This window comes from Trifolium pratense, linkage group LG2 (genome assembly GCF_020283565.1).
Source record: "Trifolium pratense cultivar HEN17-A07 linkage group LG2, ARS_RC_1.1, whole genome shotgun sequence".
Classification (NCBI taxonomy): Eukaryota; Viridiplantae; Streptophyta; class Magnoliopsida; order Fabales; family Fabaceae; genus Trifolium; species Trifolium pratense.
The window spans coordinates 37833495-37949666 of NC_060060.1; the positions used below are offsets into that span (position 1 = coordinate 37833495).

Genomic DNA, 116172 nt, shown 5'->3' on the forward strand with positions numbered 1-116172 from the left:
CACTTTTAGTGTGACAGAGTTATCAGCTGCGCTGTGCTTTCATTTCTTCTTGCTCAACTTTTTTCTCTCTTTGAAATCTATGCGTTTTTCTCAATATATGATTTTTTTTCTTCATCAAAGTCTATCTCAATTAACTTTTATCTTGTTTATCTAACACAACTGTAACGTGAAAACACTCACTCTCAACCAAGCATGATTTGTTTAGATTAATCTACTCAGCATTATATTTAGTTTTCTATGCTTTAGATATGGTTCCCCCTACATCAAATATATCTCTTTTAAAGAGTGAAAAGATACAAAAAAAAAGAAGAAGAAGGTAAATGGTGTTTTAATGGGATCTTTTTCTTATCATTTTAATGGTAGCATTGTGATTTTTCTGAAATTTATTATGATGTTTCTTAGTTTTTGTCGCTATAATTTTCTTCCATTTCAAATTCTATGTTTGATTGATTCATAATCGATTGAAACCACCCATCCAAACCGACAACCGATCAAACTGTCACCTGACATAACTAGAGAGACAAATGGATGGAGGTGGGCTATGTTCTTCCAACCGTGGTTTCTTTCGGATTATAGCTTTCAACCCGAAAAAATGTCTGAGATCGAACTTAAAAACCGACAGCCTGATGAATATCAGTTACTTCGAAAAGATTGGTTGCGCAGAAAACACTATAAATATTAATCTAATTGTTAATATTCCACATATACTCTATGCACATTTGTTTATGACAAATAAGTATCATTTATTTTTGTGATAAACTAAAACACTTGATATAAAAAAAAATCTTGCTAATTAGTACCTCAAAACACTAGTTAATGTGTTAAAAAAAATTATACATTAAATAATAAAAATTAAGACTTGTTGATCAGTGATCACACAATACTTCAGAAAAATTTCAAAATTTAAATTTTTAAGTGGTGCCATTTAGCATTTGGCAAAAGGAAAATAAAACCTGACGAAGGGTGGTTTTGAAAATATCGTGAAATAAGTGTCTTAAAAGTGGGAGGGAAAATCGAAATTAATAATCTTGTCGTCCATTGTTAATTTTTATTTTTGTTTATGCGTGCAAAATTGGATTTAGAGCCAAAAGAAAAACAGCAGCGATATGTTTGTGCTGTGCACACCACGAAAGCGTTAAACGCCAGCCAAGCTCATTCAACTCCTTCTCCCTGACCCCACCTCAGCAAACAAGAAACCTCATTTTTAAAATTTTTAATTAATAGTTTGTACAAAAAAATAAAATAATTAATTTTATTAAAAATAACTTTTTTCAACAATTTAACGAAAATGATCAAAAAAATTTAAACTGAAATTTAATTTTATATTTTAAAATATTAAACTTAAATTTCTCCGTACAATTACCATTGGCTAACGGGATAAACCTAAGAACTTTGTGACTACCGCCGACAAACATGATCTTTAAACTCTCGCAATATTAACAAATTAAAGTTCAAAGATTTTTTATACCAAAATTTGTTTTTCAAAGATTTTGTGTTTCAGATATGAATACCGAACAGAAAAAATTAATACATACACCGTATATTAACATAGTTTGCATGTCGTTTTATCATTTTCATAATTTTCTCTTTTATCAGAAAACATGTTAGCTCATCAATCTCTCACATAAGAGCTTATATATTGCTATGGTGTAAATTCTTTTTGTGTTGAGTTATCATTACTCTACTGCAAATCAAATCTCTTGAAAAAATTTAAAATTTAAATAAAGAAATTTAAAGAGAAAGCAAAATACTTTGAGACTGAGAGGTAGTAGACTTATAATTTGGTATGAGGAAGAAAAAAACGGCTGAAATCAAAATCAAAATAAAAACATGTTTTAGTTTTCGTATATACAGCACCGTATAATAATAATGAAATAACGTAAGTATACGGTATACCTACCGTAGTTGTCCCTTTATTACCTCATTCTCATTTTTCTTTTTTCAAAAAACACTTTTGAAACAAAAGAGAGAGAAAAACCAGACACAACAACACAACACAACACAACTATTTCGCTACCTTTGATACCTTTTGTTTTCATCTTCTTCAATCTTCTTCTTCTTATTCATCTTTTATCGTTTTCTTCAGCTTCTAATTTTAGACTCTTTCATCTCAAAATTCTCTTTCAAACTTCAAAACTAAACGTTCTATGCTATCCGATCTGACTCACTGAGTTCCCTTTTCACGCATAACTCGGATGAGTTAGTCCTTAAAGATCGCTCCGCATTAATCGCCATGGTAAATTCCTTCTTTCTGTTACGTTTTTTTATTCCTTCATTTTCATTTGACTTTCTTAGCTGCTTCGTTGAATCTATTGGACTTCGATTTTATTTTTTTTATTTTTTATTTTTTGGAATTCTTGGGGGATATATTGTGTTTATAGTATATAGTTTTGAGTTAGAAATTTTGATGATTTTTAATTTTTTAGAATTGAAAGATATAATAGTTGATCCGTGCATTACTAATGAAGTTTGGTGAATTAATATGAATTGGTGATAGATAAAATTGGGGTTGATTTTGGATTGCGAGTATACAAAATTTGATTTTTGATGGTTTAGAAGCTGGAAAATATTACTTGATGACTTTAAAAATTGAGTCTTGTTGCACCATAAGTCATTAGTGGGAAGCTGAAAATTAAGAAAAATAAAAGTATACATCATTTGGAGTATATTTCCCTAGTAGTTTATGTTTGTTTGGATATTTTTAAATGTTTGGTTAAAAGGGGAGCAAGTTGCTATAGTTTCCTCTCAACCTCGCAAATGTCTTCGGGCTTCGGCCCTCATTATTATATATAAAAAACAAATATTTGTGCTATTTTTCTATGAGATCAATCTTGTGAATGTGGAAGAAGAGAGAGAAAAACAAAATTAATGAGAATAGAAAAAGTGTAAGAGGAAAAAAGTGAAAATTCCTTTGCAACTAAACAATAGTTCTAAAGTTACAAATTGCTTTTTGTAGTATTATCTTTGATTCAAATATTAATTATCATGGCATTTGCATGAGAAGAAAGAAGGGCCGGTATGTTTTCGTCGAAAACATTTTGAACTATATAATAAAAGGAAGGATTCCATTTCTGCAAATGCCGCGTTTTTCTTTTCCTTTCTAATAAATAAACTTAGCAATCGTGATTTAGTATCACGGGAAGAATGATGGTATTCAAACTAAAACGAGCATTGAAATACTACAGGTTCTGTATAGATTTGCATGATATTGGGGTGTTTCAAACTATAAAAGTTGTAATATCGGTAAAATGTAGTTAGCTCAGATTTATTTCTTTTGCTCTTGACAGTCAATGCTAGGTCAAAGTGCATGGTTCCCAGCTACATGACATGGCTATGACAATAACTTTGGTGAATGCCAACTTTGTTGCTTGTCTTTTTGCATATGATTATTGACAAAATCAAAAGAAAATGATATTAAGACTTGTATGTTTTGATCCTATACTTGCAACACATTCTACGACGTTTAATGTTTTGATCATCAACATATATATAATGACAAAGCGAAACCACATATGTGATTGCAATTTGTGCATATTATTTCCAAAGTTTTGTAATCACTTACCGTAATCATTTGTCATTATTTATCTATGGATGTAACATATTTTACTTTATAGTGTTTTCCATTGATTTAAATATTTGGTTGGTTGTGTTCTTTACCATCAAGTATTATTCTCTGTTAAATAAAAATGAAGTGCATGTGGTGTGCATACTTCTGTGGACTAAATCTTTAGGGGCCGTTTTGCATCCAGGAGCATATTTGTTAGCATTCATTTGCTATTTTCCTCATTAACAACTTGATTATATTACATATATGGCTTTATTAGCTATATTTACTTACTGTAGAAAACTACTTTATCGTTGATTTTGTGCATGTCTTTTTGGAACATTACCGTCAATGAGAAATTATACAAGTTTTAGCAGATGATATATTTTGTTAAATACCTATCAATAGACTGTTTATTTTCAAAGTTAATGCATTGCTTGTGATTGATTTTGTGGAATATCAGCTGTGTTTCTCTGAACTAACATGTTTCCTTTGAATGTTCAATATATTTGATTTTGCAGTCTGCACCAGTGAACATTATTGTTGGTTCTCATGTCTGGGTTGAAGATCCAGGACTAGCATGGATTGGTGGAGAAGTTACTAAAATCAATGGTGAAGAAGTCCATGTTCGCATCGGAGATGGGAAAACAGTGAGTCGAACTGTCTGTACTGTGTGTGAGAAATTGTTTGCATAGATTCTTTGTTTTGTTTTTGGGTTACTGCAACTGTTTTCTAGTACTTGGAATCACTTTTAGGAATTACAAAATAATTTTCTTATACAACGAAGTCTTATTAAGTTGTGCCGGTTATGCATATTTAATTAATATCCTTAGATACAGACTTTCCAGCTTTGACCAGTAGTTGAACAAGAGTGACTGGAGCTTATGATAATTTTTAACACTCGAGGAATGTGGTTGCAGGTTGTCAAAAGTATCTCAAAGGTTTTTCCCAAGGATAATGAAGCCCCACCTGGAGGTGTAGATGACATGACAAAACTGTCATACTTGCATGAGCCAGGAGTGCTGAACAACTTGGCAACTCGATATGAACTTAATGAAATCTATGTAAGACTCTAAAATATCTATTATTACCTTTAATAGTAAGATTGTTTGAGTATGAGTAGAACTTGGGAATACTACAATCACACCACTCGATCATCATTGCAGACATATACTGGAAATATCCTGATTGCGATAAACCCATTTCAAAGGTTACCACATTTATATGATACTCACATGATGCAACAATACAAAGGAGCTGCATTTGGAGAATTGAGTCCCCATGTTTTTGCAGTTGCAGATGTTGCATACAGGTGATAGATGTTAATATAATTTTATTTTCGTATGTTCTTTATGTGTAAGTTTGTTTATGACCATATGTATGTTTTTATTTTAGGGCAATGATCAATGAGGGAAAAAGCAACTCAATCCTGGTTAGTGGTGAGAGTGGGGCTGGTAAGACAGAAACAACAAAAATGCTTATGCGATATCTTGCATATCTTGGGGGCCGATCTGGAGTAGAAGGGCGAACAGTTGAACAACAAGTTTTAGAAGTATGATGTAGCAGCCTTTTTTGTTTTGTTTTGTTTTGTATGCACCATCTTTTTATTATCCAATGCATACTACTTTATCACTTTTAGTTCCTGTATAGTATTATTTAATTTTATTTCAGATTTTGTTAGATATGTAGGATGTTAAAAGAAGTGCTAGCTGTTTTCTCATTTTTGCTTCTGTATTAATTACTTTGCAGTCTAATCCAGTTCTTGAAGCATTTGGAAATGCCAAAACAGTGAGAAACAATAATTCAAGGTGAGTGCTGAAAACTGCATGGAATATCAAGTAAAATGAACATTGTCATAGAATGGCCGGGCATAGTGATTGTTTGTGATTACTTCATTGATGAATTGAGATAGACCAGTTAGGCATTGCCTAAAACCTATGAACTCTTAGAATTGGGGGTTCTGTATGCCAGCAAATGTGTTGCTCTAATCACTACACAATAAAAAAAGTTGTTTTCTTGTTCAAATTTGATATAAAATTTATATCTCACGTTCCTCCTGATTTTGAGATGCAGTCGTTTTGGTAAATTTGTTGAGATACAATTTGACAACAAGGGAAGGATTTCTGGGGCAGCTATACGAACTTATCTACTTGAGAGGTCCCGTGTTTGTCAAGTTTCAGATCCTGAAAGAAATTACCACTGTTTTTACCTTCTTTGTGCTGCACCAGCTGAGGTAAAAGTATTCTTTCGTTATAGTGAAATCCTCCTGTATCTTTGACACAAAGATCGGGTTCTATATTATTATTTCATATTTGTTGATTAGAACTTTTTATTCTGTAGGAAAGAGAAAAGTTTAAGCTGGGAAATCCTAGCTCCTTCCATTACCTAAACCAATCCAACTGCTATCAGCTGGATGGAGTGGATGATGCTGAAGAATATCTTGCAACTCGAAGGGCAATGGATATTGTTGGAATCAGTGAGGAGGAACAGGTTGCTCTTCCGGAATCCTTCTTTAAAAAAATCCGATTTTTTCTAATGTTGCTTTAATGATATTGACCTATATTTCAGGAGGCTATTTTTAGGGTCGTAGCAGCAGTTTTGCACCTTGGAAATGTTGAATTTGCAAAAGGAGAGGAGATTGATTCTTCTGTCCTTAAGGATGAGAAGTCTAGGTTCCATCTTAATACGACTGCTGAGCTTCTCAAGTATGACCAACATAATCCTTCTATGCATTTCATATGCATCACTGCATTATGATTTTGTTGATATTCTGTATATTTTACCATGGAATTATTGTAGGTGTGATGCTAAGAGCTTGGAAGATGCACTGATCCAGCGTGTGATGGTAACACCTGAGGAGGTTATTACAAGAACACTTGATCCTATTGCAGCTCTCGGTAGCAGGGATGCACTAGCTAAAACTATGTATTCTCGTTTATTTGACTGGTAATAAACCTTAACCACTGCTTTTATGTATAATATTGCAAGTAATGTTATAGATCTTTCTTGCAACAATGTGTTCAAAGAAAGAAAAAACTATTAAAATATCCATCGGATGATATAGAGTAACAAACTGGAATTACTGTCATTATCAGTAGTCTCTAGGAACAAGAAGTTATGTGATTGGACCATAATTTATTGGTTTCAGGCTAGTGGAGAAGATCAACAATTCAATTGGGCAAGATCCAAATTCAAAATCTATCATTGGAGTTCTTGATATCTATGGGTTTGAAAGTTTTAAGTTTAACAGGTAAGCTAATGATGTCATCTATCTAGCATTTATGGTTTAGTACTTCATTTAGCCTTATATCTGATAACTTTCATTTTCTTAGTTTTGAGCAGTTCTGTATTAATTTTACAAATGAGAAACTGCAGCAACATTTTAATCAGGTATGGTAGTTTCTTGTAAACTTTATGATTTTATATTCTATAATATTTTCTCCCAGATGATTGATTTTTTTTTCTTACTGTATTTTGCAGCATGTCTTTAAAATGGAACAAGAAGAATACACCAAAGAAGAAATTGATTGGAGTTACATAGAGTTTGTTGACAACCAAGATGTTTTGGATCTAATTGAGAAGGTATTTCACTGTTGCTTGTTGTATACCTCACGAGTCATGACCAACTACAAGTATAAAATGTGTGTTTTTAAAAAAAATGTATAGCCTATCAAATCAAATGTTATTGACGACGGGAAATACTTGCTTTAGTTATATAAACACTTCCTCTATATACAACACAATAAATTCAGGTATTGATGATTTTAATATTCATTCTTTTGCAGAAACCTGGAGGAATAATTTCACTTCTTGATGAAGCCTGGTATGCATTTGCCAGTGATTCATTGTTAATCTAGTATTGCTTTCAAGTTTGATAGAAGCTAGATGCATTGTCTTTTCTGACACTACTTTCTTTTACTATCTTAGTTTTATGATTGTATGCTATTCACAGTTTTTTGAAAGTAGGATATATGCAAGACTTAATATCAGGCATTGCTTGAATATGTAGTCCTGCTTTGGACTCACGTTAGCCTTTTTTTGTGAAACAGTATGTTTCCTAAGTCTACACATGAAACATTTGCTCAGAAGTTGTACCAGACATTCAAAAACAACAAGCGCTTTATCAAACCGAAACTTTCTCGAACTAATTTCACGATATCTCATTACGCCGGGGAGGTATCTTTGCTCTTTTTTATTGCACGTTTCCTTTCATGAACTTTTATTTTATTTATTAAACTGTTGTTTGCCTTCTCTTTGACTATTTCTGTTTTATCTAGGTGACATATCAAGCTGATATGTTTCTGGACAAAAACAAGGATTATGTGGTGGCAGAACATCAGGATCTGTTGATTGCCTCAAAATGCTCCTTTGTGGCAGGTCTATTCCCCCCCTCCCCAGAAGAGTCTTCAAAATCATCAAAATTCTCTTCAATAGGATCTCGCTTTAAGGTATTAATTTATACCACTCCTTGTCTGAGCTCTATTATACTTCATTAACATACAGTCTTTCTGACATTCCTAGTCCTTACCTCAAGTTCGTGGGGGGTTTTGTTTATATGTTTTACAAGTAGTAAATGACACGTTTCTGAAAAATGCAGTTACAACTTCAGTCTTTGATGGAGACCCTAAGTTCAACAGAACCTCACTATATTAGATGTGTGAAGCCAAATAATGTTCTCAAGCCTGCAATTTTCGAAAATGTCAATATTATTCAACAATTGCGCTGTGGTGTGAGTATCTATCACTCTTTCTTTGTCTTCATTAGCTTTACATACTTGAGCATGGAGTAGAAATATCCTTGGCTTGTTTTTACACTTGTTAATTGTTTGTCTTGTTATTTACTTTAGGGTGTTCTAGAGGCAATTAGAATCAGCTGTGCTGGATATCCTACAAGACGGACCTTTTACGAATTTCTCAACCGATTTGGTGTGCTTGCCCCTGAAGTTCTGGATGGAAGGTAAAGCTCATCTGCTTGTTTAGCTGTTTTTATATTTGAATAGGAAAATGACTTTATAGTTTTTCATGCAAACTTATGCCTCATATTCTCTGTTTCCTAGATCAGTTATTATTTTATCAATGGATTATTGGCTTCTTTTGCTTGCAGGTTGTGCCAGTTTACTTGTTAATCGTTTTTTCTTGTTCCTTTTCAGCTACGATGACAAGGTTGCATGCCAAATGATCCTGGGTAAAATGGGCATGAAAGGTTATCAGGTGATTCAGTTCTCCTTATAACTTCGCTATGCTGGTGATTTGTGCATGGGAGGGTCAATTTTATAAAAGAGGATCAGCAAACCATGTTCAATTATTTTTTGAATAAATGGCTCCCAGCACATCTATACCAATCTTTTAATTGTTCGTTAGAGAAAACCCACTTGGGGTTGGTCGAGTGGTGTTGGCTTGGGCCCTTGGAGTATGCTCCTCTCAAGGTCTCAGGTTCGATTCCCACTGGTGCCAATTTCGGTGGGCCAAGTCCATACAGAGCAAAAAAACTCTGGCTTTAAATGGGGCCCCCGCAAGTGGGCGGTAGGATTGGCCCCCTTGGATTAGTCGGTCCTAAGGCCGGATACCAAGTTTTCAAAAAAAAATTGTTCGTTAGAGAAATGCTAGTAACACGTTTCTCACATACTATTATTGGGGGAATGTTGCGTGGTTCCCATTATATAACTTGGGTCCAGCATCTATTTGGTGTATGGCCCATATAAAATTAACTTTAACAATAAAGAGTACATTTGAAAGAGTGTATTCCTAGTATTCTTTATCTTCTTATAACACATACAAGACATTCGCTGCTTCCAAGCAGATCTGCAGCCATAATAATCTAACCAATTTGGAAAGACCATGGTATGATGTTGAAGCTTTAGGAATATTTACATGACTGATGAGGCTCATGGAGCTTTTGGAGGAACCTTATGCTATTTAATGTACTATCCCAGTGAACAAGTTTATAAATAGACATATTAGCTTATATACTCATATCTGCTTGTTTGAATTTTGAATCACTGCCATAATTTCTATAGGACTTATAGTGACTCCTGAACTTCTGAATTGAAAATTTGCTTTATTTTTTATTTCATGACTATTACCATTTTCATCTAGTATTTTGGTAAACAATGAAGTCATAAAAGATTTTTTATGGTTTACCAGATAGGCAAAACAAAGGTTTTCCTAAGAGCAGGCCAAATGGCTGAGCTGGATGCAAGAAGATCTGAGGTCCTTGGAAATGCAGCTAGAATCATCCAGAGGCAAACACGTACCCATATTGCACGAAAGGAATTCATTGAATTGCGTCGAGCTGCAATTAGTTTGCAATCTAATTTGCGAGGTACCCCTGGTCTTCTTTTTTCGTGCATGCTTTTGTTGCTACCTTGTTTAGTGGTTTGTGATGTTAACTGCATGTCTAAATTATTAACTTAATCTTTATAAAAATATATGTTTTTTGTTCAACTTTGTTCAGTAAAATTTCAATTATACCAAGTTAACTTGTCATATGGACAAACAGGTAGTGTTGTGTATTATTTAAATCCGTCTACCGGCTAGGTTCAATTTTCTTTCTAGACTGGCTATCACTTATCAGTACTTATAAAGTATAAATAGCTGTAGCTACCGACTACAAAACACAGATTGATAAATGACAGGACATGGATTTATTAATTTTTAAAATATTATAGTACAGTACACGACATGCATATAAGATATATTTCAACCTATAATATTAGTATAAAATAAAACAAAAATCTTAAAAATCAAAAGTTAATGTTTATAGAAATGAGCATGAGTTCTTTGGTCTTTATAAAATGCTATAGTTTATTTTATTATTATGGTATTCTCATTTCTATTGGCATACAAGTTCAAAAAATAACAGTAGGAAAAATTGTAAAATACGGCAATGAATTATTATGGTATTCTCATTTCACAAAGTTGGACATTAACATGTGCTGCACATGGGTACAAATTTTGCTTACAGCGTCCGTTCTTTTTTTGTCCTAATGTCTGGTAATATTCTCTAAAATTGTTCCTCCATAGACAGAAGGACTTCAACCATCACCATACAAAAGCGGAAATGAGATTGAGTGTTAGTAGAAAGACCCTTAGAGTCTACGAAACCTAAATCCACCAAATAAGAAAGTTATTCGCATATTCCCTTATGTGAAATTTTTTGGAGCTAAAGGGAAATGTGAACATAAAAATGAAGTTTTTTTCCTTTGCTTATTAAGCCTATGGCATCTTTATCCCCAGTTGTTTTGGTGTTTTAGTTCGTAGCATTTCTTTTTTGGATAACAAGAGGGCTAAGCCCAAGTTCGTAGCATTTTAGAATCCACACAGCACTACATTAGTTGATATTTTCTCATGTAATAGGTTTCCTTCTCATGGTTTGGTCTGTATAAACTAGTTTCCTTAATGTGATGCTTTTCAATAACAAACAGGAATATTGGCCCGGAAGCTTTATGAGCAGTTGCGACGTGAAGCAGCAGCTCTGAAAATACAAAAGAACTTCAAAGGACACATTGACAGAAAATCTTACTTAAAAGCACGATCATCTGCAATCATATTGCAGACAGGTTTAAGGTCTATGAAGGCTCGTGATGAATTTAGATTTAGAAAGCAAACAAAGGCTGCAATTAAAATTCAGGTGCTCTTGTTGATCTTCATGGTTAGACTGTTAAGTTGTAAAGAGGAAATCATGCAATATTTTCTTACCTGCTATAATGTACTTTCTATTGTCTCTTCAGGCTCATTTTCGTCGGAAAATTGCATATTCATATTATAAAAGATTGCAAAAGGCTGTGGTTGTTACTCAGTGTGGTTGGAGGAGCAGGGTTGCCAGAAAAGAACTTAGAATGCTTAAAATGGTTCGGATGATATTTTGTTTCATGGTGTTTGTGTAATAAGTGCACTACGTCTTGTTTTATTTGCTAATGGAGTGATATTCTGTTTCATTGCATCCAGGCTGCAAGAGATACAGGGGCTCTTAAAGAAGCAAAAGACAAACTAGAAAAGCGTGTTGAAGAACTTACATGGCGTTTGCAAATTGAGAAGCGTTTGAGAGTAAACTTCATTATCAAATATTAAAATATATATTACCATTTTAATGGCCGACATAATTTGGCAACTTTTAATAGCATAAACTTATATGATTTTAACTTATTGCAGACTGATTTGGAAGAGGAAAAGGCACAAGAGGCTGCCAAGTTACATGATGCTTTACATGCAATGCAAATACAAGTTGCAGAAGCAAATGCTAGGGTCATCAAAGAGCGTGAGGCAGCACAGAAAGCCATTGAAGAAGCACCTCCAGTTATTAAAGAGACTCCTGTTATAATTGAAGATACTGAAAAGATTAATTCTCTATTGGCTGAAGTCAATAGTTTGAAGGTATAGTTAATCTCTAATAATTTATAGCATTGTCCAATGAGTAAATCATCCGAAGAGTGCTAGTACCTTTTATTTTTGTTTCTTAACCTTTAACTTTGACTAAGACTGTTGAAAAAAATAGTGTGTTTGTGTCATTTAAGCTGACTTTGAGGGGAAGGGAGTGCAGTTTTCCCTTATTTTTACATGATTAAATGCTGATAGCACATCCTGCAACAAAGTGGGATATCCACATTTGCTTTAACTTACAATCATTGATAGTTGGATGAGTATTGATATTACTTATCACTCAATTACTTTCTGTACGTAGAAAGGAGAGTCTAAGAAAAGAAACTACCATTAATTGTTGAGTGTGCTACTATAGCAACATAGTACTTATTGAGTCCCATTGTTTAATACCTGATACAGGAGTCACTGTTATTAGAAAGAGAGGCTAAAGAAGAGGCCAAAAAAGCTCAGGCTGAGTCTGAAGCTAGAAATAAGGAGCTGGTTAAAAAAGTTGAGGATTCTGACCGCAAAGCGGATCAACTGCAAGAATTGGTTCAGAGGTTAGTAATGTTTTTATGAGTTAAAAGATCTCTATGACTATATAGTTAATGAGTAGTAGCTTCACAGATATGATCTGAAACATTAATTATGTTGTTTCAATTCTACCCCAAATTATATTGTGTGCACAACTTGCATGTCATTACACTTCACTATGCATTTATGACAATGACTAATACAGTAATACTCAATGCTTGTTCGTTAGTACTATTTTTTAAATTTGTTACACTCATTATTTTCTTAATCTCTGTATACAAACCTTAAACCACACATAACAAAGGGTGTACCGTATTTTTCCTTTCAACCATTTGTCCGCTCATGTAATTTAGTGTGCCTTTGGATGAGTAATGTAGTTTTTGCGTTTCTCCTCTCCCTGTTAATAACCATCTATACCTTTGTTAATATAAATGCAATTACATTTTTAAAATAATTCTATACAATGCAGATTGGAGGAGAAAATTTCCAATGCAGAGTCAGAAAATCAAGTTCTTCGCCAGCAAGCATTGGTTGCATCACCAACTGGAAAAGCTCTTACTGCAAGACCTAGGACGGTAATTCTTCAGGTAAGAAAACATGCAATAGGTCATTTGCTCAAAACTATGGTATATGAAGAATGACTCACAATGAGATTTTGTGCATGATACGCAGAGGACACCAGAAAATGGGAATACTCTAAATGGTGAAGCAAAAACTGGATTGGTAAGAGGATACTTATTTTTTATGAATATATATCAACTACTCATTTTGGTATCGAGACATTTTGTTTAAGGTGTTAAATTCTTACCTTCTTGATGTATATCTTTAGGATATGACTCTTGCACTATCCAATGTACGTGAGCCTGAATCTGAAGGAAAACCACAGAAATCTCTCAATGATAAACAACAGGTGAGTGGCTACATTGATGTACTTAACAATATGAATCTGTGATACATGCTTTAAATTGCATTTTCAATCAAATATATTTTCCTTCGTTTTCTTGTCATTCCTATTTAAAATTTTTACTTTGTGTTTCAGGAAAACCAGGATTTGTTGATCAAGTGCATATCACAAGATTTGGGATTTTCTGGTGGCAAACCTGTTGCTGCATGTGTCATATATAAATGCCTTCTACACTGGAGGTCATTTGAAGTTGAAAGAACAACCGTCTTTGATCGTATCATTCAAACAATAGCTTCAGCTGTTGAGGTAACTTAACACTCTTGGATTACTTGTATATTAGTATCCACGATGCCGTGCTTTTGCAATTGATCAATTTCTGAAATCCCCAAAATATGTTACTAACATTGTTCTGCACCATTGAAGGCCCAGGATAATACTGATGTATTAGCCTACTGGTTATCTAATACATCTACTTTATTGATGCTTCTCCAACGCACCCTTAAAGCAAGTGGAGCTGCTAACTTAACACCACAACGCCGAAGAACAGCCTCATCTTCTTTGTTTGGAAGAATGTCTCAAGTAAGAAGCAACTGCTTATTCTTTCTGAATATATTGTATCACTTTATGTAGGTTTCATTTATATTCTTGCAGTTTGATACTGATTGCCTTTTGTGATTTTAGGGGCTAAGGGCATCTCCTCAAAGTGCTGGATTGCCATTTATAAACGGTCGAGGTCTTAGTAGACTTGATGGTTTACGACAAGTAGAAGCAAAATATCCAGCACTTCTGTTTAAGCAACAGCTTACTGCCTTCCTTGAGAAATTATATGGAATGATACGAGACAACCTGAAAAAGGAGATATCCCCATTACTTGGACTGTGTATACAGGTAAAAAAGTCTCTTCCATTTTTTTGGGGAAATGGCAATCAAATTTCTGAGAAATTCTCATTGGTTAAGGGCTTTAGGAATGAATCAATCATACATGGAGTTTAATGAATGTCATCTTCGTTTATGTTACTTGTAGAAGAATCATAACCATTAACCAATATTTCTGCAAATTAAACAAAATATAAATTGTTTATAGATACCATCAAACACGCAGGGCATACATAAAAAAGGCACAATATGCCTTTAGTGGCTGATTTATAACCAGAAAAATAAAACTTTTCCTTTACATGATAAATCAGAAAGCAATTCATAGAAAGGATAAGCTTTCGTCTTCTAATTGCACCTTGACTATCTTCTGCTCTTGTGTTAATTTTTAATTTTACAAGTAATCTCTAAGTCACTAGTAGGTACTAGTGCATATTCTTTCACTTCTTTTCTATATGCAGCAGCGACGAGCATTAGGCTACCCAGTAATTGATGAGTTTAACTCTCTGGTTGTAAACATTTGCTCATTTTATCTTTATGATAAAAACAACTGCAGGCTCCAAGGACCTCTCGTCAAGGTTTAGTAAAAGGGCGCTCACATGCTAACGCGGTTGCTCAGCAAGCTTTAATAGCTCACTGGCAAAGTATTGTGAAAAGCTTGAACAGCTATCTAAAGATAATGAAAGCAAACTATGTGAGTTTCCTTTTCAGTTTCTGCATTTCCATTGTATAAGTTTGATCCTAACCTGTTAGGAATCTGGTTTAACAGGCGCCTCCTTTCTTGGTTCGTAAAGTGTTCACTCAAATATTCTCATTCATTGATGTTCAATTATTCAACAGGTAATCCTTCCTCCCACATTGTATTGCGTGTCATATTGCAGAATGCAGACTTTTTTATGGATTTAATCCGGTCTTTACTTGCAGTCTCCTGCTGCGTCGTGAGTGTTGTTCATTCAGCAATGGGGAGTATGTGAAGACAGGTTTGGCTGAATTAGAACAGTGGTGCATCGAGGCGACAGAGGAGGTTAGCACCAAACAACTAATTCAGATTGTTTACTTTTCCATTTTATGATCTTCACCTCAATCTATTGTATACAGTACACCGGCTCAGCTTGGGAGGAACTGAAACATATCAGGCAGGCAGTTGGATTCCTGGTAACATTAAGTTTTCACAAATACTCGAATTCAATTCAATATTGGTATCTATTGCATAAGTGACCGACTCATTTGTCTGTTTCAGGTGATACATCAAAAACCCAAGAAGTCACTGAATGAAATAACTAAGGAGCTTTGTCCAGTGGGTGCTTTCTCTCTTTCTATTAACTATTCATGAGCTTAAAATGCGTTCTGATTCTATTACTAAGTATAATATTTTGGTGTTGCAGGGTCTCAGTATACAACAGTTATACAGGATAAGTACAATGTACTGGGATGACAAATACGGCACTCACAGCGTGTCTACAGACGTAAGTTAGCATTGCTAAGTTTTATGTTTATGACTTGTGTCATTAGTCTCTTTTTAATATTTCTACGGTTAAATCGCACATCTTTTGTACCATTCCCAAGCTGGGAACACCTGCGATGATGTGATAAATCTCAAAACAAATTGGCTGATAATTCTATGGACTATGTAGGTTACAACAACCATGAGAGCTATGGTTGCCGAAGACTCTTCTAATGCTGTCAGCACTTCTTTCCTATTAGATGATGACTCGAGGTATAGTATCACTTCAGGAAACAATTTCAATATTTCATTGCTTGCCTTTGACTTTGCTGTAGCATTTTTCTTTAACCTTTGGATATGGATGCAGCATTCCATTTTCGGTGGACGACATCTCCAAATCCATGCAAGAAGTAGAAGTTGCTGATGTGGATCCTCCTCCATTGATACGTGAGAACTCAGGGTTCGGGTTCTTACTAGCTCGTTCGGAGTAATACACAAACAATCGTCAATTATTGCCTCTATAATGCTCCATCTTACGGGTATCACCTAGGCACTGCACAGAGATGCAGATGCCAAACTGTGCATATAATTTTATTGTCCTCATGTGTATAGTATACTTTCACTAACTCAGGCTTCTAATATTGGTGAGTTGCCTGGGTTAATTCATTTTTCCCCTTCAAGTTTCATCAACACGAGGGGTTTTGTTAAGAAGTCATGTCGCAAGGCACGTGACAAATGACAATCATAGGTACAGCCATACAGGTTGGTGTCCAGTCATTGTTGTTGTCACACCTGCCCTAGGTTTTTGTCTTCTCATTTTGGTGGTTTGCAAGTCTTATACTTGGGTGCAATCAGTGACTCCGTGTATTTTATAGGGCATATTTATTTCATGTGGTTGCTATTTGTATTTGCTTGTGCAATTCTTTTATTAAACTTAAGTTAGTTTTTTTTTTTTTGAACGGCTGAGTTATAATGAGATGACTCAGTGCACTTGTACAGACGTGTGATCATTTATTTGAATTTCATTTATATTTTTTGAACTACTACATCAACAAATAGTATCATTTTGGAAGCTACTTGGTTTACAAGTGTTATACAAGGTTTTTGAATGCTTTTTGTTTGTAACTTTTAAAGTGTAAATTATACAGTCCATTGCGTAAAAGTAAGTTTGAAGCAAGATATTATATGCTTGCACCCTTTTAGTTTCCACTTTGAAATTTGACATATTTTTGTGGTCTCTGAAACTTGATTTGGTCCCCATAATGTCTGCCACACAGTTGAAATCTGAATGGATAACCAGAAGAATAAAAACGTGGTGCAAAAATAAAAAAGGTTTTCAAAGTATCTGTACCCATACTTATGCAAAGTTTTTAAATATTTTGGGGTGTATAAATGACATTTGGACCCACTTGATGTCATATTTTTACATTTATATTCCCAAAACTATATAATAATGGAGGAAATGAAAATAATTGGAAATAGAGAGGATCCTAACTCTGGTTCACAAGTCTGTGCAAGAGTTTGTGATATTACAAGATATGGATAGCACAATGATTAATTGAATCTATACCCATAAAATACAACATAAAAAGGTTATAAAGTTAAAAGTAAAATGATTTTTGTTCTTTTGTAGAATGAGTCATACTAAATCATGTGTATCATACAGAAATTTGATAGAACTAATAAATTTTAATCAAGGTAGTAAAAGAGTGTCAAGAACAAATTGTTATGATAACTTTTATCCTTCTACATTTGTTTAGCAAACAAAGGGAGCATTATTCTTCCTCTCCTTTTAACCAAACATCTAACTAAAATCTTCTATTTTCGTTTCCCTCCTATGTACATTAAAACCTCTTTCCTTTCTTTCCCTCCCTTAGTGAAAGAGAGGGAGGCACATATCTACAATAACTACACTTTGTACTACAAGTATCCAATTTAAGGAATGCTTGCATGAAAAAAGAACAGCAGAACTCCAACTAGAACAAAAGACATCAATATTACTAGTCGAGCAAGTCAGGAATCAGATGTCTCAAGAACAACATTGTTGAAGTCGCCGTCACTTGGCATTGGTGATTGATTGGTCCATTTGATCTTGTACATATTTTCTCTCTGATTTATTTTTCTCCTTAAGCATTGCTTGCCTAGGCATTACTTCCAACAGGAATCTTCCTCCGTTCCATACCGACGCAGAAACCTTAAGTATTTGGAAGAGGGCATGTAACTCATATGACTGGAATATAGGTACAGTCAGTGTCATGGTTGCAATTGTAAATATGCCTTGAAGAAAAATGAACATCAACATACGATTTTGATCTCCAAGCAACCCGCTTAAGCGCCACCATACATTGTTTGCTTTCTTAGCTTTTTTTGAGAGTTCTCTGTGAAAGATTGAAGTCAATAATAAGATAGAAAAGGGAAATGCATAAACTTTGAAGTTTTAACCCCTAATAAAAAGTACATTGACCTGAAAAAATAGGTAGGGAAGTGTGTGCGTGCGCTCATTGATTACCTGTAGGAAGTCATGACTTCAGGATCTCTTAAGAGCGTCTGTCGGAGTAAGACATTGACGATGAGGAAGTATAGAATCTGCCATAGAGTGTAAGCTACTAAGGGTACTAGAAACAACCATGTCCAGAGATAAGATTTATCTTCAACATAAGGCCATGTAGCTCTTTGAAGAGATCCCTCTGGATACATAGATTCAAAGGTAGTAGGGTTCCACCACCGAATGGTAAAGAAAACAATTCCTGGAAATATGCAAATTAAAAGAAGTCTATACTCTCTTAAAAGATATTCTCTTGCTGGAACAAAAGAAGAAACTGTAAAAAGGAAGGTTTATTTACCAGGTAAAAGATGGACAAGAACACTGAGAATTTTATCAAAAGAACTGAAAACCAAGCTACAGCGCCATACAATCAAAGCCCAAGCTAATGGCCCCTGCATAATAAAGACCACAAATGAATAATTCTTTTTCCAAAGGAATCAAATTACTTACTAGGGATAAAGTTCTTATATATTACCTCAGCAAAAGAAAAGCAAACCATGAAAAGCCTTTCGTTCTGAGGATAGAAAAGAAGATCAACCACGAAAATTGCGTTTGCATAATAGCAAAAATCCTGAAACATGAGCAACAATTAGAAGCATTTAAAAGAGTATAGTAATAGTAACACCATTTCTTGAAAAGTGTTAGTAGAATTATATAATTACCAGTAAGTAGTAATGCCATTTCTTGAACTTATAGTAAATCCAACGAAGCGGAACAAAGAATATATAGAACAAACAATATACACATGGAATGTCTTGAGGTCCTGAATCATATCAATTCATTCAAACATTAGAAAGAAAGAAACTATGAATTAATTGATTAAAAGAAAAACATTGATTCATAGACAGTAATTAACACTTACTTGCACCTAAAAGGAAGCAGAAGGCACCATAACCAAGAACTCCAACAAGATGAGTGAACTGAAACATACAAGAATTAATAATGAATAGAAGAATCTTGCATAGTAATTAATAAACCAAGAATTGAAATGGAAAAATGAAAAAGAAACCTTGTTGATGAAGTTTTCATATTCTTCTGCATGTTTAGCAAACTTAATGGCATGTTTAGAAATAAACTCCTTCATCTGCTTATGCTGCATTATCATCATACATTACTTTGTTGCTTGAAATGAAAATATGAAAAAGAAAGTTTGATACTATTAATTACCTTGGATTCCTCTCTCTGCTTGATGTTACTTGGTGGTGATTGAGCATTGCTGAACACTGCTTCATTCTTTCTTATAATTATTGCTACAGGTTTCTTTCCAGTCATTGCAAAAATACAAATGTGTTATCACTTATCAGTCTTATGGAAGCATCAAGCTATTTTTTTTGTTTGTTTTTGCATTGGAACTTTTTGGTTCATAATTAGTAGGAGGAGGAATATCTTTTATACTCAACTTATATCCCATCATATGTTTCTAACTACTTTTCCTCAATTAGTTTCTTTTTAACTAATTTTTTTCTTTAATTAGTTTTTCTTAATTCTTCCTTTTATACCTAAGCAAGGACTACCTTAAAAGTAATTAATTTAGGAGTCTAATTACAAATTACTATTTCATCCGTTATTAAGTGACAATGACACATATGCTTCTTCTTTTTTTTGTTGACTAAAGTGAGTACATTTATTTCATATAGATAAAGTGACACATAGTACATTTATTTCCATGTGAGCTTATCTCAGTTGATAGGAACATCGCACTATATGTGCAGGAGTACGGGTTCAAACCCGACACACTCCACTTATTCATCTTTAAGGTGAATTTTTTAGCCACTAGGCTACCTGAAAAAAAAAAACTAATATATTTAAAAAGTTTCCTCTGTTACCTAATCACACTGGAAATAATGGAAAGAGAAAATGAAAAATGAGAAGATAAAGTAATAATTAGAGGAAAAATAATGAGTGTGATGATATCTTTTAAAAAAGTTTGTTGTATAATTTTTAGTAACAAATAATTGATGAATAATGTATTATTTTTTCTGTCAAAAAAACATATTAGGAGTATTTTTTAGTCTAGTCTAGAGCATAAAAATCAAAAAAATAATAGTACTTGTGAATAATTGGAGTTGATTGAAGGCCTAATTTGTGTTTTGTGTAAGTTTGAAGTATAACTATATGGCAGAGACATGATGAGATGGTGTGAAAATGTGTGGGCCAATTTTGAATGTGGAAGTGCTATTGATGAGATAAGGGTTTTTTTTTTTTTTTTTTGATCAATGATATAGGGGTTAAACAACTCTAAAAACTGAAATTCTTAATTAATGCTAAGAGGCATGAATAAGGATAAGGAATCTTCATGGAAGTATATATACCTGAACCTGAGTCTTTAAGGATAAGGAGTATATCTTTTTTTTGCACCAAAGAATAAGTAATATTTTTCATATGATAATTGAGAAACACCAAGGAACAGAACTAGAAGATTCCACCGATAGCATTTTATGGTTGACCAAACTTGAAAATAAAGGTGAAATGGACATGCAAGATGCAACAAAATATGTACTATAAAAGAATAATAAATAAATAAAATGTTAACTATATTTTTATTCCTATAAAATTATTAACTTTTTTTTTCTTGTACCCATACAAAATATTTACTTCTTAGTAAAAAAAAAGTTTCACTTTTAAGTTTTTGAAAGACTTTTTTAAGAATGTTTAAAATATTATACTACTTTTTGCACAAAATTTTTTAGCATATTTTTAGCATAAAATCAATCAAATAATTTTTTTAAGTAAATTGCTATTTTGGATCATGAAATTTTTAAATTGTGACAAATTGGAACCCAAAACAAAATATACAAAAAAGACAAATTGCTCTCCCAATACTCTCTCCATCAAGTAGCTTTATTAAAGGTGTACTACAAATGTGTCAAGTTAAATAACATTGTATGAAACTTGCTTCATGTAGCATGTTCAAGCTAATGTCAAGTCAAGTCACACAAAATCCTAAAATTTAAGTTTTTAACAAGTATGAAACCGGTATTTAGTTTCAACATGACAATACACATCATCATTAATAAAGCTAATTGACAGAGGAAACATTTTGACCGATGTTAACCAATTTGATAGCATTCAATAAAATTGAGATTAATAAAGCTAATGTATATGTTAACTTAACAACAAAGACTAAAATGTATACATGATGATTTACGAGACTAAAAAATGATTTTTTTTTTTATTGAGATGGTGAAAAACAAAATTTATTAATTTTGTAACATATTTGATCTTATCTAATCAGAGGGGTTATAAACAGTGAAATGTCGCATCAGTATAGTGGTTGTGATGAGCAGGTGTACTTGCAAGACACTTCGATGTTCAAGTAAGTAGTCGCGTAAAGTGGAAAATTTGAGAGTCAGGGAATAGAATTCTCGAGCTTTTTGCATGAATGGGATATATAATCTCCAACGCGGAGTCACGACCTTCAATATGAGGGCGAATGTGGCGGTATCGAGATTTATGATTATTGGAATAGCGATATAAATACCATGATTGACATTAAAAATCAATCATTTTAATGTTAGTCGTTATAAGAGTGTGGACTTATGTGACGTTTGGTAGAGGCCGTGACTTTGAACCAACATGCTACTGAGTTTCTTAACCAGCAGCACCAATTTGGGCTTAGGCCCGATCAAAAATTATTCACCCTTAAAAACAATAATAATTTAAAAAAAATGGTAGATAAAAAGGTGTTCCGTGAGTTTAGCTCAATTGATAGAACATATATACGGTGAATCAGAGTTCGAACTCCGGTCATCCCATTTATCCACCTTAGTGTGAAATAAAAGTGAAAACAAAAATATTACCAAAAAAACAAGTGAAAACAAAAATAGTGGCCGTTACAAAGAATTTCAAATGTGAGAGATTGGAGAAACGAATAGCCGAAAACATATTATTTTAATTAATTAATATTAACGAAATTCTTTTGTTCTGAATTTCTCTCTCGTTCGTTGTTGTTTATCATCATTTCAATTTCGAATCTTCGCTCATTCATGTTTTCCAACGCCACACGGTAATTCATCATCTCCTTCTTCCTTTCTCATCAATCATGTATCGTTTGTTTATGTTTTGATTTTTGTGTTCTGTTGTTTTGTTTTATTTGAATTTGAATCGTCAAAAATAGAAGATAATGTTACCGAAAATTGAAGGTGGTGGTGAAGAATTGTTAAAAGATGTTCAAACTGTAACAAAAACCCTTTCTAAGAATTCATCAAAACACAATGATCCAAAACCAAAACCTGATAAAGAAGATAATAATTTCAAAAAGGATAAGAAATCATCCATATGGAATTGGAAGCTATTAAGAGCACTTTCTCTTACTAAGAGTAAGAAATTTAATTGTTGTTTTTCTCTTCAAGTTCATTTCATTGAAGGGTTACCTTTGAGTTTCAATGATAAAACCCTTTGTGTTCATTGGAAGAGACGCGATCAACATTTCGTTACCCCTCCGGCCAAAGTAGTTCAAGGTTTTGCTAAGTTTCAAGATATTTTGAGCTGTACTTGTTCTATTGTTGGAAGTAAAGGTGGATCACACAATTCTGCTAAGTATGAAGCTAAGCATTTTTCGCTCTATGCTTCTGTGCTTGGTGTTCCTGAACTTGATTTAGGGAATCATCGTTTAGATATAACACGCTTGCTTCCACTTTCGTTGGAAGATCTCGAAGAGGAGAAGAACTCGGGGAAATGGAGTACAAGTTATAGATTATCAGGAAAGGCTAAAGGTGCTGTGATGAATGTGAGTTTTGGTTATATGGTGGTTGGTGATAACAATACTTGTGCTCCTAATGTATTGTCTTCGAGGCAAAATTGTATGGCTTTGAGTAAAACAGATGTGTATCCATGTCAGTATTTGTCTCAGGTTATAGATGAGGTGAAGGATCTTCATGAAGTATTGACATCAACAAATTCAGCAAGGGCCGGTTCAACAGATGTCATCTTGGATAAGAAATTTGATGATGAAAACACATGTAGTCCTCTGCACGAGAAACCTGAACTTGTACTAAAAGAGAATGTTGAGCCGATCAAATTAAATGTGTTTCAAGAAAACTTGGAGACAGGTGAGACAGTTGAGCCAGATGATATTTTTACACCCGAGTCTGTAAAAGAGAATTATAATGAATGTGATGGATTTTCTGTTGTTGATCAGGGTGTTGAGTTTTCATCAAATGAACATATTAAACTTGAGGAATCCATTGTAGAAGCTATTGTTGATAGTTCTAAGGAAAGCACTGTGGTACATGAATTTTCTAACAAAAAGGGTGAGTTATACACAAAAGAACTTCTCCTACAAGAAATAGAATCAGCTTTAAATTGTATCTTGGAGTTAGAGAAAGTGGCAGCAGAATCTCCTAATATTATGGAAGTTACATCTGAAAGTAAGTTCAGAAAGTCACACAGCTTGGAATCTTTGGATGATGTTACCGAATCAGTTGCTGGTGAATTTTTGAGTATGCTAGGTGTAGATGATAGTCCAACAGGCTTTAGTTCCGAAAGTGAGCCCGAGTCTCCGAGAGAGCGCCTTTTAAGACAGTTTGAGAAGGAAATTGGCTCCGAGGGCTTCTCTTTTTTTGATGATGATGGTGGTGATGACGATGATGGTGGTGGTGGTGATGATGAAGATGATCGTGGCTATGATGCATCTTTTGGATCTGAGCAGTGGAAGTTCTCTACAGGTATTAAGCCACCACCCATGCAGGAAGGGCTTGAAATTGAGGATGTGAAGAGAAAACTAAAGGGCGACATGCTAGAAGACATGGAAACAGAAGCCTTAATGCGGGAATGGGGTTTGAATGAGGAAGCATTTCAGCATTCTCCACCAAAAGGCTTTGCTGGTTTTGGAAGTCCAATACATCAACTACGTGAAGAGCCTCCTAGATTACCTCCTCTAGCAGAAGGGTTTGGTCCTTTCCTCCAAACAAAAGATGGGGGATTCCTACGGTCTATGAATCCCTCACTTTTTATGAATGCTAACAGTGGGGGGGACTTAATCATGCAGATTTCCAACCCTGTTGTTATGCCTACAGAAATGGGTTCAGGGATAATGGAGACTTTGCAGTATTTGGCATCAATCGGAATTGAAAAGCTTTCGTTGCAGGCAAACAAGTTTATGCCTCTCGAAGATATCACAGGGAAGACGATGCAACAAATATCATGGGAAGCTATGTCAAGCTTAGAGGGAAAAGACAGGTTTGTCTATCGTTTTTTATTAGTAAACTTGGAATTAGATTACGAATAGTTATATTCCTTTTAAATGTTTCACCGACTGATTATCAAATTTTCACGATTTTTTGTAGGCAATGTCATTTGCAGGATGATTATGTGCAAAGGGACTTGAAAGGGTCGTCATCTGGACTAAAGTCTGATGAGTTCATTTCAAGTTCAATTTGCAACCACAGAGATTCAGGTTTTTTTTCATTGGAAGATCTCGCTCCTTTGGCTATGGATAAAATGGAAGCACTTTCAATGGAGGGTTTAAAAATACAATCTGAGATGTCGGAAGAGGATGCGCCATCAAACATAATTGCACAATCCTTTGGAGATCTTCCTTGTATCCAAGCCAAGTGGGTTAACATTGGAGGTTCTCTTGGTTTGGATGGAGCCGCTGCTGTGCGGTTGTTGAATATTAAAGACACTGACGACGAAGTTGATGGGATAATGGGATTATCGTTAACGCTTGATGAATGGATGAGACTGGATTCATGTGAGATTGATGATATAGATAATATCAGTGAGCATACTCGCAAACTTCTTGCTGCACATCATGCCAAAACTTTTGACGTAATCCGTGAGAGTTCAAAGGAAAGGAAGAAACAAGGCAAAGGTCATGGAAGGAAATGCGGTTTGTTAGGAAACAATTTCACAGTAGCACTAATGGTGCAACTTCGTGATCCTCTGAGAAATTATGAGCCTGTTGGAACACCAATGCTAGGTCTTATACAAGTTGAGAGAGTGCTTGTCCCACCAAAGCAAAAGATTTACTTGAATGTGTGTCAAGTTGGGAACAATAGTGATGAGGATGATGATGAGTCTGAAATAAGAGCAAAGGTAGAGATGAAGGACACGAAAGAGGAGAGTAGTACTAAAGAAAGTGGCATTGATCAGTTCAGAATTACAGAAGTTCATGTTTCAGGTCTTAAGATTCAGTCACAAAAAAAGAAGCTTTGGGGTACATCAAATCAGCAACAATCTGGTTCCCGCTGGTTGATTGCTAATGGAATGGGCAAGAGTAATAAGAATCAATTTACAAAGTCTAAGGCTGCGCCTAAAGTTGGTGGTGATCAGGTCACCGCCACAAAGGTGCAACCTGGGGACACGTTGTGGAGCATATCATCTCGTATTTTTGGAGCACTGAATACACACATAAGAAATCCCAATATCATTATACCAAATGAATCTATATAAGAATAGGTTGACTAGTGAATGTATATTCTTTCTTTTCTTTTTTATTATAAATAAAAGGGACTATTCTTATGAAAGGTAGCATTTGAAGAAGTTGCTTGATTTAGCTATCTGTTTCAGAACTCGAATTGACTCGGATCCTATGTGAAAAAAACGTGATGAAGTTATATATACAAACTGGATGGATTCAACGGTAGGCATATTTTCTAACGTAGGCACATGTTTCCGACTTGGTTCATATATAAGACTTGATGTGTTAGATGCAAGTTGATCATAAGTTGAGTAAATGCAATGTTGTATTAGGTCTGGGGAAGACAACGTAATTGATCATAAGTGAAAATGAATATTATAATCTATCTATAATTAGATAAATTGGTTGGATTCAACTGTATGCACATTTTCTTACCAGGCAGTGTTTCTTGCCCTTCTTCAGCGAGTTTATTTTTATTGAAATGGTCAATGCCTACCCACAAATTTAAACTTGTATTGTATGAACCTACTACACAAGTTAACACAATCTTAACTCTAACTCAGATACATCAATGACAGCAGTTCAAGTCCTCGACTGCAAAATATCATGCATCAAATCCGGCATTCAAATTTTCTATATAGAGAATTGAAAAAATTAACGTTAAAGAAATTATAAACCAACAGACAGAAATTGATATCACTGTCTCAGCCTGGATTGGTGGGAAAGATAAGAACGCATTGCATAAATAACAGTACATACATATGTATATATGGATATGATAAATTATTCTACATGACACTTGTCAAATTTAATTTAATTAGGCATCCAAACTGTAGATGATTTACAGTATAGCAAAAGCAACCCCAAATTGACCGGGCGTCTTCCAAGTTCTGAAAACCACAATCCAATCAAAAATTGTCCAATGAAATAGCCTGATGCAGCGCGGGATGTCCTAGTAGAAAGCATCTTTTCAAAGAGGGCTCTTCCGGGCTGCAACTTCAAAGGGCAGAAACTGTTTGAATCCTTAGTTAGCCAATTAGTATCATTGCAATAATCTAATGTCAGCAAGTCACCTAGCCCCAGCATCTGGTAGCAGTATTGAAACAGCAATTAAGAAGTGAACGAGAGCATCAAAGGAGATAGTTAGCAGTTAGTGCTAAAAAGGGGACAAGAAACTATCACAACAATGGCTAGATGAAGTTTGTGAAAATGACACAATGTACAAGGCCAAGTCTACCATGTACAAGCTCCTAATGTTGTGCATGGTGAACAAGTAATCATTTATATTATAACGAATACGAATTTTATAAAATCCACCGTTGGATTGAAATTTTATATCGTATAGATCATTCATAAAAAATTTGAAATTTTTTGAAAATTATTTGATATGTTATTGAGACTCGTCAAAATTAACGGTTTATGAGTTTTTATTAAATACCGTTAATTTTAATGGGTCTCAATAACATATCAAATGATTTTTAAAATTTTTCAAAATTTTTATGAATGATCTATATGATATAAACTTTCAATCCAACGGTGGATTTTGTAAAATTTGTATTCGTTATAATAAAAATGACCACTTGTCCACCATGCACAACATAAGAAGCTTGTGCATGTTAGACAAAGCTAATGTACAAATCACAAAGGGAGAGCCCAATAAAGAAAACACACTAAAAAGAAAGAAAACCACATAAAAAAATATAAATGTTGCAAATTTATGCAATTAATCAAGCAGAAGCTACTCCACTTTCTTAACCCATCCATCTCAGTTTTGAAACACAGCACGAGGGAAAAAAATATTACCATTTCCAGTTTGAGACGATCTGCCTTCCTTTTTCTCTGGAGCATGTTGTTCAAGAAACTGTTGAATTGTTCTCCAGTAGTGATCGCCACCAGTCATCCAAGTATCCATATGCATGCCGTTAGGGAACTCCACAAAAAGACACTGCTTATTACGAGTAGCTGCCTTAGCATATAGCATTTGCATATGTGATGCAGGGACCATCTCATCTTGCAATCCAGAAAGAAAAAGGATAGGCTGCTTGATCTGCAATTAAACCAGTAATATAAAGGTAATGCTCAAACACATGAATCCAGTCAGAATTATAATGAAATAAGACAATGCAAACTTCCTTTCTAGAAACAAAAAATAAATTAAAAGCTTAAAATTAATATCCTTAAAAGTCAACTATCTACGTGTTGATTATGTAAAATCTAATCAAAGCAGAAAAATAAAGGGCAAAAGTTGGTAATATAGTATCCATTATCCCTCACCTCGCCAACAACGTCAATAGTATTCCACGGAGAACGTACAACAAAATTGAGTATCTTAAGACCTTTTGAACCGGTACCTCCAATAAAATACTTCAAAACGGGTAACAAAACTCCAGCCATATCCAATATAGAAGTAAAAGTGTTTTCGAGTATCAGTCCAGCAACCTAAAAATGCAAAAAGGTCAACAAAAAATTGTAGATTAAAGGTTCACAAGCAAACAGTTGCCGAGAATAACAATATGGAGATGCCTAGCTAAATTTCTGACTAGAAGATTGCACTAGTTCAGTCTTCATTTTGATTACTTGCCCTAAATTAGTTTCAATTTCCAAAAGTATTTCTATGCAAAAAAAGTTGTCAAAATAAGAAAGCTCTAAAGTCTAAAGTCTAAACACATTGCATGTAAAAGCCTCTGAAGATCTTTCCATACCAGATCTAGGAAAATAATCGGGAATTATTTTGAAAACAAAATTTTAGCGTCCATTTTCATGGCTCTTTGATTTTTGGTAAAAAAAATTAACTATATAGAAAAACCTTGTTGATACTTCTCGAAAATCAGCATTAATATTGGCCCCTTATAACCTGTGCAAAGAATCTTATTTACGCGTTTTGGAAGCCCAGGAGAATAATGCTAGTAAGTAAAATGCTTCATGATGTAAATATAACATAACAAAAAACAATGCTCAAGGAAGGGATCCTATATAATTTTGCAACACATAAGAGCAATGAACAAAAGTTTCTTATACATAACTAATTTTTTTTTCAAGGAATTGATTGATAGCAGTGACTTGACTAAGCTACACTAACAAATCTACAATCTTAATAGGAACATACTTTTTCTAGGCATGTGTACCCAGGGGGGAGAACAATAAAATTGGCATACTCGATAATACAAAACAAGAATGATTCAACAAGCCCAATTTTTTTTCTCACATGTTTTAATTGAGTTATCTAATCTACGACAAGAAAACTTAGAAAAGTAGAAATTTGGAGCTACATTATACAGCCTTGCTACATGCCTTTATTTATGAACCTAGCTATCTTAAGGAATGTCAATCTTCAGACCAACCAGGGAGACATGAAAACTATGAATTTATTTTTCTGAGCACAGCACGAAAACTAATATACATAGTATACCGGAGGTACCTTGTCAGGGTTATTTCTTGTTAGTACAGCTCCAACTGCCCCCCCAAGTGATCGTCCAAATACAACTATTCTAGATGTATCAATATCAGACCTCTGAGAAAGATGATCCAATGCAGCCTGGGCACAAAAAGGTAATAAAATTGACGAAACTTCAATAAAGAAGTCTGAAGACCAATAAGCAACAACACACAAGGATATCAATCAAACATCATACCTGAGCATCCTTAGTAATTCCATGCTGAGAAGGATAGCCATCACTTTCTCCATAACTGTAAAATCAAATGAAGGTGCCTTACTGCCAACTCAATCATAAGGTGTGAATTTCATTCAAATGCAAGAATCTGATACTGCAATGCTGTATATGAAAGCTTAAAACATTAAAATGCCAAGGCAGATAAATACCCTCGGTAAGAAAGCAAGAAAACATTGCATTGTAAGTGCTCCAACATAGTGCGAACCATTTCAAGGCGGTGAGCGATATCTAAAAGTCAGTAGTCAAGGCCTTCAAAAGTATATTGAACCTCATCATGTAAAGATAGACAATAATATGAAATAATAATCACGACCTAAACCCTAATATCTACAACGACCAGGATACTTCCAGCATTTTCTTGAAAAAACAAAATGGTTGGACCTGCCAATGGAAAATAAGAAAGAAGAATTGCATTAGAACAAATGCATTTTCACAGCAAATAAGCAATACTGACTACTATAGAGTAAATCATCATTTCAATCCTCAAAATTGTAACACTTGAGCAATTTAGTCTATCAAATTTACGAAATAAAGCAAATTAGTCCCTTAAATTAAAGAAGGCCAATAAATTTAGTCCCTCTTTCAAAATATAACTTTTGTAAACATCCATCAAAACCAATGAGTAATCTGCATATTGACGACTTGAACAGTGTAACAGGTTTGTCACTTTGGATTATTATACTTAATTTTCTGTAACAATTAGTCTCTTAACTTGTTCAAAAACAATTAGTCTCTTAATGCATCAAGTCAAGAAAGACATAATTAAAATTGTGGTGCTAGGTCCCGTGAGCTTAGCTGAGTTGGCAGGACATTGCATTATATATGCAGGAGGTCGAGGTTCCAACCCCGGTCATCCCACTATCCACCTTAAGGGTGGAATTTCTAACCACTAGGCTACTTAACCAAAAAAAAAAGGTGGTGCTAAATTTGGAAATTGACATTATTGAATTTAAGGGACTAAATTGTTATTTCATAGATTTGAGGAACTAATTTAAAGGACTAAAATGCTAATTTACTTCAGAACTACTTACTATTTTACATTCATGTATGATGAACCTGGATTCAACCATTTTGGTGCTTAAATCATTCAATTCATAGCAAATGATACCCTAATCCCTTTCGATCTATACTTGTCCAATGCAAATTTTGTTTTTCAAAATTGAAATAAGCGAAACATAAAAGTAGATCGGAAAAGGAAAAGAACCTGTAGTATCAGGGAAAAGCTTGATGAACCAAGCGTGAAGACGAACACCATCGGAAGAAGTGAGCCAGATATCTTCATAGGTGAGTCTAAGACGAGAAGGATTGATAGCGTATGATTTGGTGAGACCTGGTATAACAGGAACGTAAACGAGTTTCTCTTGAAACGCTACAAGCAATGCCATGCCGGCGACGACTAATCCTCCGACTCCGTAGACCAAGATGTGGATGTAGGAAACCATTTCGAAGAATTAATCGCGTTTCGGATAAGCGGAAAAGTGATTATTAGATTGAAACAGCGAGGCAATCAATAGTATTGTTTCGTTTTCACGAATTAATTGGAATCGGGTGAGAGTTTATTCATTCGCTTAATAATTTCAAAAGTCAAGATGCGGGACTGTGTGGGTTTCTTCTCCTTCCCACAAACACAAGGACACAACACAACTCGATAGTGATTTTATGTTCCTTTTACAGATAAATAAATTTATCAAATGGAAAACTAATTTAATTTTTTTTTCCTTAAATATGTTTTTGGTCTATATCGATCATCATTTTACTATAATTTTTTTTTATTTGGATTATCTTATTTTTGAGTTTCTGCAAAATAGTTTATACTTTATACAAATAAATGAAATTTTATGTTAATTTATAATATCATACTAATAAAATTTGTATTCTTATAAATTATTTTATTATAAATTATCTTGACAAACTTATAACAATATATAAAAAATTATCTGAAGTTCGATTCTCTCTGGTGCCAATTTGGGTAGGCAAATTTAGCTTCTTCAAAAAAATATATATATATAAAAAATTATTTATTTGTATAAGCTAAAAAATAAACTAATCCAAACAAGCCACAGATCCTCAAATATTGTCAACCGTGTATATTATTCGAAATTTTATTTTCTTTTCGACGGTCATGTTTAATACATTTTTTTTGCAAAAAATTAATTTTTCTTTTTTAACAAAATGAGTTAAATATATGATTTTTTGTTTTATGTTTCTTACGCTTAAAAATTCATAAATAATTCATCTAACGTTAAAAAATCTAATTTTTTATGGGACAGGTTCTTATGATATTATAAACATGAATACAAGAAAGTTATTAAAAAAATGTGAAAGTACACATGAATTGATTTAAAAAAAGTAGGGACCAAAGTTGCGACAAAACATATTTGAGGGCCAAAAATTACTAAATTTTTTATAGGAACTAAATTGAAGATATTTGTAGACCAAAAACTTATTTAATTTTTTTAAGTAAACTAGTGATTAGACTTACATGTTGTATGTTTGGTTATTAAGAGAAAGTGAGAAGAGAGAAATAGGTGAGAGAGAGAGTAAGAGAAGAGCGAAAGTGGTGAGAATTAAAGTAGATTTTATATGTTGATTGGTATAAGAGACTGATGAGAGAAATTGAGAAGAGAGAAGTGTTGATTATTTTTTAAAATACAAAAATACCCTTGTATTATAAGCATCTTCACCAAAATTAATTTAATTTTTTATTTCAGTTCATCATTTAATTAATTAGTTAGTTTTGATTGGTTTATAAATTACATTTATTTTTTAAATAGCTAGCCAATAAAAAATTATTTTTTTTTATCAACCAAATATAAGATTAAGAATAGATGAATAGCTAAATAAAAAAATAAAAATCTGGCATTGTATTTTTGTATAGAAATGCAGCAAGATGGTTCTCGACATAACAAAAAATGGTATACAAAGGGGAAGGAGATGCAGGAGTAATAAAAAATTAAAAATGAAATTGAGCAAAACACTGCCGTAAAAAGAAAAGAAATACAAAACCAGATCCAGTGAGAATTAATTAGTTCTAAGCTTTAATCTTACCCTTTGATTTGTTTTTGCCACATGTCACTCATATGAGTAATCAACTTTGAATAAATGGAGCTTATAGAAAAGGAGCAAAGTTGCCCTCCTTTTTTTCGTGATTATTTCAAACTCATTTTGGCAAGTACACATTTAAAGAGGAGATTGAGAGGCATATGTTAAAAAAAATAAAGATAATTTTGATCAAAACTATTCAAATAACATAAATTATGAAAAAATTATTTTCAGTTAAGATATCCAAAATCATATTTTTTGGTTATAATTGATGAGTCTATAAAGAGTAGCATATGTATTTTGGTTTGTAGAGACAAATCTTATCTAAATACTTTCACACAAATAATCAAGATTAAATTTGGGCGCCTAGTTGGTAAGAGACATAATATTTTATAGGTAGGGGTCGGGTCGAATCTTAGACACCCTACTTATCCATCTTAAAAGTGTAATTTCTAGCCACTAAATCTAAAAAAAATAAATTGGGTTATTGGACTTGAATAATATAATTACAGTATATAAGTAGAGCAATGTTATATCAACATCAAAAAGTAAAACAAAAATACGACATGATATTCTATTTACTCATAGCACGATTATCGAAACATACAAATAATATTAAAAAAAAAATTTAAAAATGTACTTTTGTTGCATTTTTGTTAACATCTAAGATGTGTTTAAATAACATTTTTCATATAAGTATTGCAAGTTTTTTTTTTTTTTTGACAAAATATAAGTATTGTAAGTTAAGCTAGGTTAAAGCCTTAAAGGTAGTTTTATTTTTAGGAGAATGTTAACTTTTGCCTTTAAGGGCATATGTTAAGAAGATAAATGTGAAAAAAATTTATTGAACTTGTGGTGTATTCAATTATCTAGACATTAAATTATTTCTATCATTAAATGCTATATTTCTATTTTTAGGTAGCTTAACATGTGCCCTTAGGGCACAAGTTAACGTACCCTTATTTTTATATTGAAGGCAAAAGGGAGTAAAGTTTTTTTTTTGTTTTTTAAATTTTTTGACTAGTAATAGTATAAAGTTAGTGAATGTAATAATTGGTGTATAAATGTGTGGGGTGAGTGTGTGATGTGAATTCTGAAAAGAACACCCGCACGCGCGGTACTCACTTCCCAACTTTTTACACTATCATGCTCCTTTACATCCTATTCCTACCTACTGACTTACCAAGTGCCTCTTTTTTTAATTTTTAATACTCCTCAGCATGCATTTTTCTTTAAATTAAATCCAACCATATCATATCATACTCTTCTTGCCTTTCAAAAAAAAAAAAAAATCATACTCTTGTTTTATTTTTTTATGAATCGGGTATAAGCTAGAGATTTACACTAATCTATTCTTGCGGCTGAATTTGAACAAAAGCTCTAGCCTCTAGGTATACCATGTAAAATGAGTTTGAATCTCATCCGAAAAAATAACTCAAAAAGTGAGATACACAAAAACATTTATACACCTAACAATTCGAAAATCTTAGTAAGGCGAAATTCTAAACAAACTACAATCCACTTCAATATCCCTTTTTATATTTCGAACCCGGATTTGCTGATGTGAAAAAACAACACAGTAGCACACAGTAACTGCTTCTATCCATTGATTTTACATTATACAGCTTACAATACACATGCTTCAAAAAAACTAGACCGTTCACTAAAATCGGACGACTGATACTGTAACTGCGTTAGCAGGCAATCTGTTTCCCTATATTTCAATGGTTTCTATATTTCACATTATTTCTTCATGTTTTTTTCAATAGGAGAGGATTCAAATATGTTTTAAAATGTTCACCGAAAGCTGTTCATTTCTACCACTACCAACTAAACATGTTTATGTAAATACAAACACATGAAGACACAATCCCAACCAACTCTGTCACTCACCTCTTTATATTAAAACACACTCTCTCTCTCTCTCTCTCTCTCTCTCTCTCTCTCTCTCTCTCTCTCTCTCTCTCCTCTCTCTCTCTCTCTCTCTCTCTCTCTCTCTCTCTCTCTCTCTCTCTCTCTCAAATCTGATATCACACGCATCTTCCTCTATTTCTCACTTGATCAACTTGCATTCTTTTTTTAAATAAACAACATTGAAGCTTTTGATACTCTCATAGCAGACATTACCACAGCTTTTCAATATACTAAACTTCATTGTTCTCATCTTTCATTACACACTCACACGCACCCTTTCTCTTAATTATTCAATTACATCCTCAACTTTCCATTTTCATTATAAATCTTCTTTTCTCACTCAAACAGAGTAAACACACTAAAATGCATACCAAAGAGATCATTCTATCTCTTCCACAAAGGAGAAGAACTCCTTCTTTTTCTTCCATTCTTCTCGACACCATCGATCATTCTATCGATGAATCCAAAACCGATTTTATTGAAGGTGTAAACCAACATCAACATCAGTATCTCTATAATCAAACCACCAAACATGTCAAATTCAATGAAAAAAGTGTTCATTCAAAACAGAGGATGAATCTTCGTCAAGCTGTGATGATAGAAGATTGGATGGAGAAGAATTCAAGTTCAAGCTCATCAGAATGTAGCTCTGGTGGAATCTTTTCATCCTCAGACACAGATTCATCTTACAAAAAACAAAGATCAAGAACCAAATACAATCTACCCCAGAAACATCATAGCAATTCAGAGAAACAACAACAACAACAGCAACAAAAACAGAGCAAGAACAAGAATAAGGAGAAGCAACAAGGTTGGGAAGATGGTTTTACAAGAACAAAGTTGAGAGCTTTGAAAATCTATGATGAACTGAATCAAAAAGTGAAGCAACCCATTTCACCTGGGAGTCGAATAGCTACATTTCTTAGTTCCATTTTCAATTCTCAAAATGTGAAGAAAGCTAAAATGTGTTACGTTGGTGCTGTTGAAGATGTTAGTTTTGATCACAAATCTAAGTCACCATGTTTCTCTTCTTCAGTTTCTTCATTTTCTAGAAGATCTTGCATGAGCAAAACACCTTCAAAATCTAACAATGGTGTTAAAAGATCAGTGAGATTTTACCCTGTCAGTGTAATCCTAGGCGAGGATGATTCCGAACAACAACATCAACAACCACCTACTATTCGAAATGTTACGAGAAATTCTTCGGTTAAAGAGCTGAAAAATACTATTAACAATGTTATTATGGCTAAAGAAAAAGCAGCTGTTAAGGGTGAGTTTGATTTTAGAAGGTTTTACGATAACAACGGTGAAGATGAGGATGAAGATGAAGATGAAGATGAAGACGATGACGATGCTTTGAGTTATTCGAGTTCGGATTTATTTGAGCTTGATCATCTGATTGGAGGTGAAAGGTATCAAGAAGAGCTTCCAGTTTATGAAACAACCAATTTAGAAACCAATAAGGCCATTGCTAATGGTTTGTGTTTGTAGTTTTGTTAGAAGAATAAATCAATTGTAATTAGTATTTCCATATAGTTTTGGGAGATTCAATTCATTGTTCTATTTTTCAAGTAACCTTAATTCTTCATTTATTATTTAATTTAGTTTTTTTTTAATCAAAAAATGAAATTATTTAGTTTAGATGGTGTTTTAGGCTTTATGAAGGATAGGGGTCTCTTATTTTCCTTCTTAATTTTTTACAATTTTTTTTTGTTGAATTAGATATAATTAACATTGATTTGACTCTTTAGTTACCTTAATCCTTCACTCATTATTTACATAATTAGATTAGATGGTGTTATAGGCTTTATACATGCTAGTAGAAGTGTTCATTTTGTTTCACAAATTTTGGGTTGAATGGGACATAATTAACATGAATTTCATTCATATAAAGTGATTAGCTTGTAAAATAAGAAAAATCAATCATAGTTGATATTTTAATCACTCATAATTTGTCATGTGTCTCCTATATAAGTACTAACCATTAATTTGTTTACCAACAACTTTATTCTCTAAATTGAATTACTCGCTTTAAATGAACTTTATCCAATTTATATGTGTATAGAGAGATTTGGGTTCCATGCAAATATGAGATAACGACTTCAAGAATTCATTCATGTTAGAAAGAGAGACAAAATAGGTCATCTAGAACCGACTTTATGGTGTAGTCGTCGACTGGAGAGGATCCAAGTTCAAAGAAAGAGATAGATGCCTCATACCTAGGGCTAGAAACAACGAAGTGGGAGTGGCATGTCTCACGTTTACTTGCACAATTTTTCAAAGTAAAGCAACCAAGACAAACTGAAAAGAGAAAAGAAAAAGTAGATTCTAATTTTCATTTTCTACCCGATGAGAATGGAAAAGTTAAAAAAGCTTAAACTTTTTCACTGGCTTAGCACATGGCCTCGTGCAACATACTAGTAAAAATCTTCCCCACTTTAGCGTCATAGAAGATTTAAATAAATGATTACAATTCATGACTTTTTTGCCCGTTTGAAATTTGCAATTACAGTGTGATTTTGAACTGATATTGTTGGTTGTAAAGCCAAAATTGAAGCTAAAATGATAAGAGTCGACATATACATTGGAGAGAAAGAAAATTTTGTACACATATATAGCAGACATAGTAGGGCCTTTGATTAGGAATTGGAGAAGTCAATATATGGTATAAGATATGATATGATTTTCATCATGTATAATAGCTTAAATCCAAACAAACTTACTTTTTCATACTATATATAGGAGAAAAAATAAAAGGTAGTGATGTATATGAGACACCATGGTTGACCAAAACACCATCCCCCAATTGATCTTTTTAAAGTAAAACATTAAAATTGAAAATCTAACAAACAAAATTGGTGACTTGTATTATAGATTGAACTCGTATATATTGTTCTGGACCGGGTGAAGTCCCGCCATTTCAGTATTGGACCGGGCCTCCAATTATTGGTTCTAAGGCGGACCATATCATAGGCATCTGCATTGTCTTAGAGGCGCACTTGAACAAGGTTGATGGATCAAAGACCTTAGTCAATCTATCTACACATGTCAATAGAACAACTCTCTAGTTGAAAATTTTGGACCTAGAAACCCTAATTTTCCCACAATAAAGCATAAGTCAAGGTCTAAGCCAAGGTACTCGTAATTCTAACCCTAAAAACTCATATTCACGATGCTTTTTTTTTTACTTGATTGTTAAAGTGTTTGCAAGTACATGCCTCTCATCCTTGGGAATTGTTGTTCAATGGTCTATCATCAACGACCCAAACAATTATTTCAGGCTAGATGTCTTAGATTCAGAAAAATCATAGATTGTTAGTGTAAATTTCTATTTATATTATTGATCAATAATAATCATTAATACTTTTAAAATCACAACATATATCGATGGTTGTGATTTATTAGCAGGATACTCACTAAAATTCTATCAAAATTAACTTGTTATACTATTTCCAAAACATATACTACTATACATTGGTACTAGTAGAAAAGGAAATAGGAGAGCTAGTACACTGAAAGGATCATTTAATTTCATTTGAGTCCTTCTACATACCATCATCATATTTAGCCAAAAATGACTAGCAATTTTTAAAATATGTAGGAGGTTGAATTAATGATCAAGTTAAAATAAAGAAACCAACCAATTATGTATACAACACATATTGGAAGTAAGAGAATTGGGATGTTTCTTAACAACCAAACACACCCCTGTGACATGTACTATACGATTATAAATGCATTGCAAGTTCATGTGGAAACAGCATCACATTATCGATGGTTTAAGCCAAGGACCACAAAAACCAGCAAATTATGTGCATGCATTAGCATACATGTATATCATGTATATGGTTCCTTTGTATTTTGTACATTAAAGGACAGGTCCACACTTAATTAAACAACTTGTCATACGCATGCTCTACAAATTAAAATATGATTAATTATTAAGAATGTAGAAATTATTGAAATAATAATGGATCAAGTATGCAACAATTCCATGTGATTCGAATTTAGCCATAAAAAAATATATAAATTGATAATTAGTTGGTACGTACAGCGGGTACCTTTGCTGTGTAGTACTAGGGCTGCAGTTTATTAAAGTTTAAATATAATTTTCATTATTTTTTTGTCTAGAAAATATAATTATTTTTTTAAAAAAATAGAATCTATGATTCGAAAAAAAAATATAGAATCTCAGATTCGAAAAAAAAATTACAGTATATTATTTAGTATTATTTAATACCAAAATTACTAATCTATCTGTTCAAATATTAGGATTTTTTTTTTTAAAAGTAGTTAATCTAAAACAACATAAAGAGGCCTTTGAGGTGAGCCCAATATAAGGCAAGCCGGCTAATATTCTGGATCGTGTAGATTCTGTTTGGGCTTTCTCTACTTTTAAGGGAAGAGAAGAAGAAGAAGAAAAAAAATCACGTCAAGCAGATGAGATTTACTTTTGTCACTCTATCAGTTACTCACGCCCCCTACGTATTTTACATTTTCATGTTCCGCTACTTAAGTAGCGGACATTATAAAAATGAGAATTTTTAGAAAAATATCTTCCGCTACATAAGTAGCACATGTTATAAAGGTAGGGTGTTTTTAGGATATCCGCTACCTAAGTAGCGGACGAGAGTATTTTAGTAATTTCGTAGGACGCACGAGAAATGAAGTAGGGTGACAAAAGTAAATCTCACCAGATTTTTGGTGTTAAATTAACCATGAACTGAGTATCGTTATCATTAATACTATTAAAGATCTAATTACGATTGACAAACATTTATTTGTCTCAAGCTACTAGGTTTAGTCTAGTAGCGAGAAATTTGGATAGTGATCGTGTAGACCAGAAGAGTGCGAGTCCGCCGGCGTTTACGGTGGTTGAGAGCGTTGAGACCCCTGTTGAAGCGGAGGGGGGTTGTGTATCTGCAGACACTCCGACGCTCAAGTCAGTTTGTGTGTAAAGGTTTTCTTGGCTAAAAAATGCGTACCTCGTGAATGAAGTGGAGACACATATATATAGCCCCCAGCGCAGGGCCAAAGCCCTTTATGGCATTAATGGCCATCAAGTGGCTGCCGGAAAACGGCTTGGAAGCCTTGATGTGCAGTAAATGCCCATCATTCCGGTTTACGGCCGTTACGATACGTGAGAGTATCTGACCGTTGGAGGGTCGAGCATGTCTAGCGGGCTCTTCGTACATGCTTGCTCGGATCGTATGTGTTCGACATCCTCTTAGGCTCGAGCGTGATGCTCGGCCCAGTGCGTTAGAGGTATGAATTATATTCTCAATTTTATTGTAAACAAAAAAACATTTAGTTTGAACTAGACACTATAATCTTAGTTTAGGCTTAATTCAACCCATGAAAACTACAATGTAATGTCGCCTCTGATATTTATTAAAAACGGGAGTATCTATGGTACATTCGAATAAATTAACGATTATTTTTATGAATTAAAAAATTATTAAACGATTATTATATTTTAAAAATGATAATATCATAAGAAAAAATACAATATATTGTTTATAAGCATGATATTAATTTTTACTGTAAAAAAAAAAATGATACTAATTTTTCTAATATTTTCTTAGAAAAAAAATTCAATATTTACTATAATGATGAATAAAAATTCAAAAAAATATCAAATTTAATATTTTTGACAATTTTGATGAATAATATTTAGTTACTATAATCATTTTAACGATAAGAAAAATGATTTCCTTTAAAAAATATTCATTTACATATTAATTTAGTTACCTGATCTACTGATACAAATAAAAATTTGCCTTAATTTATAATAAAAATTAAATATATTAATTATTTAATGAATTAAAAAATTATCCATCAGTCGTACCAAAATAAAAATAAAAATTATCCATCAGTATAAATAAATAATAGTACTATAGTAGAAGACAACCAATATAGAATTTTTTTTCTAATTGCCCCTGACACATATAAAAGACTCCAAACTACCCTAAGTTTTAAATAAATTTCCAAAATATCCTACTTGTGGGACCTGTTGTGGTCACTAGGTTCGGAATGGCGCGTCCATCAATGAAAAGTGACATTGTGGATGGCGCGTCCCACATGCAGTTTTTTTTTTTGTTTATTTATTTGAATAGGCAACACTTTTTAAGTGTTGCCTTAAGCCTTAAAAGTGTTCTCTTAGCTTTATTTCACATTTTTTTTTGGTATTAGTTACAATAGGCAAGTGTTCTCTTTACGGACGGTCCACACACATGTACGAGAGTGTACAGCGGTATCGTAATCAAAATTTTTAGCCCTATAATAATTATTTGGCTTAAATGCACTTTTGGTCCCCCTATTTATAAAAAAATGAAGTTTTGGTCCCCTTATTTTAAAAATCAGTTTTTTAGTCCCCTATTTTCATTTTTTTTTAGTTTTAATCCTCCATCCCATTTTGGGGTTAATTTTGTTGACGTGACCTTGTAACTAATGATGTGGCAACATTCATGTGAACAAATTTAATATTCATGTCATTATTATATATTTTTAAATTCAATAAAACTTTATTTATAAAATATTTTAATTATTAGAATTATATATTCAACTGAAATAATAATTGTTAAATCTTATAAAATATGAAATCTAAAACCCTAATTATCAAACCTTCAACTACTAGAATTTTATATCAGAGAGAATCATTCCTTATGGATTTCACCAATCCTATGGTTTTCGTTCAAACTCAACAATTTTTGGATTTTTAAAAACGAAAATAAATTATAGATAATTTTGTGAGTCAATAGAAATTACTCATACTCTTTAAATTTTGTCAGTTAAATTGGTCAGTTAAATTTATTATCAGTTAAATTTTTGTATGTAATATATTTTTTATGTAGCAGAATTTTTGTATGTAATATATTTTTGATGTAGCATAATTTTAATGAACATTTTTAGAGAACGATTCAAAAGTGTTGCCTATTACCATCTAAGAGAACAGTTAATATGTCCTAAGGCAACAGAAAAAAACCGTTGCCTAAGCTAATAAAAAAAGAAAAAAAAAAAAAAAGCTCTTGTTGAACGCGCCAATGGGAATGGCGCTACCTTCTCTCTATGCCAACACTAGGGCATTTCAGAAATTTTCTGAACAGGTAGGATAATTTGGAAAAATAAAAATATGACAGGGTTAGTTTAAAAAAAAAATCACCAATATAGGAGTATCTGATACTCATGAGATTATTATTCCTACAAATCATCAATAGTGGTGATGATGATTGGATAAAAAAGATAACCTTATCCATTCCTTTCCATCGGAGAAGCTGCCACGTCAGACATAAAAAAAAATTTCAACCTCAAATTCTCTCTAGCCTCCGCCATCACCTACCTGTCTCAAAACCAAAACACACACACACACCACACTCATTTCCCTAATCTCCAAACAAAGTATCACTTCCAATTTCAATGGCTTCAACTTCCATAATTTCAATGTCTGTGCCAGTAACCTGTGCCTCTAGCAAGAAGATAGAGGCACCAATCTCTCAAGCATTCTTGAAGGCACCATTGACTTTGAAACCATCAAAGTCCAACACAAGGTTTCAATTTCAAGTGAAAGCTTCTCTGAAAGAGAAAGTTGTGACAGGTCTTACCGCAGCTGCATTAACAGCTTCAATGATTGTTCCTGATGTTGCTGAAGCTGCTACTGTTTCACCTTCTCTCAAGAATTTCTTACTCAGTATCGTTTCTGGTGGTGTTGTTGTTGCTGCCATTCTTGGTGCTGTTATTGCTGTTTCCAATTTCGACCCTGTCAAGCGAACCTGAAGAGGAGGTGTATTTTAATTTAGTATTTCTCTCATCATTATCATCTTCATCTTCATCTTCATCAGTATCTGTATAACTCTATTGTTCTCTTGATCAGTAATGAACTACTCTGTTGTGTGTAATATCATTGTGACTCTTGAGCTACACTTGAGCAGTAATTAAGTAGCTTTTCTATATATTCTTAAAATATGTTTTCCATTTTGGCGCATCATACAAAATATATACTATATTGTTTGTCCTTTCATGTTTCTGGCGCTCCATGGGAACCAAATGAACAACTACACACAAGATAAATTTAGAACATTAGGTTTAAAATTGCATTTGGTGTCTGCAATTTTAATACACCCATTCGCGCCCGGTGTTATTGGGCTTGAAGCGTGCAAATAAATGGTGGATGACCCGATCAGAAATCTGATAGCAGACGATTTGGCGGAAATAAATGGTGGATCGCACCACAATTGCGGTGTGGTCTTAATCACATGTACAACTGCATTGAATCTGTATCAGACAATTTCAATCATGTTCGTTTAAATCTTCTCACCATCGAAAATTAAATTACAAAGCCTCAAACCTCAATTTACTTTAAATCAACCGAAAAATCTTACTTTTTACAATAGCTCGATTTTGTATTTCAAACACCTCTTACAAAGCAACTTGTTTTCAAAGCAAACTCATACTTTATCATGGTAGTTAATTAGCATAGTGGTGTGGTGGTGCCACTTTAGGTATTTTGTGAAAATTTAAAATGATTTCATGCTACATCATTTGCAATTGCAATGTGTGTCGCTACTGTAATCGCATTTGTGATCGCAACGACAATTTTAAAACATAACCAATGCATGTCATAAGTCACAATTATCAATAACGAGGTTGACTTCCACATTTAGACTAATCCTTAGCATTGATTTTTAAATCGTTTTTTAAGTGAAGAGATGTGAAATTGAAGTTTTTATTGCAGAATGATAGTTGTGTAAAATCCATCCTGGTTTATTGAATAGCTATGTGAGTCATCAAAGGTTACAAGTGCATAAGGTATTAATGTGTCTTAGATCCAAACGTATCTTGGATAATTTTACAATTAGAGAATCATATATAAGATTTCCTTTCAAGTGGGTAACATTTATATTTAAGTAATGTGATGTTTAGATAATTTTACTTAGTAACGGGTATGATAACATTACATCACCTTAACCAAAGAAATTAAGTTCAAGTGGTTAATGAATTTTTCTTAGGATGAATTGTTCAGAAGAATCCGAATTTGATTCCTGGTGTGAACAATTATAGATCATACTTTACTTACACCGCGATCCCTTTTTCCCTAAAAACCAAAGGTTAATAATAATTAAAAAAAAAATTACATCCACCTTTATATCTATTAACTGGTAGATAATTTAAATATGCATTTATTTCATCTATGGTGCTCATATTAAGTTATTTATCTCGTATCTGTGTCAAATTTTGTCCACAAAAACTCATTTTTTGCCAACCTTAAACAAATTATTAGTTTAATCAATTTACCACTTTTAAATTCATCGTCTAATATTATAACTTGCATCTTGAAGAGGTAGTATTATTGACAACAAAACATCAAGACTCATGCTAAAAAAACATTAAAAATTTCTCTTTAGTCCCCTTCATATGCTCATAAACCATCAAAATTGCCCTAATTAAAAGATTTTGTGAGTATATGAAATAACTTTTGAGAGATCTATGAGCATATGAAGGGGTCTATAAAATAGAACAATTTCCAAATACATTACACTGGGGCAGAAATAGTAAAAAGAATGTGGTGTTTGCCAAAGAATGCATTGGCCGAATTAAGGGAGGACGACGAGGGCCGGCCCAATAGATGTAGCCCTAAATCAAATATAGTTTCAGGCCCAAATCTAATTTATTATTTTATTCGTTTTTCTATAACAAGAGTATTGAAATATAGATAGTTAGGCATACTAATTAGTTAGTATAAAGGTAGGATGTGAACTCAAATCATAATTAGGACATATACTTTGGCCCCCTCAAACAAATTAAGCTAGCTCTGCCACTGCTGGAGAACATTGTGGCGCACTCAAAATCAACCGGTTGTACTGTATCGAGTACTTATGCTTTTGGTCAAATTATATCAGAGATTGTTTAAGATATATTCCTCTTGTATGATTATCGTACATTTTGTAATTGTGTAACTACAACTTTTGTCATCATCCACGTGCTTATTACACCTCACACTAGAAATAAACAAACCATTTTATTTATTTTGGGATTTAAATTTAAAGAAGAATAAGCGATGAGAGAAAGAAAAGGGAAGAATTTGACATGTATGTGTGAAGAGAAAGAATTCTCTCAAAACAAATTCAATTTTTAATTTCTTTTCTCAAATTTTTCCCCCACTTTCGAGAATCCTTTCTTGTGTGCGAGAGATCTCAATATTAAAATATAGTGCATGTTTTTTTAAACATAATTTATTAAAAATGTGATCAGTCCAAACATAAATTAAAGTGACGAAAATGACTAATTTAAGAATATAAAACTTTTTGTAAAAAAAAACGTCAAAAAAACAAACTTAAAGAGTAAATCCAAAACCAGGTGTGGAACCCCTTATGGGCTAGGCAGCGCCATGACCCGCCCCAAAGTTTATAATATTTTTTCATAGTTATACTATGTGGCGGCGGTTTTAAACCTCCGCTAAATAGTCTGTATAGTTTCACTTCTTTTAAGTTTGGGGGTTTAAACCCCTAGTTGGACGACTTAGAATTATTTTAGTACTTTCTAGTTTACGGGGGTTTCAAACCCCATCTATTTGGAAGAACTCTAGTATTAATAATTCATGTGTCCTTCTTAATTTTCTTTTTGAAGTGTTCCTTCTAATATTTTATTGTTTAATAATTTATAGATGTTTTAAAATATGTAATTTATTTTGTCAAAGTATTCAAGTATATATTTTTGAGAAAAAAGTGATGTAGTTTTTTGTGTTTTTGGTATTGCGGAATTTGGTGGGATATAATTTTAGGGAGAAAACTCTCCTCAAATATAGGGTTATATGAAGAATATTAAAGTTCTTGTTTTATTCATCATGTTTATGACTCTATATATAGAGCCACATAAAAAATAAAAATAAAATGCACTAATCCTATAATAAATTCTAAACAAATCTTAAATATTCTAAATAGAAATATAAGTCATAAACCCTAATATAATTTTATTTCAAATATAAATCTAAACTATATTTAAATATAAAATCTTCCAAAATAAGATATTTAGGCATTTTTCCCAACAAAAAGTACTCAAATTTTTCACTTAAAATAGAGTTTTAGTGTATAAAAAATTCATGTTTGATCAATCTTTTGTTAAAAAAATTATATTTTTGTTGGAGAGATTTCATATAATATTATAAATATAAATACAAAGTATGAAGTTTACACATCTATTAAACCTCAAGACCGTAGACGTAATTTTGTTTGTTTTTTATTTGGGTATATTAAGTGTCATCAATAAAACGAAAATTGGAGTCCTAGGATCTTAGGAATGTAGTTTCTTTTATATTTTATATGATGATTTAGGATCTTGTAAGTATTCGGATAATAAAATTGGAGGTTGGACTATCATTTCTCAATAACTAGAAGTTTTGCCAACCTAAATAATTGATGCAGATCGATACTTAATAATGAACAGTTTAGGTTTTGAGGATTTCCAATGATTAAAATTCACATGCAATTTTAGTAAAAATAAATAAATAAATAAATAAAATTCACATGCAATTAGGCAACGGAGTAATAGTTATGCACCTTAATTATGAAAGGAAAAATAAAAAACACATGAATTTCGTTACCTTATGGCAGGTGAAACTTCAATAAGACATGATCTATGTACCAAACAATCCAATATAGAATGTTTAAAACGCAACTTTGTAACACTAACTGGTCACCTAACCGAAGTGATGTCAACATAAGAGGAAAGTTGATAACATTCTTTATAAGTAATGCAATTTTCAAAACATTATTATGTGATTGTCTTTTTAAAAGTCTCATCTCAACTCAAATGAAGTTTAGTTTTATAAAAAGCATGAAAGAGAGTGAACACAAAAGGATGGATTACACATATTAAAAATTATCATCAAATTATTATAAAGTGTCATTTGGTCATATAATTAAACATCTCCGCCATGGGAGGTGTATTATTATAGTTGGATTAATGTAAATGGGTCCTCTAACTAATGATGTAGATATCTACAAGTTACATTAATTATTAATTAAAAAACATAGCTTTCATTGGACAAACTAGAGTTGATCTCCTTTACAACCTATTTGCTGGAAATGTAAGGAACAAAGGGAAAGAAAAGGAAAAGTAGATTCCCATAGCACATGTTATGTACTACTGCACAATGTCTATTTTGTCTTTGGCTTGCTTTGGGGACCAAATCTATTTTTTATTTTTTGGTGAATAAATCCATTTTTTTATTTATATAGGATAGGATAGTCTAGTGTGCTTGATTTTTTTCCTTAAACATGGCATGCTTATGTATTTGAAGTTGCTTGGTGCTCCCTACAAGTACTAGGATTTTTTTTTGGTTAGATTAGGTTTGGGTTGATGGGATCAGGATCGCCATCGATTTTAGTTCAGTTGGTTCATATTATATCTACATAAAATTAGTTCAAAACAATCATAGCTTTTGATTTGAGGTCGGACGGCTGTGATTCATTACAATGGGACATAGTAACTGCGCATAATTCTGTTTCAGGTTGATGTAGCATTTTATCTGATAAATTAACACTACTAAAATGATAGCATAACATTTACTTTTCTCCTTTTTTATGTAAAATTGAGGGTGTAGGAAGATATATAGCTTTAGAAAAATGTGATGATAAAACAATCAGCATTTTAACTGAAAACATATATTGTTGTCAACATTCATTTATGTAGGACATCCATTTGAGAGAATAAGAAGGAAGGGAAATTTGTGTAGTAAAAAAAGAAGTACCTGAACATGAACCCTTTGAAAGGATAATTATGGAGAAGTTCAGTTTCATCCCATAAAGACAACTTTTGGGACCCTTGTTTTTAAGCTATAGTGCTTTATTTTGAGCTCAAATGGAATTGTCCTTTCCTTTATATTTCTCAATCAATATATACACCGGTCAAAAGACTCATCATCGTTTATGGAATGAATTATGGCCGTATATTCATGAATTTATTTTTTTTTTTAAATGTGATTTTCATTTCATATTATGAAACTATTTATAATGTACCAACTCAACCATTTGAGCTATGCAGTGGGGACGAGATTATGTTCCTGTGGTAGTGAGTGATCCTGATTGGCAACAAAAAAAGATTTTATTTACTAATTATAAAGCTTACTTTCTTCCATCTGTTTCAGAACATGTGCACACATAAGTATGCAGTTTTCAGATATCAATTGTCACGCCCCACATTTCAAACACATGAACTCTAGTAGTAGTATTTAAAATCATGAAATAATTAATTTTCTTGAACTGCTTGCTTGCTATAGTCTATAGAAACGTTGGCTTCATGGGAATAGTCCTAAAACAGTAACTGCAACTTCTTCTCACTTTCACTTCTTACCTATTATAATACTAGTATTAAAAAATTAAGAACAATATTTTGGTTGAAATTAAATTTTTTTTTTAAAAAAACCATTTTTACAATTAAACATAAACAATAAAAAATTTATCAAAGCTAAAAGCCCATTACATGTTCAAATTCAAATGTTTAAACTTTTGAAAGACAACTGGTAAAATTAGTTGATCATCGTCGTGATGCTGGATCCAGATCTTATTGACTGTAAGGGTTAGAATACCCTTTGTAGTTTGTACTCACATTAATAAAAAAAAAATATATTTATAAAAATCCATGGTTAAATTAGTAATTAAACAATCATGTTTGATTTCTCTTAGATAGTAACAAAGTTATAATAATAATAAGAGGAAATGCTGAATAATGGTATATAAATTTATTTATCTGAAATTTAATACAAAAGAGCTTCAGCTACAGAAACACCTATCTAAGCAAAAAAAAAAAAAAAAATCCTTAAAGATCAGGTCTGTGTCGTTTGTGACTGAATTTTTCTTGAGATTTAACAGCAGCAGTTGAATCTCCTTCAGAAGAAACATGAATAGATTTGGTGAAGGAAGTTGAAAGATCTGAATAAAGTTGAGCAACTCTTGTTATGTTGTTGTTAAGCTCCTTAATAAGACCAACATTCCTGTTGAGGTTGTCAGGGACCTTAGATTCATGATTCTGGTTTATCTCATTGATAAGTACACGATTCTGATCCAAAATGTTTTGCACTTGAACAAAGCTTTTTTGAAATGTTTGGAAGATCTTGCCATCAATTTGGGTGCCATTGCCAAAGGTGGAGTATGTGTCACCTTCCATTTTTTGATGTTAAGTTGTTGGGATGAGTCAAAGGGTTAATCAGTTCTGCATCATGGGTGGGGTGAAAATAATAATAAGATGAGATGAAAGAAAGAAAGAAAAAATAATACTAATAATTTGTAAAAAGATGTGAAATGAATTTTAAATTTGGTTTCATTAATAAATATATGTACCTGCCTGCACTAACCAAACAAATAGACAAAACTTATGAGGTTTAGAATTGTTTAAGGCATTGGACAGATGAGATGAGACAAGTTCTGAAGTATAAAATCATGACTACCATGAGTTCCTTTTCCAGAGGAATCAGGTTATAAGCAGCATCAATATTTATGGAGTACTACACTATTACTCCCTACGGTCCTTTTTATAAGGAATGCTTTTAAAAAATTACACAGATCAAAGAAACACATTTTACATAGTTATTTTCATTTAATACTCATATAAATTTAATTGTATTTTATGTATACCTTTATTTAATTACTCTTAATTCAACTAACTTACTTATTTTTAATATTTTCTTTCATAATATAAATAAGGATATAAGTGAAATTAAACATTTAAACCATTTGAAAATTGGTCAAAATTTCTTATAAAAAGTACCCAAAAAATTTCTCAAATTGTTCTTTATAAAAAGAACCGGAGGGAGTATTATAATAAAATATATAAAAAAAACATGAATTATTATTTTATTATAATTATTTTAGTTGCCAAGTTTTTTGAGAACCAACCAATTCAGACCATCATGTTCATATTTATTCTACATCCCTTTTGCTACTTTTTTTTTCTCTCTCTTAATTTCACTCTTTTTTTAATTATTTTAAAAGAGTTAGAGAGTAAAAAAAAATATTATCCAATATCCCGAGAATCATCTTGAAAAATGTTTAAAACAATAATGATGATTGACATGTATTTCAGAAGTAGAAGTTAATACTCCTCTTTACCGGTGTATATTTGACAAAAACAATAAAAAATAAATATGAGTTGAATTTTGATATAAATACATTAGTTTTCGAATAAACCTAAAAAGTAAAAATTCTCTTATAATTAAGATCGAAAGGAGTATTTATTTTCTCTTGTTTTAGTAAAATATCGGTCAAATCTCTATTATTTTATGGTCAACATCGTTCAATTGTCATAAAATTTAAATGGTCAACATCGTTCAATTGTCATAAAATTTAAAGCGATCTTTAAATATCGATTAATCAAAGACTATACTCGTTTTGTCCTAAAATATAAGTTATTTTGATCTGTATGACACACAAATTGTGTGTATATGGTAAAGAGAAATTATAAATAACATTAATTTATAAAATACTTATAAATTAAATAGTATAAAAAAATAAAATATCAAAATTTAAAATAAAATAGAGAAAAATAAACATATATATATTTGTTGAATTATCATGTTAGAGTACAAACTTTTTATTGTTGTTTAACGATGATTAATTTTCGTCGAAAATTTATAGGACACAAGTGTGTTAAGTGATGGTATCAGAGTTCAAACCGCGGTTCTAAACTGAATTATTTTCAAATTAGAGCTTTAAGCCTAGTGTGTGTGTATTTTATTCTTTGAAGGCCAAGAGTGGTGGAGTATTTGTGGGATGGATCATATTGTTTTTTATTGAAAAATTTAAATGATGAGATGGAAAAAGCAGATCTCATTTCCATAAAAGGAACCTTTTTTATTGTACTCATCGAATACCTACCTAAAGCACAGAGTTCCAAAGAAGAATCTAAAAATAAAATAATGTAAAATAAAATCTGGCAATGATACAGAGGAGATGAGTGAAGGTACTAATATTGCAGCAGCATCAGAGACAATAATATGATGAATAATCCTTTTCAGGCAAAATTACTAAAAACAAAATTAAGAAAACTTCTAAGTCCAAAAAATGTTCGATACGATTGTCCAAATCCCGCGAACAACTCACACATTGGAATTGGATTGAACAACACCAAAAATTCCATTTAATAATATAATGTCCTTGGTTTTATTACTTTAATAAATTCATATTAATAAAATTCCGAAATACTACTGTAGAACTTGCAACACCATAAATTTGATTGGAAGAGGAAAACTGAAAGAAAAAAAAGCTGATAAAAAATAATGTCAGTGGAACTGAGATAAAGAACCCAGTCACAAGGAGGAAACAAACAGTAGCGAACAAAATTTACATTTTATCAGGTGAATTTATTTACTACTACTTTTTTTCTTATTTTACAAATACTGTTCTTTTTAATAAATAAATAAATGAATGATTGAAAAAGTTTATTGAGATTAATAAATTAAAAATACGGACGGAGTGCATGTACTATAGTATAGTAGCAGTAGTTATTAGAGTATGAATGAAAAATGGTACCTTGAAAATCTGGAACATTGATTTATATGAATGAGAAGATACAGAGAGAGGAGAGGAGAGGGCAGCCAGCGAGTAATAAAGATCGGCAATTGAATCGAATCTGCTCCAACAAAGTAAGGATCTGTCCTGTGAATTCAGATAGAGAGAGAGAGAGAGAGAGAGAGAGAGAGAGAGAGAGAATATGTAGATTTGACAGTCCCCTGTGACTTTTTTAATGTATAATATTCACTGACTTAAAAAATTAATAATATTAATAAAGAAAAATATTAGTAAGTTAGGAACCAAATATAATACTTCTTTCGATTCTTAATATAAAAAATAATAATTTTTTTTAGATTTATGAAATGATTAATGTGTTTGGACTAAAAAAAGGTTTAAATACATTCAACTTTCTATAATCTAAAAAGTAAACTCTCTTATATTAAGAACTAGAAAGAGTAAAATGATTTTAGAACATATATATTTAGCCTATTACAAATATAAAAATACTATTTTCAATTTCTAACAAGTTCCCTTAATTAAAAATATTTTTCTATGTTTCAAAATGATTAACTTAGTTGACCAGTCTTAAAAAAAAAAACTTAGTTGACCAATTTATAGCAATATTTTAAAAAATATATATTAAAAAAGAGTACGTTTAAAGTTCATTAATTAGTTTTCGTGTTTTTCTTTCATCCATCTTTCATTCCCTCAAACTAAATACATTGTTAGCCTTAAAAGTGAGTGTTTTTTGGTGGAGATTACTATTAGAGAAATTACCAACGCGGGGCACTTTAGCTTCAAAAGGTATCATTACAAATCCTCATTAATTTATCTGTGTGTTCTGTTTTAGGCATATAGAGAACTGTTCTCATCTTTTCTACGGTTCCAAATTTACTCAAATGGTGTGGAATGCTATTTTCAAATTGATGGGATGTAGTTAAATCATTGGTGAGGAAGGGCTGAATCACTTCTTATGTGTGGTGAACTTGTCAAGTCAAAAAAGGGTAGGCACATTCGACATTTGATTTGGTTAACTACTACTTTGTGCATATGGAGATTGAGGAATAACATCATTTTTCGAGGGGAGATGGCGGATATTTCTTTGTTGGTTGATAATATTACGGCGATCTCGTGGATTTGGTTTGGCGGAAGAGCCGGACGCAAGTCCACCTATTCTTTTTCGGATTGATGCACTAATCCTATTGTATGTTTACAAAGCATATAATTGCTTGTTTCGAATTGTAAGGGTTTGAGTACCCCCTTGTACTCCTTTATAATTCAATTTTGCTTATAAAAAAAAATTGTTAGTCTTAAAATAAAGTACAATTATTATGCAGTGATGAATTAACATTTTCAATAAATGTAAAACGGAAGAGTTCACAAAGTTTTAACTTAACTGATAATAACAACATTATTATAATAGATATTATTCAAGTTCGAATCTAAGATCTCAATACAATTATGTGTGAGTTTTAAAGATGCTTGATACACCGTCTATAGGCCCATAAAAAAAATTGAAGATGTTGAATAAAACGTGATACATATAATATTAATTAAATGGTACAACTAAAAAATATAATTGGTATCGTACAAAAAAATTGGGGTATTGTACCGAAAATTGAAAGAGACAACCATTTTAAGACAATTTTTTTTTTTCAAACAAAACAAGTAAGTTATTTTCGAATGGAGTAAGTAATAAAATTAGGGAAAAGAATAAACTAAAATGCTATATCTATTATTTATATGTTTAGGAGTTTTTTCTCATGGAAACTTTCCTATGTGGCATTCTCTTGCTTAGCCAACTTTGTTTTCATCCTACATGGCATCTTCTCAATTATGTGTCATTTGTTTACAACTTCTTGAGTTTTATGTTCACAATTTTGGTAGTTTTTGATCTTCTTATCACATTTAAAACTCCTATTTAAGTTTTTTTTTAATTCTCTTTGTTTATAGGTTTCCTTAAAACTCATAGTATTTATTTTGCACATTCACAAATTAGGAAAATAAACATATTATATTTATTAACAAATCAAAGTTAAAGTTGAACGCAAATGTCAATTTTGATTTGTTAATAAATATAATATGTACCAACAAAAAAAAATTATATATGAGTAAGGAAAACAAAGAGAACAGTGGGTGCCAGTCGCAGCATCTAACAACATGATGCAATAATTTTTGGAGGTGATAAAAGAAAATAAAAAGTAAAAAGAATTATATCGATCCAATTTTAAATAAAACTATTTTTTTTACTCAATTTCAATAAAACCATAAAAACGAAAATGCACTTTTTTTTTTGCAGGTACTATCAAAGAACTATATCAAAATATTCAAAAAAAAAATAAAAAAAAAAAAAATAATAAAAAAAAAATAAATAAAATAAAAAAAAAAATCAAAATATTCATTATTATTACTATCAAACGGAAGAACATATTGTTCGTTATTCAAATTAGGATTAATTATTATCAACTGATGTTAGAGTTTTAAGTATTTATTTATATTTTTTTTATATTTTATTGTCATTTTTTTTAATCATGTTTACTTATTAAAAAACACTTTTTGTTCATATTATTTTTTATTGGTGTAAATCATGCTTATAAATGTTTTTTTTTACTATTATTAATAAATGTTGTACTCTTTTTTTTTACTCATTATTTTTTTGTTTGTCTAATTTTTCATGTAATATTTAACAAATATACTGATAAAATAATAGAAACTCCTCGAAGGACTATACTATAGAACGAATTGCTTATCAAAAAAAATTATATAGAACGAATTGGCCAAATGTGGAACTGAGAAATTGAAGGTTTAATATGTTTCAAAACAAAATTGAAGGCTTAAGAATCTCTGAACAAAAATACTCACCTTAAAAGAAATAAAAAAAAATAAAAATAGTAATTTAATTGTTCACAAAAAAAGTTATTCTTAAACTTCATACTTATCGAACAGAGAAAATGGTGTGATTGTCTGAAATATAAAAGGAATGAAGTAATTGACTTCATAGATTATTTTTCTATTTTATTTTATTATTTTATTAATTTATTAATAAATAAAAAGTTACATAGTGATTTATACCAAACATAATATTATAATAGGGAGTATTGATAAAAAATAATCTACATGGAGGTATTAAGCAAAAAATAACTTACACGGACACGGGGTGGGACATACATTTGTAGATTTTATTATATAAAAAATACGATAAATATCAATTGAAAGTAAGGAAAATAATAATGATTTTATATATAAAAAAAGAAAGAATTAAAAGTAATAATATCATGTATTACTTTGTTTTTATTTTCCAAACATCACTGTAAGATAAACAAATAGATAATTTTTTTAAAATTTGCACCATTAACAAATGAGATATGCATAAAAAAAATGATATAATTTTCTTTTGTCAAGCAAATGACAAATAATTCTACTGTTCATTACACAAATGTGAAATTTTTTCACACGGGGACATGGGCTAAAATACTCCAGAAGAAAACAAATGTCGAAAGGAGAGAGATGACGATTAAGAACTAATATATATTAACCGTTAGATTAGTTTTTGCTTAATGACCTTTTTTATGAAAATAAAAGAACAAATATACGAACATGTGGGTTGGGAACGGGGAGTGGAGTATCACTCTCCGTTCTACCATTTCTCCTTAAAATCTTCAAAATTTGGATCATTTATCATATTTAAACAAATTATTACATTAAATATAAAATTAATTTTACAAATAATTAAAAGACCACAAAATATTAAAAATTTAATAATCCATATTTTTCATGTGTCAAAAAAATATCTATATTTTTCATTGAACATTAACCCGTGCATTTATACGGGTAAGTTATACTAGTTAAAAGTTAAAAACATGACAATAATGACATTCAACGTACTCCCTTTGCAACAATATATAAACAAAATTCAAATTTGTAGGTTCATTGTATAGTTTTCTATTTTTTTTAACAGGAGCTAGTCAGATACATTAACTACATTGTAAGTCATTGTATAGGTTTATTAACTATACATTGAATTATTTTTTTTGAAGCATAGTGTAAAGGATAACAGTGTTTTTCTAGGTTAAATGTATTTATCCGTATTAAAGAGTTTCATATAGTTGGTTTGAATATGAATTTATAAATAAAAATAAGTTTTTTAGTCAATTTTGTGGAATTGAATAAGCCTCAACTCCTAATTTTAAAAATCCAAATTTGAATACAAGAGTTTGCGGTTGTTTTTATGGGTGAATTTCAGCAATATTTAATATTTTCCTTGCCCAAAGAAAAAAAAATAAAAATGAAAGTTCAATAAATGGAAGGAAGTATTGAATTTTATGTTGTGGTAAGTGGTAACTATTGAGAAGGCACAAGAGAAAGGAATCAAGATATGATGTCAATAATCGAGCATGTGGTGTTGTTCAAGATCAAAGAAGACGCAACACAATCACAGATCGATTCCATGGTAGATCGAGTTAATTCCCTCGTTTCCCTCAAAGAGACACTTCACCTCAACATGCTAACTATTCAATCTTCTTTTTCTTCTTCTTCTTCTTCCAGTTTCACTCACATACTCCATATCCGATTCACCTCCAAGGAAGATCTCCATGCCTATGCCATTCACCCTACCCACCTTGAAGTCATCAAAGTCAACGCTCCTTTGGTTTCTGATATCATGGCTGTTGATTGGGTCACCGAGGTTGACGGTAACGACTTGGTTCTACCATATGGATCTGCTGTGAGAGTTGTGTTTTTTAAGTTGAAGGAGGGTTTGAGTGAACAAGTTAAAGATGAGGTTTTGAAGGGTATAAGTGGAATTCGACATGAAAATGCTGTTCAGTTTACTTGTGGGGAAAATTTCTCTCCTGCTAGAGCTAAAGGATTTTCCATTGCTACCCTTGAGGTTTTTACTGGTTTAAGTGAATTGAAAGAGTTGAAAGAAGTTGATTATGATGAGGAATTTCGGAAATATGATGTCAATGATAAGATTAAGGAGAATCTGGACAATGTACTGGTTCTTTATTTTGTGGCAAATGGGCAAATAGCTTCTTAACAAAGTTTTCTGTTTTGTTTTTAATTTGGTCTTTTTATAGATTGTGTCAAAAAATAAAATAATGTAAGGGTCGTTTGCTATAAATGTAGTTTAATATCTTATGCTTATTATGTATTGTAAGATACCATCCTGTCAAAAAAAATAATATTGTAAAGATACCTCTTGTACTCATAAGTTTTGTTCTGTTCACTCTAATGAAACCGTAGTCTCCTTTGTATTTCTCTCGTCTCTTTGATTGATTATTAACAGGTCTTTGGAACAATCTTGGTATGGTATATGACAATCATTTTCATCTCCAATTTGGTCATAAGTGACTGTCATGTTCATGTTGACTTAGTGACTGTCACCATGGTCATGTTCTTTCTGAGTTCTTCTTTACAGTGAAGCTTTTGGACTATTTAATTTTGTTAGTTTAATGATTTGATTGAGCACTTGCAATATTTTTTTTTTTCAGCAGCAAAGAAATGCCAAAAAACAATACATCAAAGGTTCCAATTCCAAGATACACAAGCCACTGTAAGTCTGAAACACCTAATCACAGAAGGCTAGACAACACACACACCACTACAATCTACACTACAAACTATTAAAACCATACAAAAACAGAACCATAACCCAGTTCAAAAGGTAAGAACAAAACTGTATCAACACAACTGTACTAATCACCCAGAAAAACAAGGTTCGTTGAGAAGCCTCTCGTTACGGCTACACATCACAATAATACATCCAGTCCATTTCTAAACTGATTAGGCCAACCCGTTTAAAATGGAGATGCTATACTCTTAAAATCAAGCACATATGATCCACAAAAATCAACCTGTGTGAGATAGGGATCTCCACCACCTATGAAGACATTTTCAAGTATATTTTATTGAAGTATAGAAGTTGTATTAGACTTGGATATTATCTTAGAGCTAAAATGTGTCTAATTCATTTTTAACAAAAGTGACTTTGAAGGCAAGATTCTTTATTGCTTATAAATACATTGTCATATTTTATTTCATCTAATGCGAAATTCTTGAGTCACATCTCTCACGTCCATAGTTAGAATTTTAGGTCGAAACTAATACAACCCTTACAAAATCGGTTATAAGTTGATAGATGTTTCTACCTTATCTATATATTTTCAGTCATATCTCATTCATTACTCTTTAAGAGTTGAAGATAGGGTAGAAATAGGTCAGACCGACCAAGGCATATGGTTTAGCCTTTGTGAGATCCTATGTAGACCAACTTTTTTTTTTCTTTTCTTAAACAAACCTTTTAGGCCAACCAGGGACACAATAACCAGTAAAAAGTGCAACCAATTTTCCATAATTTATTTTGTCTATAGACGAAATGACAAATATAAATTGAAACTCATACACACAATTACAAGATCTCGAATTCGAACTCATGTGAAAGTATCTAGTCTAATAATTTCGACATTACCAAATGCTTTGAATTTCCATCATAATCTTTTGTGGTATTTTGACAAAAGACAACACGGAAGGGAGAGTCTAAAACTAAAATGGGGTGCTAAAAGTACCACCTTGCATATTTGGCAATGGTAATTTAAAGCTAGAAAGTGGCCCAAAATGTTTTACTCCTCACCTGTCATCCTAAAGTTTGCCCAATAATAATCTCATAGAAATATTTCTCTTCCCACCCACTATGTTTCTTTTCTATCTTCATTTTTCCATTCTTTTTCTTGTATAAATATTTCAGAAAGTTTTTTTCGAATTTTTTGCCTTGAAAAAAAACTTTGGAATGTGTTTCTGAATTTGAACTAGAAAAACTTCGAAAAATGTGTTCCGAAGTTTTTATACAAGGGCAAAAATGAAAAAATGGGCAGTAGAAAAGAAACGTGAGGGTGCGAAGAAAAAAATTCATCGCATAGATCTCTCTTAAGTGGATCAATTCAGTGCAACCGAAATATATTTTATGTCCCTCACTTCATTTTTTTGTCAATAGAGAAAGTATTTAAGTATTGATGAAAGTTACACACAAATATGATGTCTCGAAATCAAACCCAAAGTCAATTATCTTAACAATATTGACATTATAAATTGAGTTATTTTATTTTTTGTATTAATTCTCTGATTCTCGAAAAAGAAGTTTGGTAATCTATAATTCAACTGCGAGGTAAGTAATATCTGGCTAAAAATTATTCTTATTAGGAATCGAACTCGGATTCTCCTAAATGATTCTTTTTACGGACAACTCATTAATCACTTGAGTTCAACCACTTAAGCTCAATATTGACATTATCAATTGAATAAATTATGTGGTAACGATGATTCAATTTATTTTAAGACAACAACAATGTTCAAATTATTTAATTTATTTATATAATTACATTAAAAAAAGGTCATGCTAAGTAGTATTTTTTATATTTATTTATATTATAGAATTTTTTATAAGAATAAAATTTATTTAACTTTGAAGAGGAGTATTTATTTATATCTTGAAACATTAGTCAAGAAAAAAAAATAGAAAAAATAACGTTAAAAAAGTATTTTTATATTTTTAAAAAGTAAATTACAAAATTCCAAAAATATTCTATACTTTCCTTAATTGGTGCTCTATTTTTCAATAAAAAAAAACCGAAAATTTGTTGTATTCACAACTCACAAGAATCAAGTGACTCAACAGTGACCACTAGCATCCAATCCCAGTTAGTATCATTCATTACAGTGCAAAAAATGCTGTGTCTCAAAACTCAGCTCTCATTTCCACTTCGCACCCCTTTCTCATCTTCAAAACACCTCACACACCACCTTCGTTCCTTTCCAATCAGATCTTCAATCAAAACCATGTCAACTCAATCCCAATCCCAATCCCAATCCAAAGCCATTGAACACATCGTCCTCTTCAAAGTCAAAGAAAACACCGAACCCTCAAAAATAACTTCAATGATCAACGGACTCAGTTCCCTCATTTCATTAGATCAAGTCCTCCACCTTACCGTAGGTCCTCTCCTACGCAATCGCTCCACTTCATTAACCTTCACTCACATGCTTCACAGTCGTTACAGTTCCAAACAAGATCTCGATGCTTATTCCGCTCACCCTAGCCACGTCAGCGTTGTTAAGGGAAATGTTCTTCCTATTGTTGATGATATCATGGCCGTTGATTGGATCGCTGAAGATCTAACCGGTGATGTTGTTACGCCGCAGGGTTCAGCGATTCGAGTTACGTTTTTGAAATTGAAGGAGAATGTTGTTAGCGATGAGGTTTTGGATGTGATTAAAGAAATTCCGGAGAATTTTAAACAGATTGATCAACTTACTGTTGGAGAGAATTTCTCTCCGGCGAGAGCTAAGGGATATTCGATTGCTTCACTTGCTGTTTTTCCTGGAACGAGTGAGTTGGAGGAAGTTGATTCGAATCATGAATTGGTGAATTATCAGAAGGATAAGGTTAGGGATCGTATTGAGAGTGTGGTTGTCGTTGATTATGTGGTGCCGCCGCCACCGGCTCAATCTGCAAGCCTTTGATGAATGATGAAGGTTATTTCTGTTTAATAATGCTTCAGTTCAATAATAATAATAATAATAATACTGTTATGATGCAATGTAGAACAATAATAAGGTTTGATATTTCATTTCAGTGTATCATTGCGTAGTTCTGGAACATTCAACTGAAGCCAATTCTTATTTATGATTCTTATATTTTGGGCTAATCATCATATTTAAAGAAAAAACTATTAATATTTTTCTTGAATTTTTTGGAGTTGATATGATCTCTTAAGTCAACCGGCAAATATTGATATTGTTAGTTTGGGTTCGAATTTGTGACCTCACAATTATATGTGATGTGAGTTTTTGGTGGTAACTGTCACTTTCTGTATGAACAAAAACAAAAGGAGTTGATATCCTGTGTAAAATAGCATAATGATGATCGACGAGTAAACCACCAAATTGGTCATCAACTTTGTACAACATTCTAATAAAAACCGGGAAACTTATTTGAGAGTGTTTTGCAGAGCCAGAGACTAGTTTAGGAGTACTCAAGAGCAACCTCACAGTTTCGCATTTATCCCACCATTCGTTTTTTCCCAATGTTAATTTGTAAGAACCCTCAATTTTGTTTGTGAAGTTCACTCTCGTCAATTTAGTAAAGTAGTCAACACAGTGTATAAACTCCCTGTAATAATAGGAGAGACTCAAGTGATGGATTACAAATTTAGAACAATTTTTTAACTTCAGAAACTAAGTTGATGAGAAAATGATACTTCAGAGTTCAGATATTAAATTGAAAGTTTTTTCAATTTCATACTGTAGTCGTCATTATCATTTATCATCCACAAGCAATATCAACCTTTCTAGTTCTGTATTCCTCAGCCATATTTACTCTCCACCATAACTATTCAAACTCCAAGTCACTTTTTAGCATGCTCTGCGAGCTCATATATATGGCCTAAAGCTCATCTTTTTTCCCTTGGACTTACTGGTATATACTGCATTGCCTCTCAAAAACTGTCGTAGTGGGAACTTTGTTTTTTCTCTATGGGCCTAAATATATTTATACACTCAAAATTTGGTTAGGATTCTCTCAAAATAGGGTTCTACTGCGTTTTATACAAACAAAGGATTATCCTAACTCAAAAATTACCACTAATCTTTAGTTACGGAGTGAAGAAATGAAGTGGATATGATCTCGACTGACTAAAAAGTTGACCAGATGTCGAGCAGCAAGCTATAAAGATTGAAGTAGGTGAGAGTACTTACAAGTACTCCGACGTCCAAGTCATTATAAAAGCATAAAGTATGAAGTTTAAAGATAGAAATTGCATACCCAGGTGGTTGAGTTGTTTTTGCTTATATAGGTGACATATTGTAGCTTTTAAGACATTTGATGAGTGAAGCCGTTATGATCGGCATTCATCAATGTTGAGGTGGAATAATTGTTGACAGGCATTACAAGTTGAATACCATGTAGGAGCTCTCACGAGTCATAGTGGATGAAGGATCTATTAGATTAGACTTTATATTTGGTCGGGCTTATTGACTATAACAAATTACGAGCCATTGGCTAGTCCAGAACAAGAACCATTCACAACTTAACTTGTATAAGCTTGAATACCATATAGTAGCTCTCACAAGTCATAGCGGACGAAAGATCTGTTAGATTAGACTTTATATTTAGTCGGGCTTATTGACTATAACAAATTACGAGCCATTGGCTAGTCTAGAACAAGAACCATTCACAACTTGACTTGTATAAGCTTCCCTACCATGCAGGTAGGTTTTATTAATGGATCCTTGACTACTAACATTTTCATCTACCCTCTAACAACAACTAACATCCGCCTATAAAAAAAAACCAAATCCGAAAGGACAAACCTAAATCAAGGCTTGCAGGGATTCATGGTTGTTGGTCCTCCATTTTGATATTAGAGGGACTAAAAATGACTAAAAACAAAAATTGATATGTTTAAAGAGATCAAAAACATATTTACAGGCTGTTTGTTACAATTTTTTTAGAATTCTTTTATAAAAATAACCACTTTTAAAAATATTGGATCTAAGAGTAGCTTCTCAAATAATAAATTTTTATACATGAAAGAGAAAACAAGTGTTAAAAGGTGGAAGTTATTTTCTAATTAAAAAATCACTTTTATAAGTTCTATTCAAACAAACTAAAGATTACTTTTTGTACCAAAAAACTAAAGATTACTTTATTAGAAAAATGATTTTTATTACGGTAAACAAACACAAAGTATATTCAATTTTTCTACAAAATCTCTAAATTGTTGAATATCAAAATCATGATTTTTTTTAATCTGTAACAAACAGACTCTTAATTTTTAATTTTTTAGATTTCATATAAATCTTAAGTCAAAATTACTAAATTGTCCGTGTTTATTATAGTGGAAAAATAATCAACCGTAAAAAAAAAATGGTGGACAAAATTTAAATTATATATATTTTTCTTATAATAGTGAAAGTGTGTAGATTCAAACTTACAATTCTCCATTTATCTTTATTTAATGTGTGAAATTATTATTATTTTTGACTAAAAAGTACTTATAGCATTCATAATCAATTGTTGGATACATGTAGGTACATCAATGATCACATTAGAGCTAGCTTTCGATGTGGCTACCCGCAAGTACATGCACGAGCGACCTCATTAGCTTGTCTCATATTAAACTCAATATGAGAGTTTTCAAAACTTACATCAAACACACAATGAAATTGTTTTATAACATCACTAAACTTTGTGACATCATTCCCGCCCTTATGAAAATAATCAACAACTCTTTTCGAGTCAAGCACAAAGTCCACTCATTCTAGTTGTAACTCTTGAACCCAATCGAGAGCATGGTAAAGTCCCAACACTTCTCCTAAATCTACATTGCACATAGTTGAACTCCTGTTGGCAAGCACGAAACGACCTTCATCGTCACATATACACATACCAAAACCAACACGGTTCCAGTGAGCTGAAAATGAAGCATCGATGTTACATTTGTAACTACCCGTTTCAGGTTTCTACTAGATTCAAATTTACAATTCTTCATTTATCTCTATTTAATGTGTGAGATTCTTGTCACTAGACTATTTGAAAAATAAATAAATAAGTAAGATAATAATAATAACCCCTCTGCATCTTCTCACGTGCCGATCCTAATTTCTTTTTAGAGTGCGAAGCTCCACCTTCTCTCTACATCTTCTTTATCTTCATGTATTGGTAAATGGGTGATTTTAGGTCAATTTTAGCCTAAACATAGACTTATGGCTGGTGTAATATTTTGTTTTTTTTTTAAAAAAAATACTTCATTTTTTTAGTGTTCCTTTTTTATTTTCTGGTTTACAATGAGCTGGGGATTGAACCCAGGACCTATAACGTACTACTAAAATCCATCACCACTAGACCAAACCTAGTGGTTTGTGTTCATTTTATATTTAAGGCAAAATTACAACAAAGATCCTTTATCTTATTTATTTGTAACACTTTGGTCCTTTATCTTTTATTTGTAAAGTATAGGTCCTTTATCTTTTAAAAAATGTACAATCATGTCCTTTTTTTCTATTTTTCATTTAAAAATGTGGATGTGTTGATGACTTGACAGTAAGGTTACTATTTTTTTTTTACATAAACATTTTAAATAAAAAAATTTAATATTTTAAAATAAAAAAAATTTAAACCTAAGAAAGTTCATCTTCTATCTTCTACATCTTCATCTTCAACCAAATTTGAGATTTTTTTACAAAACGATTTCTAATTTAGAACAGACGAAGTAAATGATTACCAACTTCAATCAAATATAAGAACTTCAATCCCTCCAATTTATATATGCGAGTTTCCAATGGCTTATTATTTTATCTATATACCCGACAAAAAAATATGAGAAAATGAAACACATGTTTGAAAGAATACATCTACTATGGAGTTTTTTTTTTTTTTTAACTTCATGCATGGGTAAAATCACAAAAAAAAAACTAGTAGTTAAAAACGTACGGTTGGTTTGACCTAATTAAATTGCAACTCATCCAACTTTCAATCTTAGTGAATGTTAGTTGTTGAGTAATGTAACATCGCTATTTTTATTTTTTTGTTTGTAAAGTTGAAAGCAACCTTTCTATTTCAGAGCAGCATTCAAATTTCTACATATTTGGAGTTAGCAAGATGTGAATGAATGGCCCCTTTTCAACCTCAAAATCCATCTTACTTAATTTTGTCCCCGCTTATTGGCTTCTCCCACTTAGAATTTGGTACGATGGAAATTCAACATTTATTTTCTCGTTAGTTTCCCTCCTCGTGTTCAATTAATAATAGGATTGCATGTCCCGTAAACTTAGTTCAGTTGGTAGTGACATTGCATTATATATGTAGAGGATCGGGGTTTGAACCCAGATTATCCCACTGAGTGAAATTTCTAGCCACTAAACTACTTGACAAAAAAAAAAAGGATTGCATGCTGTTACTGCATGTCACATGAAAAATTTCAGTTGTTCGATCTTAAATCAATATTAGAGTTTATTCAATATTGATTTTATAAAAGTATAATATAAACCGTTCGATTTTAAATTGATGATTGAGATGTCTTGTTAACCGCATAAAATCTTGGTTTGTTCAATTAAGTGTCATTTTCACAACATCAATATTTCAGCTCTCTTTATAGAAAAAATATTTTAGCTCAACAATGTTTTCTTTGTTGGTTTTAGCTTTTATGTCTTAGCTTTTTTTTAACGGCCAATATTTGTAGTTGTGTAGTACTGTTGTTGTTACTTTTATTAAAAAGGAGTTCAAATTAATAATAAATTAGTTTAAGTGGTAAGTTTTCTTAATCTAAGTTTATGTTTGGTCTCATTTTAAAAGGAGTCAAAATTAATTTTGGAGGTATATAATTGACTTTGATAGTTTGGTTTCTTTCAAATATAATTAAATTTGGCCTAAAAAATTGATTCTAGAATTGAATTTTACCTTAACAACTCACTTTAATATAAATATATCCAAACATAAATCATTTATCTTTCATTTTAATCAAAATCAATTTACTCAATAAATTCTCACAATAGAATTAAACATACACTAAAATAAATCACATGTTGAATTTATTTTTTGGACTGCCGGGATTGCCTTGCAATCAAATGGTAGGGTAGAGTTCATTAAATTCATACTATATCACTAAATTGCAACTAAATAATGGGACCGTGACGCTGGCATTTGTTTTATTTGGCAATTTTTTTCCCGAGTATTTCGGTGATTAATTAGAAATTTCACCCTTAAAATAAATAAGTGGAATGTTTGAGGTTTAAACTCCGACCCTTAATATGTTAATCCGAGGTTATATATTCCCGTTCAACGGCCACATAAAACGACACTTCTATAACGGCCGACATTAAAATGATTAACATTTGATTACAATCAATCATAGTTTTTCAGCTGTTATTCCGACAACTAACGTCGAGACTGCAAGATCCACCATCACATTAATGACATTGACTCTGCGTAGAGACTATATATACACGTCTCATGCTGAAGGGTTACCATTCTTACTCGCTCAAATCTTTCACTCTACTCAAACACTAACTTGAATGTCAAAATGTCTTGCAGGTATATCCCCTTCACCACCACCGTATTGAAGAGGTATTTTACTTGTTACAATCATTCTAATCAAATAATATCAAGTGGCAAAGAGAGTTAAATCCAATATTTCTTAAATTGAGCCACCCTCTTAGGCCCGTTTAGATTAGTTTTAAATTTTAATAATATGAATAGATAATATATATACGTAGGCTTTAGGTGAGGCTTAGCAGGCTTAGCGCTGCTCAAAGTGAAGAAATGAAGAGAGGAGACAATCCATTATTTATTATGTTTATAGGAGAAGGGGACGAGTAAATAAGGTTTTTTTTTTTGTTGACGGAAGGAGTAATTAAGTTGAATTACAATGGATGTATGAAATTAATTCATTAGAAATATGGATGAAAAAAATCCAATTCATTGTTGTCGATAAAAGAAATCAGAAAAATATAAAACTTTAAGGAACACATACATGATTTTTGCTAAAAAAAAATTTGACACATGATTTTGCTAATTAAAAAGCAATTTTATGTCATTTTGTACAACAGTTAAATTTATAAATCTAACCTAAAACATCATGCATATTATCCAAATTCCTCATTACTAGACTAAACCTAACTAGTCGCTGGGTATAATATAAAATAATTAAATAAACTTTTTGTTTCTAATAATGATATATATTTTAGAAACCTAGCTTAAACAAACAGACCTATTATTATGCGTTAAACACACATGTCAAAACGATGAAATGAGCATCTTAATATTATTTCAAACCGGAAAGAGAGGATGTTTGCCATGCTTGTCATTGTTACAAATGGTACTCATGCACTCTTGTGTTCCAAATTGCCCTTTTTTTCTTTTTCCTTTCCATTTTTCCCCTCCCAACTTACCCTTTTATATTATGTGTAATGTAACGTTTACAACAACGATATTATAACCAACAAAAGGTTGGTCTAAACATATATACATGTTTAGCTTTGAAACTTTTCCTTATTTCAGTGTGGTCCTAATTTTTTTTTTTTGGTAATATATAAATATAATTTTACCATCCATGCTTCTTTGACATTTATTTTTCTGATAAAAAAGAACTTCTATTTTACAAAGAAATATCTTCACAATGGAATGCAATTAAGAAAGTCACATATATTTTTTTTTGTAATATATGAGAGTGCATTGATCAATTATAAAACTTTCAATTTTGTCCCAACCAAATGGGATACTATTTAAATTTGTTACAGTTATAGATCAATGGGTTAAACATTTGAGTTTGGTTTAGCCCAGCTCAATGGCTTTTAGGTTGGTGACCTTATCTTGATCAGAGTTGATCCTGGTGCTCCTCTTTCATTCCTGTGAATGAAAGGGGAGTTTTGTATCTAGAGGTACTTTGATGCTCAATTCAGTAAGATGTGAAACAATGTTTTAAGAGTGAGTTAAAATGTATCCGGCTCCCCTGCGTGAGAGGAATATATATATATAACCTCCAGCGCTGGACCAAGACCATTGATAAGTATATCGGCACCATCAATGGAAGGCATGACTTCCTTGATTGTCGAGCAGGAATGCACCATTGGGCCTTCAGATGAATTGGGCCGAGTTCAGCATGCGAGTGAGATCTTCCACAATTGGGCCTCGGGCCCAGTCCAGAACAGTTAGGTACTAAAGTATAGATTTTTTTTTTAAAAAAAAAGAAAAAAAAGAGTATAAACACTCCGTTTCAAACCAAATATAAATAACATAAGAGGAATGATGTTTAAACATCAGAATATTGGTATAAAATCCGATATTTTTTTTTGTTTTTTTATGTCTTTTTGAAATATACATAAAGGTGTTGAAAATAATAAATCTAGGAGAGAAAGATATAAACACGCAATGTGTCAATATTTTGATGTTTAAATAACGAATATGATAAATAAATAGTTAGCAAGATGTTGATCCAATTGGGCCAATTCTAACATGTTTCTGTTGACATGACTTAAATGATCGCAATTTTATATGCAACCTAAAGCCTTAATTCCAATACTATATATATACATGTGTGTATATATATAGAAGGTACCAATTACTCTTGTAAGTTATTTAATTCTGTCTACATCCAAACACTCCAAGAGGTTGGAATCCAAGACAGACTAATTAAGAACAACATCAATGGGGAGAAGCCCTTGTTGTGCAAAGGAAGGCTTGAATAGAGGTGCTTGGACAACTCATGAAGACAAAATCCTCACTGAATACATTAAGCTCCATGGTGAAGGAAAATGGAGAAACCTTCCAAAAAGAGCAGGTTCATTCATTCTGTATCTTACAATTTTAGATCAATTACTTTCTTCCATTTTTCATCAGAAATGCAAATTAATAGTACATTATTAAGGACATGTTTTTGCAAATATGTGTATTCCATGCAGGCTTAAAAAGATGTGGGAAAAGTTGTAGACTTAGATGGTTGAATTATCTAAGACCAGATATCAAGCGAGGTAATATATCCTCGGATGAAGAAGAACTTATCATCCGACTTCACAAACTACTCGGAAACAGGTAAAGTACTGACATAATCACTAACTTACTAACATTTGTGTATAATTTGTTTTTTGATAATTAGTACTACTAATTTAATTCTATAATGTGTGCTAATTTGCTTTGGCTTTATTTTGTGGTAGATGGTCTCTAATAGCCGGAAGACTTCCAGGGCGAACAGACAATGAAATAAAGAATTACTGGAACACAAATTTAGGAAAAAAAGTTAAGGATCTTAATCAACAAAACACCAACAATTCTTCTCCTACTAAACCCTCTACTCAACCAAAAAATGCAAAGATCAAACAGAAACAGATCAATCCTAAGCCAATGAAGCCAAACTCAAATGTTGTCCGTACAAAAGCTACTAAGTGTTCTAAGGTATTGTTCATAAACTCACCCCCCAACTCATCATCACCAATGCATAATTTGCAGAACAAAGCTGAGGCAGAGACAACAACAAAGCCATCAAAGCCATCAATGCTGGTTGATGGTGTGGCTAGTGATTCTATGAGTAACAACGAAATGGAACGCGGTGATGGATTTTTGTCATTTCGTGATGAAGAGAAAGAACTATCCGCAGATTTGCTAGACGATTTTAACATTGCGGATGATATTTGCTTATCTGAACTTCTAAACTCCGATTTCTCAAATGCGTGCAATTTCGATTACAATGATCTATTGTCGCCTTGTTCGGACCAAACTCAAATGTTCTCTGATGATGAAATTCTCAAAAACTGGACACAATGTAACTTTGCTTATGAGACAAATGTGTCCAACAATCTTCATTCTTTTGCTTCCTTTCTTGAATCCAGCGAGGAAGTACTAGGAGAATGATAATAAAAATTCATTTTCCAATAAAATTAACTACTCTAGGCTTCTTTTTTTTATTTTTATTTTTATTTCAATTTCATGTTAGTGTCTTTTGATAAATAAATATATTCCATGGTTTAATATTGATAGCTCTTGTATTTAGTACCAAAAACAAAAATAATAAAAAAAAAGGCATGATGATCAATCTAAACTCTTTCATGTTTGTGGACTTGAAATACTTATGATTGATGATTGTTTTTTAATGGGATTATTTTTAAAAGAATTAGGGTTGAAAGAATCTAAAATTTGATTTCTATTTAAAGATTTTAATAGCAGTTTTTGTCACGAATTCATCACAAAATTTGTTCTCCGATTCAAAGTTTACTAGTTTGTAGTCCCACTCAAATTTTCGGAATACAAAATAGCAAAGTGACAAATTTTTTGTGGACGTGACATAACACCTTGTAGAATATTCTGATTAAGAGATAAAAGAAATCGGCACTTTACGAAAAGAGATCAATTCCGCAAATATAATTTAAAAGATGTTTAAAAATGTTGATTTTATTTAAATGACAAATATAAATTCACCTTTTTCATATGTGAATACTGTTGAATGTGTAGTTATGTTGTTGGTTTGTTTGAAGTCCCACATTGCTTAGGTTCCCGAATGGTTAAGTGTATAAATATGTGAGAGCAACCTCACCCTTTAAGCTAGCTTTTGGGGATGAGATCCAAACATATTTAACAAATAAACCATGCATGCATGTTACATCAAAATCAATTTTATTGAGCTAAAATTTAAAATTTTCCTATGTGCACAAAATTAGTTTTTGAAACCGTGAAGAGTCTCAATCATTCACGTTGGCTTTGCAAAAGAGTAGCATATCTAAAAACTTGTACTAGCAACTTATACGTACTGCTACAATTTAAGGAAAGAAAAATCTTTAAAAGTGCTTTTGACAGTAACCGTTATTTAAGTTCCATGTAGCATTAATAAATAGTGGTTTTGTACAAGAACCTGCCTAATTTGCTTTGTTTTGGAATACGTTGTAGCAACTAATAGAATGGAATCATTACATGAATAAACATGTTTGTAACATTTACATCCTTTCTTTAACTTTAAATTAAATCGGAGACTTCATTCTTTTGTTAAGCCTCACGTATTTTAGGGGAAGAAAGTTTTGGTAATTCGGAATTCGGTTAGGGGATAAATAAAGTCTAATTAAGAATTGTATCGAACTCGAATTCTTTCAAATAATTTATCCTAAATAAAATTCATTTATCACGTAGGTTCGATTACTTAGTAAAATCGATGAATTTTAAATACTTCATAGACCACTTAATTATTATATTTATATACTTTACTTTCAAGTTTGTCTTCTAATAACATAAGAGAAAAAGAAAACAAAAAAACTAAGGCCGCACAATAGCAACGTCCATATAGCATCAACCAACAAAATGGACAACATCTTCGGAGAAGTCTCACGAGCATGACACTACTCCTAGACCTCAACTTAGCTAGAGCTAGAAAGTTACCTGCATAATTTCGGAAACGGATTTCCTGCTGTTACAACAAGATGTTGTAACAGCTATGGGCCGTCCGATCAAAATTGTGTGACCGTGATCATTTCTAGTAATTTTGTATATGAATTAATCTGATCCGTTCGATCTGATAATCAACGGCTGAGATGCAAAATAGTGTGAAACTAAGTGTTTTTGTTACAACAACAAATCTTGGTCCCGTAATTTCCTTCAAGCAAAGTATGACACAAAATAACACTCCAATCATTCGATAGGTAACAACTAACAACGTACAAATCAAGTTTTCGTAATGATGATGAACATTTAATGAGTCTTGAAATTAACCGAAGGTAAATATTAATATAGAAATATTTTTCTTAAAAATTGTGTATTCAAACTTTTCAAAAGTCAAAAATTATATTTTCAGTACAATTTTTATTTATTTTTAGATTCTTATCATGTATCATAACAAAATATAAAAAAACATGTACCCTAACAACATACACTATGCTCTATGAATACATGTTAGCCATGAAGCGAATCAAAGTAAAAATGACAAACAATAATATCTTTGAAACCTAACGACCAACACAACAACATACTTTGACAAAGAGCCATAATATCCATGTTAGTGACACAGTACACACTATAGTATCACAAGATTCACAACCAAAGAACCCATGTAAGAAAGTCCCACTTATATGATCCCTGATAATACCATCAAATTTAACGAGTCCCTGGTCACAACTGTTAGATAATATGTTAGTGATTTAATAATATAATGAGCTTTTGGTTGTAATTGGGCTTTGGGCATAATAGTAATTTAGTCTATTTATGTTTTCTATATAGACAACTCATTGTATTATAAGCTATTGTAATGTAATTTTATGAAACCCTAATAGCCTCCATTGTTCATTCCTTTGATTTGTATCTCCGATTCTAACATGGTATCAGAGCAAAATAAATCAAAGCATGTTAAGAATGTTAACATGGTAATTTTATGAAACCAAATTGTGAGCACTTGACTCACCAAATGTGAGCATTTAACTCACCAAACAACCAAATTGTGAGCACTATTGTGACTCACCATTTGAAAAATTGTATGGTTCTAGTCCTGATTATTCTTAACATGCTTTGATTTATTTTGCTCTGATACCATGTTAAGAATGATAACCATACATAAGAGAAAGATAATTTGATTTAGGGTTTCAATACAATGAACAAAACGTAAAGAGTAAAGGTTACAATAGAGTATAAATATTAGATACTAGAAAAAGACTAAACTACCCTTACCAATACAAGATATAATAAAAACATAAATAATTAATATCTAACATCAATATTAAAAGTAATATATATATGAGTCAGGATCCGTTGACATTAGGTCTCAAATTTTATTTTGACATCAAATCATAACCCTTGATCTTTGTTCATCCAACAGTCAATATTTTATCCACTAAAAATCTAGCGTGATCATCATTTACTACTACGTACTCTAGCACCCCTTTTATTTTTCTTTTTTTCCGTCAAATCCCTAATTCTCTGAAATTTCTTGTTCACGCCCTATTCTATTAGTTTATTGTTGCGATGATTATTGTATGTATCTAAGGTCATTGGCTAATCAATTACGATGTGGTTCCAAATGCATGCATATATATATATATATATATATATATATATATATATATATATATATATATATATATATATATATATATATATATATATATAAAGTTTTTGAGTTATGGATCGTTCATCTGTATTTTTTATATCCATAGTTAGAAAGTTTGTACCAATTGATATGGACTCTTCATCCTTTTTCCATATACCTTCTTCCAAATTTCTTTCCATAAAGGACATATCAATAGAGATAAAAACTCTGTTTCAGAAAAAAAAAAATTAATGGAGATAAAAAGTAATTATTCCTAAATCGAAAAGTCAATTGTTCCAAAGTTTTCTTCTAGAGTTTATTTCTCACATTCACTCAATTTTTTTTTTTTAATAGCCAAAAATTTACTCACATTCACTCAATTATCACATATCAGAATTGGACTCTACATAATTTCTTTTCAAATGAGAAATTTCCTCAATTGATTAATACACCCTCCATAATAGAGATGGAAAACGAAACAGAGAGGAGTTAGCATGTGTTGAATTTGCGAAAGAGACAATCACTGAAAGAGTATCATATGAGTTTTTAAGTGAAATAGTATGAACTGTTAGATGAACAGAGATCAAGGGTTATTATTTGATGTCAAAACAAAGTTTAACACCTGGTGTCAACGGATTCCGACTCTCTCTCTATATAGATTCTAAATAGTTATTACTCCCTCCGGTCCTTATTATAAGAAACACTTTGACAAAATCACACAGACCAAGGAAGGTAAATTTTCTCATTAATGATTCTAACATTTTATGTTATATTCCAAAACTAACCTTTGACTAGCATGAGAAATATGTCTCTCTAATTAATGCACTAGCATTATAATGAATTATTTGATTGTATTTAATAAGGGTACAAATGGAATTGTGTCAAAGTGTTTCTTATAAAAAGGACCAAATAAAAATTCCAAAATGTTTCTTATAAAAAGGACCGGAGGGAGTATTTATTTCTATTGATTATAAATTAGTTATGTTTTTCGTAAAAAACATAGTTATATTTAAATCCATTAAATGTGAGTTTTTTATTTTTTTTATTTCAACAACTATTTCAATCACATATTGCCACTTCATTTTGTGAAAATATTTATTGCTACAATCAACATTGACTAGAGTAACAAAGTAGTATATTATGGTTTATATATGTTTGAGATAGAAGAATAATTAGTTGTACCAAAAAAAAATAGTAAATATATGACATTAATTATTTTATGGAAAATGCCTAACATATGCCCTAGAGTACATGTTAGGGCATATGTTAAGGAGTCAAATATAAACATATTTTCTTAAAACTTATATAATTAACTTTTTTGAAATGATTTTCTTTTGGTATTATTTATGCAATTTTTTTTTTATTTAGATACATTAACTATATAACGCCATGAGAAACAACATTGTATCTTTGAACATTTTTACAATAAAACAAAATATATATCTTATGTCAAATATAAATTAATAGAAATATTAATCATTTTCATAGAACAAAAAAAAAAAGAATAATTTCCTCTATTTCGTTGATGTGAACTGTGTATCTTTTGCGCACAAATCTGATTAATACGGTTACATTCAGGATTAAATTCGAACTCAAGACATAAGTTAATTGGAAGAAATGTATTTTGAATGCCATAGAACAAGTTTAATTTCTTTCAAAATGATCCATTCACATTTATTCAACTAATTAGAGAATAAATATTAGAGAGGATATTCCTAGCATTTCACTTCCCACCAAAATAGTTCACACACGTTTCACAATCTTTTATTTCTGATCATAACGTGGCTGTTGCACTTGTAAGATTCCATCGGGTCTACTTCAGTTTTGAATCTTTTTCTGAAAAAATAAATATAGAGTGAACAGTTTTAGTAACTTTTCATGTGGGTTTGTGACTGAAGTATAGAGTAGTAATAAATGAAAATCTAACAAGTGCAATTGCAATATGTATCAAGTACAAAAACACTGGCGGGCCTTCATTTTTAAATGCAATTTGGCAATCTTAATTATAGAGCAATATATCATGCAACATTTATAGAAAATAGCTTAACTTATATAGTTTAGGGACTTGTGGGGCTGAATGTGAATACTTGATGAATGACCCGTATGAAGAAATTTGATGGTTACAATTCCATAGGAGGCTATTGAGCTGGTTGTGCTCCAGTTCTTGCATTAAATATTTTGTTTTTTTTTCATGTACTACATAATTTTATTTTCTAATTCATGGATTCACTATATTAATAAGATTAAGATAATGTCTAGTCATATAAATATTAGGTAGTTCTACATCTATATAATATATCATTCCACAAAAATATTTGGTCTACTTGTTAGTTAGTTAATGAGAATTCAAATTTTGAAGAAATGAATGTTATATGAGAATTTTAACAAATTGATTGTATAGACTAGCTAGAATGCTTGTTGATAAGAATGAAAATTTAAAATGTGGGATTATATCTATACTAACATAATTGTACATTAGAGGTTGAATTCAATAGTTGCACATATAGTTGGGTTTCATTATACCTATAGCATTAATAAAAATGGAAATTAGTAGGTTTGATTTAACTTCATTTTCACTGATCCATATATTAGTTTTAAGTGAATAGCTATTCTTCAATTATGTACTCTAAACAGTAGCAAAATTTATTAAAAGCTATTCTTTTATTTAAGTATAATATATATATATATATATATACACACACACATTATTCTAAGCAACGATTTAGTGATGAAGAGTTTGAGCAGCATGTATGAGTTATTGGGCTCGACCCCAACTCCATTGTAAACAAAAAAAAAAAGTATATGAACTATTCTTTTATTGGAATCTGGATTGGGTGCAGTCAAAATATTCATACATAGTTAGACATCAGTGACCGTCTAAGATTAGACGGTCCTAATTTAAGTACAATATTTTTAAAATTATTGATTAAAAATTAAATTTATTTTTCCTGATCTATTTGATGTTAATCAAATGGTTACAAACACTGCGAGTTTCATCAAATCATCGACCGCATAGAATCCATTTCACTCTTATTGTTATACACTAGTTACTCGTGTAGATGAACTATGAAAAATCGGAAATGGATTCCCTGCAGTCAGTTTTTTACTACAGGTTAATCTTAGCCATCCAAATTTATTAAAATATATTATTTATTTGATCAAATTTAAATCTAAGGGCTCTCATGCAGTGACTGCATGACTGCAGCATGCTTTGACTGCATGGGATCCAGTTCCATGAAAAATCTAGTACATTTTAACCATTAATTTGAATGCACGTGATAAGCTTCTTTCTACATCAGAATCTTAAAAAAAAAAAAAAACTATAATGAATCCTTGATACTTACATATGATATCTGACACTGATTATGAAACCGGCGGAAAAAGTTGTTGAAGAAGATACAAGCATGTGTTAAGTGTAACATTGCTAAAACCTTTCAAAAAAATGGTTGAGGGTGTTTGAAATTAAATGAGCAAAATAGACTTTACCAAACAAAATAAGAATGCTAGTACTGATTATATTGAAAGCTTTTAATGGAGTTCTAAGTAACATGCTTAATTAAGAAAATGACACTTCATATTTTGTCTGGATATCCTTTTATAGTTAGTGGTAATATATCTGTAATATTATTATTTTCTCTGTTTGTCATTTAGAACTTGTGTGAAAATAATAATATCACGGCTCAATGTAATTCCCAGCAAAAGCTATTAATGTGTTTTATTATCCAATCCAAGTACATAAATGATAAATCCACCAACTAACACTGCTAATTTCAGATGGCGGGAAATGTAATGTTGATGCGAGTTTCCATAATGAATCTAGCCGTACGGGTTGGGGGTGGTGTCTTTGTAATTCCGATGGTGTACATATTATCACAGGTACGAATGTGAGTATGCATCAATTCTCTACTTTGGAAGGTGAAGTCATGACCTTATTGGAGGCAATCCGTGAAGCCTCTATTAGAGGGTGGTCTAACATTGTGTTTGAAAGCGCCTGCAAAATTGTGGTGGATGCCTTACAAACTAATCACATGGGTGTGTAAGAATTGAACTTTATTATTATGTTGATTAAGTCTTTGTTACATTGTAATTCGAGCTTTGAGATCAAGTTCACTAAGCGACAAATGAACATGGCGATTCACACTTTAACTAGAGCGGTCATTTCTTGGTCTAATCGCAAATTCTTTAATTATGTCACTCGTTGTAAAACACTTGCTCATTTAATACTTAAATTCATGAAAATTACAGTTACCTTCCCTGACATTTACCTAAATAACACATGGACCCCCTCTAATTCTAAAAAGACACTCACCTCCCCCTTGAGACTTAACGACATTTACTGCCGGCAAAGTGAGAAAACATTGCAATAGTTCCTTTCATCTTGTGCTTTTTACCTTTTTCTTACCAAATTACCTCCACCCATCCATTTTTTGTACGAGGACATAAATTCATCATTGGTAGGTGAGGATTTCACAACTGGTTTGGGATAATAGGTAATATATTTTTGAATTTATTTCACAGTAATTTTTAGTTTGTTGTTTGTTTGATGTGAAGCTCATTTTTAAGTTTGTTGTTGTTTGATTTGAACAAACAAAGAATATCTTATGTATTTATTTTGTGGTCCAAGGAAAATGTCCTTTTCCCCACAGGAAAGTGTCTCTTTGCTTTGGTTCCATTGGAGTCATATTTGGTGGTTTCAATTGATGATGGGTCTTAAGAGAGAAATATGATGATGGCATTTAATGCCAAACAAACTGTAGGTAATATTATTTTTTATGCTCAAAAGTTTTTTTAAGTGATGGTAAACAAGGATCAACAATGTCCCCGTAAGCTTAGCTAAGTTGATAATGACATCGCATTCTTTATGCAGGGCTGAGGTTCGAACCCCAGACACCCCACTTATCCACCTTATGAGTGGAATTTCTAATCACTAGGCTACTTGACAAAAAAAAACAAATAATAAGGATCAACATCCTCCACTGAAATATATGATTCAAAAGTAAATACTTCAGAAGACAGACAAGAAAAACCAGTTTTACAATGTTTTACATTCTTGGTGTCCAGGAAAAGTGGGGTGAAAAGAAAGCAGAAGAACATCTATATTGCCTTTGATGAGAAGGGAAAACCTTCAATGGTCCTAACTAAGTAACTAATTCCTTGACTGCACTGATGCAATTAGTTGGGCCAATGCAGCAGCATACTGAACAGCTGTGTGTTGCCATGTGTAATTGTCGGAGAGACCATATTCTGCAAAATTTGGCTCCGCTCGCATGAACTGACCATGTAATGATTTTTTGGACAGCACTTCTCGCCATATTTCAACGAATTCTTCTATAATTGGCTTGGCTTTTTCAACTGAAGAAATAGGGAGATACTCGATCTGCAGAAAATATTAAACCAAAATTAAAAATATGTATCTCAACCTGGAAGGAAGCTCGATTTCTCTCAAATTTAACAACTACAAAGATGCCATGCATAGTAGTACGAGCATAGAATATATATAAATTCAGTGCGAACACAAAACTAAGATGGAGTAGCCAACAATGGCCAAACTTTTAAAGGGATGAGTTCCTTGAGACTAAACTAAGCAGATCAATAGAAAGGCTGTCTCATCTTTAAACAAAGAAGCCATTACATAAAAGACTTTTTTGAAAAGAAAGTTTTGGATTGCCGGATAAAAGACTACATGAAACTTAGAGCAAATCATCATTGTCTTTTAAATAAAATAACAAAATACTAGATGAAGGATGTAGTCGAATATTCAGAGAAAGAGGAAAAAAATAGGGGAAAAATGAAAACAACTTAAAACCAAACCATTAAAAGATATCTAAAATTAAAGTACACGATACCTAGCAGAGAAATGCTTCATTGTTGCATATAATAACAATTAAACTTCCACTCAGTCTAAAGTGCAAGTTACAATTATCAATGGCGAGGTAGCAAAATAGGTGGTAGGCAGAGGGTTGATTACGTTTTATATTGAAATATCTCTGCCCACCCATTTCGCTAAGATACCTAGCAGAGTGTAAAATTACTTGTTATAGCGGGTTATAGATGTTGATTAGATTTTCTGTTTTGCTAAGAAGACTTTTCTATGTATTCTGATATATACTATTTAGAACTCTAGAACCCAGTTAGTGCTGTTGATCACAGAATTCCTCCCCAATGTCAAGTTCTAAGACCTCGCTCGAGTCTAGCCGATGGTAAGGCCAAGGACTGCAAGCACATTTTCCACATGAATATGCTTGGGCAAATACATCAAAATTTTGATGTTTTTGACTGATGGACATCCTTGTTGGAGTGATTTCCAAAATTGAGGAAAAATACCTCAAAAAGATTAAAACTTTTTATTTTAAACTAGTGCATCATATAGTGAAAAGGGAAAGACAGAAAACATCACGGAAAACATGTCTGAACCCCTGCCTGTTATCACAGAAAAATCATGGAGTCTCTAATAGAGAAAACATGAAAAGGGAACAAAATAATAGAGGGAAAAAAAAGGAAGGGAAAGGAATGCATTATGGTTCCCCAATCATAATAGATAGAACCTTGACACAAAGGCCTTGGAGAAGGGTTGGTGCATATGATAGGCAGAAGGTGCAAGTTAGCAAGAATGATGAAGGAAAAGGACTCATTTGTAAACATTTAATTCTTTTGCTCCCAATTTTCCTTAATAAATATCCACTGTCCGACCAAGAGGTGTCAACTCAGTTGTAAGAGCATGACTTTGTAACCTCAAGGGACATGGTTCAAAATCTCACATGGGACAGTTCTAAAATGGCTATTAGTGCCACTGATACTAATAGTAATTTCCCCATCCCCAATTTGTTTTTAAAAAAAAGTCTCCACTGTCTAATATTTAATAATTATTTCTAACCGAAACTAATAAGTACTCCTACCTCGAGGTATCACTTTGAAAGTGAACACCCTAGACAGAGCCGTTATTAATACACTTCATTATGAAGCTAAAAAAAGGTATCGCATCAAGAAATTATTTCTTGGGTCTCTTTTTTTTTTTATTTGCACCAAGTTACCTACTTTTGTAGCAAGCATAACAGGGCACCATGTGCACCAATAAGGTGTATAATGTGAATCCCAGAAACAAAAATGTCAAGATGCACCATTTTATTTGGATTGCAGAAGTGAATGCAAATCAAATGAAAGAGACAAATCTTAGCCTCAAATATGTTAAAGGAAGAATTATCAACACCAGATAATGCCCATTGTCTCATACTCTCATGATATCTGAGGGGGGAGGGGGGGGAGAAAACAGTAAAAGGAAAAAAAATTAGATGGGTTTAGCTTAAAAGTAACTATTTTGAAGAGCAATGTGCTTAAAGTCTAAAGGTATATTATTCGATAGAAACATGAAAGACAACTCCTCTACTCTGATTATATATATGACTACGCTAATCAGAAGGGAACTAAAGATAAAAAAAATTCCTTCTAATTACATGCAAAGACTGCTCATGCAGTCAACTGATGCGATCCTCGGAGCCGTCAAAGACGCCACAACCGGATATGGACAATCCAGATGATAATTCGGGGAGCGACACGGCAAAGCCGATAGGCTCAAACAATGGCTCCAAGAACCAAAGAGAACAAAGTCTCAAATTTACTCAACAAAATTCAACCTCCTTAATTCATAAAATGAATGCATTACAATATATAGAAGTTTCTAGTCCCATTTGACTTAATAAACCCTAAAGAATTTAAATTAAACTTAATAAAAGGAATATTCTAGAACAAAATAAAAACATACTAAAATAAATGCATAGCAATTAAAGGACAGAATACATGCATAAATCACACGTCATAAGCTAAAAGTAAGGAGTTAATTTTATTGACCTCTGTGTGCTAGGATCCCTTTAATTTGCTGATCCTTTCATGAATGATAGCATTGAGTAATATGATTAGGCTTGAATTGTCAATTCTCGATAATTAATTTCCACGAGATTCTCTTAATTTCCAATGGGATTGATCTGATTGTTAGGAGCACTAATAATATTTCCATATTGGCCTTTATGAACACTTATTTGCATGGCCATTGTTGAATCAAGGTGCACGATGTGAGTGTGCAACACTGGATACAATTCATACAATATACTCATGCTAATATTCTTTGCATGTTTCTTTCCACATGGTTAAGCAATCCATGATCACATCAATTGTGGAATCACACGCTCAGGGTTTGGTCAATCTGGCTTATTCTAAAGGAAAATAAACCATCTCAATATCTAGGTGATACTTAAAAGGGGCTAGGTAGAGAACCACCTTGGCAAGTTTTCGTTTATAAATTACATGACAGCAATGAACCAAAAAACACTAAAAGGGAAAAACAATACCAGCAACGGATTGTATACATTTCCCTTCCAAAGTTATGCGTGGTAACAGTCAGATTAATCGAGTCAAAGAAAATACACCTCAAATTTCTATAGTAGTCAACCCCAGATAGCGGAGCGGAGCGGCCGACCTCAAATTTCTATATGTGGTAACTGCGCCGCTCTCAGGCATCCCATAGTGGCGAGCAACCGCTCCACTCCACCGGAATGCCGCAGGATTGCTTACCCTTCTCTTCGCCATAAGTATATCTAGTGTTATTGAATATCGGCCATGGCAAATATCGGTGGCGGATTTTGGCCTCTTCGATATGGCAGGTTTTTCAACCATAAACCGCTATTGCGGCACCACAAAACGGCTGATATGGCGGGATTTTGGCTCTCCGCCGCCATCGACAACACTCAGCATATCAAGCATTGTTATCAAAGTGATATAAGCTAATATACCATATATAAACCTTAAAATAATTCAAGTTATAAACTTTTCATAGTGCACACTAAGTTCCAAATTCTTTTAATCTATCATAAAGATATATAGTTATATATGATCAAACTAACCTAACAAACAAACAGCAATGGAAGAAGAATTAAAAAAACTATTGTTGTTACCTCCATCAAAATTCCTCTAAGATTTTCAGCAGTATTAGGAACAACTTTAATCAGTCTCACCTGAAAATCACCCAGTTTATACTGCAAACCCTGCACCATCCATAATAACATCAACAACAATTGAGCAAAAACATAAAACAAGAAACACAAAAACACAAGACAAAAATGAAAGAAAAAGAGTATAGTAATAAACCTCAAAATTAAGAGCAACTTTAGATTTATAAGACTGGAGTTTCTCAAAAATAGTCAAAATAGAAGAATCAGCTTCAAGAACAAGCTTATGACCACGAATAATGAAGAAGTATTTGTTGGGTACTTCCATAAGAGAAATTCCAATAAAATCACGAGGGAATTCAGTAGCAGCCATTGATGAATCACGTAAATTAGGTCTGTAGAAAGTGAGAGTAGCTTTCCATCTACCATCTTTGACGCCATTAAAATTGTCTACACACTGTGAGATTTCGTTCAGTATGTGACTGTTTACTGAAGATCCTTGGTTTGGTTGCCAGTGAAGAATCCTAAAACCAAAACAAAATTTTTTAAGCTAAAGATGATTAGAACAATAAATTCATAGATTTCGCTGATATTACCATCTCACAGGCATCTTCGTTGCCGTTGCCGTTGCCGTTGCCGGTGCCGGAAAGTTGCAACGCTCCGATAACAAACGGCTATGACCACCGATTTTACTTCTTTTCTGTTTTTTTTTTTCCTACTATATATTTATTGAGTTTAATTTGTATGAACCGTCAGTGTAAAATTTATTTTACACATGCATACAATGATGTGTTACAACATTATTTAATAAATGTGACACATCATGTTTTTAAACACCATACATGATATATTATATGTATCTATAAAATAAGTTTAGACTAACGGCGTATATAAATTAAATCCATATTTATTTATTATTTATGTTTTTTAAATTATTAATTTTTTACTAAAATAATAATAAGTTGGATATGGACATTGGACACCATTCACGGCTTCATATAGGAAAATTTCTCATAAACTACCTACTCATGCCTTTGGAAATTCCATTTTTGCCCTTGGTCAAAAAATTTGGAACGCGTTTTCCGAATTTTTTTAGTTCAAATTTGGAAAAAATTCGGAAAACACATTCCGAAGTTGTTTTTTAAGGCAAAAAAAATTCGGAAAACGCGTTCCGAATTTTTTGACCAAAGGCAAAAATGTAATTTCCAGGAGTGTGGTGAGAAAGTGGGTAGGTGGGATGAGAAATTTTCTTCATATAGGTTATGGACCCTTCTGGCTGTATTGGATCAATGGATGACAAATTCTTTCCCCACCCCCACTCCAAGTGCCCTATGAATTTTCAAAAATATTCCATTCTAAAATTAAATTTAAAAATATTCTGTTCAGATTTTAGAATATGAAATGTTTTTTTGGTGTTTGAATAATTCAAACATATCATTTTGCACTATTTGAATATGTTATTCTCCACTTCTCTCATTTATTTATTACTTTGTTTTGTGTGTAAAATTTCACTTTTAAGATTATAGAATTTGTGTGTGTGTTTATATGTTTTTGGATTCTATAATCAAAAATGGAAATGCTCTTTGTTACGACAACAGGCAATGCGCAAATAAGCGAAGGTGTACGGGCGTGTTTTCTGCAAATTACCAAAGAGAATGGCTCACCAATCTCTAATGAAATGTCAAATTTGTATTCACGTGTTTCGTTGTCTAATTGATTTGTAATAATTAGCATTAAATATTTCTTAGTATATATTTTTGTGGATATTGAGACACAAACATCAACAACGACCGCAATCTTCTTCGCCACATTTACAATTGTTACTCAAAGCCGTCCAAAAACCATATCTTTTATACTAAATTATCAAGGACTCTGCATATACTATTTTTGTCTGAATGCATAAGTAACGTGACTCTAAAACTTTCTTCATTATCTTTTAGCGTTTTTGTTTCAATTGTATCAAACACTTTGTACCGGTATATTTCAAATTTTAAAATTTGAACCATTCAAAGATTCAAGATTCTAAAACCTATTTTTATTGATGTTTTAAGCCAGAGACATTGTACCCACAGATGTGGATACTCCCAACAATGACAGGCACCATTAAAACACACACACGACACCTGTGAGGTTTCACATTTGAATCCGGATAAATACATTCGACCAAAAAATATCGATATTATTGGTTGAACTGGTTTATTGGACCTATTAGAGGTTATTTTATTGGGAGTCCTATCAGACATTAAAACAATTTCATAAATTTTACTGGACATAGAATCAACACCATCATAATATAGATATATTAATCATTTGTAGGGTAGTGAAGCAGTAAGTGAGGGAGGTCCGATTACTGCAAGGGTTAAATTCTATCTATCCCTACTGTACTGAATGGTAGTGGTATGGTATGAACAAAGTACTCCTTCATTCGGGTATGTATGTATGTGACTGTCCCACTTATTTTCACTGCACCAGTACGTACAGAACCACTGGCCACCTTCACAATCAAAACCAGATAATATAAATAATACTACCATTCTATTTATCTCATTTTCCCTTCAGATTGAACTTGAAGAAGTTTTCAAAAATAAAAAAGTTTATGTTAGCAAAATTGTTATCTCAAAATTTGATTTAAACCTCACTCACTTTTGGACCCACTTTGACTACATCTTTTTCTTCTCCCTTTCGTAGTTTGTTGGGCCTAACTAATGGCCTATAATGAATAACCCTCTTCTCTTATTTATTTTTTAAACACTATTCTTGAATTGACACACCTATAACTAAAAGAACATACAACGAGCCGAAGGGAGGCCAATGTCCCGTCAGATACCACACACCACGGCCACGGGCAAGCTAACGACCTTCATCTCCTGCAAGTCCCTTCGGTCTCCTTTAGCTCTGGTATCTATAGTTCTTCTGGCCTTCCTTCATGTTGTAGCTTTAGCTTATCGTCTTGCAATACATACAACATTTTCATTAACTCATGTCTTAGAGAAGAACGATCTTTGTTTTAAGTTTGAAGTCAATGTTAATAATTAGTATTATTTTATCTCTTTCACTAAAGTTTTCAATTCTTTTAACCTTTATCTAACCTCTTAAGTCTTATATATAGAATGCTCTTTAAGTTTTCCCTTGTTAAAATAATATGGTTTCTCCCAAACAAAACACAGCATTAATCTATTGTTCATACAGTGCTTTTTCCTTATACATGTGTTCTGCACAGTATACATATAATAATCCAAGGAACTGAATTCTGGCCCAGGTATCTTTTCTTTTAAAACTGTAATAAAATCACAACAAACATTGAGGATTATACTAATACCTGTCATGCAGCATAGTTAATAGTATAAATATGTCTAGTGTCTAGCACTCAATAAACATTTCAATGGCTTTGTCCAAAAAAAACATCCCAGTCTTGAACATTAAGTTCTAATTATCACCTAAAGGTCCCTATGCCTATGGTCACTGAAGTCACACATGGTACCGATAAAATAGGAATAACAAACACACAGCATCTTCACCCAAAAATCTTTTACACATTAAGCTTATAAATCACCTCTTTATATATATATATATATATATATATATATATATATATATATATATATTTTCTTTATCCTATTTTAATTTCATTGATGTAGGATTAATCATTCACAATTTAATTGTAACCCAAACCTTAGTTTCTTATTCATGATTATTTCCCCCTCGTTAGTTTTTTCTTTTTTGCGAGGTAGTTAACTATCAGAATTTTACCATTTAAGATAAATAAATAAGTGGAAAATTCCGAGTTTGAACTTGACCCCAACGACGTATTGCAATGTTTCTACCAAGTTATGTTCACGGCCACTTACCCTACGTATTCTGAGTTTGTTTTTTGCCAAGTAGTCAACTTGTCAGAATTTCACTCTTAAGATAAATAAGTGGAGAATTCCGAGTTTGAACTTGAGCCCTACGTAGTACGTATTGTAATATTTCTATCAACTGAGTTATGTTCCGGACGACTTACCCTATTAGTTGGTATTAATATGTTATCTTTGTTTTGTTTTTCTAATTTCAAAGAGGATGCAAGTCTGGCCTGTGTACAGTTTTGGGAGTTCTTGAGAATATGACAAAGAAAGAAAGAAACAAATCTCAGGGGCCACAACACAAAGCTAAGCTAGCATCCAATATTGTACTATACGTGTGTGATGTGTTTTGTCTTTGAATATAAGCTAAAAAACCACGGCCAAATAAACTGGTAGAGTCTGAAAACTGAAACCATGTCTGCCACAAACAAACAAACAACACAACACAACACAACAGAACATAACTTAGTAAAACAATACAAACATACACATTGGAGACACAAATTCACTTCAACAACACATGTACAACAACAGATAGAAAAAGTGGGAACAATTCAACTCAAACTAACCACAAAACCTCACACAAAATATAAATGAACTACTAGTACTACTACTACTACTACTACATTATTATTGGTCTTAGATTCAATCACTAGGGACCCACCCATCATTCAAATCCATGCTTAACCATCTGCAAAATCAAATGCAAGATAATGAGAAATCAATAGCTACAAATCCATCATAATTACATTCAAATGTATGATCTTTGTTAAATTATTACTGGTGTCGACGTGTCAGTGTCTTGTATATGTTTGTATTAATGCTTCAAAGAGAATATGCTATTTACCTCGTTGGTTTGTGGAACTAAAAGTTGTGAAATCATGATGTGCTGTAGGAATGGAAATTGAAAGCTGAGTGGTGGATGATTTATCATCCAAATCAAGCCATGAATTTCTACTGCTTTTGGGTGGCCATTCATCAAAGAAACGATGGAAAATCTTCTGAGGTTCTTCTTTTTCTTGTTTCATGAATGTTTCTTCACTACCTGAGATGTAAAACCTTTGATCTTGTTGCTGTGGTTGTTTTGAGTTGTTATTGTTGTTACTTAGGCTTTGAAGTTGCAAGTAAGAGTACTCATTGTCATTGGATAAACCAGAGCAATTCCTCTGTTTTGAAGAGGAAGATGAACTTATAGTAAGTGGTGTGAGTTGCCATGAATCATCCATTGATGAAGCTGATAAACTTCTCATAGTTCCAGAAGGTTCAGTGAAGAAAGCATGCTCATCCACCTCCTCTTTCAGTCCATAAACATACCTGTTTCTTAGAAAATGACAATACCAAAAAGAGAATCTCTCACAAACACTTCAATAAAAGAAGGATAGTTCAGCACTATTATGAGCTGGATTCACTTATTTTAGCATATCTATTGGTATAACCCTATAAGTAAGTACTTGTAAGACTATTTAGAGAGCTTATGGAAACAACTTATGATATTATTCTTAGATTGTAGCTTATGATATGTCCATAAATTATTTTCATAAGGTCTTCATAATAGCTTATGAAAACAACCAATAACTTGTATGAAAACAGTTTTACTTTACTTTATCTTTTGTTATAGAAATAGTTAACACATAATCAGTTATATAAAAACGTTTAATAAGTTGTTTATCCAAATAGGGGTTAAGTATGTATGTGTCTAAGGAAAAGTTAATAACCTGCAATCAGTGTTGTTGTTGTTGTTATTGTGAGAGGAAGAACCAGTACTGTCAAGAAACATGGGAGCAGCACTAGTGTTGTCTTGAAATGAGAAATTAGGCCTTGAAGATGGAGGGTTATGGTAAAGGAAAGAGTGGTTAAGATGGGAAGAAGCATAAGAAGAGTGTTGAGGGTAATGGTAAGTACTGTCATGAGTTGTTGGGTTTAGTGCTGCAGTATTATGATCAGGATCAAAACTACTATTTTTAGTCATTGATAAGATTGATGAAGTAGCAGCTGCAGAATCTGTGTTTGTTGTTGTTGTTTTCAAAACTTCCACAGGCTTTCTTGAACGGTTTTTCCCTCTATGCATGTGCCTCTCACAGTACTTTGAATCTGGATATGCTTCTTTTGAACACCTCCATTTCTTTCCATCTGTTCTTCTACATCTTCCTGGTTCAGGGTCTATTTTTCTTCCTAATCCCATTGGTAAATAGTTCCACCCAACTGCATGCAAATAAACCAACAAACCCCTTTTTATAACCAACTATTTCATTCAAGAATATGTACAAAACTACTGCATATATAAATAGTCCTTCCATAATGAAAGCTAAAAAGTTTAAACCAGAAACATGAAAATGTACTTTTTTTACTTATATTTCATTTCAGAGATCATTCATACACACTACTAGTACTACACATAGGGATAGGATAGTGCTTGCTTACAGTGTTGAGAGTGGTGAGGTAAGAGCCTTGAAGAGTCTAAGTAGCTTCTTTTGATGGTGAGTAGAAGATCAGGTGGAATGGAGATACCAGAAGCCATGTATTTGTAGATAAGAGCTTGATGTTCAAGCTCTTGCCACTGAGTTGGAGTAAAAGGATGCCTGTTTCTTCCATTCATGATGAAATCAACAACAAAAGGGTAAAATAGGAATCAAGAAACAAAAACTTGTTCTTGCAGAGAAGAGAGTATAGAGGAGAGGAGAGGAGTTGAGAGTGTTAAAAGGAGAGTAGTATAGTAGGTATATTTATTTGAGGGACCATTGTGTTGCAGAATCTTCTGTACATGGATATGAACTAATGGTTCTGATTACAGTGCTGCATGCCAATGCTATTTTTCTCTTTCTATTTTTTCTCTGAGCTCTTATTATGACTGCACCTCCTCTGTTGCTGCTGCTTCTGCATCTCTGCCAGCTCTTGTCTCTGACATATTTACGGAAATCCATAAAATAAAGAAGAGAGAGAGAGAGAGAGAGAGAGAGAGAGAGAGAGAGAGAGAGAGAGAGAGAGAGAGAGAGAGAGAGAGAGAGACAAAAGAGGAAATAGTTATTATTAGTATTATTGTATATTGAAACTATTTAAAGAGAGTTGGTAATGCCTCTCACTCACTGTCTCAGAAAGATTGTACGGGTATGAGCTTTTACTGCTACTAACTCATTTTACTTTTTCTGTTCCTTTACTTCACCCAGGCTCAGAACTCTGCCTCAGAAACACACCCCACCCCACTTACAAATTTTGACCTTTTTCTATTTCTGAGATTTAGAAAATGAGAGATGCAGTGCAGGCATCAACAAATATCCTCACTTCCCTTCCTGTAAATATTTTTTTATTCTAAAGTTACTGATGCAACACTATTTTAACTTTGGTTATTTTGTATTATCCTTTAGCTAGTTGAAATTAAATATAGTGACTAAACAAACAATTAGTGTATATTTGGATTAAACATGGTAATTTTGTTGAAGTTACAAAGAGTAACCTTTGTCAAAATATCGGTAGTTCAGTGTGATTAGATCAGTCCCAATGTTAATCTAAGCATACACTTAGTCTTTGAAATTGTAAAGATTATCACAAATTCACATTGTATTTGTCAAAGGTCAAAACTGTGGTCGTTGTGATTTTGGCAACCCACAATCATAAAAAATATGCACTTAGACCATCATTATTCGGCAAATGTCCATCTGCTGCCACTATTCTGCCACAATTCCTCCAATTTTTTGTAGTGATATTTATTCAGATAGTATTTTTTTGCATCAAAACAAGCATAGAACCTTTAAAATTTTGGAATATAGTTTGAGAAAATGACTAATGACTGTGTTTAGAAAGTTGGGTTTTCACGGTGTTGACATATGCGTTTAGCAAAAACTACAATTTTAAGCTTCTATAATTCCACGGTGAATGAACATACCATAAATTGATTGGTATTTTTCAAATTTAAATGACTAAATTGATGGATCTTTAATTACATAGTGATGCTTGGATACTAGACACAACATTTATACCAACACATATACAGAAATAATTTGAGAAAATGAAAGTTGATTAAATGTATCTATAGTGTCAAAACATTGACAAAAATCATATACTTGGACACCTTTTATCTCAGTATGGGTGCTTCATTCATTCATGTTTCTTTTTTCTGACACAAAGCAAAGTAATCAAAGTACTAATTCAAATATTGTACTTAATAGTGGTTAGTGCTCAGACAGTGTGACCTTTACTGAGTGACATGGTAATAGAACCTTTGTTTACCCTTGAGATTGAAGATCATTCCTACAGAAACACTGTAAACACCAAACTTTAGCTAGCTAGACCAGCCCTCACATGCTTAACTTTTTTTTTTTTTTATTAAGGAGAAAAGTGTGATGGTTTGAGTTTCACAACTAGCAGTATAAATTAATCAATGTACACCAAAAAAATTAATTAATCAATAAAGAATTGCAGAAAGCACATGCAAACTATTTGGCTCATAATAATAGTCTAAGCTAATTAACACTATGACCAGATGGTGACTTTCTTAAACAACAGCATAACAGTGTAACAATGCAACCTGAGATTGGGATTGTAACAAAAAGCAGGTCAATGTAGCCAAATGAATAGGGCCCAAGTCAAAAACCAATTGAATTCAACAACAGTCCATAAGGTCATATGAGTAAATGAGATAGCATTTATTAATGCTGTTTGGTTGCATTGAAACCCTTGGTTCTATTATTGCATAGTAGTAGTACTTTTGGCAGTATAATTGTGCACTCAGTCTTCATCACAAATTTTCATCCCCTAGCTAGAAGATCCATATGCCAAATCATATATTATCTCTATCTACCTCTGTACTTGTACAACACCCTACTTCAACCAATCATAAATATTTGCACACCTGTTCTATTTTCTTTTATGTAGACATCTATCAATATCATTAGATTTTACATCATATCATATCTTAGTGTATCTGTTTTGTTAAGAAGTCAACATATACTATCTAATAAAGAAATCTTAGCGCAAGACGCGCCAAACAACAAACACCGAAACAACTCCAACCCCTAAACAATCGAAGGGGCGGGTGCACCATTGATTAAACGTTCATGTTAGTTTTCGCCTATAAATAAGATGAATCAATTGATGTTACAAAATATTTCCATCTTGGATGATTTAAATAGTTCATAAATAAATAAGAAAGAAAAAAAAAAAGTAAGTCCAAGCAACAGCTGTAGTACCCCTTCTATTATTATATATGTTCCACTTTATGAAAACAAATAACCTTTGATCTCTAAAGCATGGCATGCACCTCTTTTATATGGTCATAATCAATTAAAGTACAAATACTTACTCTACAAAACAACACAAACCTACCAAGTTACTCAAAACAGTGGAGCATTTAAGAAGAAAAAACTGTCCCAGGCAAGAAGGACACATAAAATGTTTCCACTAATGTAACAGCCAAAAGGGAAATCCCGTTATGTTTGCTGAAGCATTCTGGTTTTGAATCAACCACAACTGTTACATTTTGGACCACACTCTTGAGTCCATACAAACACACATACTTATTGAATAGTGATCATATCCCCCAACATGCAATTGCAGACATTAAACACTGTCCAATGTTTTTATCTTTTTGTAATGCCAATTGGAGGGGGAGAAACTTATAATAAGTGCAAACTGAAGATTTACTATGCTAGTCCTCAACCCAAAAAACAAAAGAGACTCCACAGAGTATCTTTAAAAATTCTAGATGTTAAATTTGAATGTGGTATTTGCAATTGCATGGTACAAAACCCAATTGCATGAAAAAAAAAAGGGTACTACTGACCGTCTCTGACCTCAAACGCCATTATCAGTAACATGTAAGCGTAATACATGTTTGGAATCACAGTGAATATGACATAAGTGAACCACTGATTTTAGCAAAAGTTGCACTTGAAAGCTTCGACAATTTTTTTTGTAGCCCCGTGATTTTATCAAACTCACCATGATTCCAAACATGCATGTAACGAGATGAAGTAACTTTCTAATATGCTTATGAGGATAAAATACAGTGTTGTTATAACCAGATTAAACCAATCAGTGCTACCGGTTGAACTGAAACTGTTCAATTTGCTGGTTGATACGAGTATGGTTTATCTTTGCCCCTTAAAATCGAATTGGCTTAAACCATTATTGTTGAACTGATCGAACCAATTGAACCATAATGTAACATATCTTTAACTATTTAACTTTTATTACGTAATTTAGGCTTGAATATGTAATTTAAATAATTATTTACAGGTGCCTCAAAGGGAGAAAATTTACACTCAATAAAGAAATTTATGCAACACTGAAATTGCATTCACGCTTGAAACATTACAATAATATTTCCGGAATGTTTTGCATGGCATCCCTATTCCTTTTGTACAGAAGAGAGGACAATGTCTGTGTGTACAGAAAAAAGCTGTGTATCCACGAAAAGCTGTTTAGCACAAGGCAACAAAATATAATAAATCTGCATTAGTGATCTGAATACAATAACTGAACAGAAAAAGCTGTTAATTAAGAAATACTTGTAATCTAAGTGATACAACTGAGACAAGTAAATTTAAGCTGATTTATCAATGCTGTGTCCAAAAGAGATTCTGTGCATGTTCAATTGTCTTTGAAAGACACAATCATTTTTATGCAATTGAGATGCCTTGAAGTAGTCATTTATGTGCCAGGAAATAAAGTTTGCCAGTGGCCAATAGGTTCGGCAGCTTCATTTCCTGGCATTCGGTCAACAGGTTTATGAGACCAAGCTAGTCTCAAGATAGATTATTCCAGTGAAACTCACTTGAACAAATTCCACACAATTTCACAATTTATACCTGAAAAGTAGTTTTTGCAAATCGTTTCTGACCGTTTTAAAAAACGATTACATAATTAGCATAAGGCATAAAGTGAGCTCAAGAAATAAACCTTCATGAAAGGCCGATCGCGATACGGGAACGAGCCGATGAAACTCTCCTTCAAAAGCAAAGATACCTAAAGGTACAAATCATCAATTCAGATCTTCACAATAGAATTTACTAAAATATGCTCTTTACAAAGCAAGTCAGTGTTTATAAATGATGCCACACTTTCTTTATTCCAACTCTTTTCACTTAAATTTTTTTAAATTATACATAGTTTAGTTTCAATCAGAAAGGCAAGCGGCACGACAGGGAGGGTGAAACGTATTGCGAGTTTATTGTAGGCAGCCTTAAGTTGCATTTCTAAGAGGCTGACTGATTTCACAACTCAAACTTGTGACCCCCATGTCAAACTGCAACTACTCCAATCACTGCACCAAGACTCCCCTAATACACAATATTATTTGAATTTGGCTTTTAATTACCACTTAGAAAGCAAAGCCAGGAGTGTTAACATCATTTTTGTAGAGACTAAAAGGGAAGGGACAATGATATAGGTTGGGGATTAGGTGCATTAACCTAAAGTGTACACTCAAGCTCATCCAACTGTTTAGAAATACTGTAGAACTTGTGTCATACATATCACTGAACTTGAAAATACCACGAATATAAATTTATCAGTAAATTAAGGCGGTAAATTGGAAACAATTTCACTCTGAAAGGACTATGCTGTTTTTTAGGTTAGATGAATATTTATAACTTAGAACTTACTTGAATATTACATTTACAAATTAACCACTTTATAACAGGGATTTACCAAATGTTATGCAATTGATTCCTTTGAGTTAAATTATGCTCAAGTCCAAGTTAGTTCTAGATTACAACTTCCATCAAATCCTTACAATAAACCAATATCAAAATTATCCGCTGAAAATAAAATACAGACCTTATCGTCATTCGATTGTACATTGGTAATTGTGTGAGAACGAATGTTGTAGCAAAGAGAATCCAAATAAGACCTCAACACTGAAAGGAACCCCTTTGCAGCTCCAATCTGTAGGAAGACTAATGCTCGTAAGAATCCAATTAATGTCTTTGATAATCAAGACACCAAAAATAACAAGTAGATTAGAATTAGAGAAAAGTAAAGAGGAAACCAGATAGGGTAATTAATAATGATGAATTCATTAAGGACATACCTGCATTTCTGTGCAATCATATACTGGCCTTCTTCTTCCCAAGTAACTTTCTCCTACAAGAGTGGCATGATAAGGGCGTAAAGAAGATATTAGCTCTTTCTGTCTTGGCAGTTGTGGCATTGTTGGTGACGTCACCTATTGCAACAAATTAGAAGATAAGCACGTGAAACACATATAATTGAAGTAGCTTAGCTCCATCCCATCCCTCTGAAGGATTAATTGATTAAAGGATTTTAATCCACAAAACTGTCTAAAGAAGCAATACACAATCAAAAGAATACAAAAAGTAAAAAATCTTTACTAAAGATGTCAAGAATGTAATTCACAAGCAAATGGAAAAGAAAAAAAAAATACAGTACTAAAAAATCAATGATATGTAGACTAATGTTTTCCTTCATTTGAAACCACAACTTTAAAACTATAAAAGGAAAGGAAAGGCCACGCATACTAATGCTAATTAAATTGTTCGTGAAACATGAGTTGATTTTTAGTATCATTAAAAAACTGCATTAAAAACACAAACCTGGTTTCTGTTGGCATCAACCACAATAACATTGGTCAACTTTGACTGGGCTTCACTGATCTTGTTCTTGATACCAACCTATTAATTTTTTTAGGCAATCAGAGACAGGTGTGTCCAAAAGATAGGAGTACTATTTTTCGAACATTGGTGAATACTATTTTTAATGGTTAAATCAAAAAGATACGAATACTCACTATAAATGGGACAGGTGCGTCTAAAAACTCAAGCATGTCATTCGGCAAAACCTGGAAGATCGTCTTCTTATCAGACACCATAAGGTGGAAAATATATATGTTTTAATATCATGTATAAACTCATTCACTTTTATATGGAAAAGAGAAAGAATTCAAACTGTCATTAGCAGGCTTTGCCATCGATAAGGCTGGATTAGCGGAATAACTGATAAAACTGAAGCAGATAGGATTCCCTGGTCATGAAAGAAAGATTATAAACTTTAAAAGAAGTCAAGCCAGCAAAATTATGTCTAACATACACTATTAGTTGAATTGTATCCCCAAGGATTGGGTGTGAAACATACTCATCCATATATATATATATTTTTTTGAACGGCAAAATATTATTAATAATAACCGGTCTCTGCACAAGACGAATCCATATTACTAAACAAGATAATCATAAACATACATATACCAGCGTGAGAATGACTAACTTGTAAAACTAGAGGATAAGAATGCACTTGCAAGCTATGCAAATCATGAACATGACAGTCAAATTACTCATTAGATGAAAAAGAAAAATCCAATGCAACTTAAATTTATGCAAAATGCTTTTAGATTAGTAGAAGATTTAATATATATTTTTACTTAAACCTCAATTTTCATAAGGTCTTCTTAACTCTTATTCAAAAGTTGCAATAATGCATGTGTATTGGACTTCTTGGGACTGTTATAGATCCTTGGAGGCAAATCTAATTGGTCAATAAAAATGGATTTTACTGCTATTTTTTTTTATTCCTCAGTGTATCCTTAGCCAATGTATCATGAAAAATCAGAGGGGTAATATACACAAAAACATAAGCCAGGACAGGACAACGATGAGAAGCAATCAAAATAAAAATATAAAAGTTATTGTTCCGAATACAGCGGAGAATAATGTTTCCATAAAACAATGTATAACCATTGACTCGTATAACCACACCAAAGCAGCAGCATCAACATTATAAATATTCACTGTTTTAATATCATTACAAACTTAATCTGAGGTGCAAGACGTACCAAATTAGAACAGGCAACAAGTATCTGCTTCTCCAGCAGAACTCCTGCTAAGAATGTCAACACCTGCAGAGTTCAGAACGGACAAACAATCAGTTAAACCAACTTTTAGTTATCAAACTCTTACACATGAATTATGATTTATGACACAGTCACACTTGGATCACCACTGCATTTCAACTTTATGAGAAAAATACTGCGTTAAACTCATTTCAGGCATGCATAGTTTTCCCTCTAACTTGGCTACAGTTGAAGTGACTAAATTAAACTATTCATATCTGGTCTTCATTTTGAATACAGAAAGCAATAGCTATTAGTAAAGTAATGTCTAAACAATTAACAGATCTCATTTATAACTCAAATGTATCCGGTAAGAGAACTTAGCATTTTAATGCTTCACAAATCATGAGGCAGAACTCATGGTAAAGCAAGAACAGAAGTGCACCCAACCCAACAACAAAAAAGAAAAGGAAACCTTATCATGGTAAAAGCATAATGAATCTACACATACATAAGCTCTGTTTCAAAATAATACAGCCAAATCTTCCATGGAAAAAAAGAAAAAGCATAACTTGGAAACTTAAGCACAATATTAACATTAACAACATATGGAAAAAACAGTTCCAATTGCTGATACCAAAGCATAAAACATAAGTTTTCAAGTTTCAAGGTAAAGTGAACAGAAGTGCACCCACCCCAACAATAAAAAAGGAAAGTAAACCTTATCATGGTAAAACATAATGAGTCTATCCATACATAAGCTCTATTTCAAAATAATGCAGCCAAATCTTCCATAGAAAAAATAAAGCATAATCCATATACTTGGAAGCTCAGGAGTGATATTAATATTAACAACATATGGGGAAAAACAGTTCTGATTGCTGATACAAAGCATAAAACATACATTTTCAAGTCTCAAGGTGCCACATAAGCAAGCTATAGTCCACACAGATAACGAAGTTGCCTCTTCCACCGCAAGAGTATTATGTGCCTGAGAAGAACAAACACCAATGAAATACCAAGTTTGATGAGCATATGACCCTCAAACAGAATGCTGCCTTAAGACTCAAATCTTGAATATAAAGCAATATAAAAGCAAGCTCATCCATTCAAAAGTTACTATGACGGCATACATCCGCTAAATCCAGACCAGTGCTGAAATGTTTCAAATCAATTGGTGAACCAGTACGACATAAGATTGTCGCGGCTGGTCTATGATATTCCAAGGGATGCAGGTGCTCCAAAGGATGAAATGTGAGTGCTGAACCCCAGGAAGGACAACTTAGCTGGTAATACTTGCATATAATTTGTAGGGGTCCATGGTCATTTTCCTGCAAATTGGAAAAATACCACCAACTATAAACATTGTCACCAAAGACAAGGCAAATAAATAATAGATATAGGTGCTTCTTAAACTACAAACCACAGCCCAATCAAGAATATCATTTAAGTCATCTAACTTCTCTTGGCCAGAAAAAGATGCATCTTCTGCTTCATTATCATCAATGTCACTCCTGAAATTCTTGTCTTCACAAGGTGAGCCTTGAAAACTGCATAAAGTATGTCGAAGATCCATCACTTATATGAAAGGGAAAACAATTTGAGGACAGAATGTTTCCCTATAAAGATAGGTCCAAAAACATCATATTCTGTTGATTAAATTAATAAAAAAGATTGTAAATGAAATAAGTAAGGAATACAAATGAGAAAGGAGAATAAGATATTCTCTCCAAACAAAAGAACCAAACGACAAGACAAAAATCAACAAAATAAAGCAAAGAGATCGATAAAAGAGATCACTTGAATCTATCCACACGTCTATCAAGGAAACTCCCAGAAAGAAACATAGGAACCTCAAAAAGGAGCACTGTGAAAGCAAGCCTGGGGTTCAAATATTTTCGTTTAAAAAATCTGAGATGTTCACTCCATCAAAAAAGAAAACATACTATCTACTACAAAAAAAAAAAGAAAGATAGCAAACACGCCAGACTTAAAGCAGCATATATTTTCTGATAATACAATTATGCTTAAGAGCCATGAACCTGCAAGATGATTCAGAGCTTTCATACTGGCAATAATGCATGAGGGGCAAAATAGCATTGGGTACATTCCTATCTTCTAATTCTTTATTGGTTGTAAAAGCATCTCCATTCTGATCACTATCTTCAGAAATTATAGGGCCGGATTCTTCTGTTGCTGTTGTCCTATCAGTTTCAAGCTCAGTAGGCACAACACTGTCATAATCTATTCTTTTCTTATAAGACTGAAGCTCCCCATCAACCATTAGGCTCTCCGGATGACCATCACTATCTTCAGAAATTGCAGGGCCGGTTTCTTCTTTCGCTGTTGTCCTATTAGTTCCATTCTCAGTAAGCACAGCACTGTCATAATCGATTCTCTCCTTATAAGAGTGCAGGTCTCCATCAACCATTAGGTTCTCCGGTTGGCCATCACTATCTTCAGAAATTGTAGGGACAGATTCTTCTTTGACTGCTGTCCTTTCAGTTTCATGCTCATTAGGCAAAACACTGTCATAATCTATTCTTTTCTTGTAAGACTGCAGCTCTCCATCAACCATTAGGTTCTCTGGTTGGCCATCACTATCTTCAGAAATTGTAGGACCAGATTCTTCTTTGGCTACGGTTCTATTAGTTTCATGCTCAGTAGGCACAACACTGTCATAATCTATTCTTTTCTTATTAGACTGCAGCTCTCCATCAACCGTGAGGTTCTCTGGTTGACCATCACTATCACCAGAAATTGTAGGGCCGGATTCTTCTTTGGTTGCTGTCCTATCAGTTTCATGCTCAGTAGGCACATCACTGTCATAATCTATTCTCTCCTTATAAGACTGCAGCTCTCCATCAACCTTTAGGTTCTCCGGGTGATCATCACTATCTTCAGAAATTGTAGGGCCAGATTCTTCTTTGGCTGCTGTCCTATCAGTTTCACGCTCAGTAGGCACAACACTGTCATAATTTATTCTCTCCTTATAAGACTGCAGCTCTCCATCAACCTTTAGGTTCTCCGTGTGATCTATTATATCATCACTTACCAACACACTCTCTGAATTTTCCTCTGAGTTTTCGTCATCAAAGCTACCTTCAACAAATTCTAAATTTGAATCTCCAACACTTTTCGTCAACTTCTCTAACCTTTCTTGAGTGAAGATGCTACACAAAATCAGCACAATAAAATAAGAAAAAATCATAAATCCATAACATAAACTAGCATGCCAAAAAGTAAACGGCTTTAAGTTCATGCATAAGAATACAATGTGGCAGCATATATTATCTATAACTCATTATTTCAGCTAAATAGACTGTTGATAAACAGCATGCCATCTACACGCACACAAAAGTCAGGATAAAAAACTTTCAGTTTAAGTTCCACAACATATAGAACTTAATCTTCCAATGTAGAAACCTACTTCATCTGAGAAATCCTACCAAAAGATTCTAATAATCTGGAGCATTTGAAATATGACACGGTAGGGCAGAAGAAAGAAAACAACAGGTAAAGCTCCTTAGCTTATATAAGCTGACTCCTATTACACAAGACCAAAACTTTGTCACAACAAACTACATTCCTGGAAAGCGTGTACCATATTAATTACTTTCTGATGATATATTATTTGTTTCCCTTAATCTTGAGACATCAATGCAGTGGTTTTTCTTTTTTCTGCAGCAACCTATGTTAAGATGTGTTTGCGGCACATGTGCGTGACAAGTAGGCAAGTATTTAAGTTAACTTTGTATTGAACATTATTCTTCATGAGTGCTTTTCACCCCCCACCCAGTTTTATGATGCATTGATTTGATGAAATGCAAAAATTCCTTCTATCTATCTCCAATTGAAACAGAAATATCTCCATATTAGTATGCTTAGCTGAGTTACAATTCAATTTCACAATATCATACAGGTTTCACAAAGTGGTACAGATAAATCCCAGTGAATCCTCTACACATCAGAAATGAATAATTGATACTTTTTAGTTTGATGCACACAAGGTTAACCGAACAAACCTACTGTTCACTGAGTCCTTTGAAAACTTAATGCAGTGAGTGCACACAGATGTTACAAATATCTTGTGCATCCCACGTTCATCAGATGACTTCTGATTACAAATGCCTACCTATTTAATACACCAAAGTGTAGTTCAAAAAATGGAAGTCTTGAAAGAATGCAGTAACATCTCTGAGTGGTTAATATATAACGTCTTAAAGAAGAGTAGGATGGCTGCTTGTCAGAAATCAGAGACAGCAATCCAGAGGGCTTTTGCACTAGTTCTTCAACCAAAATACAACACCCATAAAGTGTTGAATTGTCAGAACCCTACAGAGTCAAACAAAAACAAAACCAAGTAACATTTGAGTACAGAAACCAGAACAATCTAAATATTAAAAATCAAATTAAGCATTTTTTGGTAGGGTAGATTAGGAAAGAAAATTAAGGAAATGATTGATGCTTAGAAAGTATACTAGGCTCTAGCGCAAGAGCCATGACTCAAGTGACTTCAGGGACTACATGATCCTAGGAATCACCAAGGTTACTTCTTGCCACTATAGTGCACCCTACCCCAACACGCTAGATCTTAGACCTCCAACACACATTAAAAGAAGTTTTTAATGGTCCAAACACAACAACTGTATATTTCCTTTATTTCCAAATCTACTATATCAAACAAAACAATGCATCATAGTAAATATTTAGATCCCCCGTTCCTTTTATGAAAGAAAACCAGAAAATATATTACACTAGTGGCAAGAGAACTCTATTCTCGCACGACAGAATTTGATGTGCTATTTCTAGGATGGAGCAAAAAAAACACGGTTAGCACAAACAAATGTGAGGGTCATTTTTGCATCACAGCAGAAGATATACATCATAACCATCTTTTGAATGAACACTGAGGGGATTAAGGTCCAAAAACAACTATGAAAGAATCCAGGCTAACACCAATCCAGCCATAAACATCTTTAGATGGTTCATTCCAAATGCTATCCCGAGAGTGTTTTCAAATTGAAGTAAAAAAAGCCCACATAGTAATAATGTCATCAAAGTGCTTAGAATGACAACCAAAAGAAATACCGCACACACACACACACACACACACACACACACATATAAGACAGTGGCAGCTAATTAACAATAAGATTGCTACAGATACCTGTAACCTGAATACAAATGAAAGATCCATTTTTTTAAGGTGTTCCTGCAATATACAGACAGACCTTTAGTCATCAGTATTTAATATTTTAGATCCTCCAACTATATGAAACAGAAATACCTGCCCGAAAAAAATTTCATTCAACGCACTCATGGAAGGGGTTCTCTCAACAGCTTGAACCTAAAAATATATCAAAGAAAATATTAGAAGCTCCACCAAAGTTACACACATATGAAAGTAAAGAAATGCAAGACAATACAGACAAGTAGATGACTGACTTTGCAGCCAATTTACCATATATATGCACATACGTCATACCTATATAAACTACTGCTAATGCCAAGAAATTAAATATGATTATATGAGTAATTTGGTCAACTATTGATCACCCTGACTTTTCAGTTAGTATGGTTCATCGACAATGGATACCCACTCTAGTAAATGCACAAAATTCAATATTCATTCAATACATTACACAACCACAAGCAACTTTCTCTTATTCGCCCTATTACTTCACCCATTGCCACTTAAGATATACCAAGTGAGTAGAAGATCAAACTTCAAACTTTGTTATTACACCCTAGTCCTAACAGTGAGCCAGTGTCAATTTAGCTACAAGCTAGTTGGCATCTTTACTTTTCAATTTCAAAACAAAATCTCAATACTTAAGGTCATTTCTATTTTCATCGTCTTCTACCTGAATAATGATGATGATAATCATGTAAAAATGAAGGATGATAATTTGAGTTCATTAAACATACAACTAACCTCCAAGCCTCTGGGGAAACAGAAAGAAAGAAGATCCTTGCATTTAAGAGGCAACCGTTTTTCTGGAGGATAAACAAACAAGACCTGGAAAAAATTGAACAAGGTGTGTTCATTATACAGATATATTTCAAGACAAGTTTTAATACAACTAACACTAATACTTGTATCATTGGCAATAAGAAAAATAGTTAACATTGTTCAGTCACTGCTACCAAACACAACCTGAGGTTCAATATTGGGTTCTGCACGAGATTGACTCTGACAACCAAGTTCACTTCTCAATTTGCCAGATCCTTCAAGTTTTCTATCAACAAATTGCCTATGCAGTGCCTGAACATCACAATTAGGGTGAAGTCCAACAACCACCATGCTCTCAAACAATCGTGAGGGCTCCTTCCAAGACCTTTGACCCTGTGAAAGGACAACATATGGGTTGGGTCCTAAGACACAAAGAAAATGTATGAATCCTAGAAACTGGTAATGGAATGCAGAGTAAAGAAAGTAAGAAACAAGAACACAGATAAAATGCTTTAGTCAAAAATACTGAAATGAAAATTCAAGTAAGTAACAGTTGATAAGGCCGAACTCAGGGAAGAGTAGCATTCAAAACCAATTGCCAAAGATCCTACAATAACAAGCAGCTTAAGATTTCTTCATAGTCCGTACTCACAGTATTAAGGCCTTGTTTAGATAAAAAGCTTAATGAAGCACTTATAGTGTAAACGCTTATCATATAAGTGTTTATGTATAATATAAGCTATTCCTATAACAACAGATAAAATTAAGTTTCATTTAAGTTATAAGCTAAGCTATCCTAGAGAGTTTATGGAAATGAGCCTAAAACTACTTATGAACAAGTTATCTGAAACAGTCGCACAAGTGCTTATGCCAGTAGATAAACTCAAATAAATGAATCCAAATAGGCCATAGAAGGAAAATATAATTGCGGCACATTATGCACGATACCATGTACTTCAAGTGAAAGTTTGCGGCCCATTGACGCTTAAGACTAGTGAGGATTTCAGGATTGTAATTAGTGTTTTGATTTTCAACATCATGTGAAGTTGAAAAACCCTTAAACAATTTAGTAACTTGATATTGCAGCCTTTGAAGTTGGGTACCACTATTATCATCTTTTGATGACAATGTAGATTTAACATCAGCTGTAGGCACATCTTCTTCTTTTTCCATTCCAGTTATTTGATCCTTCCTAAAAATGCATAATTTATAATAAAAAATGTTATTTAAGCAACATCATTAACCACTAAAAATCTTAAATTTGATGTTTTTGAGCTAAGTTAACAGAAAAGGAATTTGATAGAAGTGAAGCATAGCATGCTAATTAGTTACTAGTAGTTACCACAACCCAATCATCATCATCATAATCAAATTCAAAGCAAAAAAAAAAAAAAAAAAACTGACCTTTTTGAAGCAGGAAAATAAAAGAGAAAGGAATTGGAGGTGCAATGAATTGATGAAGTAGTTTCTGGCTTATGGGTAAAAGTAAAGTAATACTATATATGTATTGATTAATTAATTAATTATATAAGTGGATGGTGATGTGATGAATGAATGGAATAATAATAATACATGAATGAAACGAATGGACGAAAGAAAGAGTTAGAATGGAATGGAATGGAATGCAGAGAGAGAGAGAGAGAGTATGAAGAGGAAGGGTCAATTTGTAACTTTCACGCCTCTTCTTTCATCTTTTGCTTTGGCCGCTGTCTCTTTTTTTTTGACTACTCTATTGCAGACATTTCCAATATTCTCTTTGCCCGCTGTCTTGCTCTTGCTCTGCTTGGTAACAATTTTTTTCTTTTCACTACCGGTATCTGATTTACTGCACCGTCTAATTTGATTTAGGATTAGTTATGACAGTTTTCTCCCGGTCGTAATTGTGGGAATCGAACCGTGATCTCCGTACGACTTAACCAACTAACAATTGGTTGTTTGGTACCAATTAATTACTTCTAAGATTTCAACTTAGGAAGAATATCAAAATTTTAGTCTGATGTGGTTAATGAATTCTCATAAAATGAATTTTTCAAAATATCCGAGTTCGATATTTAGTGGGAATAATTTTAGGTCAGACTCATACTCTTACTAGCATAAAAAAATGTTTGGTTGAAAAGACAACTTATTTTATGTGTCTGACGGTTTTTTCTAGTATTCTTCATAAGTACAGTATATTCTTCATAAGTACGGTATATGTCTTTGTATAATTTGATTTGATTGATTTAGGTATCCGAAGAATAATACTCCCTCCGGTCCTTTTTATAAGAAACACTTTGGAATTTTTATTTGGTCCTTTTTATAAGAAACACTTTGACCCAATTCCATTTGTACCCTTATTAAATACAATCAAATAATTCATTATAATGCTAGTGCATTAATTAGAGAAGTCTATTTCCCATACTAGTCAAAGGTTAGTTTTGGAATATAACATAAAATGATAGAATCATTAATGAGAAAATTTACCTTCCTTGGTCTGTGTGATTTTGTCAAAGTGTTTCTTATAATAAGGACCGGAGGGAGTAAGTTTTTATGTCTTTGATTGGTTTGAGAGAAATAGAGAAGAGGGAAATAGAAGAGAAGTTAGACATTTCTCTTGTTTCGTAAGGGGAGAAATTGAGAAGAGAGAAGAATATTTGGTGGGTCTCACCCACTTTTTCAATCACCTCATAAGTGAGAAGAAAGATGAGAGAAAGTTAGGTTTTCAATCAATTTACATTAGAGTTTTTTTTTTCTTCTCCTTGAAAGTAGTAAATAAGTAAAAAATTATTTTTGACCTAACTTCTCCTTGTTTTTTACTTTTTAACTTTATTTCTCTAATTTTTTTGAGGAGAAATAGGATCAAATACAATTTTATACTTCTCTATGAAAAGTAGAAAATAAGTAGCGCCAAACGAGAATACCAGTAAAACAAATTTCAACATTATAGTCATTTATCATCTAAAAAAACATGATAGTAATAGTACTACTATCTCAAGTTACCAATTGTTAGTTTGGTGATGATTGACACTAAACTTGGTAAGAAGGACTATAGTTCCATCTTCCACCACTTGATGTTAGAATTGACTTACAAACCAGAATAATCCGGCGGTGAAAATAAAAAAACAAAAAAAAAAATACTATCTCAAAGTCTCTTTTAAACATGATAGTAAAAATTGACGTATTTAGTTGATATATGGACCAAATCCATAGTTGTTGAATTTAGTGTTATGACGTACGAGTTGACGACCACCGTCCATATTCTAAACGTGTGATCACAAGTCTCTAAATTTGAATCACGTGTTGAATTGAACCCACTTAGAAGGAAAATACTACTTGCAATATATTTATGACATAGATGAATGCAAACTGATATGATATCTCCGGGAGGTAGCAGCAGTACAAAATCATCATTTTTAATTCTTGAATTTGATCCATCATCATCATCATCCCTGTTACTGTTAGTAGAGGAAATTTATCCAGCATCACTAAAATATAACCATGACAGATCATTCTTCAAACTCAACACAAGAACAAGAACAAGGAGCCAACACGACCCTATTTTCTCCTTACAAGATTGCAAACTTCAACTTCTCTCATAGGTTTTCTCTCATACTACCATTTTACTTTATTAATTTATTTGTTCAACTGTCAACAACTTGTTAGGTGGTTACTGTTTTGTTTTTTTAATTTTATTTTGAGATACTTTAATTAGATTAGTTAAATAGTTTATGATCCCCCCACAAAATTGGAGCAATTAGTGATCTGATGTGGTATGGTGCAGGGTGGTGTTGGCACCTATGACAAGATGCAGAGCGTTGAATGGGATCCCAAACGCAGCACATGCTCAATACTACGCTCAAAGATCAAGTCCTGGTGGGTTTCTCATCACTGAAGGAACCACCATTTCTCCTACCGCTAATGGGTACCATACTACTCAACTTTATATTATTCCTTCCTTCCCATCATGCCTCTTTTTCCCACTTATTCCACACACATTTCTCTCTTTGTAATATACTAGTACTCAAGGGTATTATAGGCAAAACAAATAATGTTGTATTCATTTTGAAAATTGCAAGTAAATATTTTTTTCTTTTTTTATAAACCAAGGTATCCTCACTGATCTAAACAATTAAGAGACTACAACTTGTGCCATAAGTTGTTGGTAATTGCAAGTAATATTAACAAATTTTTTCTATTATAATGACCCATCAAAATCCCTTGAGCATAACTCACTTGGTAGCATAGGGACATCGCATTATATATGCTTGCTTTATATATGCATGAGTCACGATTCGAACTTGAGATTTTCCACTTATTAACCAATTTCTAGTGATTATAATACTCAAAAAAAAATAAAAAAATAATGCAGCTACACTCACTCACCCACTCACTCTAACATTTACATATGAAAATGTTAGATTAATGTATTGTAATATAGAGGAGTATTTTGATTGAACGCGTCTGGCGCAGGTTTCCCCATGTACCTGGAATATATACAGAGGAACAAGTTGAGGCATGGAGAAATGTAGTGGATGCCGTTCATGCCAAAGGCAGCATTATCTTTTGTCAACTATGGCATGTTGGCCGTGCATCTCATTCTGGTAACATTCAATCCTTAATCAACTGCATGGAAAATTCTTAGTATTTGCTATGTTTGTAACAAGTTGTTGCAGTTACTTGTTGTGAACTTATTTTCACTGACAGGTTTAATTGTGAAACAGTTTATCAGCCTGGTGGTGCTCCACCCATTTCGTCCACGACGAAACCTCTTTCAAAGAGGTGGAAAATTCTTTTGCCAGATGGTTCCTATGGCACATATCCGGAGCCACGGGCACTTACCACTTCTGAGATACCAGAAATAGTCCAGCATTATCGCCAATCAGCTATTAATGCAATTCGAGCAGGTTTTATATCTGTTTGATGATTTCATTTGGCTTACTAATTTTTGGTTGAGTTATCGAATAATGAAATTAATCCATACTCGTGCGGACATACAAGTGCTCTACACGGATATGGACTAATTTCATGTTTATGTGATTTTAATGACAAAGCATGCAAGATGATGAAATTGAAACACACATGCAGGTTTTGATGGAGTTGAAATTCACGGGGCACACGGATATCTGATTGATCAATTCTTGAAGGATGGAATCAATGATCGAACAGATGAATATGGTGGATCAATTGAAAATCGATGCAGGTTTTTAGTTCAGGTGGTTCGAGCCGTTGTTTCTGGTATCGGAGCAGAAAGAGTCGGTGTGAGAATTTCACCAGCAATTGATCACAATGATGCTATGGATTCTGACCCTCTCGGACTAGGCTTAGCAGTGATTGAGAGACTAAACAATCTCCAGAAAGAGCTTGGTAGAAAACTCACCTATCTTCATGTTACGCAACCTCGATATACAGCTTATAGCAAAACTGAGTATGACAAAAAAGAAGAGGAAAAAGAAGCTCATTTGATGAGGAATTTGAGAAAAGCTTATGAGGGAACATTCATGTGCAGTGGTGGATTCACTAGGAAGTTAGGAATGGAAGCTGTGGCTCAAGGAGATGCTGATTTGGTATCTTTTGGTCGTCTTTTTATCTCTAATCCAGATTTGGTCTTAAGATTTAAGCTTAATGCACCTCTTAACAAGTATAACAGGAAGACATTTTACACACAGGATCCTGTTATAGGCTACACTGATTATCCTTTCCTCAGCAAAGGAAATGGAACTACGGAGCTAAATGCACGCCTTTGATTGTTGTTTCCGCTTTTTTTATCACTAGCTAGGACACCCGTGCGTAGCACGGGGGAGCGGCGTCATTTCAAAATTTGATTTTGTTATTATATGTACAATTGGAGTCTCCAAATCTTAAGTGAATATTTTTATCATGAATGTAATTCCACCTATTGTGAATATAAAATTTGCATAATTGTACTAACAATAGGTGAGATTACACTTGTAGTATAAATTAAGATAGGTTAATTGCAGTTTTGGCCCCCAAGTTTCACAATTGTGCGATTTTGGCCCCCCAAGTTTCAATTGTGTGATTTTAACCCCCTAAGTTTGATAATTGTGCGATCTTGGTCCCCCAAGTTTCAATTGTGCAGTTTTGCCCCCCAAATTTACCTCTTTTGCATTTGCTAGCCCCTTGACTTTTTGACTAGAGATTGATTACTATTTGACATATTCAAAGTATATTATTGACTGCAGGCTGCAGTCCTGTTATAATTTTCGAATTACTTTGCCAATTGGCAAAATAATTATAATACAGGTGTCTATCAATCTCTCAAGACTCAAGCAATTATTATAGTGAAGCATCGTTTTCCTTTTTCTTTTATTTTTTTCCCTAATGGGGGGGACTAATAATGTAGCCAATGAATAAGAATAATAGCCAATCAACTATCATGTGTATATAGCTATTCAATTCTACAGTTGTTTTTTGGCATAACACATGGATCCTACTGGCAGTCCCTTTTAGTAGTAATGGTTTGCTTTAATTGAGGAGAAAATTTAGAGAACTATGGTTTGAACAGTATATTTCCTTTCCTTAATAAAAGGTAACTTCAACCACAAATTCCTTGTCATATAAAGCAAACCACACACTTGTCCTAAAATAATTGCTCAATTATCATTCTTTTTCTCGAGTTGAAATAAGTCTGCCGGCCAATACATTAAGCCTGGATTATGTGAGGTTAAGCTTAATTATTAAAAGCAGAAAAAAAAATGCATTTCAATCAAAATAATTAAGGGGTAAAAGATGTGTTTTATAGATTGTAAGAAACCTGCTCAAAAGAATTACAGATGCATAATTTATCAAAAGAAAAGAATTGCAGATGCACAGAAGCTAGATATAATCCTTTTCAAATATTACATGGTGCAATAAGAATACAGCTAGTTCAGTCCCACCCCTTTTTCATTATAATACAAGTATCAAATAAAATAATTAAGGCAAAAAAAATTAATTCAAAAGTGTGGTTAGAATGAGGTTTGCTTAATATTAAGGTATGATGTTTAGTATCTATTGCGTGTATTGACAGTAGTATACTTTGGCCAGTCCAAACTTGATCCTTGCTTTAAAACTGCATCTGGGTAGTTTAGTTTCTTAATCTTAACAAATCACCACCACCTGCAATCTTATATCCTAACATCCAGGCAATATATAGCAATGGCACCTCACCAGATATAATCTAGCTTTTGGACAATCATCACATTGCCATCTCCTGAATAAAGAATTATTGAAAAAATATCATCCCTCGGCCACAATGTGATATGATTGCAGCTCTTATAAGACCATCATAAGAAAGAGAGCTATGAACCGAGACCGAGTATCTACTCCTTTCTTGTTTCACAAATACATCCTGGTAGAGGATTTGCATAAAAGCTTTCCTCCTGCTTTGGAAATTCTCCCGACTCTCTTAGATATGGAGCACCATCACGGTCTCTATGAAGTTTTTTTACCTTGGAGCTAAACTTTTTCCAAGAAATGTTTCCTTCATCCAATTGATCGACAAGTTTGACAAAATTCATCCTGCATCAAAACCATTGAAATCAGTTTTATATACTGGGAACGAACAAGAAACAGTTTCACAGTGAATCTAAAATGTGTCTCGCGAAACCATCATGGTAAAATTTGATATAGAAGAAATAGATGATGAATGTATTACTTGTCTGGATTGATCGTCTTCTTGAAGTTTTCAAAGCGCCTATGACCTTGAACAGCCTTCGCCATATTTCCATCGTAAGTGTAAAGAAATACGTCACTCTGAAGGGCAACAACATAGTCAATACCTGCCAACATGTTTTGATGATTCTTGAAATCACTCAGCTCTTCTTCAGAAGACAGAGTGGAATGAGAGAAAATGTTGGGGAAATCATCCTCGAGATATTTCATACTTCCTTCTCCATATGCTTCTCCTGCTACGAGGTAAATCCTGGTGTGTGATGGAAAACCAAGTGCTTTAAGTAATAAGGAAGTTTCCCTTGGAGTTAACGGACAACCTCCAAGCAATCTCCTTTCAGTCCCATTAATCTCTTTTTCCTTCCAGTGACCGACTTCATATCGCATCCGTCTCAGTTCTTCATCTTCTTTTGCAGTCAAATTGTGGCTGCAGCCGGTAAATGAAAGCATATCCTTCTCATATCTATAACAAAGAAGAGATCGTAAGGTGATTAGAAATGGAACATTTATTTGAAGCAATTGATCTTACAAATGTATTACGATATTGTGATTGTAACTTGCCTTAAATGAAGGGCAAGATAAGGATTTCCATTCTGCTGCATTCTAGATACCAATTTGTTTCCAAATTCTTCAATTGGAGCTGAATATCTCAATGCTCTGTAATTTACACGGCATCTTAGTTTCTGTATGGATTTTGGAATGCCGTTGTTAGCAAGCCGTGAATCGGTATGTGTGAAATAGATAACTTTGTGTTGATTTAGGAGGGGAAGAACTTCGGTCTTGTAATAAGGAACCTGAAAATAAGCATAAGCACTATGTATATTCATTGACCGTAATCCGAAGCATCGGTAAAAGAGGATGCAATTATATGATGTGCAATATGTTGGCATTGACACAAAGCGTCTAAATAAATTATGATGACACAACAAGAATATGGTAAATCAATTAATCAACATATTTTGAGCACACAAGCTATGGTTACCTTAGACCAAGATATTGGAGTTTTTGAGAAAGGGTGAATTCCGGCAAAGGCAGGTGGTAATGTCTCTACTATGTGGACATCATCCTTCAATGTATCAATAAAATGCTTCCAGTCAAACAAATCCTTAAAGCCACTGCAAATATATTGAAACAAAAGTTATACACCAAAAAGATATTGAATGAGAGAATATTTAAGCTGAAAACTAATTACTTGATAGCAAAAGGGAGAAAATATATATTAGAGATTAAGAAAACTAATTAGAGCTTTCTGACATCTGCACTCTTCCCTTAACTGATGATTGTCTAAAGAAAAGGTTTTGATTGTAGGATTGAAATTGATGGCATAGTTTTAAAATAATGCTGCAAGAGTACCAACAAAATAAAGCTATATTTCTACGACATTTCTTGCACATACTTAATAGTCTTTAGTTCTGTGCTATATACCATGCTTTTTAAACAAGTCTGTCGCTTAAAATCTTATACTATATCAACTAATGCGGATAATCGGCATAGACTAAAACTGAATAAAGTTTCAGGCTTTCAGCAAACACTGGCATGATAGACTTGCTAAGAGATCCAAAATGTAAACCAACCTCTGATCAGCCCAGTACGAGGTATGGTCAAGAGAAGGAAGAACAAGTGTTGCCTTCATAATCTTAGCAACAGCAACCATATCACATATCTGCAATCAAAATATATTTAGACATTAGATTATGTTTTCCGCCTGCCTTTCTATAATATACCATCAGAAATCAACACAGCATACCCCAAATCTCATCTGATTCAGGCCACCGTTAGCATTTACAAGAATATATCCGTTGATCTTTGCATCCAGCTCTGTCAAAAAATATATATTGCAAGTGAGCAGAGGGAAATCATGGAATAATCAACTGCATAATAGTTAAAGGAGTAAAATTCGTAGAAAATTTTCATACTTTTATGATTTTTAGACAGATCTATACATTGGGTGAAATTTTCACTGTTGGGTTTAGACCAGACTTCTGATTCCTGAATAAAAAGCAAACTTTGATTAATGAAAAGGCAAAAATATTTCTGAATATGCCTATATTGAGAACCGAACAACATTTAGACCACAAACTTGAGATATAGATTAGAATTCTCACTTTAGCAGTGTGGCTGCCACCTACTCCTGTTTCTACCGTCTTTAGAGTCCGTTCGACATCTCCTTCTCGACTCCTATATTCATAACCAAGGGATCTTTTGTCCATTAGATTATCAATACCATTGGAGTCAGATAGTTCCTGATAAAAAGTAAAATAATTTACTTAGTAGATTTTAAGAAGCAAACACCCTCCATCTAATCCCCAAACAAAATGCAAATAGTTGTCAAATTAGATAGTGGTCTATCTACGGAGCCTTGTGATGAGCACAGATCAAACTACTCTTTCACCTTTTGTTTTTTTGGTACATCTACTTTTTCGCCTTTTACTAAGAAAAAAGAAGATAATGATCTATCTAATTCTTAATTAATCCTAGTTCACTACCATACAGTATTTACTATTTTCACAATCTGTTGTAATGTCTGTCTTCGGTAAACAGTAGTGCATAAAAACCAACAATACAAAAACTCTTGATTAAGTTTACCACCACATTAAAGTTGGTAAGGTAGCTGTGAGATCAAATTACAGGTTGAGAGATGTCTAAATAGTTTTCAAATCAGATAATGATATATCTACTTCTTAATCCAACCCAGCTTCCTACAATATGGTATTTTCACATTTTGGTGCAATAAATTATTCACCTCATTATAGTTGACAAGGTAGCTATCGGATACAGACGATACAATACACTAATACCACAACAGTTGAGAAATTTATGTAATTCCTATATTGTTCCAAACAACCCAGTAGCTTAATTCGACACAACCAAAAACAACAAACAATATATACTCACAAGAAGATGCAAGTTGAAAACTTAGTATTAGCATTAGTAATACCATGTTGACTTACAAATTAAGTTGGATAAGAAACTTTACATTTGTCAATATGCAAATTCAACCTTTTATGCAATAATTAAATAATCATGATATATTTTACACTTGAAAATAGAAAAAGATTGTTTATCCAGAAAACCCAAAAACAAAAACAGCAAACAGATGACAAAATCAAACCAAAATTTACAAAAATACAAAACTTAACTTTTCTAACTCAAAAGATTAATAAATTAAATATTTGACTAAGATACAATAATGATAGAAAGGAAAAAAAAAAGAATACCTGATAAGATTGAGCTTTTTCAATGGCAGATCCAAGCCAACCAGTAGCACAAATCTTAAGAACACCCATAAACAAACAAACACCACAAAAAACCAAAAACATCCAATGTCCAATCTTTTTCTTCTCTCTAAACCCCAAATCAACAACACCAATAGATTCAAGCGGTCTCTTAAGAAAACCTTTGACAACACCACCATGAACTCTCTGAGAAACATGATGATGAAGATGATTATTATGAATATGATGATGACCATGTTTCCTTTCCGAAACAGATTCTAATCCATCTTCCGATCTAGGAGAGTTGATTTGAAGCTCAACTTCATTATGAGTACTAAGAGAACCGCCACTTACGGCGGCGTTATTGGTTGCGCCGGCATGAGTGTTGTTGCGTTTGAAAGAGTGTGCTCGACGAGTCATCGGACCGGAGAAACGTGGACTGTTGACTCGCTGAGAAACACCGCCATCGGAGTTGGATTCGGAGAATGTAGACATTAATTTTAATCATACAAATACAAATACAGATACGGTATTATTTGGTTCTTAATCAATTTGTATTATTGTGGTAATTAATTTAGTGTTGTTAATGAAGTGTATTTTTGGTGAATGAATGAATGAATGTATAAATACCCTTTCCTTTTGTTGCGGGTCAGAAATTGCGTCTAGATGCTCTGTTTCGTAGTTAGTTCCTTGTTGTTAATTGGGTAGTGGAAAAACAAATCCCAAATTTGATGGTAATGATGATTTGCGATTCAAAATTTAGTATAAGTCGTTGTTATTGTTACAGACTTACAGTTACATGACCCAAAAATGAATGGGTGCGTAGATTCTTCTATCTTTTAGCGAGGTTGTAAATTTTTTTTGGTTAAACAAAAGAGACGCTGTAATTTTTGTCATTAATATTTATTTAATTATTATTATTAGTAAAAAATAATTCTTCTTCTAATGTACCAAAAAAAAATAAATTCTTTCTATTACCAATTAATTGTTAGTTATATATTTAATTTGTTAGTAATGATTTATATATACAATAATTTTACACTCTAAAGTAAAAAAAAAATTATTTATTTACAATGAGCTGGGATCGAACCAAAACTTATAACATACTGCCAAAACTTTTTTTTTACTTAAAATAAATTATTCACCATTAGCTACTAACATTTCCCCTTTCTCTCTAATAATATATACCACCAATTAAAGTTTTTTTTTATCATTCAATTTAAATCGAATGCAAGAAAAATTGACTAAAAAATTGTACCAATAAAACCCACGGCAAAATGCATTTTCAATTTTTGTTCAATCTCTTAAAAACTTTATGGGGAATCACTTCATATTAGAACTGACCTTCAAATCAAATTAAACTAATAGTGGAAAACAAAATAGAGTAGAATTTTAAAATGAAACAATGGCACTTTCTTGTTTTTTTTCTTTGAGAATTGAGGCACGCGGAATTGCACACGTTTATTTTGACCATAGAGAGACTATGCATCCCAGCAAAGCATTTCATAGTTTATCTTTATCTTGGTTAATACATGTGTTTGATTTACTTTTGGAGACTTGAAAAGTTATTCTAATGCATGGCTACGAAATTAATTTTAGTGTATATCGGAGGTTTCAATTAAAATTTATTTTGCATATAGAATTGAGTGTATGTTTGATTTCAATTTTTATAAAAAAATCAAAATTAATTTTAACATGTTTGAATATTCTTGAGTAAAATAGTATTTTTTAACAATCAAAATTAATAATTAATTGATAAATTAACATTTTTCAGTACCTTTGTCACAATTTGAATTTTGGATCTTCTAGTGCTTTAATCTTCAACTCAAACTACTCAATATATCCTTGAGTATAATTTTTTTTCTCTAATTCTATTTTTTTATTTTTTATTTTTTAATCGGTAAATATATATTATAACATTTAACCATTAGTATAAGACATATAAATGGTGATAAAAGGTACAAGACTGCAAAAAATGCAGCATAAACACAACACCAAATACAAACATAACAAAGTCAAACAAGGACACAAAAAGTCCCACTCCAACTCCATGACCTACCCCAATAAACTAAAATCCGAGCAGAAACATTGTTGATCTGAAGCGGAACGGAACCATCACTCACAGAAGAACATCCTTGCCAAATCAAGCTCTTCCGGGCTAAAAGTAAACTCCGACAACCAAACAAACTCCGCCCAGATCTTAGCAAACTGCAACCCACCAAAGCAACCGGCACGGGGAGACTGCCAGAAACTACTGGTATAAGCAAAAGGTCTACATTTGCGATCTAAATGTAAGGCGGTCGGGGAAGACTCTAGAAGAAAACGTCGATAGGAAAGAGTTTCTCTCTAATAGACACGATCGCACCACCCAGTAGCAAGGCTACATCTTGAAGATGAAATTTTGGATGAAAAGGGAGTGAGGCGGCAGATCTGGAAAAAAAAAAAAGATGTGATTTTACTTTGAAGCTATAATTTTTAGATTTTAACTTCTATAATTGATTTTTAGTCTTTGAGTTACACCTTAAATGTGTGGTGGATAGTTTCAACAATAAGTTTGATTAGTTTGATTTTGGAGCTATCGCGAAAATTGTAGACGTGTTTTCTCATTTCATTTTACAAAATTTCATATGTTAAGTTTATCATTAGATAAAACAATGAAATTATTTATAGTTTTATAAGATTGACCACATATTTAGTTGATTTTCATATTTTTACTGATATTTTTATATGTATTAAAGATTTTATTATTAATGAAATGTTATAAACCTCTTTTGTGAGAAAAAAAAAGCACTTAGATGCATGATGCGAATTTCTTCTAGCAGTGTTAAAACTCTTGGGGAGAGTTTGTTATCCATTTGCATCCCACAAACTCAATGGAGGATACTCGGTTTATGAAAATAAATAAATAAAAAAATATCATAAAAAAAACCACTTTACATAAATCTACACTATAACCATGTAAAACAAGTGGTTACCGTTGCAAAAAAAAAAAGTTGATTAGTGACTTACATTTTGGTAATTAATGTTGAGATTTATGTTCAAAATCACTTGTGTAGTTGTTTTAGTTCAATAGATTCATCTTAGAGTAGGTTCCCAACAGTTTCAATAGTGGTACCAAAGCGCTATCGACTTATTAGTGGAGTGATTCTTGGTGGTGGATCACAAACGTGTGCAAAGAGTCTCACACTTGAGAAAAAAGATGTTGCTATATCAAATGTGAGTTAAAGTTCACGTTGAATTGAGGAGCAGAGGTTTAACTTGTGTGTGTGTGTGTGTGAAGACTTACCATGATATTTTAAAGTTTTGGTTGAAGATGTGATGTATAGACTCAATTATTTAGTTGTTTTTAGTTCAACTTGATGATTAACTTCATGTAGACTCTCTCAAAAGTCTTTAACGGTTTCCACCATCATTGAATAGTTTCTAATTTCCTTCAAAAACATTTTTTTTACCATTTAAACAAATTAATTTTTTTGAAGAAGTTAAATTAGCTCACCCAAATTGACACTAGAGAGAATCGAACCTCGGACCTTAAAGAATAACACACTTTCAGGTTTCAAGTCAATATCACCAGACTAACCCAAATAAGTTTCAACGAATCAATTGTATGTCAGTAAATCAGTAAATTAATTCAACATTTTGACACAAAAGTAAAATAAAATACCAATTGTTTTTATTACATGTGGAATTGCTAACTCTAATTATTTTACACTTTAACTCCTAAATAGGAAGGCTAATGCTACGGTGGACCACCTTTACAAGTGGTCCACCGTGGAGAAATGATCTACCGAATATGAATTTTACGAAATTCACTATTGGATTGAAAGTTTATATCGTATAGATCATCCATAAATTTTTTAAAATTTTTAAAAAATCATTTGATATGTTATTGAGACACATCAAGATTAACGTTATTTAATAAACCGTTAATCTTGATGTGTCTCAATAACATATCAAATAATTTTCAATTTTTCTAAATTTTTCTATGGATGATCTATATTATATAAACTTTCAATCCAACGGTGAATTTTATAAAATTCGTATTCGTTATAATGTTATTTTTGACTGATCCACCATGGACCACTCGTTAAAGTGGTCATATTAGAATTTACCCACAAAAGAATATTTCTCACATTAAACTTATCGAAAATTCTTCATCACTCAATTTACAAACACCACACCTAGAGGTGGGAACAGGCCAGGCCGGCCTACATGGCCTTAAGGCCTAGCCTACATAGGCTCAGGCCAGGCCAGCCTATTTCTTTAAATAGAGCAGGCCAATGCTTTTTTATAAGCCTATTTAGCTAAAAAGGCCAGGCCGCAGGCCATTAAAAAAGCCTTTGAGGCCTACTAGGCCGGCCTATTTAAGTTAACATGAATAATATTTTTATTACGATTATTATTTATATATTAAAATTTATACTTTGATTAAATTATAAATCTATTAACTTTTTAAGTAATTTAAGTTTATTAATCTACATTAGTTTTTAACATATATAAATGTATTATTATAAACTAGAATTGAAATATGATGACATATATAGTCAAATTCTCTAAAATATCAAATGGAACATTATTTTATTAGTTCATAAGTATATTTCAAAATAAATATAATTATTTATTTAAATATGTTCATATGAAATATGCTTTTAAACAGGCTAACAGGCCACATCAGACTTTCAAAAGGCCAGGCTCAGGCCTAGAATTTAAGCCTATGATAGGCCACAGGCCAGGCTCAGACCTTCGATTTTTTGACAGACCAGGCTCAGGCTTGGCAAAGCCTAGCTCGGCCTAGCCTATTCCCACCTCCACACCACTAGAATCAGAACCTCCATTGGTATAAACTTATTCCTTTCCCTATAAACTTATTATTTTAGATTTGTATCATCTGTTGTCCTTATTCTTTTTGCAATTTTATGTGTCTAATCTAAACAAATTCGTCGTTTAGAAATGAATTTAAAGAAGTGAGGGAGAGAGAAACTTTGCTGAAATATAAGAACAATGTCATATACTTTCCTCGGTCCTTAATATAAGAAGAAATTGACTTTTTAGATATATTGAAAAATAAATGTATCTAGATTATATTATAAACTAGATACATTCACTTTTCAATATATCTAAAAAGTCAACTTATTCTTATAGTAAGGACCAGCGGGAGTATGACGAAAGAATCTTTTACGAAATGGTGGCGAAAAACAACGTGGACCAATCAAATAATTAATACTCAGTCTTAAAAAAAATTCACTTTTTAGATACATTAAAAAAACTAATGTATCTAGTCTACTATAATATAGTCTAAATATATAAATTTTTTAATATATATAAATAATGATTTTTTTTTTTATATTAAAAATTGGAGATAGTATAAAATTTGATGGACATTACCAATTCATTACCGAACTCATTTGCAGCTTTTTTTTTCTTCTTTTTCCAGTAACTCATTCGCAACTTTATTTCATTATATATGTCCAGCATTATCCATATAAGAATGAGAGAGATATTGAAATAGGTGCCACTTAGGATACGAACTCAACTTTACTATTTATCAGAATA

The 116172-nt window shown here is 32.6% G+C and overlaps 15 protein-coding genes across 21 annotated transcripts; 8 read left to right on the plus strand and 7 right to left on the minus strand.

Annotated features, from left to right (window-relative positions):
- Positions 1-1876: 1876 nt before the first annotated feature.
- On the plus strand, positions 1877-16702 carry LOC123906280 (myosin-17). The gene is made up of 39 exons (XM_045956156.1): positions 1877-2236; positions 4066-4194; positions 4465-4608; positions 4711-4856; positions 4940-5096; positions 5294-5352; positions 5618-5777; positions 5885-6034; positions 6113-6249; positions 6344-6490; positions 6693-6794; positions 6877-6934; positions 7025-7126; positions 7330-7367; positions 7594-7720; positions 7822-7992; positions 8142-8273; positions 8391-8500; positions 8694-8754; positions 9688-9865; positions 10968-11173; positions 11274-11393; positions 11491-11589; positions 11695-11916; positions 12322-12461; positions 12905-13022; positions 13108-13158; positions 13265-13345; positions 13475-13645; positions 13763-13918; positions 14021-14227; positions 14769-14906; positions 14982-15052; positions 15137-15236; positions 15311-15367; positions 15453-15509; positions 15598-15678; positions 15847-15929; positions 16024-16702. The coding sequence occupies exons 1-39, from the start codon at positions 2234-2236 to the stop codon at positions 16145-16147; spliced, it is 4593 nt and encodes a 1530-aa protein (XP_045812112.1). The 5' UTR covers positions 1877-2233; the 3' UTR covers positions 16148-16702.
- A 680-nt stretch (positions 16703-17382) lies between these two features.
- Positions 17383-19513, minus strand: LOC123906282 (glycerophosphocholine acyltransferase 1-like). 2 transcript variants are annotated; one of them, XM_045956159.1, is made up of 9 exons: positions 19369-19513; positions 19211-19294; positions 19064-19121; positions 18864-18964; positions 18677-18772; positions 18500-18593; positions 18166-18403; positions 17961-18034; positions 17801-17886 (listed from the first exon to the last, which is right to left on the minus strand). In XM_045956159.1, exons 1-9 carry the CDS (start codon positions 19471-19473, stop codon positions 17879-17881), a joined length of 858 nt encoding a protein of 285 aa, XP_045812115.1. In that variant the 5' UTR covers positions 19474-19513; the 3' UTR covers positions 17801-17878. The 2 variants fall into 2 exon arrangements, with proteins under 2 accessions (XP_045812114.1, XP_045812115.1); XM_045956158.1 differs by having other exon boundaries at positions 17383-18034.
- A 2565-nt stretch (positions 19514-22078) lies between these two features.
- Positions 22079-26195, plus strand: LOC123906281 (protein PLASTID MOVEMENT IMPAIRED 1-RELATED 1-like). Its single transcript, XM_045956157.1, has 3 exons — positions 22079-22207; positions 22319-24381; positions 24489-26195. Exons 2-3 carry the CDS (start codon positions 22325-22327, stop codon positions 25594-25596), a joined length of 3165 nt encoding a protein of 1054 aa, XP_045812113.1. The 5' UTR covers positions 22079-22207; positions 22319-22324; the 3' UTR covers positions 25597-26195.
- Positions 26196-26284: 89 nt separating this feature from the next.
- On the minus strand, positions 26285-30889 carry LOC123906283 (alpha/beta hydrolase domain-containing protein WAV2). 3 transcript variants are annotated; one of them, XM_045956161.1, is made up of 8 exons: positions 30440-30889; positions 29581-29616; positions 29385-29463; positions 29197-29251; positions 28983-29099; positions 27839-28003; positions 27368-27611; positions 26285-26650 (listed from the first exon to the last, which is right to left on the minus strand). In XM_045956161.1, exons 1-8 carry the CDS (start codon positions 30675-30677, stop codon positions 26634-26636), a joined length of 951 nt encoding a protein of 316 aa, XP_045812117.1. In that variant the 5' UTR covers positions 30678-30889; the 3' UTR covers positions 26285-26633. The 3 variants fall into 3 exon arrangements, with proteins under 3 accessions (XP_045812117.1, XP_045812116.1, XP_045812119.1); XM_045956160.1 differs by having other exon boundaries at positions 26285-26554; positions 30440-30884; XM_045956163.1 differs by having other exon boundaries at positions 26285-26576; positions 30440-30884.
- A 3272-nt stretch (positions 30890-34161) lies between these two features.
- On the plus strand, positions 34162-35766 carry LOC123906285 (protein BIG GRAIN 1-like B). Its single transcript, XM_045956164.1, has one exon. It carries the CDS (start codon positions 34555-34557, stop codon positions 35680-35682), a length of 1128 nt encoding a protein of 375 aa, XP_045812120.1. The 5' UTR covers positions 34162-34554; the 3' UTR covers positions 35683-35766.
- Positions 35767-41512: 5746 nt separating this feature from the next.
- LOC123906286 lies at positions 41513-42162 on the plus strand. The gene has a single exon (XM_045956165.1). The coding sequence runs from the start codon at positions 41608-41610 to the stop codon at positions 41962-41964; it is 357 nt and encodes a 118-aa protein (XP_045812121.1). The 5' UTR covers positions 41513-41607; the 3' UTR covers positions 41965-42162.
- A 5742-nt stretch (positions 42163-47904) lies between these two features.
- Positions 47905-50863, minus strand: LOC123906287 (protein ELF4-LIKE 3-like). 3 transcript variants are annotated; one of them, XM_045956168.1, is made up of 2 exons: positions 50712-50863; positions 47905-48396 (listed from the first exon to the last, which is right to left on the minus strand). In XM_045956168.1, exon 2 carries the CDS (start codon positions 48349-48351, stop codon positions 48004-48006), a length of 348 nt encoding a protein of 115 aa, XP_045812124.1. In that variant the 5' UTR covers positions 48352-48396; positions 50712-50863; the 3' UTR covers positions 47905-48003. The 3 variants fall into 3 exon arrangements, with proteins under 3 accessions (XP_045812124.1, XP_045812125.1, XP_045812122.1); XM_045956169.1 differs by lacking the exon at positions 50712-50863 and adding an exon at positions 48529-48686; XM_045956166.1 differs by lacking the exon at positions 50712-50863 and adding an exon at positions 48525-48684.
- Positions 50864-54631: 3768 nt separating this feature from the next.
- Positions 54632-55948, plus strand: LOC123906288 (stress-response A/B barrel domain-containing protein DABB1-like). Its single transcript, XM_045956170.1, has one exon. It carries the CDS (start codon positions 55069-55071, stop codon positions 55729-55731), a length of 663 nt encoding a protein of 220 aa, XP_045812126.1. The 5' UTR covers positions 54632-55068; the 3' UTR covers positions 55732-55948.
- A 2394-nt stretch (positions 55949-58342) lies between these two features.
- On the plus strand, positions 58343-59436 carry LOC123906289 (stress-response A/B barrel domain-containing protein UP3-like). The gene has a single exon (XM_045956171.1). The coding sequence runs from the start codon at positions 58416-58418 to the stop codon at positions 59208-59210; it is 795 nt and encodes a 264-aa protein (XP_045812127.1). The 5' UTR covers positions 58343-58415; the 3' UTR covers positions 59211-59436.
- Positions 59437-66833: 7397 nt separating this feature from the next.
- Positions 66834-68278, plus strand: LOC123906290 (transcription factor MYB1-like). The gene is made up of 3 exons (XM_045956172.1): positions 66834-67024; positions 67146-67275; positions 67398-68278. The coding sequence occupies exons 1-3, from the start codon at positions 66892-66894 to the stop codon at positions 68089-68091; spliced, it is 957 nt and encodes a 318-aa protein (XP_045812128.1). The 5' UTR covers positions 66834-66891; the 3' UTR covers positions 68092-68278.
- Positions 68279-76196: 7918 nt separating this feature from the next.
- On the minus strand, positions 76197-80915 carry LOC123906291 (mediator of RNA polymerase II transcription subunit 20a). Its single transcript, XM_045956173.1, has 4 exons — positions 80775-80915; positions 80378-80702; positions 80185-80274; positions 76197-76616 (listed from the first exon to the last, which is right to left on the minus strand). The coding sequence occupies exons 1-4, from the start codon at positions 80786-80788 to the stop codon at positions 76386-76388; spliced, it is 660 nt and encodes a 219-aa protein (XP_045812129.1). The 5' UTR covers positions 80789-80915; the 3' UTR covers positions 76197-76385.
- Positions 80916-84566: 3651 nt separating this feature from the next.
- Positions 84567-86908, minus strand: LOC123906292 (growth-regulating factor 1-like). Of its 2 annotated transcripts, none has more exons than XM_045956174.1 (4): positions 86442-86908; positions 85736-86222; positions 84868-85340; positions 84567-84711 (listed from the first exon to the last, which is right to left on the minus strand). In XM_045956174.1, the coding sequence occupies exons 1-4, from the start codon at positions 86614-86616 to the stop codon at positions 84704-84706; spliced, it is 1143 nt and encodes a 380-aa protein (XP_045812130.1). In that variant the 5' UTR covers positions 86617-86908; the 3' UTR covers positions 84567-84703. The 2 variants fall into 2 exon arrangements, with proteins under 2 accessions (XP_045812130.1, XP_045812132.1); XM_045956176.1 differs by having other exon boundaries at positions 84868-85334; positions 86442-86907.
- Positions 86909-90177: 3269 nt separating this feature from the next.
- LOC123906293 lies at positions 90178-101517 on the minus strand. The gene is made up of 19 exons (XM_045956177.1): positions 101162-101517; positions 100706-100949; positions 99962-100150; positions 99740-99823; positions 99092-99151; positions 98972-99016; positions 97937-98136; positions 95844-96974; positions 95225-95351; positions 94935-95132; positions 94706-94792; positions 93805-93867; positions 92922-92996; positions 92764-92814; positions 92570-92647; positions 92047-92181; positions 91794-91901; positions 90915-90980; positions 90178-90432 (listed from the first exon to the last, which is right to left on the minus strand). Exons 2-19 carry the CDS (start codon positions 100928-100930, stop codon positions 90364-90366), a joined length of 2991 nt encoding a protein of 996 aa, XP_045812133.1. The 5' UTR covers positions 100931-100949; positions 101162-101517; the 3' UTR covers positions 90178-90363.
- A 1429-nt stretch (positions 101518-102946) lies between these two features.
- Positions 102947-105736, plus strand: LOC123906295 (12-oxophytodienoate reductase 3). The gene is made up of 5 exons (XM_045956179.1): positions 102947-103335; positions 103518-103658; positions 104207-104337; positions 104458-104640; positions 104822-105736. The coding sequence occupies exons 1-5, from the start codon at positions 103235-103237 to the stop codon at positions 105478-105480; spliced, it is 1215 nt and encodes a 404-aa protein (XP_045812135.1). The 5' UTR covers positions 102947-103234; the 3' UTR covers positions 105481-105736.
- Positions 105737-106512: 776 nt separating this feature from the next.
- LOC123906294 (O-fucosyltransferase 35) lies at positions 106513-111426 on the minus strand. Its single transcript, XM_045956178.1, has 9 exons — positions 110623-111426; positions 109510-109647; positions 109321-109393; positions 109152-109222; positions 108979-109067; positions 108387-108519; positions 107966-108198; positions 107391-107867; positions 106513-107254 (listed from the first exon to the last, which is right to left on the minus strand). Exons 1-9 carry the CDS (start codon positions 111112-111114, stop codon positions 107056-107058), a joined length of 1905 nt encoding a protein of 634 aa, XP_045812134.1. The 5' UTR covers positions 111115-111426; the 3' UTR covers positions 106513-107055.
- Between the last annotated feature and the right edge of the window lie 4746 nt (positions 111427-116172).

What these genes read in the sequence shown, in the direction of transcription:
- LOC123906282 (XM_045956158.1), bottom strand. Translation starts at nt 19,473, where the DNA reads ATGACTGGAAAGAAACCTGTAGCAATAATTATAAGAAAGAATGAAGCA. An exon ending in ATGAAAACTTCATCAACAAG is followed by an intron (nt 19,122 to 19,210) that starts GTTTCTTTTTCA and finishes TGTATGTTTCAG; the next exon opens with TTCACTCATCTTGTTGGAGT. An exon ending in GAAGTCATGACTTCCTACAG is followed by an intron (nt 18,035 to 18,165) that starts GTAATCAATGAG and finishes AATCTTTCACAG; the next exon opens with AGAACTCTCAAAAAAAGCTA.
- LOC123906285 (XM_045956164.1), top strand. Translation starts at nt 34,555, where the DNA reads ATGCATACCAAAGAGATCATTCTATCTCTTCCACAAAGGAGAAGAACT.
- LOC123906286 (XM_045956165.1), top strand. Translation starts at nt 41,608, where the DNA reads ATGGCTTCAACTTCCATAATTTCAATGTCTGTGCCAGTAACCTGTGCC.
- LOC123906291 (XM_045956173.1), bottom strand. An exon ending in AAGTTGCTCTTAATTTTGAG is followed by an intron (nt 80,275 to 80,377) that starts GTTTATTACTAT and finishes TGGATGGTGCAG; the next exon opens with GGTTTGCAGTATAAACTGGG. An exon ending in TTAGAGGAATTTTGATGGAG is followed by an intron (nt 76,617 to 80,184) that starts GTAACAACAATA and finishes TATTTTCTGCAG; the next exon opens with ATCGAGTATCTCCCTATTTC.
- LOC123906287 (XM_045956168.1), bottom strand. Translation starts at nt 48,351, where the DNA reads ATGGAAGGTGACACATACTCCACCTTTGGCAATGGCACCCAAATTGAT.
- LOC123906280 (XM_045956156.1), top strand. An exon ending in CTGCAAGAATTGGTTCAGAG is followed by an intron (nt 12,462 to 12,904) that starts GTTAGTAATGTT and finishes TATACAATGCAG; the next exon opens with ATTGGAGGAGAAAATTTCCA. An exon ending in CTAGGACGGTAATTCTTCAG is followed by an intron (nt 13,023 to 13,107) that starts GTAAGAAAACAT and finishes CATGATACGCAG; the next exon opens with AGGACACCAGAAAATGGGAA.
- LOC123906290 (XM_045956172.1), top strand. Translation starts at nt 66,892, where the DNA reads ATGGGGAGAAGCCCTTGTTGTGCAAAGGAAGGCTTGAATAGAGGTGCT. An exon ending in AAACCTTCCAAAAAGAGCAG is followed by an intron (nt 67,025 to 67,145) that starts GTTCATTCATTC and finishes TATTCCATGCAG; the next exon opens with GCTTAAAAAGATGTGGGAAA. An exon ending in CACAAACTACTCGGAAACAG is followed by an intron (nt 67,276 to 67,397) that starts GTAAAGTACTGA and finishes ATTTTGTGGTAG; the next exon opens with ATGGTCTCTAATAGCCGGAA.
- LOC123906281 (XM_045956157.1), top strand. Translation starts at nt 22,325, where the DNA reads ATGTTACCGAAAATTGAAGGTGGTGGTGAAGAATTGTTAAAAGATGTT. An exon ending in AGCTTAGAGGGAAAAGACAG is followed by an intron (nt 24,382 to 24,488) that starts GTTTGTCTATCG and finishes GATTTTTTGTAG; the next exon opens with GCAATGTCATTTGCAGGATG.
- LOC123906293 (XM_045956177.1), bottom strand. Translation starts at nt 100,930, where the DNA reads ATGGAAAAAGAAGAAGATGTGCCTACAGCTGATGTTAAATCTACATTG. An exon ending in GTTTCCCCAGAGGCTTGGAG is followed by an intron (nt 99,152 to 99,739) that starts GTTAGTTGTATG and finishes ATATATTTTTAG; the next exon opens with GTTCAAGCTGTTGAGAGAAC. An exon ending in TACAATCGAATGACGATAAG is followed by an intron (nt 90,981 to 91,793) that starts GTCTGTATTTTA and finishes TTGTACCTTTAG; the next exon opens with GTATCTTTGCTTTTGAAGGA.
- LOC123906288 (XM_045956170.1), top strand. Translation starts at nt 55,069, where the DNA reads ATGATGTCAATAATCGAGCATGTGGTGTTGTTCAAGATCAAAGAAGAC.
- LOC123906295 (XM_045956179.1), top strand. Translation starts at nt 103,235, where the DNA reads ATGACAGATCATTCTTCAAACTCAACACAAGAACAAGAACAAGGAGCC. An exon ending in AACTTCAACTTCTCTCATAG is followed by an intron (nt 103,336 to 103,517) that starts GTTTTCTCTCAT and finishes GGTATGGTGCAG; the next exon opens with GGTGGTGTTGGCACCTATGA. An exon ending in TATTAATGCAATTCGAGCAG is followed by an intron (nt 104,641 to 104,821) that starts GTTTTATATCTG and finishes ACACACATGCAG; the next exon opens with GTTTTGATGGAGTTGAAATT.
- LOC123906283 (XM_045956160.1), bottom strand. Translation starts at nt 30,677, where the DNA reads ATGGTTTCCTACATCCACATCTTGGTCTACGGAGTCGGAGGATTAGTC. An exon ending in TTCTTGCTTTCTTACCGAGG is followed by an intron (nt 29,252 to 29,384) that starts GTATTTATCTGC and finishes TTGATTTTACAG; the next exon opens with TTATGGAGAAAGTGATGGCT. An exon ending in ATCGTCTCAAACTGGAAATG is followed by an intron (nt 26,555 to 27,367) that starts GTAATATTTTTT and finishes TTGAAGTTGCAG; the next exon opens with CCCGGAAGAGCCCTCTTTGA.
- LOC123906289 (XM_045956171.1), top strand. Translation starts at nt 58,416, where the DNA reads ATGCTGTGTCTCAAAACTCAGCTCTCATTTCCACTTCGCACCCCTTTC.
- LOC123906292 (XM_045956174.1), bottom strand. Translation starts at nt 86,616, where the DNA reads ATGAATGGAAGAAACAGGCATCCTTTTACTCCAACTCAGTGGCAAGAG. An exon ending in ACCTCACCACTCTCAACACT is followed by an intron (nt 86,223 to 86,441) that starts GTAAGCAAGCAC and finishes ATTTGCATGCAG; the next exon opens with TTGGGTGGAACTATTTACCA. An exon ending in AACAACAACACTGATTGCAG is followed by an intron (nt 85,341 to 85,735) that starts GTTATTAACTTT and finishes TCATTTTCTAAG; the next exon opens with AAACAGGTATGTTTATGGAC.
- LOC123906294 (XM_045956178.1), bottom strand. Translation starts at nt 111,114, where the DNA reads ATGTCTACATTCTCCGAATCCAACTCCGATGGCGGTGTTTCTCAGCGA. An exon ending in AAAAAGCTCAATCTTATCAG is followed by an intron (nt 109,648 to 110,622) that starts GTATTCTTTTTT and finishes ACTTTTTATCAG; the next exon opens with GAACTATCTGACTCCAATGG. An exon ending in CTCCAATATCTTGGTCTAAG is followed by an intron (nt 108,199 to 108,386) that starts GTAACCATAGCT and finishes GCTTATTTTCAG; the next exon opens with GTTCCTTATTACAAGACCGA.